The sequence below is a fragment of the Nyctereutes procyonoides genome, unplaced genomic scaffold (assembly GCF_905146905.1).
Source record: "Nyctereutes procyonoides isolate TBG_1078 unplaced genomic scaffold, NYPRO_anot_genome, whole genome shotgun sequence".
In the NCBI taxonomy this organism is placed as follows: Eukaryota; Metazoa; Chordata; class Mammalia; order Carnivora; family Canidae; genus Nyctereutes; species Nyctereutes procyonoides.
The window spans coordinates 1,932,534-2,060,485 of NW_026575051.1; the positions used below are offsets into that span (position 1 = coordinate 1,932,534).

Here is a 127,952-nt window from a genome sequence, read left to right on the forward strand (position 1 = left end):
TACACTAATGTCACTTGTTTCTCCAGGCTCTGTCAGTATTTTAAAAACACAAAATACCAAAAGGTGCTGAACACTTTCATGGGCTGCAATTATATTTGCTGTATAACTTAATAACATTAAAAATAAATTCAGTGCATTTCAAAATTTGTGAATTATCATGGCAACTTTAATCTATAACATGTGATATATTTAAATACTAAAACTTAAGTACTAAATTGCATACACCTAAACAGACATGACTTTGCTCAATATTTTTCCTGCCAGAAGATTGTAGTCTCCAGTTGATTTATATTTATATTTATATTTATATTTATATTTATATTTATATTTATATTTATATTTATTTATATTCATATATCCTGAAATGATAGAAGACAGCCTGGTGAGTTTGGGAACTTAGCAATAAGATGACTGAGATTCATAGGGCCACCTTAGAGTGGGAAATCAAAGAAATGAGTTGTCATTTGGCTTTATGAATTTTAATTATGGCTTATTTAGATCACAAAAAATGCCTACTAATCCAAGTTTTCCCTAAGAATGCAAGGGTAGCCTAGAATAGATGGAACTGGAGGGTATTATGCTGAGTGAAATAAGTCAATCGGAGAAGGACAAACATTATATGTACTCATTTATTTGAGGAATATAAATAATAGTGAAAGAGAATAGAAGGGAAGGGAGAAGAAATGGGTAGGAAATATCAGAAAGGGAGACAGAACATAAAGACTCCTAACTCTGGGAAACGAACTAGGGGTGGTGGAAGGGGAGGAGGGCGGGGGGGTGGGGGTGAATGGGTGACTTGCACTGAGGGGGGCACTTGACGGGATGAGCACTGGGTGTTATTCTGTATGTTGGCAAATTGAAAACCAATAAAAAAATAAATTTATTATTAAAAAAAAAGAAAGAAACTAAGATTGCAGACTCTACACTAAAGTTCCATAGCTGGAAATTAGTAAGATGTTACTAAATCGTGTAAGAATAAATTATATGAAATTAGAGTAAGATAATTCTAAACTTCTATCAGTTTGAGTCACCTGCAAGCCCTGTGGCTTTGGGCTTTTTTCATTTTTCTTTTTTTTTTTTTCATTTTTCATGCTTACATTTCTCTTCTGTAAATTAGGGATAATAATGTATATAGTACGTTAATTGATTTAAGTACTGCTTATTAAGGATCATCCTTACTGATAAAGAAAATAGACTATAAGAAGGCAAGTATAAAGAAACCAGTTAGGGGTCAGGTGAAGTACTTCAGGCAAGAGATGTTAATGCTTGGGCTAAGATTGTCATCATGGTTAAAAGTGATCTAATTTGGAATATAATTTGGAAGTACTGGGTATGGGGTTTGATGGTGGATTGTATGAGGAGAGTGAGAGAAAGAAGTTAAAGGAATAGATGGCATGAGCAGTTGGGGGAATTCAGATACTACTACCGGTATGCAGCAGGATTAGGACTTGGGCTTTGGATGTGTTAAGAGTGAGATACCCCTCCTTTATCTTCAGGACCACTGTATTATGTTTGTGTAGGTTGTTTGCTGCACAGAGAGATTTGGGGACTGAAATCCCAGCAATCTTTGAGTAGGGCTGCATCTGCCTAGAGAGAGGAATACTCTCTAATTTGCACGAGAGCAACCTATAGGCTAACCTATAGAGGCCTTGAATAACCACAGGGGCTTCTGGGGGTAATTCATTCTATGTGGTTCACAGGGTCATTTGTAGATGTTAAAATAAAATGAAATGTCCCCAAGAGTGGCTAGTACATAGGAGATATTGGGTGCATTTAATTATCTCCCTTTCCTGTCGTGTATAATTGCATTTTACTTATCTGTGTATCCTTACGTTTCTCACATTCCGATAGCTTCTTGCACTGGTTTAATGTAATGTTGTAATGATGAATTATTCTGAGAAGTTTTGTTTCCCAAGAAACATAAGATGTAAATGACAACAGTAGAGGAAAGCAGCCCTTGTTTGTGCTCTTGGAATTTCAGTACACGGGTCGAATTTTCAGTACATGTGATGAATTTTCAGGGATTTTACTTACCTTGATCATCATAGGAAGCATCTAGAGGATTGAAGGAAAAACGTAAGATTCTTAATTTCTCATAAATAGATTTCTGTATTAATTTCTTAAAAATTCAACATCTAATTTATTTACCACTTTCTGTTGAATACAAACGCCGGAATCCTAAAAGACAAGATTAAAACATAATGAGATTCTATCTTGACAAGTATGCCTACAATATTTACTTTTTGGGTGGAAATCTGTTTACCTCTTCTTAGATCTCTGAGAGGGACAATTTTTTGGGGGGAAAAACCAGATAAAGTTTATTAACAGCTCATCAAGCAATGTTTAATCGTATGTCTAAGGCCAACTAGCAGGATTTTTCTATTTTCCCAGACGTTCCCATTTTCTTTGGATTCCATTTCAGAAAAGAGAGGATGCCACAGCTCTTTGCTCCTCACTCTGTTGGTCATGACAGATGAAGTATAGAAGTAAGAGGAGGAGGTATACATGAAGAGGCCAAGTGTGGGGCATGACAGCAAGCAGAGTGGCCAAGCTGCTTCCTCTCTCCTTTTGGAAATACAAATCTTTATGCTTGTAGAGTGTGTGTGTATGTGTGTATCTGTGTGTCCCTACAAAAGAGGAGAGTGCTTTGGAATCTACTTAGAAACATTAGATTTCTGGACTTTTTATTTTAAATTATCATTATTTTTGAGTCATGTCAAACTACGTGTCCTGATTTGATTAATATTAATTAATTTGATTAGTATTAGTAATGTTAATAATAAATACTGAAATTCGATTTTAAAAGAGCCTTTTTTTGTCTTAACCAAATGGTAATAGTATAGTGTGAGAATATGAGTATGGAACTTAGGGCCACCAACCTGGATATGGATATATCCAACTCCTTTTTTTGCTAGGTGAATTTGGTTAAGTCTCTTAAACTTTTGCATACAATTTCATCTTTTTAAAAGATTTTATTTATTTACTTATGAGAGATACAGAGAGAAGCAGAGACATAGGCAGAGGGAGGAGAAGCAGGTTCCATGCAGGAACCTGATGCGGGACTGGATCCCAGAACTCTGGGATCACATCCCGAGCTGAAGGTAGATGCTTAATCACTGAGCCACTCAGGTGTCTCTCAATTTCATCTTCTAAAATGAAGATAATAATATAAGTTATGCTCACCTATTGTGCTTTATAGCTTACAGTGTCTTTTCATGTATACTATTCAGTCTTGATGATGACCCATGAATTATATACTTTATCCCTATTTTATATATCTAGGAAATTGTTTCAGAGAAGTTTCTTAGCCTTTCCAAGATCTTGGAAATAGGAGCTGTAAAAATTTTTTTAATGTCTTAGGATGGGGACATATTTGCCTTTTCTGAGAAAAATACACAAATCTATCATCTATCTATCCATTTATCTATACACACACATATATACACATACACACATAGAAAGATGGATTGACAGTTGGATATGATCACAGCAAAAGATATGCTGACTTAACAAATCATGCTCAAAGGGAGATGAGTTTCTTTGTTCTCTAAGGAACATATTCCTCCATTAATTCTGTGGTAGCTCCTAATCCCCTTACCTCTACCATCCTCATAGTCCAGAAGACCAGCACCTGGCGAAAAAAGGAGAGTGTGCTTCATGGTTTTGCTTCTTGAAAAGGAGAGAGGCTTTAAGACTGAGAGCTAATAATAGAGATGAACTCTCAGTAATGAATAATGATGGGAATTATTTTACTTTGCAAGAACGAGGGACTGTGCACAGTGGGAGCAGGTAAGTGACTGTGCCAGTCACCAGTTTCACTAGACTTAATAGTAGGTCAGATGGGGCCTCAAATTGATTTCCTTCTTGGTACTCCAGGATTTAGATCCTGTTTTTCTTTTCTTACTAATCCTGGACTATCTTTCAGCAACTTTGATGTCTCACTAGACATTGCCATAGAAAATCTGCATCTCTTAACATCTTGAACTCAGTGTTCTCAATCATAATCATTTTAGTTGTTTTCACTCTTATTATTCCTGGCTATCTTTGATTCTTCTAACTAGCCACCTTACTGAGGCCTTCTTCACTACCAGATTTAGACCTTGTATTCCATTGCTTATGGTATCTGCTGTTTTTGTGACTTGGTATTTCTGTTGCTGCTCTTGGACCACAGGAGGCATCTGAAGAGAGCCTCAGAATCATGCAGACCTATCCCCTATTAGATTTTTTCTGCCCAATTTCGGTTTGGTACTCAGTATTGCATAGAACCCTTTGGTGGATTTCTGTCAGTAAATTAGAAGTTCAGTTCATGGAATGATGCATTATGCAAGTTGCTGGGGATACAATGGTAAATAAGACAGATTTCGTTCCTGGCTTATGGAAATTCCATTATGCTTTCTATCTTTCCTTTTTTCATGAGTCTTAATACGTACTTTGTTCTGAACTGTATCTTGAGACATCAATTTCTGTGGAAGAAAGAAACAAAAATATTGCTATTAGCTACTTGTGAGAGTTGTTCTTCCTCCTCACCCAACTCTTCTCACTATAAACTCTGCTTCTTTGCTCCCAAGGTGGCCCTCTTGATATGATACGTTACAGATTACTACCTCTTTTCAGCACCTCCAGCCAGCCCTGTTCTACCGGTACCTCCACACTAATTCTCTGAGGGCTCATAGGTACTGAGATGAGAAATAGGGAGGGGATGCAGCTGACTAGAAGGGAGTGGGGAAGATACTGAGGAAAATCCTGGAAAGAGAGATCTTGTGGCATAGAAATATGCCATTGCCTACGTGGGCCCCATCTCTGTTTGATTGACAAGTACTCCTCTGTGTTTGTCTCTTCTTATCATCTCTGCAGTATTAAGTCACTAAAATTCTTGAATTCTTTTGATATAATACTAGCTAACAGTGTCTACTAGCACAGTGTCTTGTGCTTTTCCATTTTTTTTGCTCAGATCATTTCCCTTGGAGCTCAAGTGATTTTAGAATATTCTTATTACTATTGCTAAATTCAATCTGCTTTTTTGGGGGGTTGACATTGTTGGTAATGAGATTTGGGAGTTCAAAAGTGCAAGAGGAATCTCTAGTAAGTCAAAGATTCTTTGATTCATGTATTGAAATAGATTCCCATAATATTAACAAAGTCTCTAGATATCTAGTAAGTAGAAACAAACTGCGACTGGATCTTACATCCCTTCCATTGTGGCTTCCACAGAGAATTTCCATCTTGATGTGTTACTCACCATTTTGCTTGCGTCGTGTCCATCTTGTTAATAAAATAGCCAGAATGGCAAGTCCCAATAGAGTCAGGATGACAGCCAAAGTTATTTCTGCAACAAAACTTCACCTGTAGGCCTGCTTATTTAGACCTGGTCATTATCAGAGACAACTTCTGGTTGCCTCTTAACTGTTTTCACCAAATAGACATTTCTCCTCTACCCCCTTTTTCTGCTACCTGAACTCCTTTCTTCCCTCATCTTATTGTCCCCTACCCATTTTTTTATGTTGTTCTTTTTGGTCAGATACTAAGAATCTCAACTGCTGTATATCCTTGATTTGGAGTGGAAAATGTGGCAGATTTCCTCCTCAATTGGATCCTTTACTCTCTGCAGGCAGAAGGTTAGACGGAAACAGTAATACACAAAACAATCCACTGGGGTGTGAGAAAAAAAATTAGTTCTAACAATATCAAACATATATTAGTATACTAGTATGTAATATATATACAATATATAATATATATACAAACATATGTTTATATATATATATATGTATATATGGAATGTGTGTGCAAATATAGTTACATGAGTGAACGACCAAAAATTTTAGAGGCTCCTGACTGAATGAAGGTGGTCATAATAATGAAAATCATAGCAGAAGACAGAAATTTCTTACCATTGGGAAAGACCTTTTAGTCATCATGCACAAAGCCATTCATGATAAGAGTTATTTGTGATGACTGTAATTTTGGTTAATAGAAGAAAGCATGCTGGAACTGCCTGAATGATATCTGTGTATGTGTAATTGGAGAGACAAATCTTAATTAGATACCTTGCAAAGGTTATGAAGAACTGAGACTAAGGAGCCTTTAGAAGAAGAAAGGCAGACAGGCAGACAGGCAGGCAGGAGGGAGAAAAGGAGGAAGGAAGTGGGGAAGAAGGGAGGGAAAGAGAAAGAGAAGTAGGAAGGAAGGAGGAGGAAGGGAGGAATGAATGAATGAATGAACAAAGCTATCACAAATCTTCCCATGACAGTGAAAAATGGTGAAGACAATTGAACTATGAAGGGCTAAGAAAATTAATTACACTAAGATTAAGACTGCTGTAAGTAAGCGATAGATGAATTCACCTCAGGATATAATGACACACCTCCAGTTGGGGAAAATTGGGCAAATGTCTACCAAATCTTTCAGGCGTTAGATCATGTGAGAAAATTTTCTCAACAAGTCAGCCTTCTGGGATTTTCTCCTAATGGATCAATAAAATTAATAGTAAATAGTCAGTTTGGCTTCTTTCATGCAAGTCAGAATTTCATCATTGATGTGAAATAATTCTTAGGGGAAAAGGATAACCAGGTTATGTACTTGGATCAAGCTCTGGTACTCCCTTTGAGTAGTGTCTGAAATGCAGTAGCTATTGGACAGAAGATGATCCACTCCATTTATAAGGAAAATAAGAGGAAGAATCGAAGCAGATTATAAAGTGAGGAGTATTACCAGAAGTGAGATAGCAAGTTAAGGAATTTTCCTATTATTCCAGAGGATGGTTATTTTCTTTTACTAATTCAAATTCCTGAAACCAAAGGGGAAATCAGAGTTCTCACTCTTGAGTTGAGTTGACTGTGGATTGTTTACCCCAGACTTCCAGAAGGATCAGTGAGAGTGAAAGAAAGGATATTGAATTTGAAAGAAAGCAGCAAGTAAGGTAAAGCAGTGTTTCAGTCTCTGAGGATAAGACATCTGAGTCAGTAGTGTCCAGAAAGCCTTAGAGAGGGAGTCAGTCCATACCCAAGACAGCCATTTTCCAGGTATCGTCTTCAGTGGGTTCTGTGTCATCTGAATTTCTTTGTCAGAGGGAGATCAAGATAAAAGGAACACTCCAAGCTCACTGTTTCTGAGCAGTATGAACTTGGATGTGGGGGAGGCCCTTGTAGATAAGCATGCAGAGGGTTGCAGAGGAACTGTATGGCTCAGGTTGATCAGACCAAAGCAGACTACAGGAGTGTGGTCTATGAGGGTTCCAGAATCTGTGTCATAACAAAGAACTAGAACTTCAGAGGGGCAAGAAGAAAAGAACAGGAGGACCAAGGGGCTGGGAAGATCCAGAATATTTTGGAGGACTTTAAACTTATGATTTTGGAAGGGAATCTACTCTATCTAAGCTCTGGAATAAGTTCTAACTTTCCAGAGATTTTGAGGCCAGAGATTGCGTTTCCATCATCTTTTACACTGAGATATGTGAAATTCTCCAGCCAAAAAAATTGCAGAGTTTCTGACTCCAGAGCTCACACTCTATTTACAAAGTCACATTTCATTTCAATCATGATAGTCTACTGTTCAATCTTGGGGGCCTACTGTTCATGATAGTCTACTGTTCATGATAGTTCATGCCACTTCAGTAAACACCAGGACCCTAGCCCATACCAGAACTGTATGTCCTGGGTCATAGAAAAAAACCACAGTTTAAAAGAGCAACTCTAATATAAAGGATCCAGCCTTAGAATCCTCCAAATGGGGCTGCCTGGGTGGTTCAGCGGTTTAGTGCCTGCCTCTGGCCCAGGGCCTGATCCCGGAGTCCTGGGATTGAGTCCCATATCAGGTTTCCTGCATGGAGCCTGCTTCTTCCTCTGCCTATGTCTCTGCCTCCCTCCCTCTGTGTCTTTCATCAATAAATAAATAAAATCTTTTTAAAAATCCTGCCAAATGATGAGGGAGCTGATGAATCTTCCTGGGTCAGAAGGGCTCCACTGGAGCACCACTGTTTATGCTCCCCCTCCTCCTTGATCTTATAGATGGGAGCAGGATCTGGACATGGTAGCCAGCCTACCATGTCAGTGAACCCAGACCTGTCACTCCTACCAGCTCTAGCCATCCCACCAAGGTGTCCCCAGATGGTGCACACTGGAACACCTCTGGTCAGTGCTCACCAAAGCTCCAACCATCACATCAAGGTGATATAGATGCAGATCACCCTGGAATATTGCAGGGCTGCATCACGTTGGCTTCAGATAGCTCTCTAGGCTATTCCTAGTGTAGAGTGTTCTCGGACTTCCCAGCTAATGTCTGCTTTGGCTCTGGCTACCCCCTGCATGGAGCACCTTGGGACCCCCTGGCCTGCACCTTGCCTTGTCCAGCTATTCCACCACATTCCTGAACTGAACACTCTAGGAACTCCAGCTTGCATGCACTTCCACCAAAGTTGTCATGCCCTGTGTGGAATGCCCTAAAACTCACTAGCCTTTGTGCTGCACCTTGGCTCCAGCCATCCCACTAGGGCATCATCTCTGTGGAGAGTCCTGGAACACCTTGGTTTATACCCACTTGAACTCCAGCTCTTCTGCCAAGGTGTTTTCTCTGCATAGAGCCCTAGGACCTTCTAGCTTGCACCCAATATAACTTTATCTGTCCTTCCAGGGCATCCTGTGTACAGAGAGCCAAAGGACTGCACTGGCTTGCACCCACTTCATCTTAGGTGTCCTACCAAGGTGCCCCTGAATGGAGATTCCTCAGGACATCCTCGCCCACACTTTCCTCTGTTCCAGCTGCCCCACTAAGTCACTCTCTGTGAGGAGAGCCCTGGGACATCCTAGCTTATATCCACTTCATTCTATCTATCCTGCCAAAGTGCCCTAAATGCGTACTGCCCTGGGCCCCCCACCCTGCATCCACTTCAGCTTCAGTTCTCCTCCCAGGACAATCAATCACTGTGTGGAGAGCCCTAGGACATCCTGGCTTGCACATGCTTCAGTTCAGCTGTCCTTCCAGGGCACCCTCTGTGCAAAGAGCCTCAGGATTGCCCCAGACCATGTCCACTTCAGCTTCAGCCATCCAACCAAGGCAACCCTATTATGGACTGCCCAGTGACCTCCAGCCCATACCAGCCATAACCCCAGCCAGTCAGCAAAAATTGCTAGGCACACATAGTTCACACAGGAGATGAATATACACGTGACCATTCTCTCAAGCTTAAGAGAAATAACCATTCCATTTAATTTGTAGAAACAAACACAGAAAGTTAAGCAAAATGGAGAGACAGAGGAATATCCCCCAGTAAAAGGACAAGACAAAATCTCAGAAAGAGAACTAAATGAGATGGACATCAGCAATATGCCTGACAAAAGAGTTTAAAGTAATGATCATGCTCACCAGACTGGAGAGAAGAACAACAGAATGCAGAACTTCAACAAAGATAGAAAATATGAAAAAGAACCAATCAGAGTTGAATAATACAACTGAACTGAAAAACACACCAGAGGGAATCAACTGTAGATTAGAGGGTATAAGACAGGTCAGGGATCTGGAAGACAGGGTAATGTAAATCACCCAATTTGAACAGCAAAAGAAAAAAATAACTAAAAAAAAAAAAAAAAGGATAGGTTAAGGGATGTCCTAGGCAAAGCCAAGTGAACACACACTCACATTATAGCAGTCCCAGAAGGAGAAGAGAGAAAGGTGTAGAAAACTTATATGGAAAAAAATCCAAAACCAATAGAATACATTATTTGTAGGTGAACATGGAACATTTTCCAGGATATATCACATGTTAGGTGACAAAGTCTCAATAAATTTAAGAAGGTTTAAATCAAATATTACATTTCTGACTACAACATTATGAAACATGAAATAAATCACAAGAAAAAAACTCGAAGAAACAAACATGGAGGTTAAACAACATGCTACAAACAACCAATAGGTCAATGACAAAGTCAAAGAAGAAATTAAGGGAAAAATACATGGAGACAAGTGAAAATGCAAATACAATGGTTTAAAATCTTTGGAATGTAACAAAGGAGTTCTAAGGGGAAGTTTATAGCACTATAGACCTACTTCAGGGAACAAGAAAAAGCTCAAATAAGCAATCCAACCTAATACCTAGAGGAACTAGAAAAAGAACAGACAAAACCCAAGGTGAGTAGAAGGAGGGAAATAATACAATCAGAGCAAAAATAAATGATATGGAGATGAGAAAGAAAGAAAGAAAAAGAAAGAAAGAAAGAAAGAAAGAAAGAAAGAAAGAAAGAAAGAAGAAAGAAAGAAAGAAAAAAGAACAAAAGAAAGAAAGAAAGAAAGAGAGAAAGAAAGAGGAAAGAAAGAAAGAAAGAAAGAAAGAAAGAAAGAAAGAGGAAAGAAAGAAAGTATAGAACAGATCAATGAAATCAAGAGTTGGTTCTTTCAAAAGATAAACAAAATCGATAAACCTTTAGCCAGACTTATTAAGAATAAAAAAGAAAGGACCCAAATAAATGAATCAGAAATGAAATAGAAACAATAACCAATACCACAGAAAAACAATTATAAGAGACTACTACAAAAAACTATATGTCAGGAAATTATACAACATAGAAGAAATGGACAAATTTCTAGAAACATATGATCTTTCAAAAAGTTCAATCTTCAGGGAGAAATAGAAAATCTGAACAGACCAGCTACTGGTAAAGAAATTGAATCCTTAATCTAAAAAAACTACCAACAGGGAGGAAGGCGGGGGATGGGGGTGAATGGGCGACAGGCACTGAGGGGGGCACTTGATGGGATGAGCACTGGGTGTTACTCTGTATGTTGGTAAATTGAACACCAATAAAAAATAAATTTATTATAAAAAAATAAAAAAACTACCAACAAAAATCCACCATCAGATGTACGCAAGGTGAATTCTACCACACATTTAATGAAGCATTAATACCTATTCTCCTCACACTATTCCAAAAAATAGAAGGGGAAAGAAAGCTTCCAAATATATTCTATGAAAGCAACTTTACTGTGATACCAAAACCAAAATAAGACCATAAGAAAGTAAACGATAGTCCAATGCATATAGATGTAAACGATAGTTCCTGATGCATATAGATGCAAAAATCCCCAACAAAATATTAGCAAACCGAATCCAGCAGTAAATTTGAAAGATCATTTGCTACAAACAGTTTATTCCAGGGTTTCAAGGATAGGTCAATACTTGAATCGATCAATGTTATACATTATATCAACAAAATGAAGGGTAAAAATCATATGATCATCTTAGAATGGATGGAATAAAAAAAGAAGAAATAACAAGTTTTGGTGAGGATGTGGAGAAAAAGCATCCTTGTCACCTTGGTGGGGATGTAAAATGATACCAACTGTGGAAGATGGTATTGAGGTTTCTCAAAAAAATAAAAATAGAATTACAATATGATTCAGTAATTCTACCACTTGGTATTTACCCAGGGAAATGAAAACACTAATTCAAAAAGATATATGTACCCTTATGTTTATTACAGCATTATTTATCATAGCTAAGATATGAAAGCAACCCAAATTTCCATCAGGAGATAAATATATAAGGAAGGTGTGTTGTGCACACATGCGCGTGCACACACACACACACTGGAATATTATGTAGCCATAAAAAGGGAATGAGCTCTTGCCATTTACAGCAACATGGATGGACCCAGAAGGTATTATGCTAAAAGCAAAGTAAGTCAGAGAAAGGCAAATACCATATTGTTTCACTTACACGTAGAATCTAAAAGATAAACAAAAATTAGAATCAGACCTATAAATATAGAGAACCAAATGATGGTTGCCAGAGAGGAGGGGTAGAAGGATGGGCAGAATAGGTGAAGGGAAGTGGGAGATACAGACTTCCAGTTATGGAATGAATAAGTTACAGAGTAAAAGGTAGAGTATAGGGAATATAGTCAATGGTATTGTAATAGTGTTATGTGGTAACAGATGGTGGCTACACTTGTGGTGAAGTTACAATATAAATCAATCTGAAAACCATAAAATACATTAGACTAGCAATAATTGTATTTTGGACACTTTATTGTCCTTTTTATATTCTCTAATACATTCCATGATCACACTGTAATTTTACTTTGCCTTTTTAAGATAAGCAAATACATAAATACATGAATACTCTTGGGGGAGGGGATCGTATGCATAGTCTTCTTCCCTACTCGTCTTTATATTTTGCATCTGCCTGACTAGGCCAGAGTTGCTTAGAGAGTTTCAGGGGCGGTCTCGTTGCATGATGAGAATGTCCTGAGATAAGAGCTGCCTTGGGAGAATTTCCATTTATACTGGTTAGCTACAGTACAATTGACCTGAACATTTGGTAGATTATGCTACTACATCATATGTATAATGCACAGGAACCCACAGATATCTTTAATGCTCATATTGTTTATTAAACAAGTATTTACTCAAACCTACTACGTACAGCGCTCTGTAGGTCAAGTAACACCTACTTAAAATGACAATGAAATTGACACACTGCAGGAGTATCAGTAACTAAATAATCAAGCACAGGACATTGTGCATATTCAACTATGGATGTCGTCTGCTGCCATCCTTAAAGGGAGGCTGCACCATTCAGGATTAGACTCAATCACAATTGACAATGGCTTTGAGATTTAAAAGTTTATTTTTCATTGAAAAGAATTCAGGAATTGAGCAATAGTTTAGTTCCATGAAGTTGTCAAAAACCCAAGCTCATTCTGTGTTCTCTGCCATCCATGTCGTATTACATAGTCAAAGATGTTCTTAGAGTTCCATCCATTGTGACACATCCAGTCATCAGAAAAAGTAAAAAAAAAAAAAAAGGAAAAGCACACATTTTTTTCTTTAAAGACACATCTCAGAAATCATACAGAATAATTCAGTTTGTAATGCACTGGTCATCATTTAATCACATTCATCAGGGGAGGCAGGAAAATCTAATCTTCAACTAGGCTGTTATTGGGTGTAATGATAAGAAAAGGAGCCTATAACAAAGGAAGAAGGGAGAATTGATATGAGGGGCAATTATGAATCTCTGTCTCGGAACACCAGAAAGAAGGAAGAAAAAAATCAATTTGTGGCTGCTGGGAGTATTGTAACTATCATAGGGGCTCAAGGTCGTAATTACTCATGGAAAGGCAGGCATATGAATTACATTGTTCTCCTCCACCTGGACAGGTGGTTAGGGAGCCTGAGTCAGGGAACCAAAATCTGAAAAATGGTTTTGGGTATCCTAAATACCTAAATACCACTGAATGTGTTCTGGGGGAAGGAAAAAATGTGGGATCTATTTGTCATATTATAGAAAAATACATCTCCAGCATCATAATCCAGGAATACCCCCACACTAAGGGGTTTTTCTCTTATAGTAAGACAGGTTTCTGGGGAGGTGGGGGCCCAGTACCCCCCCTTATAGAGGCTGATGGCCCAGAGACCATTCTGTGGAGACACTGTGACCCTCCCCTTCCTTATTACATTATCCATACAAATTCCCAGGTCCTAGGAAAGTGTGCCCTCAACCTTAACCTCCAGTACGAACCTCCCCTAACTAATGTCCAACTGCCCCAGCACACAGGGGAAGGAGTGGAATCTCTGGATGGAGCTGGGTAGATCTTGATGTTCTTGCCAGCTTACTCGTCTCCCATTTTCAGACAGGAGGAGTGAAGGATGGGCAGTGGCTGCATCCAGGGTCACATTTACTGCAGACAAGTGGACTATTATTATTCTGGGAAGGATCTCAGTAGGCCTGAGCCAGAGGCTCCCCGCTCTCTGAGGGTTTCTCTTACCCTGGTTAGATCTAACTCCCCTCTAGCCATCTTTTCCTGAGACTGGCCCATAAGGAGCAGGATCCCTCCTGCATCATCATAGCCTGGAACTTTTCTTTCCTCCAATCTATAAGGAACAAATGTACATGAGAATCCACCCTCTAAAACATAGCTGCCTGTCTCACCAGAATACTGTGAGTATAAATGCCCTAGATTGATTCAGGAATAAGAGCAACCAAAGGAAATACTCTTCCGTAACCTTAAATATCTACTTACCTTTTGCTAAATTGTGTTTGACTTGAAGATCTGACACATCCCTATGCTCTCTTTATATAAGTCTTTTCTCTTGTTTTCTTAGTCTAGCTAGATGTTTGTCAAGTTTTTTTATCTTTTCAGAAAACTAGCTTTTGGTTTCATTGATTTTTTTTCTCTTTTCTTTTTCTATTCACTATCTACACTCTCATCTTTGTTATTTCCTTCTTCATGTTAGGTTTGGATTTAGTTTGATCTTCTTCAAGTCCCTTAAGGTATACAGTTAGATTATTGATTTGAGATATTTATTTTTTATTTTTCAATACATATATTTACAGCTATAATGTTTACCTTCATACTGCTTTAGCTATATTCAACAAGTTTCAGTGTGTGTATTTTCACTGTTATTTGTCATAGGTATTTTCTAATTTTCCTTGTGATTTCTTCTTTAATCCATTGATAATTTAAGAGTGTATTACTTAATTTCAGGTTTTTAATTGCCAGTTTTTCTTATTATTGATTTCTATTTTAGTCTGTTATAAAAAATACACTTTGCATTATTTCACCTTTTGAAATGTTTTTTTTTTTAATAAATTAATTTTTATTGGTGTTCAATTTACCAACATACAGAATAACACCCAGTGCTCATCCCGTCAAGTGTCCCCCTCCGTGCCCGTCACCCATTCACCCCCACCCCCCGCCCTCCTCCCCTTCCACCACCCCTAGTTCATTTCCCAGAGTTAGAAGTCTTTATGTTCTGTGTCCCTTTCTGATATCTCCCACACATTTCTTCTCCCTTCCCTTATATTCCCCTTCACTATTATTCATATTCCCCAAATAAGTGAGAACATACACTGTTTGTCCTTCTCCGATTGACTTACTTCACTCAGCATAATACCCTCCAGTTCCATCCACGTTGAAGCAAATGGTGGGTATTTGTTGTTTCTAATGGCTGAGTAATATTCCATTGTATACATAAACCACATCTTCTTTATCCATTCATCTTTCGATGGGCACCGAGGCTCCTTCCACAGTTTGGCTATTGTGGACATGGCTGCTAGAAACATCGGGGTGCAGGTGTCCCGGCGTTTCATTGCATCTGAATCTTCGGGGTAAATCCCTAACAGTGCAATTGCTGGGTCGTAGGGCAGGTCTATTTTTAATTCTTTGAGGAACCTCCACACAGTTTTCCAGAGTGGCTGCACCAGTTCACATTCCCACCAACAGTGTAAGAGGGTTCCCTTTTCTCCACATCCTCTCCAACATTTGTTGTTTCCTGCCTTGTTAATTTTCCCCATTCTCACTGGTGTGAGGTGGTATCTCATTGTGGTTTTGATTTGTATTTCCCTGATGGCAAGTGATGCAGAGCATTTTCTCATGTGCATGTTGGCCATGTCTATGTCTTCCTCTGTGAGATTTCTCTTCATGTCTTTTGCCCATTTCATGATTGGATTGTTTGTTTCTTTGGTGTTGAGTTTAATAAGTTCTTTATAGATTTTGGAAACTAGCCCTTTATCTGATATGTTATTTGCAAATATCTTCTCCCATTCTGTAGGTTGTCTTTGAGTTTTGTTGACTGTATCCTTTGCTGTGCAAAAGCTTCTTATCTTGATGAAGTCCCAATAGTTCATTTTTGCTTTTGTTTCTTTTGTTTTCGTGGATGTATCTTGCAAGAAGTTACTGTGGCCAAGTTCAAAAAGGGTGTTGCCTGTGTTCTCCTCTAGGATTTTGATGGAGTCTTGTCTCACATTTAGATCTTTCATCCATTTTGAGTTTATCTTTGTGTATGGTGCAAGAGAGTGGTCTAGTTTCATTCTTCTGCATGTGGATGACCAATTTTCCCAGCACCATTTATTGAAGAGACTGTCTTTCTTCCAGTGGATCGTCTTTCCTCCTTTGTCGAATATTAGTTGACCATAAAGTTCAGGGTCCACTTCTGGATTCTCTATTCTGTTCCATTGGTCTATGTGTCTGTTTTTGTGCCAGTACCACACTGTCTTGATGACCACAGCTTTGTAGTACAACCTGAAATCTGGCATTGTGATGCCCCCAGCTATGGTTTTCTTTTTTAAAATTCCCCTGGCTATTCGGGGTCTTTTCTGATTCCACACAAATCTTAAAATAATTTGTTCTAAGTCTCTGAAGAAAGTCCATGGTATTTTGATAGGGATTGCATTGAACGTGTAAATTGCCCTGGGTAGCATTGACATTTTCACAATATTAATTCTGCCAATCCATGAGCATGGAATATTTTTCCATCTCTTTGTGTCTTCCTCAATTTCTTTCAGAAGTGTTCTATAGTTTTTAGGGTATAGATCCTTTACCTCTTTGGTTAGGTTTATTCCTAGGTATCTTATGCTTTTGGGTGCAATTGTAAATGGGATTGACTCCTTAATTTCTCTTTCTTCAGTCTCATTGTTAGTGTATAGGAATGCCATTGATTTCTGGGCATTGATTTTGTATCCTGCCACGCTACCAAATTGCTGTATGAGTTCTAGCAATCTTGGGGTGGAGGCTTTTGGGTTTTCTATGTAGAGTATCATGTCATCGGCGAAGAGGGAGAGTTTGACTTCTTCTTTGCCAATTTGAATGCCTTTAATGTCTTTTTGTTGTCTGATTGCTGAGGCTAGGACTTCCAATACTATGTTGAATAGCAGTGGTGAGAGTGGACATCCCTGTCTTGTTCCTGATCTTAGGGGAAAGGCTCCCAGTGCTTCCCCATTGAGAATGATATTTGCTGTGGGCTTTTCGTAGATGGCTTTTAAGATGTCGAGGAAAGTTCCCTCTATCCCTACACTCTGAAGAGTTTTGATCAGGAATGGATGCTGTATTTTGTCAAATGCTTTCTCTGCATCTAATGAGAGGATCATATGGTTCTTGGTTTTTCTCTTGCTGATATGATGAATCACATTGATTGTTTTACGAGTGTTGAACCAGCCTTGTGTCCCGGGGATAAATCCTACTTGGTCATGGTGAATAATTTTCTTAATGTGTTGTTGGATCCTATTGGCTAGTATCTTGTTGAGAATTTTTGCATCCATGTTCATCAGGGATATTGGTCTGTAATTCTCCTTTTTGGTGGGGTCTTTGTCTGGTTTTGGAATTAAGGTGATGCTGGCCTCATAGAATGAATTTGGAAGTACTCCATCTCTTTCTATCTTTCCAAACAGCTTTAGTAGAATAGGTATGATTTCTTCTTTAAACGTTTGATAGAATTCCCCTGGGAAGCCATCTGGCCCTGGACTCTTGTGTCTTGGGAGGTTTTTGATGACTTCTTCAATTTCCTCCCTGGTTATTGGCCTGTTCAGGTTTTCTATTTCTTCCTGCTCCAGTTTTGGTAGTTTGTGGCTTTCCAGGAATGCGTCCATTTCTTCTAGATTGCCTAATTTATTGGCGTAGAGCTGTTCATAATATGTTTTTAAAATCGTTTGTATTTCCTTGGTGTTGGTAGTGATCTCTCCTTTCTCATTCATGATTTTATTAATTTGAGTCTTCTCTCTCTTCTTTTTAATAAGGTTGGCTAATGGTTTATCTATCTTATTAATTCTTTCAAAGAACCAACTCCTGGTTCTATTGATCTGTTCCACAGTTCTTCTGGTCTCAATTTCGTTGAGTTCTGCTCGAATTTTAATTAACTCTCTTCTTCTGCTGGGTGTAGGGTCGATTTGCTGCTTCTTCTCTAGCTCCTTTATGTGTAAGGTTAGCTTTTGTATTTGAGTTCTTTCCAGTTTTTGTATGGATGCTTGTATTGCGATGTATTTCCCCCTCAGGACTGCTTTTGCTGCATCCCAAAGATTTTGAACAGTTGTATCTTCATTCTCATTAGTTTCCATGAATCTTTTTAATTCTTCCTTAATTTCCTGGTTGACCCTTTTATCTTTTAGCAGGATGGTCCTTAACCTCCACGTGTTTGAGGTCCTTCCAAACTTCTTCTTGTGATTGAGTTCTAATTTCAAGTCGTTATGGTCTGAGAATATGCAGGGGACGATCCCAATCTTTTGGTATCGGTTCAGACCCGATTTGTGACCCAGTATGTGGTCTATTCTGGAGAAAGTTCCATGTGCACTTGAGAAGAATGTGTATTCAGTTGAGTTTGGATGTAAAGTTCTGTAGATATCTGTGAAATCCATCTGGTCCAGTGTATCATTTAAAGCTCTCGTTTCTTTGGAGATGTTGTGCTTAGAAGACCTATCGAGGGTAGAAAGAGCTAGATTGAAGTCACCAAGTATAAGTGTATTATTATCTAAGTATTTCTTCACTTTGGTTAATAATTCGTTTAAGTATTTGGCAGCTCCCACATTCGGGGCATATATATTGAGGATTGTTAAGTCCTCTTGCTGGATAGATCCTTTAAGTATGAGATAGTGTCCCTCTTCATCTCTCACTACTGTCTTCGGGTAAATTTTAGTTTATCTGATATAAGGATGGCTACCCCTGCTTTCTTTTGAGAACCATTTGAATGGTAAATGGTTCTCCAACCTTTTATTTTCAGGTTGTAGTTGTCCTTCTGTCTAAAATGAGTCTCTTGTAGACAGCAAATAGATGGGTCCTGCTTTTTTATCCAGTCTGAAACCCTGCGCCTTTTGATGGGGTCATTAAGCCCGTTCACGTTCAGAGTTACTATTGACAGATATGAGTTTAGTGTCATCATGATATCTATTTAGTCCTTGTTTTTGTGGATTGTTCCACTGAACTTCTTCTCAAAGGGGAATTTTAAGAGTCCCCCTTAAAATTTCTTGCAGAGCTGGTTTGGAGGTCACATATTCTTTCAGTTCCTGCCTGTCTTGGAAGCTCTTTATCTCTCCTTCCATTTTGAATGAGAGCCTTGCTGGATAAAGTATTCTTGGTTGCATGTTCTTCTCATTTAGGACCCTGAATATATCCTGCCAGCCCTTTCTGGCCTGCCAGGTCTCTGTGGAGAGGTCTGCTGTTACCTTAATATTCCTCCTCATGAAAGTCAGGGACTTCTTGTCTCTTGCTGCTTTAAGGATCTTCTCTTTATCTTTGGAATTTGCAAGCTTCACTATTAAATGTTGAGGTGTTGAACGGTTTTTATTGATTTTAGGGGGGATCTCTCTATTTCCTGGATCTGAATGCCTGTTTCCCTTCCCAGATTGGGAAAGTTTTCAGCTAGGATTTGTTCAAATACATATTCTGGCCCTCTGTCCCTTTCGGTGCCCTCGGGAACCCCAATTAAATGTAGGTTTTTCTTCCTTAGGCTGTCATTTATTTCCCTTAATCTGTCTTCATGGTCTTTTAATTGTCTGTCTCTTTTTTCCTCAGTTTCCCTCTTTGCCATTAACTTGTCTTCTATGTCACTCACTCGTTCTTCCACCTCGTTAACCCTCGTCGTTAGGACTTCTAGTTTGGATTGCATCTCATTCAATTGATTTTTAATTTCTGCCTGATTGGATCTAAATTCTGCAGTCATGAAGTCTCGTGAGTCCTTAATGCTTTTTTCTAGAGCCACCAGTAGCTGTATAATAGTGCTTCTGAATTGGCTTTCTGACATTGAATTGTAATCCAGATTTTGTAACTCTGTGGGAGAGAGGGCTGTTTCTGATTCTTTCTTTTGAGGTGAGGTTTTCCTTCTAGTCATTTTGCTCAGTGCAGAGTGGCCAAAAACAAGTTGTATTGGGAAAAGGAGAGAAAGAGAGAGAGAAGGAAAGAAAAGAGAAAAAGAAAAAAGAAAAAGAAGAAAAAAAGAGAAGAAAAAGAGAAAGAAGAAAGAAAGGTGAAAAAAAATGGGGGTGGGGAAGCAATCAGAAATCAAAAAGAAAAGAAAAGAAAAAAAGAAAAAAAAAACCCGGGGGAGTATCTTCTGATTCTGTAGACTTTAAGTCCCTTGACTTCCCCTGGAACTGGTCCGTCCAGCTGGTCTTCTGGGGAGGGGCCTGCTGTGCTGATTTTCAGGTGTTAGCACTTGGGGGAGCTGCTCTGCCCCTGCCTGCTGCAGGGCTCAGCGGGGGTTGTTTACCCCGTGAGGCCCCAGGAGGAACAGCCGCAGTTGCTATGGCAACTCTGGAAGCCTGGATTCAGCCTCCACAGGAACTACGGGGCTCTCCGTCTGCAGGGCCTGGAGGCTCCGGGGCGGGGCCGCTGATCTGCTCAGCTCGGGGCAGGAGCGTCCTTGCTGTCCTGGGCCCTCCCGGCCTCTGCCTGTCCCGGGGGAGGCCGGATCCTGGGCTGTGTCCCGGCGCCCTGTGCTCCGGGGCCTGCACTGTTGGATTCGCGCTCCCGCCCCGCAGCCCCCTCCGCGGAGCCGCTGCCCGAGCCCCTCCGAGCTGCTCCGGCCCTGCCGTGCGCGCTGCAGCCCTTAGGGAGCTCGGCGCACTCTCCCGGGCGCAGGTGTCTGTTAGTGTCCCCGGGAGCCCGAGGGCATCCCCGCCCTCCTGGGTCCTGCCCCAGCTCCCTGCGAGCCCCTTTCCGCCCGGGAAGGTTGGTGCAGCTCCTGCTCCTCCGGGACGGGGCTCTCCTGTCCTGGGGACACTCGCCCCGGCCTCAGCCCGGCTCCTCGCGGGGCCCCTCCCCCTCGGAGGCCTTTTGTTTCTTTATTTCTTTTTCCCCGTCTTCCTACCTTGATAGAAGCGCGAACTCTTCTCACTGTAGCGTTCCAGCTGGTCTCTCTTTAAATCTCAGGCCGAATTTGTAGATTTTCAGGATGGTTTGAAGGTTATCTAGGTAATTTGGTGGGGACAGGTGATTTGGGGACCCTACTCTTCCGCCATCTTGCCCCTCCTCCCTCTTTTTTTTTTTAAATCTAATCTGATACCCTTTGTTTTTTAATTGGAGCATTTAGCTCATTTATATTCAGAGTAATTATTGAAAGATATTAATTTAGTGCCATGTGTTGCCAGTAAGGTCATTGTTTCTGTATATTGTCTCTGTTCCTTTCAGGTCTATGTTAGTTTTGGGCTCTTTATTTACTTAAAGGATATCCTTTAATATTTCTTGCAGGGCTGGTTTAGTGATCACAAATTTTCATTTTTGTTTGTCCTGATGAGGCAGCTCTTCATCTCTCCTTCTATTCTGCATGAGAGTCTTGCTGGATAAAGTATTCTTGGCTGCATAATTTTTCCCATTTAGCCCCCTGAATGTATTATGTGAGGTCTTTCTGGCAAGCCAGGTCTCTAAGTATAGGTCTCCTGCTTGCCTCATGTTTCTACCTCAATGGGTTAAGGATCTCTTGTCCCAAGCTGCTTTCAGGATTTTCTTTTTGTGCCTGAAATTTTCCAACTTACCTATTATATGTTAAGGTATTGACCTATTTTTATTGATCTTGAGGTGGGTTCTCTGTGCCTCCTGGACTTGAATGCCTGTTTCCTTCCCCAGTTTAGGGAAGTGCTCAGCTATAATTTACTCAAATATACCTTCTGCTTCTCTCTCTCTCTCTCCTCTCTCTTTTTCTTCTCCCTCTGGGGCCCCAATTATTCTAATATTATTTCACTTTATGGTATCACTGATGTCAAGTCTGCCCCTCATGATCCAGTAGTTATTTATCTCTCTTTTTCTCAGTATTTTTATTTTCCATCATTTTATTTTTTTATCACTGATTCTCTTTTCTGCTTCATTTATTATAGCAGTTAGAGCCTCCATTTTTTATTGTAACACAGTAATACCTTTTTTTATTTCTCCAGACTCGATTTTAGTTCTATTATTTCTCCAGAAAGGGATTCTCTTCTATGGTTTTTTCAAGCCTAGCTAGTATCTTTATAATCATTACTCTGAATTCTAGCTCCAACATCTTATTTTTATCCATATTTATTAAGTCTCTGGAAGTTAGTATTGCCTCTTGTTCTCTTTTCTGGGGTGAGTTTTCCTGTCCTGTCATTTTGTCCATAGAAGAATAGATGAATCAGATAATAAAATACAAAAATATCAACCACGACTCCGCAAAATATACACTAGACAAATCAGAAGAGATTATGAAACCAAGAAAGAAATAAGAGGGAAAAAAGAGAATATAATCAAACAAGTGGCTAGAACAGAGTGATAAATTAGGTCCTGGTTGTATTTTTTTCTGTATGTTAGAAGAAACTAGATCCTAAAATTGTAAAGAAAGAAAAACATATGTATATATATGTTCTTCTTCTTTTCTTCTTCTTCCTTCTTTCTTCTTCATTCAAAGAGCAAATACAGTCATACACTGAGAATAAGGGGACAGTAGAATTGGAAATTTAAAGAAAGTAGAATTTTTTTTTTTAAGTTGGCTCCATGCCATGCATGGAGTCCCACACAGGACTTGAATTCATGACTCTGAGATCAATACCTGAGCTGAGATCAAGAGTCAGACATTTAACTGGCTCAGCCGCAAGGGTGCTCCAAAGAAGGTGGAATTATTAATGAAACTGAATGCAAAAGTAAGGAAATGCAAGAGTGTAAGTAGCCAAGTAATCAACCACTGAACTTCACATCTCCTGTTCCACCTAAATATTCAGTTGTGGATGTCATCTGCTGCCATATTTAAATGGAGAGTGCATCAGTCAGGGATAGATTCAATCACAAATGACAAATATCCAATATATAAATGTCTTAAAGATATAAAAGTTTATTTTTCACAGAAAAGAATTCTGAAGTTACATAATGGAGTAGGTCCATAAAGAAGCCCAAAACCCAAGTCTATTCTAATTTCTCTGTATTTCATGTCATATTACATAGTCACAAATGTTCTTTCAGTTCCATTCATCATAACACATTACAGTTAGCAGAAAATGTAAAGAAGAAAAAAATAATTTTCTTTTAAGGATACATTCCAGGAATCATACAGAATAATTAGTTTATAATACACTGGCCATCAATTAGTCACATGCAGCAAGTGAAGGTAAAAAATCTAATGTTCTTATGGGGATGTCATAGGTCAAGGTAATTGTATGAAAACATCTATAACTGGAAGAAGGGAGAATTGATATGAGGGGCAGTCACAGTCTGTGTCTCAGACAATCATAACAATGGATCAGTAAGATGAAGGAAAATATCAATTAGCATCTCCTTGGGAGAGAATTATAATCATCACTGGGGCCAAAAATAATTGTTTCTCATATATTTCTCATATAATTCTCATAAATGAATTAAACATTACCTTCATGGACAGATGGTTAGGGAACCTGAGTCGGGGGACCAAAGCCTGAAAAGTGGTCTTATAGCACAACTGAATGTTATCTGGGTAAAGGAGAAAATGTGGGATCCATCTGTCATATTATAGTAGGATACATCTCCAGCATCATAATCCAGGAATATCCCCACACTAAGGGGCTTTTCTCTTATAGTAAGACAGGTTTCTGGGGAAGTGAGGGCCCAGTACTCTCCCTTATAGAGTCTGATGGCCCAGAAACCATTCTGTGGGGACATTGTGATGCTCCCCTTCCTTGTTACATTATCTATACAAATTCCCAGGTCCCAGGAAAGTGCACCCTCGACCTTAACTTCCCAGTAGGCTCTCCCAGAGCTGATGTGCAGTTGACCCAGCACACAGGGATAGGAGTGGAATCTCTGGGTGGAGCTAGGTAGATCTTGATGTTCTTCTTGCCAGGTTACTTGTCTCCTGTCTTCAGACAGGAGGAGGGAAGGATGGGCAGTGGCTGCATCCAGGGTCACATTTACTGCAGACAAGCAGACTATTATTATTCTGGGAAGGATCTCAGTAGGCCTGAGCCAGAGGTTTCCCCCTCTGTGAGGGTTTCTTTTGCCCTTAGTAGATCTAACTCCCCTCTACCCATCTTTTCCTGAGACTGGCCCATAAGGAGCAGGATCCCTCCTGCATCATCATAGACTTACCAGCCTGGAACAATTCTTTCCTCCAATCTATAAGGAACAAATGTATATGAGATCTCATCCTCTGAAACATAGCTGCTTGTCTCACCAGAATACAATGAGTATAAATGCCCTAGGATTAATTTAGGAATAAGAGCAACCGAAGGAATCCATAACCTTAAATATTTACTTACCTTTTGCTAAATTGTGCTTGACTTGAAGATCTGACACATCCCTATGGTCTCTTTATATAATGTTCCCTCAGGATAAATAGCAATTGAATATTTAGGATGTTGAAAGGAAATAGGGAATATGGCAAATCTGATCAAATAACTTATTTTTTGTTTTAGTTTTCTCAGATTTTTAGCAGACAATACCACTCTACCTATGCTCAACCTATGCTCAAAAATAACAAAACTGCTAAAATTTAATATTTTGAACACATTGTTATCTAGTAAAATATTGAGTAATCTACTGAGATCATGGATGCATGCTTTGGAGTTGCTTTGATTTTTAGCACATTGCTTTGCACACAGTAGGTATTGATTTAAAATATCTTCGATAGTAGGATTTTCTGTATCAGAGTTCATATCACTTACCAGCATATAATTGTGCCTTCCTCCAGTCTGGGGGGCGGGGGGAGAAGAAGGAAACTTTTTACTTTTTTTTCCTCCCCTGTTTTCTCTTATTGTCTTTTCCATTTCTCCCTTTGTCCCATTTCTTATTCTAAAATCCTTGGGCTTCCTCTTTTAATTCTGTATTATTTTCATATTTCATTTTTTTCAAATATCATAGTAAAAAAGATCATGTGTAGGCCAAGTAGCAATATAGAAGCAAGACAAGGGAGCAGGAGCAGGAAAGAGAGAGCCTAAAATCAAGATGAAGGATGGAGGAAAGGAGGAAGAAATACTGAATCAATTGAAGTTTGCACTTCTGAGAGAATTTACTAAAACTCTTTAAATTTAGAAAGCTGATGCTACAGATGCTTCTTTGGCAACCATAGACATTTTTGTTGTTTTTCTGCATACTATTTTGCTACTTTCAGGAAGGACCCAAGAGATGGAAGAATAGAGCTTTCCAAGAAATAAGCATTACTCACCGAACTTGTATTGAGCCTTCCTCCTAGCTGAGAGAAAAGACATAAACACACATGTATGTGATAGATGTTAACATCTTAAGGAAGACACAGTTAAATGTTTGTGTCTGCATATTGGCCAAGCAAAATTCATTTCAAAATCAATTAAAGGAATCTCTAAAGTACATTCCATGTAAGAACTTCACTACAATTTGCAAAATACAATCTGTATACTATACAGTGTAGGACATGAAGATTTAAATAATTCTTATGTGATCAGTGTAGGAATATCTTAGAAAATAGCCTTAGACTTTAGTGATATGTCATCAATGAATTTTGAGTGAAAAAAGTGGATGAAGGAAGAGCAATTTATTGAATTAATAATTAAATGAATTCAAATGAAAGAGGAGTAATAACTATGACTGGAAAGGGACGGTAAGCAGGCAAAGCATCCAAAAATACTTACATACCTTGGACCACTTGAAATATGGTCAAGAGAAGGAGACTCTCATGTGTCAAGGTTTCACTTGATGTCAGTAATATGCAAAGTGTGTAAAAGGCCACCAAAAGGAGGAACTTCTCACACTTGGCAACTTTGGAGTCTGAACCCATCCATTAAGAACTGGGGCAATATTATATACAAAATGATGGGCACTTTGTCTCAGAACACATGTTGGGGAACTCAATTTAAAGGGCAGTTTTCTATTAAATGGAGAAAACCACTTCTTTTTAGCCTAATCACCTCACCTCACCAAACTTATAATGAAATTATGACAATCATCTGGAAGATAGAAGCCTAAGAATAAATCAAAGGAATGAAAGGAAACAAAGAAAAAATATTCTTAGGGAAGACATCAGTAAAAAGAATGCCAGAAGAAAGTTACCAAGCTCCTGCCGAAGTCCTTCTCAAAAAGAAAAAAAAAAAACTCATGTAAATGTCAGTAAATGTCAAGGAAAACTAACAAAGAAAATGAAAATGAGTTGAAAATTTTCAGTGCACACCATATTGGTAAGATAAATGCAATCAGAAACAAACAAACCCAAAACCAAGAAACAGAACATGAAAAAATAGCAATTAAGTACATTTTTATCTTAGAAAAGTGAGAACAATTTTTCGACCATTAACTGAATAAAAGAAGAATGATGAAGATGTGGAAAGAGGAATTACTAGAATTTCATCTAATATATTTGTCTTATACATAGTTTTATGTATATAAATAATTCAAGTTTAGACCAAAATATATATTTAATAACATAATTTCCTAAGAAATGTTATCTTGTTAGTAGCTTATTGAAGTAGATTATTAATTTTGAAAATTCTTTTTTTTTGTCAGGCTAAATAAGATGCCTTTAAGTGAAAACATTATTTGTATAATTAGTGGTAAACTATGTATAAATCCTAAAATGGTTGGGTTTTTTTATATTTTATTTATTTATTCAAGAGACAGAGTAACAGAGAGAGGCAGAGGAGAGAGAGAGGGAGAAGCAGGGTCCCCTCATGAGCAGAGACCCTGAAGTGGGGCTCAATCTAAGAACTCTGGGATCATGATCCGAGCTGAAGGCAGACGCTTAACCAACTGAGCCACCCAGGTGACCCTGAAAAGGTCTTTTTAGAAAAATGTCACTGACTGAGACTGGGTATAATAATTTGCAATTCAAATTATTTCTAATTCTTTGCCTTTAACAAACTTTAATTTAGCTGTCAATTGGTAGGACTTTCCAAATTAGCTTTAAAAATCTATCCTCTTGGATTTTATCATTTACTTCAGAAGGTCAAAGTAGTAAGTTATGAGCTTTAACTAAAATCTTTCTATTCCCAGTAATTTACAATTAAGCAGAGAATTTCTCAGCACATAAATCTTTTAAAAACAAACAGAAAGGGGGACCCTTGGGTGGCTCAGCGGTTTAGCGCCTGCCTTTGGCCCAGGGCGCAATCTTGGAGTCTCGGGATCGAGTCCCGCGTCGGGCTCTCGGCATGAAGCCTGCCTCTCCCTCTGCCTGTGACTCTGCCTCTCTCTCTCCCTATGTCTATCACAAATAAATAAATAAGTCTTTAAAAAAAAACAAACAGAAAATATAATGTATGTTGATTACTGACTCACATATTTGGAGGAAATGACATTTTTAAGATGAGTTGTAGAGGAAAATGAATGCTGATTGTATAAGCAAAATGTTAGAAGAGTGTGCTTTAAACACTCATTTTATTTTTTCCCTAAAATGTGGCTCTATGCTTTATTGACATCCCTTAGGAAACTTCCGTGGAAATTTCAAAAGATTAGCTCACTTATTAAATTGACATTTTGTAAAAAGCAGTAATTGAAAGTCTTTACAATTTATATGATTCCAAGATTTTGTGTACGTAGGACTTTTAATTGTCCTACATTCTCTTTTTTAAGAGTTTATTTAAATTCAAATTAGTTAACATATAGTGTAATATTAGTTTTAGGTGTATGCTTAGTGATTCAGCACTTCCATACAACACCAGCTGTTCATCACAAGTGCGCTCCTTAATCCTTGTCATCTAGTTAGCCCATCTCCATGAGTTACCCTCTGGTAACCAAAAATTTGTTATGTATGCTTAATAGTCTGTTTCTTGATCACCTCTCTCTGGCTTTTTTATCCCCCCCCATGTTCATTTGTTCTCTTTCTTAAATTCCACATATGGGAAATCATATTCATCTTTCTCTGAGTGACTTACTTTGCTTAGCATAATACTCTCTAGCTACATCTTCATCATTGCAAATGGCAAGATTTCATTCCTTTTTATAGCTAAGTAATATTTCATTTGATATATATATGTATATATCTCACATCTTCTTTATCCATTCATCAGTTGATGGACACATGGCTATTTCCATAGTTTGACTATTGTAGATAATGTTGTAAAAATTAGGGTGCATGCATATCCACAATAGCCAAACTGTGGAAGGAGCCTCGGTGCCCATCGAAAGACGAATGGATAAAGAAGATGTGGTCTATGTATACAATGGAATATTACTCAGCCATTAGAAACGACAAATACCCACCATTTGCTTCAATGTGGATGGAACTGGAGGGTATTATGCTGAGTGAAGTAAGTCAATCGGAGAAGGACAAACAGTGTATGTTCTCATTCATTTGGGGAATATGAATAATAGTGAAGGGGAATAGAAGGGAAGGGAGAAGAAATGTGTGGGAAATATCAGAAAGGGAGACAGAACATAAAGACTTCTAACTCTGGGAAATGAACTAGGGGTGGTGGAGGGGGAGGAGGGCGGGGGGTGGGTAGTGAATGGGTGACTGGCACGGAGGGGGACACTTGACGGGATGAGCACTGGGTGTTATTCTGTATGTTGGTAAATTGAACACCAATAAAAATTAATTTATTAAAAAAATTAAAAAAATAAAACAAACGAACAAACAAACAAAAAAATTAGGGTGCATGTATCCCTTAGAATTCATACTTTTGTATTATTTGGGTGAATATCTAGTGGTGTAGTTGCTGGATCATAAGATAGCTCTATTTTTAACTTTTTGAGGGACCTCTATGCTGTTTTGTAGAGTGCCTGCATCAGTTTGCATTCCCACTAACGATGTGTGTGGGTTCCCCTTTCTCCACATCCCTGCCAGCATCTGTTGTTACTTAGATTTTAGCCACTTGACAGGTGTGAGGTGGGATCCCATTATAGTTTTGATTTGTATTTCCCTTATGATGAGTGATGTTGAGCATCTTTTCATGTGTTTGTTGGCCATCTGTTTGTCTTCTTCATCTATTCATGTCTTCTGACAAATTTTTTAATTGAGTTATTTATTTTTTTGGTGTTGAGTCATATAAATTCTTTATACATTTGGGACACTACTCCTTTATCAGATATGTCATTTGCAAATATCTTCTTCCTTTTCACTTTTTGTTTGTTTGTTACCTTCAATGTGCAGACGCCTTTCTTTTGATGAAGTCCCAGTATTTTTGCTTTTGTTTCCATTGCCTCAGATACATATTTAGAAAGAAGTTTTGGCTGATGTCAAAGAGGTTGCTGACTTGGTTCCCCTCACCAATTTTAGTGGTTTCCTATTTCATATTTAGGTCTTTTGTCCATTTTCAGTTTCAATTTATTTTTACGTATCATGTAAGAAAGTGGTCCAGTTTCATTCTTCTTCATGTTGCCATCCAGTTTTTACAACAGAATTTGTTGAAGAGACTGTCTTTTTTCTTTTGGATATTCTTTTTTGTTTGTAAAAGATTAATTGACCATATAATTGTGGGCTCATTTCTGGGCTTTCTATTCTGTTCCATTGATCTATGTGTCTATTTTTGCACCAGTATCATACTGTTTTGTTCACTTTTGTAATATAACTTGAAGCTCAGAATTATGCTTCCAAATTTGCTTTTCTTTTTTCAAGTTTGCTTCAAGTATCTGGGGTGTTTTGTCTTATATTCTTTTCTTTAAAAAAAGATTTATTTATTTATTTATTCATGATAGAGAGAGAAAGAGAGAGAGAGAGAGTGAGAGGCAGAGACACAGGCAGAGAGAGAAGCAGGCTCCCTTCAGGGAGCCCGATGTGGGACTCGATCCTGGGTCTCCAGGATCACACCCTGGGTGGAAGGCGGCGGTAAACCACTGGGCTACTGGGGCTGCCCTTGCCTTATATTCTTGGAGGAAATCTCTTTGGCATGTATATCCACTGTGTAGTCCTTTTTCCATCTTCCTTGTATTTGATAGTCTAAAACATCTATTAATACTCATCTCTGTCTCCCACATTGTAACTTTTCTAAATTTAGATGCCTGTTAGTACAATTTTCTTCACAGAAAAAAGAAAATAATGTCATCTCATACCCATCTTGTGAGAAAAATCTCATCATTTCTAAATTACATAGTAGGAAAGGAAGAGGAAGCAATGAAGAGGGTTCTAAATCAAGTGAATCCTTCTTGGATAAAACTAACACATTAGAACTTTAAAAATACTTCAGCTTTACACACATCTTATTAATGAATTCATTTGTCAGAAAGATGATGCCTCCTTGATTGAAACAAGACAAATGAAAGAGGCAATAATGGAAATATTGATAGGAAGAGACGATGATTTGGAAAGGTAAGATACTGAGACAAATCATAAAATGATGTATACATTTGAATTGAGGTAGATGATCATTATGACAAAGGCAAGGGTACAAAAATATATGAGAAAACAACAAGGTACACAGTGGGATACATTACTGGTATTTGTTTTATTTTCATTCTCCTCTAAAATAAAAGGAAGAAAAAACAGTTTATTCCAATGAAAACACAATGTCAGGAAAGGAGGAGATCAAAAATTGGAACTTGTTTCCTAATTTACTCTGTGGTCCAAGTGGACCTGTATTTGTTGAAATTGGAACCTTGAGGTTCCAGACGATATCTCACCAATCAGTGGCAATGTTTTACATCCTTCTACCCCTTCCTTCAACTGGAACTAAATTAGTAAATAAACTATGAAAGCAGGGAGGACACATCTTCATCTGCAATTCACAATATCAATCATTCCTCCTTCACTGGAATATCACCCATTTTAGATAAAATGAAAATATGTATATGTATGTATATATATAGGAAAGGTACTTAACTGTGATGAAAAAAAAATACAGTAAAGGCACCCATCTGTCCAAACCTGTACATTGTAGGTAGTCACATGACACCTAGAATGTACATTAAAAAGATATTTTCCTAAATCCCATTCCCAAAATATCAACAATATAATTAAAATTGTCATTATAAAGAGAGAATATTAAAATTAGAATGATTATATTAGGCTTTTTCCGGAAATCTCCTAGGTCAATTATTTCTTTTGTCCACATAAAATAATTCATAATTAAGATGTTACTTTGAAATATTCTTAAGACATTTAGTCCTTCTGCCAATATTTATTTATTTATTTTTATTATTTATTTTAATGTTTCAAGTTTTTATTTAAATTCCAACTAATTAACATATAGTCCAATATTAGTTTCAGGAATAGAATTTAGTGATTCGTCACTTACATATAACACTTAGTGCTCATCACAACAAATACACTACTTAAGACCCATCACCCATTTAGCCCAATGCCATGTCGACCTCCTCTCAAGCAACCTCCATTTTTCCCTTAAGAGTCCCTTTTATGGGTATCCCTGGGTGGCGTAGCGGTTTGGCGCCTGCCTTTGGCTCAGGGCGCGATCCTGGGGACCCGGGATCGAATCCCATGTCGGGCTCCCAGTGCATGGAGCCTGCTTCTCCCTCGGCCTATGTCTCTGCCTCTCTCTCTCACTGTGTGCCTATCATAAATTAAAAAAAAAAAAGAGTCCCTTTTATGGTTTGCCTCTCTTCTTTGTTTTCATTTCCTTATGTTCATCTGCTTTCTTTCTTAGATTCCACATATCAGTGAAATCAGGTACATTTTTTATCCATTCATCAATTGATGGATGCTTTGGCTTTTTCCATAATTTGGCTCTTGATGATAATGTGCTATAAAACATTGGGATACACGGGCCCCTTAAAATCAGTATTTTTGTATCCTTTGGGTAAATAACTACTAGTGTAATTACTAGGTCACAGCATAGTTCTATTTTTAAGTTTTTGAGGAACACCCATCTAGACTGTCTGCAACAGTTTTTATTCCCATCAACAGCATAAGAGAGTTCTCTTTTCCCTGCATTCTTGTGAAATTTGATATTTCCTGTATTGTTAATTATAGACATTCTGACAGTGTGAGGTGGTATCTCACCATAGTTTTGATTTGTATTTCCCTGATGATAATTAATGTTTAGCATCTTTTCACGTGTCTTTTTGCCATGTGTCACCTGCATGTTGGCAGAGGAATAGTATACATCAAGGAGAGGGGTGGTAATGGAGGGCATATAGATTAAAATGCAGGAAATGTTACAGACACCCAAGAAACCCGTCATTTTGAAGGAGATCAAAAGTAATGGAATATCAAAAATTAATATTTTTCCTTGTAGTCGTAGTGAAAAAACAAAAGTACAAATGGAAAGATCAATGTAAAAATGGTGGGAGATAACCACAAAGAAAATTTGAATTGGCTGAAAAATTTATTTTAAATTAACCCTATAAGATTTCAGGTGAACACTCACAGAGGCATACAACAGGGGTGCAGAGATCACTGCTTTCTAGAGATTCACTGGTAAATAAAGGATAGGAGAATAGAGTTAATTTAATGAATTGACAAAAATTTTAGGAGTTTAGTTCTGGTTGTTTAATTTATAAAAATATTCTTCTTCCTTTTCATAGTGTTTAGGTTCCTATTTATCCAGTTTGTTAGCTTTAGAGTGGCCATTAGCTGCTTTAAATATATTTGTCAAATCTCAGTATTGCAGTAGCTACATCATATAAAGTTCCCACAAATACCATACAAGGGGATGCTGAAATATTGCTCACATAAATAATGTGAGGTCATGTTTTGGGGTTCCTCTATTAACATTTTTGTCCACTGATTAATTCACAGCCTTATTTTATTTGAATATGTTAACTCATGGCTGAATGAAGATCATCTTAACTAAATAACATGGTTGCAAAATCCAGGAAGCCAAATGAACAGGGTTCTCAGAAAGATTCTGTTTCTCACCAGAGTTATACTATGCCTTCCTCCTACGTGAGAGAAACCATATAGACACATGTACATGAGAAAGGTTTTCTAAACATTAGAAATGAGATATGATTAAAGCCCTACATCTGCTAATGATTGTTTTTGCAAAATGGCCAAGTCATGTCCATTCCCTATTTAAGGAATCACATGAAATCCATTCCATTGAATAAATCTCATTGAATACCATGTGATATGTAGGGACATAAAGATTTAAATAATTCTTGTGGTGAGATACTGAAATTGGTATAGAAATATCTTAGAATATAACCTTAGACTTCAGAGATATAGTATCAATGAGATTAATCAAATGAAAAATGCTTGTATGGGGCACATGGGTGGCTCAGTCAATTAAGCATCCAGTTCTTGATTTTGGAGGTCATGATATTAGGGTCCTGGGATTGAGCCCCACATCAGAATCCACGCTCAGTGTGGGGTCTGCTTGAGGATTCTCTCTCTCGCTCTTCCTCTGCCCCTCTCTCCTCTCTCTCTGATAAATAATTTTAAAAAATGTATGTATAAAGATCCCCCAAAACAATTTATTGAATTACTAATTGAACAGATAAAAGTGCAAGTGAAAGAAGAGTAATAAGTATGGTTGAATGAGAAAATAACCAGTTATAGTCATGTAAAAATATTTATACAGGTCTGATCACTTGATAATATGGTCAAGGGGAGTTCAATAGCAAGTCTCAAGGTTATACATGAATACAGTATGTTCAGAGTGTTTAAAAGGCCAATGGAAGAAAAAAACTTAACTCAGAAACTTTGGAATCTGATCCTTTCAGATTTAGGATATTTTCATATTCACAGTACAGGGCACTCCAATTCAAAGAACATGTGGGAAAATCAAAGTGAAATGGTGTTTTCTAGAATATATCTTGCTTGAAAACAAGCACATTCTTCCTAACCTAGTCCTTTGCATCTCACAAACCTTAAAATGAAATTATAATAAGTATCTGGAAAATAGAAGATGAATATATGGCAAATAAAGGAAAGGAAAGGAAAATGGTGGAGGGAGAGAATGAGTAGGGACATTAATATTGGAGAATTTCAGGAAGCAAAAATAAAGTGGATAGAATAATTAAAAATTCAAGAAAATAAAGAGCAAAGATGGGGTGGGTAATGAGTTAAAGAATTAGAAAATGCCAAGAAAAAAATCATTTCTATACAATACATTACCAAAGGAATGTGAGTCTGAAAAAAATTTACCAATTTTTCCATGAAGTTCTTCTGAAAGAGAAATGGAGAAAACTTTTAAATGTAAGGGCAAATATACATGGAAAAGTCAGATGATTGGAAAACTGCCAATGCAGTGCAACAATCATTGCAATAAAATGGACCACCAAAGGAATAAGAGTCTGAAAATAATTACCAATTTCTTTCAGAAGTGCTCCTGAAAAATAAAATGGAGAAAATTTTGTAAATTTGAAAGAGAATAAATATGGAAAAAGTCAGATGATTGGAAAACTGCCAATGCAGTGCAACAATCATTGCAATAAAATGGACCACCAAAGGAATATGAGTCTGAAAATAATTACCAATTTCTTCCAGAAGTGCTCCTGAAAAATAAAATGGAGAAAATTTTGTAAATGTGAAAGGGAATAAATATGGAAAAGTAAGATGAGTTGAAAATTGCCAATGCAATGTAAATTTTTAGGATGAACATAATGAGAAAAAAGTAAACAAAAAGCACACAAAAAACCTGAAAAATTTGCAAGAGAGCACATGCTTATCCTCATAAAGGAGGAAAATTAGTGAATTTTCTGAAATAACTAAGTACTATGCAAATGTTGAAGTGTCAGACCACCTAGAATATTATCCCACATTTATGTCCTTATAGATGGCTTTAGGTTTTTAGGGAATTCAAGGTTTGGGCCAAAATATATTAGGTTTTTAAAATAAGATAATTTTATAAAATATTTTACTGGTAGTGGTCTTTTAAAATTAATTTTCTAATTTTGCCAATTACTTTGACAAGTATACATAAGCAAGTTGTCATTAAGTGAAAACCAAACTTGTATAAATAGTAATCAACCTATAAATCCTGGAAAAGTCTTTTTTGTGGATGTTAAAATCATCGGGAAATGAATGGCTGTAATGTGTGGACACAGATTTTTCTGTAAGTCTTATGGTTTCTAATTCTTTGAGTTTAACAAGTGTGCTATAACTTAATTGTCAATATATAGAACTTTTAAAACAAGCTTTGGTAAACACTGAATTTTTAGTGTTGAACTCAGAAAAAATTGAAAGAATTGAGTGACATTGCTTTGCTCTAACCCATTTTCTCCCCCATTCTAACTAACATATATGCTAAGCACCAATTGCTTAGCACCTGTATCTCTTATAAGCAAAGGAGAAATAAGTGGACTAAAATTGATGCTGAAATTGATTTGAGGGAAATAAAATATGTGTTAATGGTAATGTAAGAATTCTATAAATATCCTGAATGCTATAGAAATAGCTTCATGTATTTTTAAGTTGAGCATAGTGTATATAAAATAAAATAAAACAGTGAGTGTTGAGAAAAGCTCTCTCGTGTACATAATCCTTCAACCTCCACTGTTTTTTGGTGTTAATTCCTCTGCCTGACTCTTTTCCCATCTTTCTTGCATTGTTTGGATCCTCACTTCACCTATAAATCCTTATCTCTATCTCCCAGTTTTAGATATTCTTAAATTATATACCTTCTGGTCTAATTTTCCTCATAAGAAAAATAGGGTTGTTATCACCTCTATCCACTGGTGGAAAGAAAATCTAACTATTTCTAAACTAAATAACTTAAAAGGAAGGAAAATAAAGCATTACGTGATGAGAATTCAGTTCAAAACTAATGACCTATCCTTACGTTGGGGTGATACATATCTGACAAACAAAAGTACTATCATTTACACATACATTATTAATAAAATTTACCTAGCAGAAGTGATTTACCTACATAAATCAAAGGGTAAAAACATGTGGAAGTAATAATGAGGGAAGTTGAAGTATAAAACAAGACTGCAAACTTTAGCTGGAAAGATAAAATAATGAGGGAAGATCGAGAAAAATATATGTATCTTGGAGTTGATCAAGATGATGATGGAGAGTTGAAGACAAATGTACAAGAATCAGATAAAACAAAGACATACACAGAATAATATGTTAATTAAATTTGCTTTTTACCTACTTATCTAAAAACAGAAGATGAACCAATTCATGCAAAAAGAAAGACTAATATTAGGAAGGGAGGAGGGAAAAACTTGAAACACTTCTATGGTTTCCTTCTGGTGCAAACTGACTGACATTTTTGAGAACTGGAAACATTAAGCTCCAAAGGCATTTTCGCCAACAATAGGTAATTTTGGTTTATCATTCTCACTCCTGTAAAAAGTACATTTAGCACTTATTTTAAGAAAATTTGACCCAGGGATCCCTGGGTGGTTCAGCAGTTTAGCGCCTGCCTTCAGCCCAGGGCGTGATCCTGGAGTCCTGGGATCCAGTCCCACATTGGGCTCCCTGTATGGAGCCTGCTTCTCCCTCTGCTTCTTTCTCTCTTTGATTTATGTAGGTAAATCACTTCTGTGAGGTAAATTCTTTTAGTAATGCATGTGTGAATGATAGTATTTTTGTTTGGCAGATATATATTACCCCAACGTAAGGTTAGGCCATTAGTTTTGAACTCTCATGAATAAATAGATAAAATAAAAAAAAAAAAAGGAAAGAAGACCCAGTGAAATGGTACATAGGACTTTCTCTGGGATAGCCAGTGCCAAATTATTCATTTTGCATTGGCCTTCTACCATTTTGAATATAAAGCACAACATATATACGTGAGATAGGTTTTCCAAAAGTGTTAAGTAAGCATGCAATAATGACACTTAGCCACCAATAATTGTATCTTTAGGATTATTCATAACATCTTTGCTATATAAATTCAGGTGATATCTTACATTCTAATCCTTGTGAAAACATAAATAAAATGGGAAAAAACATATAGGTAAGAAGAGATATTAAACTTTATGACTATTTTAGGGTCTTATTAGAGAATTTGGTAGGAACATTGGATAGTAGATTCTCATGTCACTCACATTAAAAAAAATCAGATTTAGAAATATCAATGAAATTTCCTTGAGAAACAAAACTCCTGTACAAAGATTCAAAAGGATGGCGCTTGCAGAATTAATCCCTGGGAGAATTAAAATGTAAATAAAAAGTGTAATTATAATGGCTGGAAAGAAAAAAAAACAGTCAAAATTATCTAAAAGTACTTACACACATGAGAACACTTGACTAATGATTAATGGCAATGAAAGAGTGAGCCTCAGTCTCACACTTGACAGTGAATAACGTCAGAATTTACAGATGTTTGAAAGGAAAAGAGATCAACGATTTAACTCAGTAACTTTGGAGTGCTCTTCCGTCTCTTAAAGATGGAGGTAGTATCATTTGTATAGTAATGAGCACCCCTCTCTGGAATACATGATAAGGGACTTAAGTAAAGTATTGTCGATAAATGTAATTGAACGAAAACCATATGGTTGTTGGATAAATTCCTTTATTTCACCAACTTCATAATTTTTACACACTGACAAGGCATAGAATGAAAAAAAGAGAGATATAGGAAAAGATGGAAAAGACAGGAAAACAGAAGCGAAAGAAACCTAATATGGGAAAAGTGCAGAAACCAAACAATGGGGAGGGAAAGCAGACATTCAGGAGAAGGGGAAGCCAAGGGATGGCACGCAAGTGAAAAGGCAAGAAATGCCAGTGATGAGAGGCATCATAGTGCAGGACTAAAGGGTTGTCAGAATATTTACCATTACTTTTCTCAAGTTCTGAAAACCAAAACAAAAAATTAATGTGTTATTAACATAAATATCAAAGTAAACATAAATGAAGAAAATTAAAATTTGTTAAAAATTAAGAATGTAGAGGGGGAGGGGCAAGATGGCGGAAGAGCAGGGTCCCCAAATCGCCTGTCCCCACCAAATTACCTAGATAACCTTCAAACCATCCTGAAAATTTACGAATTCGGCCTGAGATGTAAAGAGAGACCAGCTGGAACGCTACAGTGAGAAGAGTTCGCGCTTCTATCAAGGGAGGAAGACGGGGAAAAAGAGATAAAGACACAAAAGGCCTCAGAGGGGGAGGGGCCCCGCGACGAGCCGGGCTGAGGCCGGGGCGAGTGTCCCCAGGACAGGAGAGCCCCGTCCCGGAGGAGCAGGAGCTGCACCAACCTTCCCGGGCGGGCGGAAAGGGGCTCGCAGGGAGGTGGAGCAGGACCCAGGAGGGCGGGGATGCCCTCGGGCTCCCGGGGACACTCACAGACACCTGCGCTCCGGGAGAGTGCGCCGAGCTCCCTAAGGGCTGCAGCGCGCACGGCGGGACCGACCGGAGCAGCTCGGAGGGGCTCGGGAGCGGCTCCAGGGAGGGGGCTGCGGGGCGGGAGCGCGAATCCACCAGCGCAGGCCCCGGAGCACAGGGCGCCGGGACACAGCCCAGGATCCGGCCTCCCCCGGGACAGGCAGAGGCCGGGAGGGCCCAGGACAGCGAGGACGCTCCTGCCCCGAGCTGAGCAGATCAGCGGCCCCGCCCCGGAGCCTCCAGGCCCTGCAGACGGAGAACCGAGAGCCCCGAGCCCCGTAGTTCCTGCGGAGGCTAAATCCAGGCTTCCAGAGTTGCCATAGCAACTGCGGCTGATCCTCCTGGGGCCCCACGGGGTAAACAACCCCCGCTGAGCCCTGCAGCAGGCAGGGGCAGAGCAGCTCCCCCAAGTGCTAACACCTGAAAATCAGCACAGCAGGCCCCTCCCCCAGAAGACCAGCTGGACGGACCAGTGATACTCCCCCGTGTTCCAATACAACTTGTTTTTGGCCACTCTGCACTGAGCAAAATGACTAGAAGGAAAACCTCACCTCAAAAGAAAGAATCAGAAACAGCCCTCTCTCCCACAGAGCTACAAAATCTGGATTACACTTCAATGTCAGAAAGCCAATTCAGAAGCACTATTCTACAGCTACTGGTGGCTCTAGAAAAAAGCATTAAGGACTCACGAGACTTCATGACTGCAGAATTTAGATCCAATCAGGCAGAAATTAAAAATCAATTGAATGAGATGCAATCCAAACTAGAAGTCCTAACGACGAGGGTTAACGAGGTGGAAGAACGAGTGAGTGACATAGAAGACAAGTTAATGGCAAAGAGGGAAACTGAGGAAAAAAGAGACAGTCAATTAAGGGACCATGAAGACAGATTAAGGCAAATAAATGACAGTCTAAGGAAGAAAAACCTACGTTTAATTGGGGTTCCCGAGGGCGCGGAAAGGGCCAGAGGGCCAGAATATGTATTTGAACAAATCCTAGCTGAAAACTTTCCCAATCTGGGAAGGGAAACAGGCATTCAGATCCAGGAAATAGAGAGATCCCCCCCTAAAATCAATAAAAACCGTTCAACACCTCGACATTTAATAGTGAAGCTTGCAAATTCCAAAGATAAAGAGAAGATCCTTAAAGCAGCAAGAGACAAGAAGTCCCTGACTTTCATGGGGAGGAATATTAGGGTAACAGCAGACCTCTCCACAGAGACGTGGCAGGCCAGAAAGGGCTGGCAGGATATATTCAGGGTCCTAAATGAGAAGAACATGCAACCAAGAATACTTTATCCAGCAAGGCTCTCATTCAAAATGGAAGGAGAGATAAAGAGCTTCCAAGACAGGCAGGAACTGAAAGAATATGTGACCTCCTAACCAGCTCTGCAAGAAATTTTAAGGGGGACTCTTAAAACTCCCCTTTAAGAAGAAGTTCAAGTAACTCTGAATGTGAATGGGCTTAATGACCCCATCAAAAGGCGCAGAGTTTCAGACTGGATAAAAAAGCAGGACCCATCTATTTGCTGTCTACAAGAGACTCATTTTAGACAGAAGGACACCTACAACCTGAAAATAAAAGGTTGGAGAACCATTTACCATTCAAATGGTTCTCAAAATATACCCTAAAAACTACAGAACACTTCTGAAAGAAATTGAGGAAGACACAAAGAGATGGAAAAATATTCCATGCTCATGGATTGGCAGAATTAATATTGTGAAAATGTCAATGTTACCCAGGGCAATTTACACGTATAATGCAATCCCTATCAAAATACCATGGACTTTCTTCAGAGACTTAGAACAAATTATTTTAAGATTTGTGTGGAATCAGAAAAGACCCCAAACAGCCAGGGGAATTTTAAAAAAAGAAAACCATATCTGGGGGCATCACAATGCCAGATTTCAGGTTGTACTACAAAGCTGTGTTCATCAAGACAGTGTGGTACTGGCACAAAAACAGACACATAGATCAATGGAACAGAACAGAGAACCCAGAAGTGGACCCTGAACTTTATGCTCAACTAATATATAATAAAGGAGGAAAGACGATCCACTGGAAGAAAGACAGTCTCTTCAATAAATGGTGCTGGGAAAATTGGACATCCACATGCAGAAGAATGAAACTGGACCACTCTTGCACCATACACAAAGATAAACTCAAAATAGATGAAAGATCTAAATGTGAGACAAGATTCCATCAAAATCCCAGAGGAGAACTCAGGCAACACCCTTTTTGAACTTGGCCACAGTAACCGGAGAAGGACAAACAGTGTATGTTCTCATTCATTTGGGGAATATGAATAATAGCGAAAGGGAATATAAGGGAAGGGAGAATAAATGTGTGAGAAATATCAGAAAGGGAGACAGAACATAAAGACTTCTAACTCTGGGAAATGAACTAGGGGTGGTGGAGGGGGAGGAGGGTGGGGGGTGGGGGTGAATGGGTGATGGGCACTGAGGGGTACACTTGACGGGATGAGCACTGGGTGTTATTCTGTATGTTGGTAAATTGAACACCAATAAAAATTAATTTATAAAAAAAAAAACTCCCCTTTAAGAAGAAGTTCAGTGGAACAATCCACAAAAACAAGGACTAAATAGATATCATGATGACACTAAACTCATATCTGTCAATAGTAACTCTGAACGTGAACGGGCTTAATGACCCCATCAAAAGGCGCAGGGTTTCAGACTGGATAAAAAAGCAGGACCCATCTATTTGCTGTCTACAAGAGACTCATTTTAGACAGAAGGACACCTACAACCTGAAAATAAAAGGTTGGAGAACCATTTACCATTCAAATGGTTCTCAAAATATACCCTAAAAACTACAGAACACTTCTGAAAGAAATTGAGGAAGACACAAAGAGATGGAAAAATATTCCATGCTCATGGATTGGCAGAATTAATATTGTGAAAATGTCAATGTTACCCAGGGCAATTTACACGTATAATGCAATCCCTATCAAAATACCATGGACTTTCTTCAGAGACTTAGAACAAATTATTTTAAGATCTGTGTGGAATCAGAAAAGACCCCAAACAGCCAGGGGAATTTTAAAAAAAGAAAACCATATCTTGGGGGCATCACAATGCCAGATTTCAGGTTGTACTACAAAGCTGTGTTCATCAAGACAGTGTGGTACTGGCACAAAAACAGACATATAGATCAATGGAACAGAACAGAGAACCCAGAAGTGGACCCTGAACTTTATGCTCAACTAATATACTATAAAGGAGGAAAGACGATCCACTGGAAGAAAGACAGTCTCTTCAATAAATGGTGCTGGGAAAATTGGACATCCACATGCAGAAGAATGAAACTGGACCACTCTCTTGCACCATACACAAAGATAAACTCAAAATAGATGAAAGATCTAAATGTGAGACAAGATTCCATCAAAATCCCAGAGGAGAACTCAGGCAACACCCTTTTTGAACTTGGCCACAGTAACCGGAGAAGGACAAACAGTGTATGTTCTCATTCATTTGGGGAATATGAATAATAGCGAAAGGGAATATAAGGGAAGGGAGAAGAAATGTGTGAGAAATATCAGAAAGGGAGACAGAACATAAAGACTTCTAACTCTGGGAAATGAACTAGGGGTGGTGGAGGGGGAGGAGGGCGGGGGGTGGGGGTGAATGGGTGACGGGCACTGAGGGGTACACTTAACGGGATGAGCACTGGGTGTTATTCTGTATGTTGGTAAATTGAACACCAATAAAAATTAATTTATAAAAAAAAATTAAGAATGTAAAGTAAAAACTAACAGGATGCTACACACAGGCACACACGCACACAGACACACAGTCATCTCAGTGCTAGCAGGAGAACTCATTTTGACTTACATAATGTTCTCCAGAAACTAAAAAAAGGTGGAGGAAAGAGTGATGATTTTACCGAATTATACAGTTAATGAGGAATATTATTTCTAGTGGTTACATTTTATGGATATCTTTTTATAATGTTATTATTTTTTCTTACTCTAACATGTTCTTTAACTCTTTCTTTATATACCTTTCTGTATTTGTAGATAACACATGCACACACATATATATACACATATGTTCTTTCTCTATATATGTGTATCCATACAAATGTAATCTCACCAATTACATGTCTATTCATATGAACATATATTGTACATATATACATATATATGTACATATATACAGCTACATAGCAACAAGTAGTACTCTGTCAACTCTTGGTATATGATTTTGTAATTCATCGCAAGAAATTAGAAAGAAGGGACACCTGGGTGACTACAGTTGGTTAAGCGTCTGCCTCAGGCTCAGGTCAGGATCCCAGGGTTCTGGGATCAATCCCTGTGTCAGGTGCTCTGCTCAACAGGGACCTTGCTTCTCCTTCTCCTCCCCACTTGCGGGCTTTCTAGCTATTTCTGACTCTCTCTCAAATCAATCAATCTTTAAAAAAATAAGTTAGAAAGTGGATAATTCCAATGAATGCATACAAATCTTTTTTCAGCTCTGGTCACTTTTACTTTTTTACTTCAGAAAATATTGTAAGAGTATCCAATTGAATTATCAGTTAATCCTCACAAATAATTATTTGATAAAAATAATCACTAAAGAATTTTGAGTATTTAACCAGAAAAAATGTTAAAGGTAAATGGTATTGTCATAATTTTATTCTTCCTTCCTCCCTCACTTCACCCTTCTGTTCTTCCCTTTCTACTTTCTTTTCAATTACTTATTCTCAATTATTTCTGTGTCTTCAAGCTTTACTTTCCCCACGTCATGATGGTGATCATTACATATTGAAGTAAACTAATGAAAAGAGAAAATTGATAGGAAAGGAATGAGAGTGAAGAAAGAAAAAGAGGTGAGAAAATTAATTGAAGAAGCAGAAATAGGGCAGCCCAGGTGGCTCAGAGGTTTAGCACCTGCCTTCAGCCCAGGGTGTGATCCTGGAGACCCGGGAGACCGGGGATCGAGTCCCATGTCAGGCTCCCTGGATGGAGCATGCTTCTCCCTCTGCCTGTGTCTCTGCCTTTCTCTCTCTCTCTCTCTCTCTCTCTCTCTGTGTGTGTGTCTCATGAATAAATAAAGTAAATCTTAAAAAAAAAGCAGAAATATTTGTAAAACAGCTGTGTTATTTTCACTTTGGAAGAAACCATCCACATTATGGAGATTTAAAAAAATCTAAGGAGAAATAAACAAGAATGATGCGGATGTCAGTGCTCTCTTTCATCAATGGATACATCATCTAGATGTAAAATCAACAAAGAAACATTGGGCTTGAGCTACACTTTATATCAAACGGACTTAAGAGACAAAGAGACATATATAGATCATCCCATTCAATAGTACCAAATGCACATCCTTCTCCAGTGCACAAGAGACATTCTTCAGGATAGATCATATGTTAGGTTATAAAACAAGTCTGGACAAATTTATGAAAATTGATAGCATATCAAGTATATTTTTTATCACAATGATATGAAACTACAGATCAATAACTGGAGGAAAGTTAACAAATTCACAAATACAAAGAGATTAGGCAATGTGTCCTGAAAACTCAATTGGTCAAAGAGGACTAAAGAAAAATCACAGAATTTCTTGAGATAATCTCAAAAATGCTGAGAATCACAGCATATGGAAACATAAGGGAAATAGCAAAAGCCAGTCCTAAGAGGAAAATTTATAGTGATCAGTGCCTACATTAAGAAAGAAGAAAGATCTTAAATAAACAACTTAATTTGAAACTTCAAGGAAATGCAATAATAAACTAAACCCAAAGTTAGTAAAGGAAGGAAATAATAAAAAAATCATACTAAATATAAATGTAATAAAAGCAAGAAAAACAACAGAAAATATCAATGAAACTAAGAGTTGGTTTTTTGGAAAGCTAAGCAAAATTGACAGATGTTACACTATCTTAAAAAAATGGGAGACTTAAATGAATAAAATTGTAAATGAAAGAGAAGACTTTACAACTGATACAACAGAAATGCAAAAGATCATGAGATCACTATGAAAAACAAATTGGATAACTTAGAAGAAATGAATAAATTCCTACAAACATACATATGAAGACTGAAAAATGAAGAAATAGAAAGTCTGAACTGACCAATAATGAGTAAAGAGATTGCATCACTATTCAAAGCCCTCTCATAAAGAACAGCCCAAGACCTAATAATTTTACGGATGAACTTTACCAAATGTTAAGCTAAAAATTAATGTCAATCCTTCTCAACTCCTCTAAAAAATTGAGGAAGTGGGGACAATTGCAATCTTATTATTCAAAGCCAGCATTATCTTCATATAAAGGCAGAAAAGGACACTATAAGAAAATTCTAGGTCAATATCTCTGATGAACATAAATACAAAAATCCTCAACAAAATACTAGCAAACTGAATTCAACAGCATATAATAAAAATCAGAAACCATGATCAAATGGGTTTTACCCTGGGATGAAGGGAGATCAGCATATGCAACTCAATAAGCATAATATACCACGTTAACAAAAATAAATATAAAAATCATGTAATCATCTCAATAGATGCAAAGAAAAATACATGACAAAATCCAACACCTCTTCATGATAAAAACTCTCAACAAGTTAGGTACATAAAAATGTACCTCGGTTTTATAAGGGCCATAAATGAGAAACACACAGCTAAACTCATACTCACAGGTGAAAAGCTAAGAGCTTTTCCTATGAGATCAGGAATAAGAGAAGGATGCCTTTAGTCACCACTTCTTTTGAATATAATATGGGAAGTCCCAGCTAGGCAAGAAAAAAAAGTCATCAAAACCTGAAAGGAAAAAATAAAATATTCTGTTTGCAGATGGCTTGATATGATATGTAGAAAAACTCAAAGACCAACTAAAAACGTTTAGAACTAGTAAATTCAATAAATTTGCAGGATATAAAGTAAACATGTAAAAATCTGTCGTGTTTCTATACACTAACAGTGAACTATTTAAATAAGAAATTAAGAAAACTAATCTCTTTACAGTAGTATCAAAAAGAATAAAATATCTAAGAGTAAATTTCACTAAGGAAGTTATAGATGTTCTACTGAAAACTATAAGAAATTGTTGAAAAGATTTAAGTAGACATAAATGAGAAAATATCGTATGTTCATGGATTGGAAAATTTAATAATATTAAAATGTACATATTACTTAAAGCAATCTACAGATATGATGCAATCCCTATCAAAATTCCAATTTCTTTTCTATTTCTATGAAAAAAATCCTAAAATTCATATGGAACGCAAAAAAACTGAATAGCTAAAGATATGTTGAGCAAAACCAAAAATAAAAACAAAACAAACAGAAAACCTAACAAGAGGCATCACACAACATGAGTACAAAATATACTGCAAAAGTATAGCAATGAGCGGCCTGCTTTTCCGCCACAGTGGATGCAGTGGCCCCAGCCCAGGAGCAGCTGGATCCCGCGCGGTGGCAAGGACGCTGGCGGCGCCTGGGAGAGGAGTTGACGGTAACCTTCAAATCATCCTGAAAACCTATGAATTTGGCCTGAGATTTAAAGAGAGAACAGCTGGAATGCTACAGTGAGAAGAGTTCACGCTTCTATCAAGGAGGGAGGACGGAAAAAAATAAAGAAATAAAAAAGCATCCAAGGGGGGAGGGGCCCCGTGAGGAGCAGGGCTAAGGCCTGCGGTGAGAGCCTCCAGGACAGGAGAGCCCCGGGAGGGAAAGGCGCTGGGGCTCCCAGGAGGGCGGGGATGCCCTCAGGTTCCCAGGGGCACTAACAGACACCTGCGCCCCAGACGAGAGCGCGCCACACCCCACGGCCGAGCTCCCTAAAGGGCTGGAGCGGGATTCCAGCGGCGCCAGCTCTGGTCCGGGAGCGCAGGGCACCGGGGGACACAGCCCAAGATCCAGCGCTGCCCCCGGGACAGGCGGAGGCCGAGAGGACACAAGTCAGCAAGGACGCTCCTGCTGCAGGGGGCCGGAGCTGTGCAGATCACCGCTCCCCCACCCCCACGCCCCGGAGCATCCAAGTCCCTGCGGACTGGGAGCTGCGGTAGTTACTAAGGGAGCTGACTCCAGAGTTGGAGAGCTGGCCGCTGACATTGTTGTTCCTCCTGGTGTCACCTTGTACCTGGGACTGAGCAGAGGCCTCATAGGGATAAAGAGCTCCAACTGAGCCGTGCACCTGGCAGGGGGCTGGGAAATTCCCTCAGGTGTACAACCTGAGAATCTGCACAGCAGGCCCCTCCCCCAGAAGAGCAGCTGGAAGGACAGGGGAAAAGCAAGTTATTGACCAAGCAGCGCTGGAAAGTTCCAGGGGAAGTAGAGGGATTTACAGTATATAGAATCAGAGGATACTCCCCCTTGTTTTTTGCTCTCTGTTTGTTCCCCCCCCCCAACCCCCTTTTATTTTCTTTCTCTCTTTTTCTCCTTTTTCCAGTACAACATGTTTTTGGCCACTCTGCCCTGAGCAAAATGACTATAAGGAAAAACTCACCTCAAAAGAAAGAATCAGAAACCGTTCTCTCTCCCACAGAGTTACACAGTTTGTATTACAATTCAATGTCAGAAAGCCAATTCTGAAGCACAATTATAAAGCTACTGGTGGCTCTAGAAAAAAGCATAAAGGATTCACGAGATTTCATGACCGCAGAACTTAGATCTAATAAGGCCGAAATCAAAAATCAATTAAATGAGATGCAATCCAAACTGAAGGTCCTAACGACGAGAGTTTTTTTTTTTTTTTTTTTTTTTTTTTTTTTTTTTTTTTTTTTTTTTTATGATAGTCACAGAGAAAGAGAGAGGCAGAGACACAGGCAGAGGGAGAAGCAGGCTCCATGCACCGGGAGCCCGACGTGGGACTCGATCCCGGGTCTCCAGGATCTCGCCCTGGGCCAAAGGCAGGCGCCAAACCACTGCACCACCCAGGGATCCCCTAATGACGACAGTTAACAAGGTAGAAGAACCGTGAGTGACAGAAGACAAGTTGATGGCAAGGAAGGAAGCTGAGGAAAAAAGAGAAAAACAAAAGATCATGAGGATAGGTTAAGGGAAATAAATGACAGCCTCAGAAGGAAAAATCTACATTTAATTGGGGTTCCAGAGGGTGCCAAAAGAGACAGAGGTCCAGAAACTGTATTTGAACAAATCATAGCTGAGAACTTCCCTAACTTGGGAAGGGAAACAGGGATTCAGATCCAGGAGATAGAGAGATCGCCCCTAAAATCAATAAAAACCATTCAACACCTCGACCTATATTTTTTTAATTTTTTTATTGGAGTTCAATTTGACAACTTAAAGCATAACACCCAGTGCTCATCACGCCAAGTGCCCCCCTTAGTGCCCATCACCCAGTAACACCTCGACATTTAATAGTGAAACTTGCAAATTCTAAAGATAAAGAGAAGATCTTTAAAGCGGGAAGAGACAAGAGATCCCTAACCTTTATGGGGAGAAGTATTAGATTAACAGCAGACCTCTCCACAGAGACCTGGCAGGCCAGAAAGGGCTGGCAGGATATATTCAGGGTCCTAAATGAGAAGAACCTGCAGCCAATAATACTTTATCCAGCAAGGCTCTCATTCAGAATAGAAGGAGAGATAAACAGCTTCCAAGATAGGCAGAAACTGAAAGAATATGTGACCACCAAACCAGCTCTGTGAGAAATATTAAGGGGGACTCTGTAAAAGAAAGAGGAAGTCCAAGGAAGCAATCCACAAAAACAGGGACTGAATAGGTATCATGATGACAATAAATTCATATCTTTCAATAGTAACTCTGAACGTGAATGGGCTTAATGACCCCATCAAAAGACGCAGGGTTTCAGACTTGATAAAAAAGCAAGACCCATCTATTTGCTGACTACAAGAGATGCATTTTAGATGTAAGGACACCTACAGCCTGAAAATAAAAGGTTGAAGAACCATTTGCCATTCAAATGGTCCTCAAAAGAAAGCAGAGGTAGCCATCCTTACTTATATCAGATAAATTAAAGTTTATCCCAAAGACTGTAGTAAGTGATGAAGAGAGACACTATATCATACTTAAAGGATTTATCCAACAAGAGAACCTAACAATCATGAATATTTATGCCCTGAATGTGGGAGCTGCCAAGTATATCAATCAATTACTAACCAAAGTTAAGACATACTTAGATAATAATACACTTATAGTTGCTGACTTAAACACAACACTTTCTAAAATCAACAGATATTCTAAACACAACATCCTCAAGGAAACAAGAGCTTTAAATGATACGTTGGACCAGATGGATTTCACAGATATTTACAGACCTTTACGTCGAAACGCAACTGAATACACATTCTTCTCAAGTGCACATGGAACTTTCTCCAGAATAGACCACATACTGGGTCATAAATCAGGTCTTAACTGATACCAAAATATTGGGATCATCCCCTGCATATTTTCAGACCATAATGCTTTGAAACTAGAACTAAACCACAAGAAGAAGTTTGAAAAGATTTCAAACACGTGGAGGTTACGGACCATCCTGCTAAAAGATGAAAGGGTCAACCAGGAAATTAAGGAAGAATTAAAAAGATTCATGGAAACTAATGAGAATGAAGATACAACCATTCAAAATTGTTGGGATACAACAAAAGCAGTCCTGAGGGGAAAATACATCGCAATACAAGCATCCATCCAAAAACTGGAAACTCAAATACAAAAGCTAACCTTACACCTAAAGGAGCTAGAGAAAAAACAGCAAATAGATCCTACACCCAGCAGAAGAAGAGAGTTAATAAAGATTCGAGCAGAACTCAACGAAATTGAGACCAGAAGAACTGTGGAACAGATCAACAAAACCAGGAGTTTGTTCTTTGAAAGAATTAATAAGATAGATAAACCATTAGCCAGCCTTATTAAAAAGAAGAGAGAGAAGACTCAAATTAATAAAATCATGAATGAGAAAGGAGAGATCACCACCAATACCAAGGAAATACAAACGATTTTAAAAGCTTATTATGAGCAGCTATATGCCAATAAATTAAGCAATCTAGAAGAAATGGACGCATTCCTGGAAACCCACAAACTACCAAAACTGGAACAGGAAGAAATAGAAAACCCCAACAGGCTGATAACCAGGGAGGAAATTGAAGCAATCATCAATAACCTCCCAAGACACCAAAGTCCAGGACCTGATGGCGTCCCAGGGGAATTCTATCAAACGTTTAAAGAAGAAACCATACCTATTCTACTAAAGCTGTTTGGAAAGATAGAAAGAGATGGAGTACTTCCAAATTCATTCTATGAGGCCAGCATCACCTTAATTCCAAAACCAGACAAAGACCCCACCAAAAAGGAGAATTATAGACCAATATCCCTGATGAACATGGGTGCAAAAATTCTCAACAAAATACTAGCTAATAGACTCCTACAATACATTAAGAAGATTATTCACCATGACCAAGTGGGATTTATCCCCAGGATATAGGGCTGGTTCAACACTCGTAAAGCCAACAATGTGTTTGATCATATCACCAAGAGAAAAAACAAGAACCATAGGATCCTCTCCATAGATGCAAAGAAAGCATTTGACAAAATACAGCATCCATTCCTGATCAAAACTCTTCAGACTGTAGGGATAGAGGGAACTTTCCTCAGTGTCTTAAAAGCCATCTATGAAAATGCCACAGCAAATATCATTCTCAGTGGGGAAGCACTGGGAGCCTTTCCCCTAAGATCAGGAACAAGACAGGGATGTCCACTCTCACCACTGCTATTCAACATAGTATTGGAAGTCCTAGCCTCAGCAATCAGACAACAAAAAGACATTAAGGCATTCAAATTGGCAAAAGGAAGCCAAAGTCTCCCTCTTCGCAGATGACATGATACTGTACATAGAAAACCCAAAAGCCTCCACCCCAAGATTGCTAGAACTCATACAGCAATTCGGCAGTGTGGCGGGATACAAAATCAGTGCCCAGAAATCAATGGCATTTCTATACACTAGCAACGAGACTGAAGAAAGAGAAATTAGGAGTCAATCCCATTTACAATTGCACCCAAAAGCATAAGATACCTAGGAATAAACCTAACCAAAGAGGTAAAGGATCTATACCCTAATAACTATAGAACACTTCTGAAAGAAATTGAGGAAGACACAAAGAGATGGAAAAATATTCCATGCTCATGGATTGGCAGAATTAATATTGTGAAAATGTCAATGTTACCCAGGACAATTTACACATTTAATGCAATCCCTATCAAAATGCTATGGGCTTTCTTCAGAGAGTTGGAACAAATCACCTTAAGATTTGTGTGGAATCAGAAAAGACCCCGAATAGCCAGGGGAATATTGACAAAGAAAACCATAGCTGGGGGCACCACAATGCCAAATTTCAGGCTGTACTACAAAGCTGTGATCAAAACATTGTGGTACTGGCACAAAAACAGACACACAGATTGATGGAACAGAATAGAGAATCCAGAAATGGACCCTCAAGTTTATGGTCAACTAATATTCGACAAAGCAGGAAAGACTATCCACTGGAAAAAGAACAGTCTCTTCAATAAATGATGCTGGGAAAATTGGACAGCCACGTGCAGAAGAATGAAACTGGACCATTCTCTTATACCATACACAAAGATAAACTCAAAATGGATGAACTATCTAAATGTGAGACAAGATTCCATCAAAATCCTAGAGGAAAACGCAGGCAACACCCTTTTTGAACTTGGCTACAGCAATTTCTGCAAGATACATCCAGAAGTCAAGGGAAACAAAAACAAAAATGAACTATTGAGACTTCATCAAGATAAAAAGCTTCTGCACAGCAAAGGAAACAGTCCACAAAAAAAAGAGAAAATAAGAAACAGTCCACAAAACTAAAAGACAATGTACAGAATAGGAGAAGATATTTGCAAATGACCTATCAGATCCAAGATCTATAAAGAGCTTACGAAACTCAACAGCAAAGAAACAAACAATCCAATCATGAAATGGGCAAAAGACATGAAGATAAATCTCACAGAGGAAGACATAGACATGGCCAACAAGCACATGATAAAATGTTCTGCATCACTTGCCATCAGGGAAATACAAATCAAAACACAATGAGATCCCACCTCACACCAGCGAGAATGGCAAAAATTAACAAGACGGGAAACAACCAATGTTGGAGAGGATGTGGAGAGGGGGGAACCTTCTTGCACTGTTGGTGGGAATGTGAACTGGTGCAGCCACTCTGGAAAACCGTGTGGACGTTCCTCAAAGAGTTAAAAATAGACCTGCCCTTCGACCCAGCAATTGCACTGTTAGGGATTTACCCCGAAGATTCAGATGCAATGAAACGCCGGGGCACCTGCACCCCGATGTTTCTAGCAGCAATGGCCACAATAGCCAAACTGTGGAAGGAGCCTCAGTGTCCATCGAAAGATGAATGGATAAAGAAGATGTGGTCTATGTATACAATGGAATATTCCTCAGCCATTAGAAACGACAAATACCCACCATTTGCTTTGAGGTGGATGGAACTGGAGGGTATTATGCTGAGTGAAGTAAGTCAATCAGAGAAGGACAAACATTATATGTTCTCATTCATTTGGGGAATATAAATAACAGTGAAAGGGAATATAAGGGAAGGGAGAAGAAATGTGTGGGAAATATCAGAAAGGGAGACAGAACATAAAGACTCCTAACTCTGGGAAACAAACTCGGGTGGTGGAAGGGGAGGAGGGTGAAGGGTGGGGGTGAATGGGTGACGGGCACTGAGGGGAACACTTGACGGGATGAGCACTGGGTGTTATTCTGTATGTTGGTAAATTGAACACCAATAAAAATTAATTTATTAAAAACAAACAAACAAAAAAAAAGAAACAACAAATACCCACCATTTGCTTGGACATGGATTGACCTGGAGGGTATTATGCTGAGTGAAATAAGTCAATCAGGAAAAGACAAACATTATATGGTCTCATTCATTTGGGGAATATAAAAATTAGTGAAAGGAAATAGAGGGAAAAGAGAGAAAATGAGTGAAAATATCAGTGAGGGTGACAAAACATGTGAGATACCAAACTTGGGAAATGAACAAGGGGTAGTAGAAGGGGATGTGGGCGGGGGGGTTGGAGTGATTGGGTGATGGGCACTGAGGGGGGCACTTAGTGGGATGAGCACTGGTATTATGCTATATGTTGGCCAATTGAACTCCAATAAAAAATTGTTTTTAAAGTATAGTAATGAAAACTGCATGGTACTAACATAAAACAGATATAGACCAATGGAACAGAATGGAAAGTCCCAAAATAAATCCACACATTTACAATAAATTGACTCTGAAGAAAAATGTGTCAAAACATACAATGGGGAAGGATAGTGCCTTTTGCGTTGCAAAAACTCTATATCCTCATGCAGAAAATAAACTTCAACCTTTTCTTGTACCATAGAAACCAACTTGAAGTAGAATAAAGACTTAAACAGAAGACCTGAAACTGTAAAGCTACCATAAGAAAATGTAGGGGAAACTCTTCTTGGCATTGGTATCAGCAACGTGTTTTTGGGTATGACCTCCAAAGCACAGACAAAGTAACAAACATAGACAAGGGGCATTGTACCAACTAAAAAGCTTTTTCATAGTAAAGCAAACAATCAATAGACTAAAAATTAACAATTTATCCACATTCTTACCAACAGTTGTTACCTTGTGTTGTAACCAGCTTTATAAGCTGGTACAGCTATAAAAGAGTATAGAAGATCCTCAAAAATTTAAATTAAGAGATAAGGAAGATGACATAGTAGGAGGACTCTGAGCTTACCTCATCCGATGACATACCCAGGTAACATCTACATGTATGCAACTCTGAGAATGACCTGGGAACTGGCTGAACAGATCATGGAGACAAAGCCACATCCAGAAAAGTTAAAAAGGTTGAAAGATCTGGCTAGGAACCAAATCCCCAGCCTGACTAACCGTAAAATAAAGGAACATCAGAAGGCACAGAAAACTGAGATTAGACCTCACACTGGGTACCCATGGCCCTGGGGACCCATACTGGGAAAATGAGTCCCTATAACATCTGGCTTTGAAAACCAGCAGAGTTTAACTCTTGGAACTTTAAAAATCAGCAGGCTGAACCTTAGGAGAGCTGGAGTCCAATTGGAAACCAAGTTCCTGCCATCAAAGAGCAAGCATACTAAATAATTAAGCAAGAGACATAACATAGACACAGCAGTTAGAAGGATATCTGGGATATACCTGAAGGAGATTTATTGACTAAACTTATAATGTGTCCTGCAGGGGCAGGAATCTGCAGAAGATTTCTCAGGGAGCAAAAGAAACTGTGGGTATTATTTTTTCTCCTCTTTCCCCAACCTAGACAGTCAGATACTTGTGGTAGCTCCTACTCCCTTTTTAGCTCTCTCCCTTTTTAGCACCATAAGCCTCACCCTGGCATGCCATGCAGACACATATCTTCCAATGCACCCACTTTGGCAGGCATCTCTCTAAATCATCTAGTGTCCTGCCACACCATGCTGGCAGACCCAGCCAGGACCACCACCACTACAAAGTAACTCTTGCCCTTGGGAGGAGAGGAAATAATCTTGAACATGAGCACACTCACAGTCCTTGAAGCCAAGCCTCTTAGCTGGACATCCAGGGAGCCATCCCTGCCCTTTGGTGTTCCTGCAATCATGGCAGAGAGGCTAAGTGCAAATAGGTAGCCTGACTGTCAGCCATACCCCCCAACATCTCACCACAGAATAAGTGAGTACTCTCAAAAGTGCAGAGATCAAATCTTACCCACTGCATCCACAAAGAGGGTCATTGTAACCAGCTGGGCTAAAGACAATAGTTGTCAACAGAAGGGTGAGTATATGCAGCCTACACAGTGAATGACCCTGGCATGCTTGATTCTGGTGATGGAGGAGGATTACTCTGCAGGGCACCATGGTAACTTCTCTACACAAGGCTACTACTCTCAAAACCTGTAGACATACCTGTCCTTCCTAATACATAGAAACAAATACAGAGAGTTAGGCAAAATGAGGACACAGGAATATGTCCCAAAAAGAATAAGACAAACACAGTAAATGAGTTAAATAAAATGAAGATAAGCAATATGCTTGATAAAAATTCAATGTAGTGGTCATGAAGAAACTCACTGGACTTGAGAAGAGAGTGGAGGAATACAGTGAGAACATCAACAAAGATATAGAAAATATAAAAACCAGTCAGAGCTGAAGAATAAAAAAAACTGCAATACAAATACACTAGATGGAAGCAACAGCAGAGTAGAGGATGTGGAAGAACAGATCAGCAATCTGGAATACAAGGTAATAGAGCAACCAAACTGAGGGAAAAAAAAGGAAAAAAATGAGAAAAGTTTTGGGAACTCTATGACATCGTCAAGCATATTATTTACATTATATGGATTTCAGAAGAGGAAGGGAGAAAGAAGGAGGAAGAGAAGTTGTCTAAACACATAATAGCCGAAAACTTCCCTAGTCTGGAGAAGGAAACTGACATCCAGGTCCAGGAAGCACAGAGGCCCCTGAACAAGATAAATCCAAAGATGTTCACAAAAAGACACATAATATAATGAGAATGGTAGAAAGTAATAATAAAGACAGAATTTTAAAATCAGCAAGAGAAAACCACTTCATACAAGGGAAACCCCATAGGGCTATAAGCTAATTAAAACAAAACAAAACAAAAGAAAAAAAAATCCCCCAAAACCTAACAGGCCAGGAGATAGCGGCATAATATCTTCAAACTGCTGAAAGGGAAAACAAAGAAACTCTACCTAGCAATGTTATCATTCAGAATAGGAGAGTTAAGGCAGTTCTCAGACAAACAAAATTAAGGGATTACATAATCACTAACTTACCTTACAAGAAATGTTCAAGGGAATCTTTTTTTTTTAAACATACCTTTAATTTTTTTTATTTATGATAGGCACACAGTGAGAGAGAGAGAGAGAGCAGAGACATAGGCAGAGGGAGAAGCAGGCTCCATGCACCAGGAGCCCGACGTGGGATTCGATCCCGGGTCTCCAGGATCGCGCCCTGTGCCAAAGGCAGGCGCTAAACTGCTGTGCCACCCAGGGATCCCCTGTTCAAGTGGAAAAGGCCATAATTAGAAGTAAAAAAATATTTTAAAAATCAAAAGTTAAAATGATGGGGGAGTAGGACTCTAAGTTTGCCTCATCCCTCAAACATAGTCATATAAATAGAAAATCATTTTGAACACCTAATAAATCAATCTGAGGACTGAGAGAACAAATTGCACATCTAGAAGTAGAAAAATGGCCACACTTTGGAAGACAGGAGCTAAGAAGAGTTGATTTGGGAGAGAAAAGAATTGCAGAAGCTTCAGGGGAAGGATTCCTGATCTGGGACAGAGGGAAGGGAGTGATAGAGAGAGAGAAAGTGAAAGCATGGTGCAGGGGATGTCATAAGAAAAATTATTCCCCAAAACCATTGACTGGGAAAAGAGAGGGGCTACCACATGTTTTTATAAGCCATGTACCTGCAAGTCTGAAGTATTTTAAGTCCAGGCCATCATCAGGATCATTCCTAGTGGGCTTAGTGATGCTCCTGTTGGGAAGGAGGGCAGAGGCCCAGAAGCAGGCAGCATAATATGAGACCTCTTGGGTCACAGGGCAAAAATGATTCTAATTATTGAGATGCAATTATTGGAGTGGTGGCATGGCCTCTCAGGGGACAAATTGTTGGCAGGTGCCAACATGCTGCCCTGGTCACTAGTATAAAAACAGAGATCCTGTGTGGGCAGTAAATCTAAGAGTCAGCCTTCTGCTATTCTTTACTATAGACTCTGAACCACTGTGTACTCACTGGAGTGCTTTTCTGGGGCAAACCAGCACCCACCACAGTGCAGCAAGACCCTCCCCTGGGGGATTAGTGCAGGTCCATGTTGCACCAGGTCCCTAAAATTTGGAGTTTTGAAACCCAGCTGCACTATTGAGATAAAGCATAAGAGCACCATGCTACCTGCTAAGTAAACTGGACACAGACAGGGTGAAGGTGGGGATCTGAAGCAGCCTAATGACACAAAGAGGGGAGCTGATCTGCCATTTGGTGAGGGATTCCTGAAGAGTGGCAGGTGTGAAGTCCCTATTTGGGGACAGGAGACTGTGGTAATGCCATTTCCCCCCAGCCCATCAGTACTATCATCAGAACAACTTCAGTGAGCAACATAGCACCCCCAGTGGAGTCTGGAGCTGCTTACACCATGCCTTGCCCCCCTTGCACCCTGCAGGTGCTTCTCCCCTAGGGCAAGTCTGCCTGAGATTCAGCACAGCAAGCTCTCCCACAGAAGACCAGCACAAACCCCTCGCATGCACCAAGTCTACTGACCTTTGGCTGCTGCAATCTTCAGGAAACAGAATCTAGCCTCTTTTAACAAGCAGACCAAAAATATCCAGTTAAAACCTGCCACACAGAGGAAAATGTCCAAACAACCCCCACAGCAGGCAAGGAGAAACTCTGCAGCAGTCTGAGCTGAGGGAAACAGCAGCCAAAACACAACAGCAGAGTGCACACTCTGAAACACCTCCTGAAGCACCAGGCTCAAAACAGTGTAGGACCTCTCACTATAGCCATTACTCTCAGGAGTGGGAACATAACAGGCTTTTATAAAATCACATAAAAAAGTGACCTAGACAAAATGACAAGATGGAGGAATTCATGCCTAAAGAAAGAATAGGAAGAAATCATAGCCAGGGATTTAATCAAAATTGATATAAGATGCCTGAACCAGAATTTAAAACAACAATCATAAGGATACTATGTGGGTTTGAAAAGTAGAGAAGACACTGAAGAATCCCTTACTGCACTGCAGAGATAAAAGAGCTAAAAACTAGTCAAGCCAAAAAAAAAAAAAAATTCTTTAACTGAGATGCAAAACTGACTAGATGCAGTAGATAGATGCAATGACAAGGATGGGTGACACAAGGGAACAAATCAGAGATATAGATTATCAAAATATGGAGAATAATGAGGCTGTAAAGAAGAGGGAAAGAAACATTGAATCATAAATGTATACTTAGGAAACTTAGTGACACCTTAAGGTATAAGAACAGTCATATCTTATGTGTCCCAGAAGAAGAAGAGTGGGAAAGAGGGCCAATATTTAATTTGAGAAGATTATAACTGAAAACTTCTCTAATCTGGGGAAGGAAATAGACATTAAATCTGAAAGACAGAGAACTCTCATCAAATTCAACAAATGCTGGCCTATACCAAGTCATATAGATAAAATTCCACACATACAAGAAAACAATCCTGAAAAAAGCAAGGAGGAAAAAGTTTTTAATCCACAGTGGGAGATAAATCATGTTTGCAGTAGGTCTGTCCACAGAAACTTGGCAGGCCAGAAGAAAGTAGTATAATATAATCAACATGCGGAATGGGAAGAATAAGCAACAAAGAATTCTTTATCCAGCAAGGCTGTCATTTATAATAAAAGGAGAGATAAAGAGTTTCCCAGACAAGCACAAACTCAAGAAGTTCTTGACCATGAAGCAACCCTGCAAGAGACATTAAAGAAGGCCCTTTGAGTGGGGAAAAAATAAAGAAGACCAAAAGCAAAAAAGACTGGAAAGGAACAGAGAACATCACCAAAAACACCAACTGTACAGCTAACACAGTGGCACTGAATTCATATCTATCAATAATCACTCTGAAGGTAAATGGACTCAATGCTCCAATCAAAAGGCATAGAGCATCTTAATGGATAAACACACACACACACACACACACACACACACAAGACTTGTCTATATGCTGTCTACAAGAAACTTACATTTTAGACCAAAAGATACTTGCAGATTGAAGATGAGAGGACAGAAAACCATTGATCATGCTAATGGATGTTAAAAGAAAGTTGGAGTAGTCATACTTATATCAGACAAACTAGATTTTGAAACAAAGACTGTAACAAGATGAAGAAGGGGTCTATCAATCAGGATGATGCAACAGTTATAAATCTTTATGTCCCCAAATTGGAAGCACCCAAATATAAAAATGGATTAATAAACATAAATAAATACATTGATAATAATACAATAATAGTAGAGGACTTTAACACCCTACTTACAGCAACAGACAGATTATCTCAGCAGAAAATCAACAAGGAAACAATGACTTTGAGTGACACACTAGACCAGGTGGACTAAAGAGCTATATTCAGAACATTTCATCCTAAAGCAGAAGAATACATATTCTTTTCGAGTGCACATGGAACATTCTCCAGAACAGATCATATACTGGGTCACAAATCAGATCTTAACTGCTGCAAAAAGATTGAGATCATTCAATGTATATTTTCAGACCACAACACTATGAAACTTGATGATAACCACAAGAAAAAATTTGGAATAACCACAAATACATGGAGGTTAAACAACATGTCGGTAAACAGTGAATGAGTCAACAGGAGATCAAGGAATAAATTTAAAAATATATACAAACAAATAAAACTGAAAAAATGATCATCCAAAAACTTTGGGATACAACAAAGGGTGTCCCAAGAGGGAAGTATGCAATGCAGGCTTACCTCAAGAAGCAAGAAAAGTCTCAAATACATAACCTAACTTCACACCTACAGGAGCTAGAAAAACAATAGCAAGTAAAACCTAAAGCCAGGAGAAGAAGGGAAATAATAATGATTAGAGCAAAAAAATAAATGATATAGAAACAAAAAAAAATGGTAGAACAGATAAACGGAACTAAGAGCTGATTTTTTGAGAGAATCAAAGGCCAATATCCTGATGAACATGGATGCAAAATTCTTGACAAGATGTTAGGAAGTTGAGTCCAACAGTACATTTAAAATGGTTCACCACGACCAAGTAAAATTTATTTCTGGCCTCCTTGCAGGGTTCAATATTTGCAAATCAATTCATAACATATACCACATTTATAAAGCTGGTGGCGTCATAATACCGGACTTCAATTTATATTACAAAACTGTAGTCATCAAGACAGTATAATACTGTCACAAAAACAGGCACATAGAAATGGAACAGAGTAGGAAACCCAAAAATGAAACCACAACTATATGGTCAACTTATCTTTGACAAAAGCAGAAAAAATATCCAATGGGAAAAAGTCTCTACAACAAATGATGTTACACAAACTCCGTAGCAGCATGCAGAATAATGAAACTGAACCATGTTCTTACACCATACACAAATATAAATTCAAAATAGATGAAAGACCTAAGTATGAGAGAAGAAATCATCAAAATATTAAAGGAGAACACAGACATCAACCACTTTGATTAACCTGATTAAATTCTTACAAGACACATCTCTGGAGGCAAGGGGGAAAAAAAGCAAAAATGAACTATGATAAAATGAACTCAAGATAAAAAGCTTTTGTGCAGTAAAGGAAATAGTCAACATAACTAAAAGGCAGCCTATGGAATGGGAGAAGATATTTGCAAATGACATATCTGATAAAGGGTTTGTATGCAAAACATATAAAGAATTTATCATACTCAACAACAACAACAACAACAACAACAACACACACACACACACACACACACACAGACTAATCCAGTTAAGAAATAGGCAGATGACAAGAATAGACATTTTCCCAAAGAAGGCCGTCAAATGGCTAACAGACACATAAAAAATGCTCAACATCACTCATCATCAGGGAAATACAAATCTAAACTACGATGAGATAACACCTCACACCTCTATGAATGGCTAAATTAACAACACAAGAAACAACAGGTATTGGTGAGGATGCAGAAAAAGGGAACCCTGTTGCACTGTTGGTGGGAATGCAAACTGGTGTAGCCACTTTGGAGAACAGTATGGAAGTTTCTCAAAAAGTTAAATATAGAGCTACCCTATGACCCGTCAATTGCAGTACCAAGTATTTATCCAAAGGACAAAAGCAGTAATTTGAAGAAGCATATGAACTCCACTGTTTCTATCAGTAATGCCCACAATAGCCAAAATATGGAAAGCACCCAGATGTCCATCAATAGATGAATGGATAAAGAAGTGGCATATATATATCCAATGCAATACTACTCAGGCATCAAGAAGATTGAAATCTTACCCTTTGCAATGACATGGATGGAACTAGAGGGTATTACGCTAAGGGAAATAAGTCAGAGAACAATTATGATATGATTTCATTCATATGTGGAATTTAAGAAACAAAGTAGATGAACATAGGAAAGGGAGGAAAAATAAGATGAAATCAGAGAGGAATACAAACCATAAGAGACTCTAAACTATAGGAAAGAAACTGAGGGTTGCTATAGGGAAGGAGGGTGGGAATGTGGGGTAACTGGTTGATTAGCATTAGGGAGGGCATGTGATGTAATGAGCACTGGGTGTTACATGTGTTCTATGCAACTGATGAATCACTAAACTCTACCTCTGAAACTGTTAGTACATTATAGTTAATAATTGATTTTAAATTTAAAAATAATTTAAAATTAAAATAAAAAAAATTTTCATCATTCAGTTTGTAAATGTTCAACTAATATCCCAGTATTTAGTATGGAAACAAGAATCACCTTATGCATCATGATCTCTGTGCCACTTCTGCAGAGAAGACACATCTAATGGACTAAAGGAGGTAAACTGCCTGCTATATGGGCTAGAAAAAGAGATTTAGTATCTAATTGATAATTGTTAACCAATCATACTATTATAAATGCCTCTGCTCTCCCAATAATGATACATAAGACCGAGAAGGCATTCTAAGAAAAGAAAACTACAGACCAATATCCATTATGAATATTGGTGCAAATTCCTCAACAAAGTACTAAAACAAACCAAAATCAGCAACATACTAAAAGGATTATTTTGGATGATACAGTGGGAAGAACTCCCACTGGATTATAAGGATGGTTCAATATACAAAAGTTAGTGTAATACACAATATTAATAGAATGAAAGGGAAGAAAATAAACCCATGAACATCTCAGTTGATGCAGAAAAAGTAATTAAGAAAAAAATTCAACACTTTTTCATTACACTCAATAATCTAGGAATGAGGGTGACTTCCTTAACACAATTAAAGATATCTGTAAAAAATCTACTACTAACATTATACTCAGTGGTGAAAGACTGCAAGGTTTTTTCTAAATTCCTGAACAAGACAAGGATGGCTGGTTTTGCCATTTATACTCACTATACTGAAAGTTCTAGCCAGAACATTAGATAAGAAAAGGGACTATAAGGCATCCGAATTGGAAAGAAAGAATAAATTATTTATTTTCACGGATGATATGTTCTTATAATAATAAACACTTGCAGGGGGGGAAAAACAAATTCAGCAAAGTTGCAGGATATAAAGTCAACATGCAGAATTAGTTTCACTAATATATTAACAATGAGAAATTTAAAAGGAGGTAAAGAAAACAATCCCATTTACAATAGCATCAAAAAGAATAAAATATTTTTTAAAAGATTGTATTTATTTGACAGAAAGAGAGAAAGAGAAAGCACACAAGCAGTCAGAACAGCAGGCAGAGGGAAAGGGAGAAGCAGGCTCCCTGCCTAACAGAGCCCAATGTGGGACTCGATCTCAGGACTCTGGGATCATGACCTGAGCCAAAGACAAGATGCTTAACAGACTGAGCCACTCAGGCACCCCAAAAATAAAATAAATAAAACTTAACAAAAGACCTGTACACTGAAAACTTCAAAATATTGTTGAAAAATCAAAGACATAAATAAATAGAAAGACATCCCAAGTTTACCAACTGGAAGGCTTAATATTTGTTAAGATTACAATAATACCCACTATATTCCACAAAGTCAATGCAATCCATACAATATTTAGGTGTTCTGTTTTGTTTTGTTTTGTTTTGTAAAGCAGAAAAGCATCCTAAAATTCATATGGCATCTCAAAATAACCAAAACAGAAGATAACCAAACCAAAAGAAGATCAAAACAGAAAAATTCATACTTCCTGTTCTCAAAACGTACTACAAAGTTACAATAATCAAAATTTGTTGATATTGCCAAAAGGACAGATGTATGGACCAAGATATACGACAAATATATGAAACAAGAAAAAGAGTTCAGAAATCAATCAGTCTTTATATATATGGTCAATTGATTGTTGACAAGGTAACATGGCCATTCACTGGGAAAAGGACAACCTTCTCAAGAATGATGCTAAGAAAACTGGATATTTACATGTAAAAGAGTGAAACTGAACCTTTGTCTTCTACCATACACAAAATTAACTCAAAATAGAGCAAGACATAATAATAAGAGCTAATACCATATAACTTTTAGAAGAAAACATAGAGAAAGTCTTTGCAACATTGTTTTGATAATAAATTATTGGACATGACAACAAAAACACAAACAACAAAATGAAAAAAATAGATGAATTTGACTATCTCAAAATTAAAAACTTTTGTGCATTTAAAGGAAACTATCAAAATTAGGTGAATGCTCTTTTGGGTAAGAATGTTATTATAGGCATAAAATTATTTTTGCAAGTACTTTTTAAAAACTAAAATGACCAAAAAAAATAATAAAAATAAATAAATAAATAAATAAATAAATAAATAAATAAATAAATAAATAAAATGACCAGTATAGTCAATGACAACCAGAAACACAAGAAATCAAGACCACATGAAAGAAGTGCAGTCACTTTGGACGTTTGATAGAACCTTAAAACAATAAACACATAACTACCATTTGATCCAGGAATTCTGTTCCTAGAAATATGCCCCAAATAAATGAAAACATAAGTCCACATAAAAACTTGTGTACAAATATTCATACTAATGTTGTCAGAATATCCAAAAAGTGAAAACAATTAAAATGTTCATAAACTGATGTCATATATCCATACAAGGAATATTATTTACCAATAAAAATAAATGAACATGGATAAAACTTGAAAGCGAAAGAAGCCCATCACAAACAACTGCATATTATATTGTTCCATTTATATGAAATATCCAGAGTAGGCAAATCCACAGAGACAAAGAATAGATTAATGGTTGCCAAAAACTGGAAGAAAAGGAAAGTGGAAAGTGGCTACTCATAATTATGTTTTTTTTCTTTTTGTGATGCTAAAAATATTCTAAAATTAAATGTGCACCCCACAATTAATATGTAACAACTTTAAATCCCCTATGTAAAACCCCTTTGCATGGAAATCTGGAGTTTCTTTTAATATTTCTGAAAGAAAATTGAGATAGACATTCCTTGTAATTCCAAATAACATAAAAGAGCAGTGATTAGGTAAATAATACTATGGGCCCACAGTTTCTGACCCAGAAGAAGTAATTGTATTTGAAGGGGCCTCCCTTAATGATAGTGTTTCTTGCATGTTTTCCTTACCCGTTAAAGTGCAGGAAAACTCTTTTGAAGGCAGCTGCATAATTAAATGAGCCACATCATTCTTAAGACCAAGAACTATCAGATAATTAAAGAATCACAGCAATATTAAAAGTCTTAAAGAAGAATGGGTAACATTTATTTATATCCAGCTTTGAATTTGATTAGAGAAGAATGAGAGGGTAGAAATCACTTGATCATAATTTGTTTCTCATAAAATGTGCATTTCATTCTAATAACTCTGAGAAGAATTAATAACTAAAAGGAGAGGCATCACTCTGGTAGATTTTAAAACAGCTATAATTACAGAAGCAGAAAAGAATGAAGAGTCATACTTCTCTCCATATACCAAATAAATTATAATGATAAGTATAAAACAGTGAAGCCATGAGAAAAACCTTAAAGTGAAAACAGGTGAATATATTTCTAACACTTAAGCTTCCTAAAAATAATATCCAATAAACATTATAGCCAAAATTAACATACTCGACCAAACAGGAATATTTTGCAATTCAAAAGCCATCATAAAGAAAATGAAAAAGCAAATGACAAGAATGGACAAAGCATTTTTTTTAAAGATTTTAAAAAATTATTTATTCATGAAAGACACACAGAGAGAGGCAGAGACAGAGGCAGAGGGAGAAGGAGGGCTACCTGTAGGGAGCCTGATGCAGGACTCCAGCCCAGAACCCCAGGATCATGACCTGAGCCAAAGGCAGACACTCTATCACTGAGTCACCTAAGTGCCTCTGGACAAAACATTTTGAAATATAAGAAAAACTAAACTCTAACTTCCTTCCAATGTTAATATTTGGTTATGTTTAAGGTATCTAAAAATTAGTCACTGAATCAGATATCTGGGTACAAATTCAGCAAAAATAAATCTACCATTTACTGAATATATACTATATTTTAAATATTAGGCATTGTGGTTTTTTTCTCATAATCATCCTTAATCCTCACAGCAGCCCTGGGATATAGGTGTTATTTATTCCCACTTTATAACTATAATTCAAAGGACTTATGTGACTTTCATTTAATTCATAAATATCTGGATATACTTAGAAATAAGGTTTATAATCTATCACTTAGGTACACTGACTCAGATAAATAATGAGTTAAGAAGTATAAGAGGGTCATAATCACACACAAACATGCAGATAGCAACTGTTTATCTTTATGAAAGTACAATAAAGCAGGTTGCACTATGAAATATCATTTGTATGTCTACAATTATATTCATATCTACATCTATGCTATATATATACTATATATAGTGTATCTTCAGGGAAGATTCAGGGAAACAGCCACCATTGATGGAACTTTTCAAGAAGGAAAAACAGCAAACTCAATATAAACATGTATAGACTTTAACCTAAAAATTCCATATGTATGACTGTATACTAAAAATTATATAGTTTTATGGATAAGCTTTATGCCCAAAATTGTTCCTCAGTACATTACTTTCAAATAATAATTTGGTAACAATCTAAATATAATTTTACATATTACATGCACATGCAAAGACATGTTCACTTATACATAATATACACATAAATATGTAAATAAAAGTACACCAGAAATATGTCTGTTTATATGTAAATATGTATAGTTATTTTTGTGCCATATTATTTCCTTTTTGTCTGTTTTGCATTTTTTAATCATTAACTTTTTTCTTTTTTTTTAAGATTTTATTTATTTATTCATGAGAGACACACACACACAGAGAGGCAGAGACACAGGCAGAGGAAGAAGCAGGCTCCATGCAGGGAGGCCCTGGGTCTCCAGGATCACAGCCTGGGCCAAAAGCGGTGCTAAACCGCTTGAAGAAACCTCCCCCCCCCCCCCTTGTAAGTAGGGCCAGCCCTAACCCAGAGGCAGCCCATCCAGGCGTCTTCCTGAAATTTTAGCAACTAAAAGCATTCTGTTTACAATAAGAAAACCATTTCCCCCCACACACCCTGATTGGAATGTCCCTGAATAGGTTCATGTTGACCCTCCCCAAAATCAACCTGGATGCCATGCGACTCCCGCGGTTCTTTTGTCTTTAGGAAGTTTCTTTCCTTTTGCCTTTTAAAAGATCCCTCTAATTGCTAATCGGGGCTCTTTTCCTCCTCGGAGGCGGAGAGCCCGTTTGCGCAAACGTTCAATAAACCCTCTTGCCGATTGCATCTGCCTATCTGGGGTCTGAGTCTCTGGGGCGTCCACCGGGCCACGTTGGCACCCGTGGGCCAGGGTCCAACATTTGGGGGCTCGTCCGGGATCTGAGACGCCCCAGACTCAATCCTAAGACCGGTAGGATGTAAGACCGAGCTCGCTAAATGTCATATCTGTCTCGTCCGTTTGTCTGACTGGCCGGGTCTGTTTTGTGCCGGGTCTGTATTGTGCCTGCAGGACGCTGTACTCTGTATTCTGTATTTGGACCAGCGGGGGAGGCAGACGTGCCCGAGACCCCTGGGCCCCCTCCGGAGTCGGACTCCGGAGTGGTCTGGAAGAGGAACGGAGCCCCGGCACTCCCTCCTCTTCGGGAAGGGTCGTGGTTCGCGACCGCTCCCATCTGAATCTGCCCCGCCAGTCCTGTCGTTCGTGTGCGTCTGTTCGTTCCGTGTTTTTCTTCCTCTCCTGTCCTCCTCCTCACCGCTCACCCCTTCTCTACACCCATGGGGCAGACTGTAACCACCCCTTTAAGCCTCACTCTAGATCACCGGAAAGAAGTCGCCGGCCGGGCACACAATCTCTTGGTCGAAGTCAGAAGACGAAGATGGGTCACCTTCTGCTCCTCAGAGTGGCCGGCTTCCAACGTCGGGTGGCCCAGGAACGGAGCTTTTAATATTGACATTATCTTGCAGCCGACCTGGGATGACCGCCAACAGCTCCTGCAGACTCCCCTCACCACGGAGGAGAGACAGCGCGTCTACTCGAAGCTCGGAAAAACGTCCCGGGGGCGGATGGGAGGCCGACCCAGCTGCCTAATGAGATTGAGGATGTTTTCCCCTTGGTTCGCCCGACCTGGGACTACGACACTGTTGCTGGTAGGGAGCGGCTCCGTCTCTATCGCCAGGTACTCCTAGCGGGTCTCAAAGGGGCAGGGCGTCGCCCCACCAATTTGGCAAAGGTACGTGCTATAGTGCAGGGAAAGGATGAGACGCCGGCAGGTTTTCTGGAGAGGTTAATAGAAGGCTATACTGGCCACCGTAGTACAGGGCTCAGGGCAGAATAAGTCAGGACAGAGTAGGGACCTGGGAGACAAAAGAGGACCACGGGTTGAACGAGACCAGTGTGCCTACTGCAAGGAAAAAGGACATTGGGTTAAAGATTGCCCAAGGAAGGGCCAAACACAGGGACCTAAAAAGAAGCCCATTCCTGTTTTGTCCCTAGAAGATGAAGATTAGGGGTGTCAGGGCCAGGAACCCCCCCCCCCAGCCTCGGATAACCCTTAAAGTGGGGGGACAGCCGGTGACCTTCCTGGTAGATACGGGAGCTCAACATTCAGTTTTAACTGAGGCAAAAGGACCCTTGAGCTCTAAAACATCTTGGGTTCAGGGGGCAACTGGAGGCAAGTTATATCGATGGACAACCGAACGGAAGGTCCACAGCACTGGGCAAGTAACGCATTCCTTCTTACTGGTCCCAGACTGCCCTTACCCTCTCCTAGGCAGAGACCTTTCAAAAGTAGGGGCCCAGATACATTTTCAGCAAAAAGGGGCCACTATTACTGGCGCGGGAGGGCAGCCCCTCCAGGTACTGACCTTGCGCCTAGAGGATGAGCACCGGCTGCCCGAGGACTCTCCACCGTCCGTGCAGCCCCTGGATTCTGAATGGCTCACTAACTACCCTCAGGCCTGGGTGGAAACGGCCGGAATGGGACTAGCTGTAAACCAGCCTCCCATAATTATAAACTTAAAACCCTCGGCCACCCCCATATCGATCCGGCAATATTCAATGAGCAAAGAGGCCAAAGAAGGCATTCGGCCCCATATACAGAGACTATTACAATTGGGCATTTTAATACCTTGCCAGTCGCCCTGGAATACTCCTCTATTACCCGTAAAAAAACCCGGCACAGGAGATTACCGGCCGGTACAAGATTTACGAGAGGTTAACTGGAGGACAGAGGACATACATCCCACGGTGCGGAATCCCTACAACTTGCTCAGCACCTTACCCCCAAGCCATGTCTGGTATACGGTGTTAGATCTAAAAGATGCATTCTTTTGCCTAAGGTTAAGCTCTCAAAGCCAGCCTATTTTTGCTTTTGAATGGAAAGATCCTGAGACGGGATTCTCAGGACAATTCACTTGGACAAGGCTGCCGCAGGGATTCAAAAACTCCCCCACTTTGTTCGATGAGGCCTTGCATCGGGATTTGGCAGATTTCCGAGTTGGCCATCCGGACCTCGTCCTTCTGCAGTACGTGGATGATTTGCTCCTGGCGGCTAGGACAGAACAGGATTGTGTAAAAGATCCTAGCTGAAGTCCATGGCACCAGAGGGGACTTGACGGACCAGCCTTTGCCAGATGCTGAAGCAACCTTGTACACCGATTTCTACGAAATGGCTGGACAGAAGCTTTCCCCACCAAGTGAGAAACCGCCCAGGTGGTTGTCAAGAAAATCCTGGAAGAAATTTTCCCCCAGTTTGGACTGCCCAAGGTAATAGGGTCGGACAACGGCCCCGCCTTCGTCTCCCAGGTAAGTCAGTTGGTGGCCAGATTACTGGGGATAAATTGGAAATTACATTGTGCATACAGACCCCAGAGCTCAGGTCAGGTAGAAAGAATGAATAGAACAATTAAAGAGACCCTAACTAAATTGACATTGGAGACTGGCACTAGAGACTGGGTCCAACTCCTCCCTATGGTTCTGTTCCGAGTCCGGAACACTCCCGCGCGCCATGGGCTAACTCCTTACGAGGTTCTCTATGGAGGTCCCCCACCAGTAACGGACTTACTAGATTCTGCTATTGACCCTCTTGCTAACACTCCCGGTTTACAGGACAGGCTAAAGGCGCTCCAGATTATCCAGCACCAGATCTGGAAGCCCCTTGCGGCTGTCTACCGCCCCGGAGACACAACCGGCCCACACCCGTTCCAGATCGGTGACTCCGTCTACGTCAGGAGACATCAGTCCAGGACGCTTGAGCCCCGCTGGAAGGGCCCATATACTGTACTACTGACCACCCCAACCGCCTTAAAGGTAGACGGCATTGCTGCTTGGGTCCAAGCCTCACACGTCCAGCGCGCCCCATCAACGAGCACCGCTGACGCCAGCCAGGACGGACCGGACGAGCCGCTCCAATGGAAGCTCCACCGCAGCCAAAACCCGCTCAAGATAAGACTTTCAAAAATTGTTCAATGACAGTTGTTATATTCCTTCCTCTCCTAGGGCTCTTCACCTCCGCCAAAGGTGACCCTCATGCCCTCAAAAGGTTAACCTGGCAGGTACTAACATCTGGGGGTGACGAGGTCTGGTCTATAACTAAGACCGCCCCCGTGGGAACCTGGTGGCCTGACCTATATCCTGACCTATGCAAGCTAACCATAGGGGCCCCTAGCCCATGGGACCTAGAGGGATACTTCGACACCTCTAGAGCCCCTAACCGAGAAAGCCCTCCAGGGCGACTGGGATTAGACCCATGGGGAGGATGTGGCACGCCTGACAGAAGGGCCATGCTAAGCACTCTTCCCTTTTATGTCTGTCCCGGGCACCACAGAGATCGCAGGCTAAATCCCACCTGTGGAGGAGGGGAATATTTCTATTGTAAAAGTTGGGGGTGCGAAACTACTGGGGATACAGAATGGAGGCCCTCCTCCTCCTGGGATTATATCACTGTCCAGGCTAACTATACTCACCCGACATTTAGCAAATGGAAAACCCTTAATTATGGGCCCTGCCAAGGGTGGTGTCCTCCCCTACGGATATCCTTCACGGAGCCCGGAAAAAGGGCTACTTACTGGGCCAATGGATATACGTGGGGACTCAGGTTATACAAAGAAAGAACAGATGATGGTTTTATATTCAGAATTAAACTAAAAATAGAATCCCCAGACCCCGTGGCGATCGGGCCTAACGCGGTCCTCGGGGAACAAAGAGCTGCCCCGACCCTAGCCGCAGGGAGCGCCGCACCCACTAACTTCGCGGTCACTCCAACCCCTCGGTCGTCACCCGAGACGGGACAACGACTGTTTAATCTTATCATAGGGGCATTCCTGGCCCTTAATCGAACCAGCCCCGATGTAACTAAATCCTGCTGGCTCTGCCTTGCATCCCCCCCCCTTTATTATGAGGGAATTGCTACTTCAGGGACCTATAATAACATCACTAGCACTCAGGGATGCACACCCGACTCCCAACCACAACTCACCCTTACAGAAGTTACAGGACAGGGAACCTGCATAGGAACACCCCCCCCGGGGCTACCAGAGACTCTGCAACACTACCACCCCGATTTTGGGGACTGATTCTTACCTGGAACCCCAGCCGGGAACTTGGTGGCCATGCAACAAAGGCCTCACCCCCTGTGTGTCAGCTAAGGTTCTAAATAGCTCAAACGACTTCTGTGTCATGGTGCAGATCATACCCAGGGTGTTCTATCACCCTGCTGAAACTCTAGAAAATCAGTATGATAAACATCCCACCCGTTTTCGGCGCGAACCTGTCTCCCTAACCTTAGCCGTTATGTTGGGACTAGGGGTCGCTGCTGGGGTGGGTCCTGGCGCAGCTGCTCCGATCCAGGGCTCACGACGTTCTATAGAACCTCAAACAGCTGTAGATGAGGATCCACGGACACTAGCGCAGTCCGTTTCTAAGCTAGAACAGTCCCTCACCTCACTTTCCGAAGTAGCACTTCACAACAGGAGAGGCTTGGATTGACTATTCCTGGAAGAGGGAGGACTGTGTGCGGCCCTGGGAGAGGAATGCGGTTTCTATGCAGACCATTCTGGAGTCATCAGAGACTCCATGGCCAAACTCAGGGAAAGGTCAAATGAAAGACAAAGGGACCGGGAGGCCCAGCAGGGCTGGTTTGAAAGCTGGTTTAATCAGTCTCCCTGGTTGACCACCCTAATCTCTACCATTCTGGGCCTCTAGTTGTCCTGCTCCTGCTGCTAACTTTCGGCCCCTGCATCCTCAACTGGCTGCTCCAGTTCATACGAGAAAGATTGTCTATTACCCAAGCTCTGGTATTAACTCAGCAATGTCGGGCCCTCCAAACTGAAGAAATAAATGTTCCCTAAGATTTTAAGGTTAAAATCAGCCCAAACAAGAGGAGGGAATGAAGAAACCTCTCCCCCCCCCCCTTGTAAGTAGGGCCGGCCCTAACCCAGAGGCAGCCCATCCAGGCGTCTTCCTGAAATTTTAGCAACTAAAAGCATTCTGTTTACAATAAGAAAACCATCCCCCCCCCACCCTGATTGGAATGTCCCTGAATAGGTTCATGTTGACCCTTCCGGAAATCAACCTGGATGCCATGCGACTCCCACGGTTCTTTTGTCTTTAGGCGGTTTCTTTCCTTTTGCCTTTTAAAAAAGACCTGTAATTGCTAATCGGGGCTCTTTTCCTCCTCGGAGGCGGAGAGCCCGTTTGCGCAAACGTTCAATAAACCCTCTTGGTAATTGCATCTGCCTGTCTGGGGTCTGGGTCTCTGGGGCGTCCACCGGGCCACGTTGGCACCCGTGAGCCAGGGTCCAACACGCTGAGCCACCAGAACTGCCCTCATTTGCTTCTTCTTTAAAACATAAGATAGAATGAACTTTGTGTGAGATTTTTAAATTTCTGAATAATAAAAAGTCCCCAGATTAAGATGTTGTAGAGAGGCAGGACCACATTATCAAGAATTTATGGAAGAATATTGTCTATTTTCTTAATCTAGCTAAAGATTTGTCAAATTTATCTTTACAAAAAATAGCTTGTAGTTTCATTGATGTTTTCTGTTGTTTCTCTGGTTTCTGTATCAGCCCAACATATTATCTATCCTGGAGAATTTTCCTTGAGACTTGAGCATAATGTGTATTCTACTACTGCTAGATGGACTCCTCTTTATTTGTCTGCTAGGATAATTTATTCTACAGTGTTGTCAAATTTGCTGTCTCCTTATGATTTCCTGTGTGGATGATCTATCCATTCAAAAAAGTGTGGCACTGATGTTCTGTACAATTATTGTATTGCCATATATTTCTCTCTTTAGTAATACAGCATGAATATTTAGGGGCTCTAATGCTGGAGCATGTATTTTTTTAAAGTACTATATTTTATTGGTAAATTGACCCTTTTTATCATAATAAATGACCTTCTTTGACAGTTTTGACTTAAAGTCTATTTTGACAGTTTTGATTTATAGTTGATTTTGTATGATATTTAGTCAGGCCTGTTCCATTTTGCTTACAATTCTTATGGAATATATTCTCCCATTCCATCACATTGAGCCTGTGTGTGTCCTTAAGTGTAAAGTGAGTCTCCTGTAAGGAGCAGATAATTGAGTCTTACTATTTAAAAACTCCACTAGCCAATTTAATTTAGAGCCTTTTGATGCAAAATTTAATCTATTTACACTTAAAGTAATTATATATAGGTGGGAATTTATTTTTGCCACTTTGTTAATTGTTTTCAATTTCTTTTTTTCTTCTCTTTTTGTTTTCCTTCATAATACTGTGATTTTTTTTTGTAGTGGTATGCTTTCTTTCCTTTCTCTAATTTTATAGTTTATGTATCTACTACAAGTTTTTTATTTGTGTTTACATAAATATGAGGCTGACATAAAGCATCTTATGGATATAACAGTCTATTTTAAACTGTGAGCAACTTTTGATTGCTTTGGACAGCATTATACTTTTCCTCCTCCCCACACTATGTATTATTGATGTCACAGCTTACATCTTTTTATATCGTGTATCCATTAATAAATTATTATAGTTATTATTTCTAAAATACTTTTATCTTTTAAATTTCATACTAGAGTTGAAATTGATTATGTACCACAATACAGTATTAGAATATATTGTATTTAATTATATACTTTTACCAGGGAGTTTTATACTTTCATGTGCTTTCATGCTGCTGATTAGTTTCCTTTCATTTCAGCTTGAAGAATTAGACATATAAGGCATCACTAGTGATGAAGAACCCCTTCTCTTGTTTATATGATAATGTTTGTCTCTCCTTTATTTTTGAAGTACAGATTTTCTGGATATAATATTCTTGTTTGGCACTTTTTCAGTGTTTTGAACATATCTTACTCTCTCTAGACCTGTAAGATTTCTGCTGAGAAATCCACTCACACTCTTAATGTGGGCTCCTTTTTTTCATGGATCATTTTCCCTATGCTTTAAAAATTCTCTATTTGTCTTTGACTTTTGATAATTTAATTATAAGGCATACATTAAACTTATTTATATTCTTGGGGCTTCATGAACCTGGATGTCTATTTCCTTGTGTTTGTAAATATATCTTTAAATAGACTTTCTGCACTCTGTTTCTTTCTCTTCTTGTGGGAGTCTCATAATGTACATATGGATTCACTTGATTGATTCCCATAGTCCATTAGACTCTCTTCTCTCTTTTTCTCTTTTTGTTCCTGTGAGACCATAATTTCAAATGACCTTTGTTTTTATTGGTTGTACATTCTGCTCATTCAAGTCTGTTTTTGAAAGCCTCTAGTGAATTTTTCAATTTAGTTTTCATAGTCTTCAGCTACAGTATTTCTATTTGTTTCTTTAAAAAAATTTCTTACTGTTGAACTTCCATTTTATTCATGTATTCTTTACCTGCTTTTGTTGAGTTGTCCATTTGTGTTCCACTGTAACTCACTGAGCTTCTTTAAGATTATTATTTTCGATTCTTTGTCAGACAATTTACAGATCTCCATTCTTTAGGGTTGGTTACCGGAGATTTGCCTTCTTCCTTTGATTGTGCCATGTTTTCTTGACTCTTCATGTTCCTCAAGTGTTTGCTTTGTTTTCTGCATGTTTGAAAATGAAGCTACCTCTCCCAGTCTTTATGGACTGGTTTTGACTGAGAGATAATTTCACTGGTCTGCAGTGTTTGAGGCTGACCTTTTGGGAAGTGCACTCTACAACTATGGCCAATGACACCCTCCCTTCCTTCCTTCTTTGAAAACAAAAATCAAAAAACAAAAAAACCTCAGTCTTCCTCATCTCAATCAAACCAAACAGTGCCAGCTGTGGAAGAAAACTCACTCCTTTACTTTGTTCCTGCTGTCCGGCACTCAAAATGAGGCCAGATGGAAACCAAGTCCATGTAAAGTGGTCTGTGTTACTGGGGGTAAGTTCTCCTTCACTTCTCTCCTTGATGGAGGAAAAACCCAAGTTCTGGCTTTTTTCCCAATCCTACAAAGCAGTTCTTGCTGTAGGAGCATAGCCTCCCTTTTCCTTTTGTTAGTAGCTGCATGAAGTCACCAGACACTGCAGGTAATTTGGTGCTCCATGAGGCAAGATAGAAATAAACTCCACAGGGGGCACATCTAAATGCTTACTTTCCTATGCTCATATTTTGTTGAGGATTCTTGCTGATATCAATATTCAAATGTCTTTGTTTTGCTTTGGTATCAGAATAATGGTGGTCTCATAGAATGAGTTAGGAAACATTTGATCTTCAACGTTGAAGATTTTGTGAACTATTGGTTTTAGTTCTTTGTTAAATGTTGGATTGAGCTTGCCATTGAAACTATCTGGTCCACGAGAGATTCATGGAGAGATGTTTAATGATTTTATTTGTGGGGAGATTTTTAATTACCAATGCAATCTCCTCAGTAGTTATGGGTCTGTTTAGATTTTCTGTATCTCCATCATTCAGTCTTAGTATGTTGTGTGTTTCTAGGAATTTTGCATTTCATATAGGTTATCCAATTTGTGTACAATTGCTTATAGTACTTTCTTATGATACTTTTAACCTCTAAAAAATAATTATAAGATCACACTTCGTTTCTGATTTTAGTTATTTGTGTCTTCCCCCCTTTTTAAAGTCAATTAAGTGAGAGACTCGTCAATTTTGTTAATTATTTTAGAGAATCAGTATTTGGGTTGATTGATTTTCCTTATTCTGTATTTTTTTTAAATCACTCTTGTCTTTATTATTTCCTTTGTTCTGCTAGCTTTGGGTTTAGTTTGTTACTTTACCTAGTTCCTAAGGCATAAAATGAGGTTGTTAATTGGAATTCTTTCTTATTTTTTAGGTTAGGCATTTAAGGCTATAAATATTCCTATTAGCACTGCCTTTGCAGCCTCTGATACATCTTGCATGCCATATTTTCCTTCTCATTTGTCCATAGGTATATTCTAATTTATCTTGTGATTTATTCTTTGACAGATTGGTTGTTTAAGAGCATGTTGTTTAATTCCCACATATTTGGGGATAATCTAATTTTCCTTCTGCTCTTGATTTCCAGAATCAGTCCATTGTGATAAAAAAAAAAACTTTGTATAATTTCAGTCCGTTAAAACCTATTAAGAATTGGAGTTTTTTTGTCTAACATATAATCTATCCTGAAGCATGTTTGATACACAATAAAAATGTGTATTCTCCTTTTGCTGAGTGGAATGCTGTGTATATGTTTGTTCGATTCAATTGTATTTCAGTGCTGTTCAAGACTTCTATTTCTTAGTGATAATCTGTCTAGTTCTATCCATTGTTAGTAATTGGGTACTGAGATCTCCAACTATTATTGCAGAGCTATTTAATTCCTCTTTAAATGCTGCCAATATTTGCTTCATGTATTTTGAAGTACAGATGTTGGGTGTATATGTTTATGATTGTTATATGTTCTTGGCGAATTGACTCTTTTGTCATTTCACAACATCATTCTTTATCTCTTGTAATAGTTTTTAAATTTTTTTTTTATTTTTTATGATAGTCACAGAGAGAGAGAGAGGCAGAGACACAGGTAGAGGGAGAAGCAGGCTCCATGCACCGGGAGCCCGACGTGGGATTCGATCCCGGGTCTCCAGGATCACGCCCTGGGCCAAAGGCAGGCGCCAAAACGCTGCGCCACCCAAGGATCCCCCCATTTAAAGAATTTTAATGTGGAGCTTTAGATAACTAATTTGAGACATAAATAAATAAATAAATAAATAAATAAACAAACTAATTTGAGACTTTCTGAATATGAGAATATAATAAATTCTTCTCTAAGTACTGTTTTAACGACACTCATAAATAATGATATGATGCGTTTTCATTTTTATCCAAAATATTTTTTATTTCTTGATTATTTCCTCCTTGATTCATATTCTGTTTAGCAGTGTGTTGTTTAATATCCAAATCCTGGGGGGTAGGGTATAATTTGTTTATATTTCTGTTACTGATATATAATTAATTTATGATCATAGAACACAATTTGTATGATTTCTATTACTTCAAACATCTTAAAATATGTCTGTCACCTGGATTTTGTTTTTAGTATATGTTCTATGTGCAATTGAAAACAGTTCTACAATCATTTGTAGAGTGTTTTATCAATGTCAAATTGATTGAGATTGTTATTTAGTTATTCTAAATCCTATTGTTTCCTGTCTACTGAAAGAGGAATGTTGATATCTTCAAATATTATTATTATTTTAAAGATTTTATTTATTTTTTCATGAGACACAGAGAAAGGCAGAGACGTAGGCAGAGGGAGAAGAAGGCTCCCTGTAGGGAGCCCAATTTGGGACTCAATCTCAGGACCTGAGATCATGACCTGAGTCAAAGGCCAACGCCCAACTACCCAGGTGCCCTTCAAATATTATTCTATCAGTTTTCACTTCATGTATTTGACGTTTTGCTACAAAGTTAATATTTTCTGTTAATTTAGGAGTATTAATGATCTCAATGAATTTACTGAGGTTTTTTGTTTTTGTTTTTAAAGATTTTATTTATTTATTTGAGAGACACAGAGAGAGAAAGAGAGAGAGAGAGAGTGAGCCGGGGAAGGGGCAGAGGGAAGAGAGAGAAGCAGACTCCTCGCTGAGCAGGAAACCTGACATGAGGCTTGATCTCAAGACCTTAGCATCATAACCTGAGCCACCTAGGCCCCCTTTATGATTATTTAATGTCTAATTGTATCCCTTATATTTTGTGTTCTGTTTTTCTTATTAATATGTCTTCTCCAGCATATGTTAGTATTGTACATACTTTTCTATCCTATTTATTCATTATTTATATTTTTTATTTATTTTAACCAATATTTGTTTTCTTTCTTTTTTTTTTCCAATATTTGTTTTCAATGTGGGTTTCTAATAGTGTGTAATTGGGCCTTTCAAAAAGTCCAATATGATGATCTCTGGCATTTTGATTGACATATTTAGTTCATTTAGAATTAAGATATCTATCTTTTTTTTATTTATTTACGATAGTCAGAGGAGAGAGAGAGAGAGAGAGAGAGAGAGAGAGAGAGAGAGAGAGAGAGGCAGAGACATAGGCAGAGGGAGAAGCAGGCTCCATGCACCGGGAGCCTGACGTGGGATTCGATCCCGGGTCTCCAGGATCGCGCCCTGGGCCAAAGGCAGGCGCTAAACCGCTGCGCCACCCAGGGATCCCAAGATATCTATCTTAACCACTGTTAAGATAGATTTGAACCGCTGTATTACATCTGGTTAATGTTTGTCCCTGTACTTTTTTCTTTGTTCCCTCATTCTTGCCTTCTTGTGAGTTATTCTAGCACTTTTTAGTATTCTATTTTAACTTAATTATTATATTTTGGCAATATATCTTTACATTCTATTTGTTTACATTTGCTCTAGGAATTTAAAAAGTTCATACCTGGGGTCCCTGGGTGGCGCAGCGGTTTGGCGCCTGCCTTTGGCCCGGGGCGCGATCCTGGAGACCCGGGATCGAATCCCACATCAGGCTCCCGGTGCATGGAGCCTGCTTCTCCCTCTGCCTGTGTCTCTGCCTCTCTCTCTCTCTCTCTCTCTCTCTCTCTGTGACTATCATAAGTAAATAAAAAAAATAAATTAATAAAAAGTTCATACCTAAACTTTCTTATTCCGCTTAGAATGAATATTCCACCACTTCAAGTAAAATGTAGACATCTTAAATTCATACGTGCATTATTACTTTCCTTTTCTTATGTCATAGTTTTCAGGTGTATTATTTCACATATCTGAGAACCACACACTGTTAAAATTATTATATTCAATAGTCATTCATATTTTTAAGTTTAAATATTAAACAGAAAATATTATTTCACATTTACCTACACATTTATTATTTTTGTTGCTTCTATTAATTTCTGATGTTCCTAGTTTTCCCTATGCTATTGTTTTCCTTTATTTCCTTTATTTATTGTTTCCTATTGTGTTCCTTTCAGAACAGCTTTCTTTGTCATATTTTTAGAATAGATTTCTTAGTGATGAAGTCTCCTAGTTTTCCTTTATTTTATCTGCATTCTTAAAAGATTTTTTTCATGGAGTATAAAATTATGAATTGATGTTTTTCATTTCAGTGATTTATTTATTGTTTATATTCTACATGAATTTATTTTTATTTATTTAATTTTAATTATTTATTATCTTATTCTACATGAATTTATTGTTTTTATTCTACATGAAAAGAAAGTGGTGTTGGCATGAAGACAGACAAATAGATCAGTGGAATAAAATTTTGAAACCAGAAATAAACTCATGATCAGTTGATTTTTTTTCAAAAGATGCCAAGGCAATTCAATGGGGGAAATGTATAGTCTTTTCAAGAGTCAGTGCTGGCACATCAGATATCCACATGCAAAAAGATGTCTTGGGATCTTTCCCTCACCCCACACAAAATTTGAACTCAAAATGTGTCATAGACCTAAAGGCAAGAGCTAAAACTATAAAACCTTCAGTAAGTAAAAATTAGAGAAAAATATTTGAAACTTTGAATTATGCAAGGACTTCTGAGATAGGAAGCCAAAAACTTGTGATAAAATAAACTGCTAAATTGGACTTCATCAAAATAAAAACTGCTATGTTTCAAAATACACTGATAAGATAGTGAAAGAACAATACACAGACTAGAAGAAAATTTGTTCAAATGATTTATCTGATAAAAGATTTGTATCCAAATATGTAAGATTTTTTAAAAGTCAAAAATAGGATGACAAACATTCCAATTGAAAAATGACAAAATAGAGATGCCTAGGTGGCTTAGTTGTTTAAGCATCTGCCTTCAGCTTAGGTCATGTTCCCAGCATCCTGGGATAGAGCCCCATGGGGAAATCCTTCCTCAGTGGGGAGTCTGCTTCTCCTTCTCCCTCTGACCCTACCCCCCGCATGTGCACTCTGTCTCTCTAGCTTGCTGTCTTTCTCAAATAAAATCTTTTTTTTAAATAAAAAATTTTTAAAGGCAAAATAATAGATATTTCATCAAGGAAGGAATACAAAATGGTTATAAAACACATGATAAAATATTCAACATAATAAGGATTATAGATAATAACAAATGGTGTCATGCATTGCTGCCCAAATGTAAAATGGTATTTTGGTAAACAGTTTGATGATTTTATTAAATGTTAAACATAAATTTATCTTATGATTTAGAATTCCCATTCCTAAGTGTATAACCAAGAGAAATAAAATACATTTTCACTCAAAGATGTGTATGTGAATATTCCTAGTAGAATTGCTCATAAGGCTTCAAAAGTGGAAACTGGTGCAGTCACTCTGGAAAACAGTATGGAATTTCCTCAAAAAGTTAAAAATAGAACTACCCTATGATCCAGCAATTGCCTGCCGGGTATTTACCCAAAGTATAGAAAAATATTTGTTCAGAGGGGTACATGCATCCTGATGTTTATAGCAGCATTATTTACAATAGCCAAATTATGGAAAGAGCCCATATATCCATTGATTGTTGAATGGATAAAGAAATTGTGGTGTGCATCAGGCTCCCTGAAAGTGGCCTGCTTCTCCCTCTGTCTGTGTCTCTGTGCCTCTCTCTCTCTCTGTGTCTCTCATGAATAAATAAAATCTTTCAAAAAAAGAAATTGTGGTGTGCATTTTATATATATATAAAAATATATAATATAATATATGTAATGGAATATATATGTATGATATATAAATATATATAATGGAATATTATTTAGCCATAAGAATGTTGCCATTTTGCAACAACATGGATGGAGCTAGAGTGTACTATGCTAAGCGAAATAAGTCAGTCAGAGAAAGATAAATATCATATGATTTCACTCATATATGGAATTTAAAAGAATGAAATAGGTGAAAAAAGAGAGAGACAAACCATAAAATAGACTCTTAAATAAACAGAACAAATTTATGTCAAATAGTAAAGCAGTAAAATAGTTTTAAATTTAATTAAATTTCTTGTGACTGAACCCTTCAAAATAATTTCCTAAAGTCTTCTTTAGGCATGATATCATTGTCATACTCATCACCATTGCCATTACCATCATTATAATCATTACCATTGTCATTGTCACCACCATCCCCAGCATTCCCCCTGACATTCATTAAGCGCTTTCTCTGCACTAAGCACTGTGATACATGCTTCATAAGCAGCATCACATTTGGTTACCAGAAGTACTTCGGAAGTTATGATGCTTAGGCAGAAGAATAAACTGAGATTAGAGCAAGGCTACATTACTTGCTGAGTTTCCCACAGTCCTTATTTCAGAGTGGAATTTTATTCAAAGTGAGTATTCTATTACTAGGAAAATATATTTTCAGTAAAAGAGAAAAAAAAAAGCATTAGGGTAAAGCAACAGTCTCCCTGTAACTATGTAGTGCTATGCAATACTATGAAATACACAGCAATATTATGTGAAGAGTTTGGCAGACCTTCAAAAAATTAAAGAATAGTATAAGACATACCTTTTTTTTCTTATTTCAGCCTCTTTATTTAACAATCTAATTAGCAATTTAACATTATGATTCATTTTTCCTATTACGATAGGACATTTAGAGTGCTTTGAAAATGGTCAGCCAAAAAAAAAGAAAAGAAAAGAAAATGGTCAGCCAAAACCTCCATTAAATTATATACACAAGGCCTGTCTTATTCATTATTTTATGTTCTGCTGTATTTATAGTATTTACTTAAAATGGATCAAAGACCAAAATTCGAGAGCATAAAACAATAAAAGTCTTTTTAAAAAAATAGAGGTACAGTGGAGAACCTGGGTGGCTCAGCCAGTTAAGCATCTGACTCTTGATTTCGGCTCAGGTCATGACCTCAAGGCTGTGGGATCTAGCCCCTAATCAGGCTCCTCACGCAGTGGAGAATCTGCATGAGGAACCTCTATTTCTGCTCCTCCCCCACTCATGTGCATATGCACGTGTGCACGCACACACACAAACTCTCTCTCTCAAATAAAATAAATCTTAAAAAAATAATAAATAAACCTGAATTCATAAAAGTCAAAATTATGGATCAAAACAGAAGCAGTGAAGAAATAATGTGCATAATGAGAGAAAATATTTGCAAATTATGTTTTAAGGGCCTAATATCAAGAATATATAAAGAAGTTTTACAACTTCATGACAAAAAGAAAAACAATCCTTTTAGAAAATGGATAAAGATGTGGTATACGTATACAATGGAATATTACTCAGCCTTTAGAAATGACAAATACCCACCATTTGCTTCGACGTGGATGGAACTGGAGGGTATTATGCTGAGTGAAATAAGTCAGCCGGAGAAGGACAAACATTATGTGGTCTCGTTCATTTGGGGAATATAAAAATTAGTGAAAGGGAATAAAAGGAAAGGAGAGAAAATGAGTGAAAATATCAGTGAGGGTAACAAAACATGAGAGACACCTAACTTGGGAAATGAACAAGGGGTAGTGGAAGGGGAGGTGGTCGGGCGGTTGGGGTGACTGGGTGATGGGCACTGAGGGGGCACTAGGTGGGATGAGCACTGGATGTTATGCTGTATGTTGGCAAATTGAACTCCAATTAAAAAAATAAAAATAAAATTAAAAAATGAGCAGAAGACCTGAATAGACATTTATTCAAGGATATACAAATGGTCAAGAAGGACATGAAAATATGCTCAACTTCTTTTGTCATTAGGGAGGTGCACATCAAGATTACAATGAGATACCACTTTATAGGTACCAGTAAGGCCATAATTTAAAAATTGGAAAATAACAAGTATTGGTGAGTAAAGGAGAAATTGGAACTCTAATACATTGCTGTTTGTAATGTAAAATAGTGCTACCACAGTGGAAAATAATTTGGCATACTGTGTAAAAGTTAAACATAGTATATTGTATGATCCAGTAATTCCATTCATGGGTCTATACCCCCCAAATTGAAAACAGGTATTTGAACAAATACCTGTGCAAAGATATTCATAGCAGCACTACTCACAGAAGTCAAAAGCTAGAAAAATCCCAAAGGTCAATGAATAAACAAAATGTGCTACACCCATACAATGAAGTCTTTCTTATTCAATCGTAAAAAGGAATAAAGTACTGATATGTACTACAATATGAATACAAGCCTCAAAAATTTTATGTAAGTGAAAGAAGGCAGACACAAAATGTCACATATTTGTTAATCCCATGGATATGAGATCCTACCAGAAAAGGGAAATTCACAGAAATAGAAAGCAGATAGTGATTGCCAGAGACTAGGAGTGGTAGGAGAATGAGAAGTGACTTCTTAAAGAGTATGGAGTTTACCTGGGGTGATGAAATTCTTTTTGGAACTAGATGGAAGTAATAATTATAAAATATTTTAAATGTACTAAATGCCACTGAACTGTCAAAATGGTTAATTTAATTTAATGTTATTTAATGTTTGAATTTTATCTCAATAAAAGTAAGAAATCAAATCAATAGAAGTGACCTGCAAATGAAATAACAGAAGGTCACCAATTCATTTACTAATAGACAAAGTCCTTGGTTCAACACAATGCCAAGATGCCCAGTGCTACTCTCATCAGTCAAGAGCTGACATTGCTTAAACTGCATGATTTGTACTTATGTGAAGATGAAATGCCTACCTGTCTTTTGCTTAGTTTCTTCCCTCCTTGCTCCTGAAAAAGAAAATAGACAAAAATTTGGAGAGTTTAGAAAAAACAAAACAGGAAAAATCTGTTACGTATTAAATTGAAACAAATTGCAAGTGTAGCAATAGAGTTGGTAATAGACTGGTATACTGGGAGGAAAATTTTATTTGCTATAATGTGAAGCTACTGAACCCCGTTTCTTTTTATTGTCTTATTCTTTTTATTTTCTTTTTATTGAGTTTGCTGCAATGATACACTTTCTAAGTGATTTAAGATTTGAAACTCACCATTTTTTATTTTCTCTGTAAATCATATGAAAAATATTGATAAAATAAGTGAAGTGATTCATAAATAAAGATATATAGACGATCAAATATTAGTTCTTTTAGGAGCAAATTCTGTTTTTACAAAATTCTAAAGTACCAAGAGCATTGCTTTTACCCAGGACAGGTTTTCCTTCAATAATATATTTTCTATTTTGGTGGAGATAAATTTCCCTTTGACTTCCTCCCTTTTCTCTAAATAAACACATTAAAAAATTAATTTTTTAAAATAACTGATACAACATAAAAATAAATTAAAAGAGGGTAAGACTTATCAGGTCATTAATTAAATCTTTTGTTATGGATGAAGAGAAAACTCCTTATTTCACATTTTCAAAACAAAATAGAAGAAAATTTTAATTTTCAGGATTCACAATCTCTTTATCTTATTTCTATTCATATGTTTTTCCCTTCTCATTTGCTCCTTCTGTTATTTCCTGTATGCTTGCAGAAGTTTCTTTAGCATTTCTTATGGGACAAATGTGGTAACTAATTTCTTCTTTTCTTGACTTTTCTTTCTTCCATGCATTAAAGTTTTTATTTTGTCTTTTTTTGCTGAAGTCTATTTTCACTGAATATATAGACTACTAGGTTGACAGTCTTTTCTTTCAGTATTTTAATGATTTTACTTTATTGTATTCTTGTTCCTATGATTTCTGGTGTGAAATCACCTGGTTTTGAAAATTTCTCCTTTGTTGTTTTATGTTAGATACCTCCAAGAGTTATTTATCTTCAGTTTTCAAAAATTATGATTGTAGTATTTCTAGGCTTGTTGCTTGTGTTGTTAATTTTAGATACTTGATGGGTGTGAGGTGATATCACATTGTAATTTTGACTTGCATTTCCCTGATAATGAGTGATATTGAGCATCTTTTCATGCGTCTTCTGGCCATCTGTATATCTTCTTTGGGGAAATGTCCATTTATGTCTTCTCATCTTTTAATCAGGTTGTTTATTGGGTGTTTCTCTTATACTATCTAGCTCCATCCATGTTGTTGCAAATGGCAAGATTTCATTCTTTTTTATGGCTGAATAATATTCTATTTTGTACATATTCTATTCCTTCTTTATCCATTAATCTATCAATAGAGACTTGGGATGCTTCCATAATTTGGCTATTGTAGATAAGGCTGGAAGAGATGTGAGGATGCCTTATATCCTTTGTATAGAGAACTTTATATATTTTGGACACTAACCCTTTATCAGATATGTCATTTGCAAATATCATCTCCTATCTGCCACGTCTCTTAAGTTGTCTTTTAGTTTTGTTGACTGTTTCCTGTGCTAGAACTTTTCATATTATCTCACATCTCCAAGGCTTTTGTTCATTATGTCTATGTTTTCCTATCTGTTCTTCAGCTAGGAAAATTCTGTGGATTTATGTTCCATCTTCTGGTCTTTTTGCTTATCATCTGCATTTTCCTATTGTGCTAATGCAGTAATATTTAAATTTCAGATGTTATATTTTTCAATTCTAAAATTTTTATTTAACTATTTTTTCTAGTTTCTTTTTTTTAAGATTTTATTTATTTATTCATGAGAAAGAGAGAGAGGCACAGACACAGGCAGAGGGAGAAGCAGGCTTCATCCAGGGAGCCTGTGTGGGACTTGATCCCGGGTCTCCAGGATCACGCCCTGGACTGAAGGCGGCACTAAACCGCTGAGCCACTGGGCTGCCCTTATTTTTTTCTAGTTTCTATTTATCTGCTGTGAATTTTCATTCTTTTCATTTCTAATCTCTTTTATTTCACTTGACGTAGCCCAGCAACCATAGTCTCCTTCCCTTCTTTAAACATTTTTATATAAAGCTCTGTATATTCTTTACCCAGATCCCCCTAATGATAGAAAATATCTTGTATAACTGTAGTAAGATATCAAAGCCAAGAAATTGACATGGGTATAATACTGTTAACTATGCAACATACCTCATTTGAGTTTCATCATTTTTGCATGTGTGTGATATGCATGTGTGTGTTTATGCAATTTCTCCCATGTGTATATCCAGGTTTCCCTGGAGGAACAGCCTTAGAGTTCTGGTATTTTATGGGGCCAACTGAGTATACTTCTCAGATATTAAATGCTTGGCATTTAGAAGTCAAGCTACAGGGATGCCTGGGTGGCTCAGTGGTTGAGCATCTGCCTTTCACTCAGGTCCTGATCCTGGGGTCCTGGGATTGAGTTCCGCATCATGTTCTCCTCAGGGAGCCTGCTTCTCCCTCTGCCTATGTCTCTCTTTCTCTGTGTCTCTCATAAATAAATAAATAAAATCTTTAAAAAATTATTTAATTCAAAGAATTGATTTCCTTGCATGCTTTAATATATTTATAATAATTTAATTTAAAAATATTTGCCTAATAAGTCCAACATTTAACACCCCAAGTCCCCCAGGCACAGTGTCTGCCTTTTTTTCATGTATGGGCCATACTTTCCTGTGTATTTGTGTGTCTCCAAATTTTTGGATAAAAACTAGTACTGTGTCAACTCTAGAAATCCAATTCCTCTCCTTCCCCCAAGGCATGTTATTGTTGTTGCTGCTCTTTATGTGGTTAGTGATTTGCCTGACTCTTGACTTCCCTGTAGTGTGTAGCCACTGTAGTCTCTGATTACTTAGCTTATTGGTCAGCTAATGATTAATCAGAGATTTTGTTATTGCCTTGAGGTAAAACATTTCCAACTTTTGCTAAGGGGTTCTCTTTATGTGTTAGGATATGCCTGTCTGCTTAGAAAGTTTACAACTTTGCTTTAGTCTCCATTTTCTGCTTCCAGCTTCAATCAGCCAGAGGTGAGAGATTGGAATGCTCTTAGGCTCCCCTGGGCATTCAACATAGCCCTGCACGAGCGAGCAGTTTTCTAGATTTCCAAGTCAGAATTTCTCAAAGTCCCCTTTGTACATCTCATTGCCCAGATCTTCCTTTAAAAGTTTTGTTGCGATTCTTATTTGCCTGACTGATATCATAATTCTAGGTAGATATAAAAATGTGCAGTTGATTATTTTTGACAAATTCCCTGAGGATAGAGTTTTTCCCATTAAGGAAGTTCTAAGCCTGATCAAATAATGGCAACATCTTGTGAATGGTGCTTTTCCAGGGAGCTGTGAGACAGGTCAATATGGCAATACTTTGCTTGTTTCACAGCTACCATTGTTGCCAGGCTGCTGTTTTAAAGGCTATCACAGGGCAGTCCCGGTGACCCAGTGGCTTAGCGCCACCTTCGGCCAGGAGTGTGATCCTGGAGACCCAAGATCAAGTCTCACATCGGGCTCCCTGCTTGAAGGCTGCTTCTCCCTCTGCCTGTGTCTCTGCCTCTCTCGCTCTCTCTCTCTCTGTCATGAATAAATAAATAAAATCTTTAAAAAAAAAAAAAGGCTATCACAGAGTTGGAGAGAGAGGGACAGGAGTAGGCCATGTTACAATGCACAAACTTGTACTGTTCTTATGCAGTTTAGCAGTTCTTCCCAAAGAAATAAGCCGTGAATTGTTGCACAACATTGTTTAATTTCTAGAGTTGAGTGATTTTGACAATAAGCCCAGTATTTTCCTTGCCTTTTTTTTTTGTATATTTTTTATTTACTTTTTTGGAGAAGTGTATTTATGCAGATTCTTACTCTGCCAATCAGGAAGTTCTACCCTTAAAGGTAAATTTGTACAATGTTATTTTGATGTTTCTCTGACATTTCCAGTAACTGGTATATGCTATACAAGAAACTGAAAGTAGTAACTTCAGTATTTGTTTATAACTCAAAATGTTTTTTTAATGTACTGTAAAGTTGGATCTTTGATTACACAGTAAATTAACTCAAAAATGGTCTTCTTCGGGGACCCCTGGGTGGCTCAGTGGTTTAGTGCCTGCTTTCGACCCAGGGCATGATCCTGGAGTCCCGGGATCGAATCCCATGTCAGGCTCCCTGCATGAAGGCTGCTTCTTCCTCTGCCTGTGTCTCTGCCTCTCTCTCTCTGTGTCTCTCTCATGAATAAATAAATAAAATCTTTAAAAAAAATGGCCTTCTTCATTAATACTAGTTCATCCAAAGCTTTGTATAAACATGTTATTTTATAAATTGAATGTGACAACCTTTAACTTTAACTAATATTTGCAAGCCTGTGAATCTTCCTGTGCATTGTTTTAGTGGTTTTTCAAAACCCAAACTCTAAACCGTTTGAAGAATTCTTTCACATATGAATCATTACAATGTCCATTTGTACACTTTTATTTTAAAATTATTTTCTGGCAAAGTATACTGACTAATCTCTGGCAGTTCCTCTCCCAATACTTGGAACAGAGAGTTAATATTTGTGCACATGCCTTAGGAATAGGCGTTGGAGACATATGGGCAAGTTGGCTTCCCATGGCAGGCCCTTTCCCTGCACACACGAAAACCTCCTCTTCCCCACAACTTTAGCCACTAATGCCACTTCTGCTGCTGCTGCCAATGCCACTGTCACATATCTGGGCCCAGTTCAAAGCCCAGTCACTTCCCTGGCCCCATGGTGTTCTGTTCTGCCACAGGTATTTGGGAATGCACTGGGCCAATCACTGTTGGTGCACCGATAGTGTTACCTGGAAGCCTGAGCCCACTGTGTGTGGACTGCTGCTGGAACACAAATGCTTGCATGTACTGTGAATCAATTCACTGCTTTCTCTGCTCATATGCATGGTCTATTGTCTTACTGGACTTCATTTATAAAACAGATATTCAAAGATAAACTTACAAAGAATTCAATATAATGAAAGAACATTATATCAAGGATATTCTCAGCACTGAGCCCTGAACAGCTGCATAAATTGCATACCTATGAAGCCAGTCCTGCACACATCCTTTTCATGAAAAATGTCATTGCAGGATTTTAGTGGTTACATATGCAGTATATGTGTAGCACTATGAGGACTAACATAAGAACACATGGATATAACTAGCTTCATGTCACATCTGGGGCTGACCATGCAGAATCTTTGCAATTCTGCAGGTCTGAATATTCCCATTAGAGTTATAATGACTTATTGGGGCAAGAGTCACACAAAGAAAAACCAGTCTATCTCTTTTATCACCTATGAGATTAAAACAGCAGCTTTCCTATTGTCTGTTCTAATAATAGTCTCCGGTAAAATATTTGCAATTAGTCCTTATACAGATTTTGTATCTGAAATTCTTAAATTAGATTGCATGACTATATATTTTGTACCAGATTCTAATAGTATAGTGAGTGTTTCAATGTATGATTAGGAATGTTAAAAGATATTTGTTCAAACTTTGCTTCTGTTTTGTACCAATATCCATTTTTATTGTTGTGTTGACAGTTATATTCATTTAAATTTTTTTACTTTGTCTTGCTTTTATTTAATAGTATTTTTTAATTCAGTGTTTTTGTTTTCAGAATAAAATATATTTTGTAGGATTTCATTCAGTAATAATAACTTATTCCTATTGCCTTCTATGAATAGTGACAAAATCCCACTTTATTTATTTGGATGTTTCTACATGTTCAGGATTTTTGAATTTGTAGGTACTGTATAATATGTTATTCTAATGAGGTTTTTTTGCATAAAACAATGTTAAAAATTGTGAAAAAATGTAAAAATTCCTTAACATTTTCCCATAAATTTTGCTTGAAAATTAAGAATTTCTTATACTTTCACATTGTTTATGATAAAATATATTCTATTTTAATCCTCCATCTAACTTAGTATCCATTCTCTAATATAAGAACCTATTCTCTAATTAGAAAAATAACTCCTTCATGTGACCATTAAGATTTTGATTAAATGCTATCAGTGGATTGAACTCATGACTTCTTTGGAAAAATACTCAATAAAAAGAAAGATCTCATTATTAAAATTCTTTTTTATATAGAGTCAAATATGGCACTTTACAACTTCAACCATTTATTTCTAATCCTAACAGTTGAAATAATGGAAGAGAGAGAAAATCTTCTTTTAATGACAAGTTATCAAAATAATCAAATATTTTACATGTAACTCAAATACTATGGATTTCTCTGTTAAACATTATTTATACTGTTAGTTTTAGAGACATGTTTTCAGAACCTTTATAATTCTGGGAATAATATACTTGATGAATTGTAGTTTGTCAAAATCTCTTTTAAATATGTTGCTTAGAAGTAAATATAAAAAGTGAAAAGTGGTCAGCCCTGGTGGCCCAGTGGTTTAGCAGGGCCTTCAGCCCGGGGTGTGATCCTGGAGACCCGGGATCGAGTCCCACATCAGGTTCCCTGCATGGAAGCTTGCTTCTTCTTCTGACTGTGTCTCTGCCTCTCTTTCTCTCTCTCTCTCTCTCTGTCTGTCATGAATAAATAAATAAAATCTTTTTTAAAAAGTGAAAAGTAAACAAAAGAGACTATTACATTTCTAACCTCCAGTTCTGTTTTTATAATGAGGTTAGAGCCTGCTTATCTCTGTTATAATCATCATTCAGAAACCATGTCAAAATTAGAGTAGTAAACGCTTAAGATATCATGATTTTACATATTTACTAACTTACCACTATCACGATATTCCTTTATGAACAGAGAAATAATAATGATGAAGGTATCTAGGAGTAAGAGGCAATTGAAGTTTGTATCTACTCCAGGGTGGAACTCTGAAAAATGAATGCCAAAGAATTTTCTTATTAACATCCAGACCATCTTATTGCTGTTTCTACCATACAAGTTTTATTCTATACTTCCAGTAACCTATAGGTCTGTGACCAAGTTTCAATTTTCAGAGATAAAGCTAAGAAATCTCATTACTCCTAAACACCACAACAGGATCCGGGGCCTGCGCTGCTGGAGTCGCGCTCCTGGGGCCATGCAGCCCCCTCTGCGTGGAGCTGCCGCCTGAGTTGCTCCTGAGGCCTCATCCGGCGCGCGCTCCAGCCCTTTACCGCACTCCGCCTGCGACGTGTGGAGTGCTCTCCCCTGGGGCGCACTTCCTTTGTTAGTGACCCCAGGAACCTGGGGGCTCCACTGCCCCTCCTGCATTTCTGCCAGGTTTCCCTGCTAAGCACCTTTCTGTCCGGAAAGAATCTGATGCGGATTTTTAAAGTTCCCACTTCTGGGCTTTCCTGTCCCAGAGGTTTTCGCCACCCAGCCTTAGCCTAGCTCCTAGTGGGGGCCCCTCCCCCACTTGATTCTTTTTTATTATTTTTTCAATCTTCCTACCTTGTTAGAAGCAAAAACCCTTATTTCTGTAGTATTCTAGCTGTTCTCTCTTTAAAACTCAGGCCAAATTCATAGGTTTTTCAGGATGATTTGAAAGTTATCTAGGTAAGTTGGTGGGGACAGGTGACTTGGGGACCCTACTCTTCCGCCATCTTGCCCCACCCAGTTTATGGTTATTTTAGTTTGAAGACATCCTTTTCTCTTGTCCTCTCCATGTTTTAAGTATATGTTATTATATTTTATATCCTTTTTGTGAGTTTTTACTTATTTTTTATAGATACATGCATTTTTACTATTTTGTGCTTTCTACTTTTTTACTGTCACTTTTGGTCTCTCTTTTCCAATCAGAGTCCCCTTTAATACCTCTTGCAGGAGTGGTTTAGTGGCCATGAACTCCTTTAGTTTTTGTTTGCCTGGGAAACTTTCTCTCTCCTTCTATTCTGAATGATACCCTTGCTGGATAGAGTATACTTGGCTACAGATTTTTCTCACTTAGCACTTTGAATATATCATGCCACTGCCTTCTGGCTTGGAAAGCTTCAGCTGAAAAATCTCCTGCTAGTCTTATGGGTTTTCCTCTGTATGTTACTTCTTCTTTTGTCTTGCTGCTTTAAAAATGAAAATTAAAGCAGCCACTGTGTAAAACCGTATGGATTTTCCTCAAAAGATTAAAAATAGGGACACTTGGGTGGCTCAGCATCTGCACCATCTGTCTTTGGCTCAGGGCATGATCCTGCAGTCCTGGGATCGAATCACACATCGGGCTCCCTGCATGAAGCCTGCTTCTCCCTCTGCCTACATCTCTGCCTTTCTCTGTCTCTCATGAATAAATAAATAAAATCTTTTAAAAAAGGATTGAAAACAGAACTACCCTATGATCCAGTAATTATACTACTGGATATTTACCCAATGAAAATGAAAATAGTAATAGAAAAGATATATGCATCCCTATGTTTATTGCAGCATTATTTACAATAGCCAAGATATGGAAGTAACCCAAGTGTCCATGGATAGATGAATGGATAAAAACGTGATATCTGTCTATCCTGGAATATTACTCACCTATAAAAAAGGTCAAGATCTTGTCATTTGCAACAACATGGGTGGTCCTACAGGGTATAATGCTTAGTGAAATAAACCAGTCAGAGAAATATGAACAAGTTATGATTTCACTCATATGTGGAATTTAAGAAACAAAACAAATGAATAAATAATGAAAAAAAGATAAACAGACTCTTAAATATAGAGAACACAGTAGTGGCTGCTGCAGGGGTGATTTATGGGGGAAAGGGTGAAATAGATAAAGGGGTTATGAGCACATTTTTTAATGTTTCAACTTTTTATTTAAATTCTAACTAGTTAACATATAGTGTAATATAATTTCAGAAGAATTCAGTGATTCATCACTTACAATACCCAGTGAAAAGCACACTTATCTTGAGTACTGAGGAATGTATAGAATTGTTGAATCTTTATATTGTATATCTGAAACTACCTTTGTTTCTTTACTATTTTTCAATTAAAAAAAGAAAAAGAGATGATTACCTACCAAAAAGGTTTTGCAGAAAATACTGCTGAAGATCATCATGTAGTCCTATATGTCATTCAGATGATTTAAATTTTTTTAAGGACAAGTGACTTAAATAAATGAGATAAATACAAGGATTTAAATAGCTGAGATATAGTTATTCTTACTCAATTGATCTGGCTATTATAATACAACTCTGTTATATCCTCATTTCTTTTTGTTTTATATTTTCATCTTTCTTCTTGCTAGAGATAATTCTTTGTTTTTTTCTCAGCCAAATGCCTGATAAGGAGGCTTGGATTTATGTACATAATCACCATTGGTACTATTTGAGCAGGACGCTTTTGTCCGGCTGTCCTCCTAAGTACTTTGGCCATCTTTGGATTGTTACTTTTGATGTTGCATCTCATCTTCTTCCTCTAAAATAGGAAGACCAGACTACTTGCTTTTGTTTTAGCTGTCATGTATAGTAACACTAATTCTCCATTTGTTGTACATGCCCTCATAGAGGTCAATAATATGACTTATTGCTAACTCAGCTGCTCATTTTTCAATGTCCTTAAATATTCTACAGCAGGTATGTCTACCACTCCATTCTTTTTTAAAATGTAACTTGATTTGTATTTCTATAAAACATTGTTTCTTATCTCCCCACCCCCAAACTCTCATTCTCTCTCTCTCTTTTTTTATTGGAGTTCAATTTGCCAACATATATAGCATATCACCCAGTGCTCATCCCATCAAGTGCCCATCATCCAGTTATTTATTTTTGTCCTCATATTTTTCCACTACTGAATATTACTTTGACATTAAGCAAAGGATTATATATGACATACATAAAATCATAATTAAGACAATGAGAAAAATTGTCTTAAATTTCAAAAGTGATATGGAAATATTACTGAGAAAGAGAATATGACAAACTATATTTCCTATTGTTATATTTGCCTAAAATTCTAAATAGGTTAGTCAATAGTAGCAAAAATGCCTCTGTGTAAGACATGGTCTTGTATATAAAACAAGAAAACATAGGAGAAATTGTACACAACTATGTTTCACACAGCTTATTGTGGAAAAGGGAAACACTTTTTTTAAATATTACAAAGCAAATAAAAATTGAAAGTAAACATCAAAGTAGTCCAATGCCATATTCTTGCAAGAAGCATTTTTAGAGTATAATATAAATCTTATGCAAGGAATAACTTGAATGATACTCCACTGGTGAACAATTTCCATTTTGTATCTGGACAGTCCTTGATTATTTTCCCAACCATAAAAAGTTACTCACTTATTGACAGTCTTAGTAAATATCAATTTTTAAAGTACTTACTATGAATCAGAATTATAATCAGTATAGGTTGGATCCTACTCTAGTCCTAAAACCCCTAGTTGGTGCACCTTAAAATTCATTCACTATGAATATTAATAGCCTTTTAGAATTCTACAGCAATATGTTCCTTTAAAAAAGCTTTTATTTCATTATTACACAGAGTGGCCAGTATGAGAGTATCAGTTTTTAATCCTATTGTGTCATCTTTTTCAACTTTTATTTTTTTAACATTCTTTTTTTTATTTTTATTTTATTTTATTATTTTTTTTATTTATGATAGTCATACAGAGAGAGAGAGAGGCAGAGACACAGGCAGAGGGAGAAGCAGGCTCCATGCACCGGGAGCCTGATGTGGGATTCGACCCCGGGTCTCCAGGATTGCGCCCTGGGCCAAAGGCAGGCGCCAAACCGCTGTGCCACCCAGGGATCCCCTTTTTCAACTTTTAGAATGTAAATATCACATATATTAAATGCTAATTCTTGAACATATTTTTGAAATAAATGACATTCTAATGACATATAGAAAAGGATGGATTGAAGTGAGCTAGGAGTTACAATTGTGAGGTTAGAGAGTAGAGCAAAATTTAAACTACATAGAAAGCATCTCACCTGGGAGCATTACTGATAGAAGAGAAAAATATAGGGACACAGAGATTCTCCAAAATTAGAGTGCATGGGTGAAAATGAAAAAGGAGAATCTTTCTTCTTATTGGAAAGAAATATCTAATGAGAGAGGTTATCAAACTAAGAACTTTGGGACCATTTATAATTATGGAGTGAGAAGAAATGAGATGTCAGGTGACCAGACCTGAGAGAATAATAGATTCAACTCTTAGCCATTGCACCCTGGCGTCTGCTCTTTGTGGCTCAAATACTTTTCCTAGGAACATTAGACATGTGGACTTACACACACACACACACACACACACAAATAATAATAGCAGTAAACAAGTAAAACTTACTATTTTGTGTCTCATTATTCATACATAAATTTGTAACTTGACCTATTTGCTGAGTCACCATTTCAGGAAGGAGTTCTTTTCAGGTTGTTCAATTGTAATCTAAAGGAAATTCCCAACTCTATTCTGAGCTGTGTTGGCAGGATTCTGAAATGTCTTTGTGTTCCTTATACAAGCACAGAAATGAGTGGTTTTACCACCCAGGGCAAAATCCTGGATTAGACAGAAGCTCAGTCACATGCACCAGTAGCATGAAGGTATCTTAACACTGCTCTCTGTAGCTAGGTGGACTTATTCCAGAAGCAAGGGTACTCTGGACTTTGGACTTTATAGACTCATAAAACATTTTAGTTGCAATTGTTCATTTAGTCATTTGAATACATGCACAGGTTTTTTGGGTTTTTTTTTTTTTTTGGTGTCTGTCTAGATCTCCAGTGCTTGTTGAATAGAAGTGGTAAGTGTGGATATCCTTTTTGTTCCTGAACTTAGAGGAAAGATTAGATATTTTCATGATTTATTATGATATTATTTTCATAAATGGCCTTCATTAGTTGAAAACATTCCCTTCTAGTGTGTTAAGTGTTTTGTTTTTTAACTAGGAAAAGACATTGGATTTTGTCATTTTTTTTACATCCTTTGAGGTGATAATGTGTTTTTTCTCATCATTCTCTTAGTATCGTGTATTATATTGATTGGTTTTTGTATGTATGTAAAACCTTTTTTAAGGTTTTTCTTAAAGTTTTGAAAAGCTATTAGTCAGAATCATGGTGTAATAAGATATAATATTTTTTCTTTTTTAAAAAAGTGAATACATGTGTAGAGTTAAGAAGCTGTTGCACATTTATGATTTAATAAAATAATTCTAAAGGAAAAAAAATAAGGTTTTTATCTGCCAAGTACAATATCTGGACTTCCTCAGGAACAATTGCTATTTATTTTTTCCCCTATGTATTAACAATGCTTTCTGCTTCATTGCTTGCTTCATGACTCTTTTGTTGAAAACTAGACATTTCTAGTGAAGGGGACCATAAGAGAATGGGAAAACTAAGTGCAAAAAATTAGAGAGGAAGACAAACCATGAGAGACTCCTAACTCTTAGAAACAAAGGTTTGGGATCCCTGGGTGGCGCAGCGGTTTGGCGCCTGCCTTTGGCCCAGGGCGCGATCCTGAAGACCCGGGATCGAATCCCACGTCGGGCTCCCGGTGCATGGAGCCTGCTTCTCCCTCTGCCTGTGTCTCTGCCTCTCTCTCTCTCTGTGTGTGTGACTATCATAAATAAATAAAAATTAAAAAAAAAAGGAAACAAAGGGTTGCAGAAAGGGAGGTGGGTGGGGGAATGGGGTAACTAGGTGATGGGCATTAGGGAGGGCACATGATGAGATGAGCACTGGGTGTTATATGCTGGTAAATTGAATTTCAACAAATTTTTTTAAAAAGAAAGAAAACTAGATATTTGAAATATTGTGATGTTTCAACTCTAGAAATGTTGTTGCTGCTTGTATGTTTATTTAAAGACTTTTTTTAAAACCTAATTCCTCAAATTTACATTTTTGTTTGTTTGCTGTAGCCATTGAAATCTCATTCAGCTTGCTTGGTCATTAGCTAATGATTGAACAGAGAACATTTTTGGCACCAAAAAGAAATCCCAGTCTTTGACAAGGAGCTGTATGTGTATATTGAGGCTGTACATGTACATTAAGTGCTCAGGCAGGCAGTTTACAACACGCCTTGTTTTCACTTTCTGCTTGTATCAGGGTCAGCAATAAGTGAAAGATCAAGATTGTTTTCAGGTCTTTTCTGAGCATACACACAACTATACAGAGTCTCTAGCTGAGCCTACAACATAGCTGTACAGATTCTCAGAGCCATATGAGAGCTTTTGAAAGACTATATAGGGGCAGCCCAGGTGGCTCAGTGGTTTAGCACCGCCTTCAGCCCAGCGCCTGATCCTGGGGACCTGGGATGGAGTCCCAGGTCGGGCTCCCTGCATGGAGCCTGCCTCTCCCTCTGCCTGTGTCTCTGCCTCTCTCTCTGTGTGTGTCTCTCATGAATAAATAAATAAAATCTAAAAAAAAAAAAGACTATATACATCCCATTCCTCAAACTTTATACATTGCCTTCTCCAGGTCTAGAATTAGTACTTTTTTTTTTTTTTTTTAGAATTAGTACTTCTCTAAGAAAGTTTGATTTGTGTTAGTATATGTGCTGCCGAAGCGAGCACAAGAAAGTTTGATTTGTGTTAATAAGAAGTAATAGTAAATGACCAAAACTGTACACTTTCCATTTTAATCCCATATGTAAATAATTGTAAATTATCACTACAAGAAAAGTTGAACAACCAATTACTTTTCTTCTAGTCATCAAAGAATTGAGGTTGCAGAGCAAACCATACTCTCTTTGCCCCCTCATGTCCAGAAAGACATGGCTCTACAATTTTCTCAGGACTCCTATAACCAAGCACCACAAGATAAGTGACTTTACTCATTTTTAAAAAAGATTTTATTTATTCATTCATGAGAGACACAGAGAGAGGCAGAGACATAGGCAGAGGGAAAACAGGTTTCCTGTGGGGAGCCTAATGCAAGAGTAAATCCCAGGACCCTGAGCTGCAACCTGAGCCAAAGGCAGATGCTCAACCACTGACCCACCCAGGTGACCCATATCTTTACTTTTCAATGGCTTTTTACCTCACAGTATTATATTATATTTAGCCCTATAGGCACAATAAAATTTTAAATTATTAGCCTGACTAGGCTGTTTTCCTACTTAAAGATAATCAAATATGAAGAAATATTCCTCAAATTTATAGATTCTTGTGATTCAAAATTCAACCAATATTCATAGCATAGTATTCAAAATCTTAACTATCTCTAAATTGGGGAACAAGGCATGGAAACATATTTCCAACACAAACACACCCTGCACAGCCATACTTTTCTTTTTTAAGAAAAGTTTTTATCTTTATTAATTTTGTAGTAACTCTGCATTGTTATATTTCCCCAAAACATATTTTTTAAAGATTTTATTTATTTATTCATGAGAGACAGAGAGAGAGAGAGAGAGAGAGGCATGAGAGGCAGAGACAGAGACAGAGGGAGAAGCAGGCTCCATGCAGGGAGCCCAAAGTGGGACTCGATACTGGGACCTTGGGATCACACCCTGAGCTGAAAGTAGATGCTCAACCACCAAGCCACCCAGGCATCCCCCAAAACATATTTAATTAAAAGATTGTAAATCTGGCAAAGATCAAGAATTTTGCAGTAAATATCTATATACTCATAATCTAATTTCTATTGTTAACATTTTACTCCATTTGTTTATTAACTCTGCATCCTTCATCCATTTATCAATCCATTCAGTTTGACTTCACTAATAAAAAACTTCAGTACTCATATAATTAACTATAATTATTGATTTGTTTCCATTTTTTTTCTTTTTTTAATAAATTTATTTTTTATTGGTGTTCAATTTGCCAACATATAGAATAACACCCAGTGCTCATCCCATCAAGTGCCCCCGTCAGTGCCTGTCACCCAGTCACCCCCATCCCCCACCCACCTCCCCTTCCACCACCCCTAGTTCGTTTCCCAGAGTTAGGAGTCTCTCATGTTCTGTCTCCCTCCCTGATATTTCCCACTTGTTTTTTCTCCTTTCCCCTTTATTCCCTTTCACTATTTTTTATATTCCCCAAATGAATGAGACCATATAATGTTTGTCCTTCTCTGATTGACTTATTTCACTCAGCATAATACCCTCCAGTTCCATCCACATCGAAGCACATGGTGGGTATTTGTCTTTTCTAATGGGTGAGTAATATTCCATTGTATACAATTTTTTTCTTTTGATGTTAAATTTACATATGATGACTTCATGAGGAAAACTAGCTCTGCTTTGTAGTATCTACTGATTTCTGTGACACAAATACTTTCACCATGGTCAGCTTCAAGCTACCAATTGTGTTATCTCTGAAAGCACATAAATGATGCACATAATCAACTCTCATGTCATTTTGTAGATTTTTTTAAAAATTACTTTGAGAATGACCGAGGAATGGAATTGCTGGGTTAGACTTCAGGTTTATGGATATAATTTAAAAGAAACTCCTGGGTTCGCTGGGTGGCGCAGCGGTTTGGTGCCTGCCTTTGGCCCGGGGCATGATCCTGGAGACCCAGGATCAAATCCCACGCTGGACTCCCTGCATGGAGCCTGCTTCCCCCTCTGCCTGTGTCTCTGCCTCTCTCTCTCTCTCTCTCTCTCTCTCTGTGACTATCATGAATAAATAAATAAAATCTTAAAAAAAAAGAAACTCCTATATCTTATTCCAAAGAACCAGTTTTTCCTAAGTTCCGTTTCACACTCCCTCCAAAATATAGAAGATCTCGTTAGACTTTTTTCTTTTTGCCAATTTTATTCTTCCTGGTGATTGTATTCTGCTTTGAATGAACATTTCTTAGATGACTAATAAAGCTGAACATGACTTTTGGTACATGTTGGCAATTTGGATATCTCATTTTTTGAAATATCTTTTTAAAACTCAGCCGATTTTTATCAAGTCATCTGTTTTTAAATTGTGTATGCTGTAGAAATCTTTATCTTTGGATATAAGTATTTTATCAGTTATATATTTTGAAAATCTTTTCTCTCAATCTGTGGTTTGCATACTTATTTTATTTTGTATCTTTTGATGTGCAAGAGGTTTAAATTTTTATTAAGTTTAAATTATCATTTTATCTTCTGTGATTTTATATCTGGAAATTGTTAGAATGTGTTTGCCTATTTTAAGTTATAAAGAAAGATATGTACTTATATATACTGTAAAAATGTTATGTCTTAAGCGTTTATGCTTGGATTTCTAATTGCTTTTATTCTTCTGACTCTGATTTTTAAAAGTATTGTTGACTATGATATGAAGCAGAGATGAGGACTCTTATTTTTTAAAATACAGATATCTATCCAAATCTGGGGGGAACATTTTATTGAAAATATGTTTTTTCCCCTCTGGAATGCTTTGGCTTCTTGTCAAAATTCAAATAATTATATATTAGAGTGACAATTTCAATTAAATATATGTTTGCTGATTCTTACATTAAGCCACAATTTCTAGATTACTATAACTTTATTATAAGTAATTAATTTGGATATCTTTGTTTTTTTAATTTATTTTAGATATTCTAGATGCTTTGCATTCCCCAAAATTTCACAGTTGGAGTATTGTAAATTTTTGTACTATACATGAAATTGCAATAAAAACTATAGATCACTGGAGGGCTAGATTGACATTTAAAATATCTTGATACTGGGATACCTGGTTGGCTCAGCGGTTGAGTGTCTGCCTTTGGCTCAGGGCATGATCCTGGGATCCGGGATAGAGTTCCACATCAGGCTCCCCACTGGGAGCCTGCTTCTCCCTCTGCCTATGTCTCTGCTTCTCTCTGTGTGTGTGTGTATCCCATGAATAAATAAATAAAAACTTTTTAAAAAAAAATCTTGAATCTTGCAAATTATTATCTTAATATATTTATCCATGCATTTAGGTCTTCTTAATATCTCTTACCTTATTTTTGAGTTTTGGAAGGAGGGGCAAGATGGTGGAAGAGTAGGGTCCCCAAATCACCTGTCCCCAACAAATTACCTAGATAACCTTCAAATCATCCTGAAAATCTACGAATTCGGCCTGAGATTTAAAGAGAGACCAGCTGGAACGCTACAGTGAGAAGAGTTCGCGCTTCTATCAAGGGAGGAAGACGGGGAAAAAGAAATAAAGGAACAAAAGGCCTCCGAGGGGGAGGGGCCCCGCGAGGAGCCGGGCTGAGGCCGGGCGAGTGTCCCCAGGACAGGAGAGCCCCGTCCCGGAGGAGCAGGAGCTGCACCAACCTTCCCGGGCGGAAAGGGGCTCGCAGGGAGTTGGAGCAGGACCCAGGAGGGCGGGGATGCCCTCGGGCTCCCGGGGACACTAACAGACACCTGCGCCCCGGGAGAGTGCTCCGAGCTCCCTAAGGGCTGCAGCGCGCACGGCGGGACCGGAGCAGCTCGGAGGGGCTCGGGGGCGGCTCCGCGGAGGGGGCTGCGGGGCGGGAGCGCGAATCCAACAGCGCAGGCCCCGGAGCACAGGGCACCGGGACACAGCCCAGGATCTGGCCTCCCCCCGGGACAGGCAGAGGCCGGGAGGGCCCAGGACAGCGAGGACGCTCCTGCCCGAGCTGAGCACATCAGCGGCCCCGTCCCGGAGCCTCCAGGCCCTGCAGACGGAGAGCCCCGTAGTTCCTGCGGAGGCTGAATCCAGGCTTCCAGAGCTGCCGTAGCAACTGCGGCTGTTCCTCCTGGGGCCCCACGGGGTAAACAACCCCGCTGAGCCCTGCACCAGGCAGGGGCAGAGCAGCTCCCCCAAGTGCTAACACCTGAAAATCAGCACAGCAGGCCCCTCCCCCAGAAGACCAGCTGGACTGACCAGTTCCAGGGGAAGTCAAGGGACTTAAAGTCTACAGATTCAGAAGATACTCCCCCATGGTTTTTTTTGTTTTTTTTTTTCTTTTTTTCTTTTCTTTTTGATTTCTGATTACTTCCCCCACCCCCCCTTTTTTTCCCACCTTTCTTTCTTTTTCTTTCTCTTTTTCTTCTCTTTTTTCCTTTTTTTTTCTTTTTCTTTTTTCTTTTTCTCTTTTCTTTCCTTCTCTCTCTTTCTCTCCTTTTCCCAATACAACTTGTTTTTGGCCACTCTGCACTGAGCAAAATGACTAGAAGGAAAACCTCACCTCAAAAGAAAGAATCAGAAACAGTCCTCTCACCCACAGAGTTACAAAATCTGGATTACAATTCAATGTCAGAAAGCCAGTTCAGAATCACTATTATACAGCTACTGGTGGCTCTAGAAAAAACCATTAAGGACTCACGAGACTTCATGACTGCAGAATTTAGATCCAATCAGACAGAAATTAAAAATCAATTGAATGAGATGCAATCCAAACTAGAAGTCCTAACGACGAGGGTTAACGAGGTGGAAGAACGAGTGAGTGACACAGAAGACAAGTTAATGGCAAAGAGGGAAACTGAGGAAAAAAGAGACAGACAATTAAAAGACCATGAAGACAGATTAAGGGAAATAAATGACAGTCTAAGGAAGAAAAACCTACGTTTAATTGGGGTTCCTGAGGGCGCTGAAAGGGCCAGATGGCCAGAATATGTATTTGAACAAATCCTAGCTGAAAACTTTCCCAATCTGGGAAGGGAAACAGGCATTCAGATCCAGGAAATAGAGAGATCCCCCCCTAAAATCAATAAAAACCGTTCAACACCTCGACATTTAATAGTGAAGCTTGCAAATTCCAAAGATAAAGAGAAGATCCTTAAAGCAGCAAGAGACAAGAAGTCCCTGACTTTCATGAGGAGGAGTATTAGGGTAACAGCAGACCTCTCCACGGAGACCTGGCAGGCCAGAAAGGGCTGGCAGGATATATTCAGGGTCCTAAATGAGAAGAACATGCAACCAAGAATACTTTATCCAGCAAGGCTCTCATTCAAAATGGAAGGAGAGATAAAGAGCTTCCAAGACAGGCAGGAACTGAAAGAATATGTGACCTCCAAACCAGCTCTGCAAGAAATTTTAAGGGGGACTCTTAAAATTCCCCTTTAAGAAGAAGTTCAGTGGAACAATCCACAAAAACAAGGACTAAATAGATACCATGATGACACTAAACTCATATCTGTCAATAGTAACTCTGAACGTGAACGGGCTTAATGACCCCATCAAAAGGCGCAGGATTTCAGAGTGGATAAAAAAGCAGGACCCATCTATTTGCTGTCTACAAGAGACTCATTTTAGACAGAAGGACACCTACAACATGAAAATAAAAGGTTGGAGAACCATTTACCATTCAAATGGTTCTCAAAAGAAAGCAGGGGTAGCCATCCTTATATCAGATAAACTAAAATTTACCCCAAAGACTGTAGTGAGAGACGAAGAGGGACACTATATCATACTTAAAGGATCTATCCAACAAGAGGACTTAACGATCCTCAATATATATGCCCCGAATGTGGGAGCTGCCAAATACTTAAACGAATTATTAACCAAAGTGAAGAAATACTTAGATAATAATACACTTATACTTGGTGACTTCAATCTAGCGCTTTCTATACTCGATAGGTCTTCTAAGCACAACATCTCCAAAGAAACGAGAGCTTTAAATGATACACTGGACCAGATGGATTTCACAGATATCTACAGAACTTTACATCCAAACTCAACTGAATACACATTCTTCTCAAGTGCACATGGAACTTTCTCCAGAATAGACCACATACTGGGTCACAAATCGGGTCTGAACCGATACCAAAAGATTGGGATCGTCCCGTACATATTCTCAGACCATAACGCCTTGAAATTAGAACTCAATCACAAGAAGAAGTTTGGAAGGACCTCAAACACGTGGAGGTTAAGGACCATCCTGCTAAAAGATGAAAGGGTCAACCAGGAAATTAAGGAAGAATTAAAAAGATTCATGGAAACTAATGAGAATGAAGATACAACCGTTCAAAATCTTTGGGATGCAGCAAAAGCAGTCCTGAGGGGGAAATACATCGCAATACAAGCATCCATTCAAAAACTGGAAACAACTCAAATACAAAAGCTAACCTTACACATAAAGGAGCTAGAGAAAAAACAGGAAATGGACCCGACGCCCAGCAGAAGAAGAGAGTAAATTAAAATTCGAGCAGTACTCACGAAATTGAGACCAGAAGAACTGTGGAACAGATCAATAGAACCAGGAGTTGGTTCTTTCAAAGAATTAATAAGATAGATAAACCATTAGCCAACCTTATTAAAAAGAAGAGAGAGAAGACTCAAATTAATAAAATATTGAATGAGAAAGGAGAGATCACTACCAACACCAAGGAAATACAAACGATTTTAAAAACATATTATGAACAGCTCTACGCCAATAAATTAGGCAATCTAGAAGAAATGGACGCATTCCTGGAAATCCACAAACTACCAAAACTGGAACAGGAAGCAATAGAAAACCTGAACAGGCCCATAACCAGGGAAGAAATTGAAGCAGTCATCAAAAACCTCCCAAGACACAAGAGTCCAGGGCCAGATGGCTTCCCAGGGGAATTCTATCAAACGTTTAAAGAAGAAATCATACCTATTCTACTAAAGCTGTTTGGAAAGATAGAAAGAGATGGAGTACTTCCAAATTCGTTCTATGAGTCCAGCATCACCTAAATTCCAAAACCAGACAAAGACCCCACCAAAAAGGAGAATTACAGACCAATATCCCTGATGAACATGGATGCAAAAATTCTCAACAAGATACTAGCCAATAGGATCCATCAACACATTAAGAAAATTATTCACCATGACCAAGTAGGATTTATCCCCGGGACACAAGGCTGGTTCAACACTCGTAAAACAATCAATGTGATTCATCATATCAGCAAGAGAAAAACCAAGAACCATATGATCCTCTCATTAGATGCAGAAAAGCATTTGACAAAATACAGCATCCATTCCTGATCAAAACTCTTCAGAGTGTAAGGATAGAGGGAACTTTCCTCGACATCTTAAAAGCCATCTACGAAAAGCCCACAGCAAATATCATTCTCAATGGGGAAGCACTGGGAGCCTTTCCCCTAAGATCAGGAACAAGACAGTGATGTCCACTCTCACCACTGCTATTCAACATAGAATTGGAAGTCCTAGCCTCAGCAATCAGACAACAAAAAGACATTAAAGGCATTCAAATTGGCAAAGAAGAAGTCAAACTCTCCCTCTTCGCCGATGACATGATACTGTACATAGAAATCCCAAAAGCCTCCACCCCAAGATTGCTAGAACTCATACAGCAATTTGGTAGCGTGGCAGGATACAAAATCAATGCCCAGAAATCAATGGCATTTCTATACACTAACAATGAGACTGAAGAAAGAGAAATTAAGGAGTCAATCCCATTTACAATTGCACCCAAAAGCATAAGATACCTAGGAATAAACCTAACCAAAGAGGTAAAGGATCTATACCCTAAAAACTATAGAACACTTCTGAAAGAAATTGAGGAAGACACAAAGAGATGGAAAAATTTTCCATGCTCATGGATTGGCAGAATTATTATTGTGAAAATGTCAATGTTACCCAGGGCAATATACACGTTTAATGCAATCCCTATCAAAATACCATGGACTTTCTTCAGAGTTAGAACAAATTATCTTAAGATTTGTGTGGAATCAGAAAAGACCCCGAATAGCCAGGGGAATTTTAAAAAAGAAAACCAGGGCCGGACGCATCACAATGCCGGATTTCAGGTTGTACTACAAAGCTGTGGTCAAGACAGTGTGGTACTTGCACAAAAACAGACACATAGATCAATGGAACAGAATAGAGAACCCAGAAGTGGACCCTGAACTTTATGGTCAACTAATATTCGATAAAGGAGGAAAGACTATCCACTGGAAGAAAGACAGTCTCTTCAATAAATGGTGGTGGGAGAATTGGACATCCACATGCAGAAGAATGAAACTAGACCACTCTCTTGCACCATACACAAAGATAAACTCAAAATGGATGAAAGATCTAAATGTGAGACAAGATTCCATCAAAATCCTAGAGGAGAACACAGGCAACACCCTTTTTGAACTTGGCCACAGTAACTTCTTGCAAGATACATCCACGAAAGCAAAAGAAACAAAAGCAAAAATGAACTACTGGAACTTCATCAAGATAAGAAGCTTTTGCACAGCAAAGGATACAGTCAACAAAACTCAAAGACAACCTACAGAATGGGAGAAGATATTTGCAAATAACATATCAGATAAAGGGCTAGTTTCCAAAATCTATAAAGAACTTATTAAACTCAACAGCAAAGAAACAAACAATCCAATCATGAAATGGGCAAAAGACATGAAGAGAAATCTCACAGAGGAAGACATAGACATGGCCAACATGCACATGAGAAAATGCTCCGCATCACTTGCCATCAGGGAAATACAAATCAAAACCACCATGAGATACCACCTCACACCAGTGAGAATGGGGAAAATTAACAAGGCAGGAAACCACAAATGTTGGAGAGGATGCGGAGAAAAGGGAACCCTCTTACACTGTTGGTGGGAATGTGAACTGGTGCAGCCACTCTGAAAAACTGTGTGGAGGTTCCTCAAAGAGTTAAAAATAGACCTGCCCTATGACTCAGCAATTGCACTGTTAGGGATTTACCCCAAAGATTCAGATGCAATGAAACGCCGGGACACCTGCACCCCGATGTTTCTAGCAGCAATGTCCACAATAGCCAAACTGTGGAAGGAGCCTCGGTGCCCATTGAAAGATGAATGGATAAAGAAGATGTGGTTTATGTATACAATGGATTATTACTCAGCCATTAGAAACGACAAATACCCACCATTTGCTTCAATGTGGATGGAACTGGAGGGTATTATGCGGAGTGAAGTAAGTCAATCAGAGAAAGACAAACAGTGTATGTTCTCATTCATTTGGGGAATATGAATAATAGTGAAAGGGAATATAAGGGAAGGGAGAAGAAATGTGTGAGAAATATCAGAAAGGGACACAGAACATAAAGACTCCTAACTCTGGGAAATGAACTAGGGGTGGTGGAGGGGGAGGAGGGTGGGGGGTGGGGGTGAATGGGTGACGGGCACGGAGGGGGACACTTGACGGGATGAGCACTGGGTTTTATTCTGTATGTTGGTAAATTGAACACCAATAAAAATTAATTTATTAAAAAAAAGAATAATAATATTTTTGAGTTTTAAAAAGGGTTATATGAAGAGTTATAAATGGTTATATTACATACCAAAGTAAAGCATTTGTAACTTTATTAAGTAAATGGAACAAATTAATCATTAAGGCAAAGGCATTTTGAAAAATAAGTAGACACAAGACATATTAAGAATTTTTTTGTGTGTATTTTTTATTGGAGTTTGACTTGCCAACATATAGCATAACACCCAGTGCTCATCCTGTCAAGTGCCCCCATCAGTGCCCGTCATCTATTCACCCCAGTCCCCTGCTCACCTCCCTTCCACCACCCCTTGTTCATTTCCCAGAGTTAGGAGTCTCTCATGTTCTGTCACCCCCATTGATATTTCCCACTCATTTTCTCTCCTTTCCCCTTTATTCCCTTTCACTATTTTTTATATTCTCCAAAAGAATGAGACCATATAATGTTTGTCCTTCTCTGATTGACTTACTTCACTCAGCATAATACCCTCCAGTTCCATCCACGTTGAAGCAAATGGTGGGTATTTGCCGTTTCTAATGGCTGAGTAATATTCCATTGTATACATTGACCACATCTTCTTTATCCATTCATCTTTTGATGGACACTGAAGCTTCTTCCACAGTTTGGCTAGACATTGCTGCTAGAAACATCGGAGTGCAGGTGTCCCAGCATTTCACTGCATCTGTATCTTTGGGGTAAATCCCCAGCAGTGCAACTGCTGGGTCGTAGGGCAGTTCTATTTTTAACTCTTTGAGGAACCTCCACACAGTTTTCTAGAGTGGCTGCACCAGTTCACATTCCCACCAACAGTGCAAGAGGAGTCCCTTCTCCACATCCTCTTCAACATTTGTGGTTTCCCGTCTTGTTAATTTTCTCCATTCTCACTGGTGTGAGGTGGTATCTCATTGTGGTTTTGATTTGTATTTCCCTGATGGCAAGGGATGCGGAGCATTTTTTCATGTGCTTGTTGGCCATGTCTATGTCTTCCTCTGTGAGATTTCTGTTCATGTCTTTTGCCCATTTCATGATTGGATTGTTTGTTTCTTTGCTGTTGAGTTTCATAAATTCTTTTTAGATCTTGGATACTAACCCTTTATCTGATACGTCATTTGCAAATATCTTCTCCCATTCTGTAGGTTGTCTTTTAGTTTTGTGGACTGTTTCTTTTGCTGTGCAGAAGCTTTTTACCTTGATTAAGTTTCAATAGTTCATTTTTGCTTTTGTTTCCCTTGCCTTCATAGATGTATCTAGGAAGTTGTTGTTTACAAGCTAACCTTGCACCTAAAGGAACTGGAGAAAGAACAGCAAATAAAACCTACACCCAGCAGAAGAAGAGAGTTAATAAAGATTCGAGTAGAACTCAATGAAATAGAGCCCAGAAGATCTGTAGAACAGATCAACAAAACCAAGAGTTGGTTCTTTGAAAGAATTAATAAGATAGATTAAACCACTAGCCAGCCTTATTAAAAACAAAAGAGAGAAATGTTAATTAATAAAATCATGAATGAAAAAGGGAGATCACAACCAGTACCAAGGAAATACAAATGGTTTTAAAAATGTATTATGAATACCTATATGCCAATAAATTAGGCAATCTAGAAGAAATGAATGCATTTCTGGAAAACCACAAACTACCAAAACCAGAACAGGAAGAAATAGAAAACCTGAACAGGCTGATAACCAGGGAGGAAATTGAAGCAGTCATCAAAAACCTCCCAAGACACAAGACTCCAGGGCCAGATGGCTTCCCAGAGGAATTCTAGCAAATGTTTAAAGAAGAAACAATACCTATTCTACTAAAGCTGTTCTGAAAGTTAGAAAGGGACAGAATACATCCAAACTCGTTCTATGAGTCCAGCATCACCTTAATTCCAAAGCCAGACTAAGACCCCACCAAAAAGGGAGAATTATAGACCAATATCCCTGATGAACACAGATGCAAAAATTCTCAACAAGATCCTAGCCAATGGGATCCAACAATACACTAAGAAGATTATTCACTATGACCAAGTGGGATTTATCCCTAGGATGCAAGTTTGGTTCAACACTCATAAAACAATCAGTGTGATTGATCACATCAAGAAGAGAAAAACAAAACCATATGACCCTATCAATAAATGCAGAGAAAGCATTTGACAAAATACAGCATCCATTCCTGATCAACACTCTTCAGAGTGTAGGGATAGAGGGAACATTCCTCAGCATCTTAAAAGCCATCTACGAAAAGCCCACAGCAAATACCATTCTCAATGGGGAAACACTGGAGCCTTTCCCCTAAGATCAGGAACACGACAGGGATGTCCGCTCTCACCACTGTTATTCAACATGGTGCTAGAAGTCCTAGCCTCAGCAATCAGGCAACAAAAGAAATAAAAGGTATTCAAATTGGCAAAGAAGAAGTCAAACTCTCCCTCTTTGCAGATGACATGATACTGTACCTAGAAAACACAAAAGACTCCATCCCAAGATTGCTAGAACTCATACAGCAATTCGGCAGTGTGGCAGGATACAAAATCAATGCCCAGAAATCAATGGCATTTCTATACACTAACAATGAAACTGAAGAAAGAGAAATTAAGGAGTCAATCCCATTTACAATTGCACCCAGAAGCATAAGATACCTAGGAAAAACCTAACCAAAGAGGAAAAGGATCTATACCCTAAAAACTACAGAATGCTTCTGAAAGAAATTGAGGAAGACACAAAGAGATGGACAAATATTCCATGCTCATGGATTGGAAGAATTAATATAGTGAAAATGTCTATGCTACCCAGGGCAATGTACACGTTCAATGAATCCCTATGAAAATACCATAGATTTTCTTCAGAGAGTTGGAACAAATCATCTTAAGATTTGTGTGGAATCAGAAAAGACCCCGAATAGCCAGGGGAATATTGCAAAAGAAAACCAGGGCCGGATGCATCACAATGCAGGATTTCAGGTTGTACTACAAAACTGTGGTCATCAAGACAGTGTGGTACTGGCACAAAAACAGACCCATACATCAATGGGACAAAATAGAGAACCCAGAAATGGGCCCTCAACTCTATGGTCAGTCACTATTACACAAAGCAGGGAAGACTATCCACTGGAAAAAGGACAATCTCTTCAATAAATGGTGCTGGGAAAATTGGACACCCACATGCAGAAGAATGAAACTGGACCATTCTCTTACACCATACCCAAGGATAAACTCAAAATGGATGAAATACCTAAATATGAGACAAGAATCCACCAAAATCCTTAGAGGAGAACACAGGCAACACCCTTTGCGAACTTGGCCATATTAAGAATTCAATTCACTAGGAATGAACACAGTTCTGAACTTCTATGTGTCAAATATTAAAATCAACATATTTGACTACAGTTGAAAGAATGCAAAATTTATAAAACCAGGATCACTGTAATGGGTTTTATTAAAATTTACTCTGTATTTATAAATTTAGTAGATATTATTTAATTGAAGATGTAGGAAGATTCCAATAAAAAATATAACAAGTTAGATATTGTAATTTCATTGATTTAGGTTACATCTAAAATAACATTCTTAGATTTTTGAGTTTTGGCTGATATATACAACTCTGTTTCTACAAACCCAAAAAGGAAGAGAATTTTTATCATTCCAGATAGCTTCTTTATGCCCCTTTCCAGTCCACTCCTCTACCCTGAAGCAAATATTGTTTTGATTTCATTCACTATAACTGTTTAATTTTAAATCTACCAGAAAATTGTTTCTTTTATTGGTATTATTTCATTATGTGAATATATGACAAATGTTTATCCATTTACCTAATGACATTTATGTTATTGCTATTGTTTGGCCTTTATGAGTAATTCTGCCCTAACACAGTTGTACAGCTCTTTTGTGGGTATTTGTTTATATTTTGCTTGGGTAAATATCATGAGTGAAATTATTACCTCATAGCAGAGAAAAAAAGCTTAAATTTGTAAGACATTGGCAAATTGACTTCCAATTGGTTCACCATTTTATATCCCCACCATTGGTGTTTGAATTTATTATAGTACAATGTAAAAACCAGGAAATTACCATGGATACCACCCCTCACATCTTATTCAGATTTCACCAGTTTCACCTGCACTTGTATTCGTGTGTGTAGTTCCATGCAATTTTATCACGTGTGTGAATTCATATAACCAACAGCTCAATCACAACACAGAGCTTTTGCATCACTACAATGGTTTCCCTCATGGTACCCCTTTAAAGCCATACTATATTTTCATGTTCATTCTTTTCCCAGCTCCTAACTCCTGGCAATAGGTAAACTGTTCTCCATCTCTATGATGTAACCATTTTGAGAATAAGTTTTTCTGAGCATGCATATTGAGAAAGGTGAAGAATTTGGACCATTAGTGAAATTACCATACCACTCAGGAATACAGCACATTAGAAAGTGACAACTACTGAGGGAAAAGAAAATATTAGCAATAGGTGGGGACTATCGACAGCTGCAAGAGAGAATGGGGTTCAATTTGAGTGGGTCAACCTGGACAGGGCTTTGAGAGAAGATAATACCTGAGTAAGAATAGGAGAGGTCAGGGAGTTATCTAAGTGGATTTCTGGAAGAAGAAATTTCCAGTCAGAGGAAACAACTACAACAAAGTCTGTAAGACAGGAACATGCCTGCTGTTTTTAAGGAATGGAAAGAGGCTGATTTGACTGGTGTAAAGGAGCCAGGAGTACAATAATTGAAGAAAATGTCAGAAAAGTAACAGATCATATAACATGCATATGATATCGTACCAAAATTATTAGATATAAGAATATATTTAAGAACCAATGCATTTCTTTAGAACCAAAATATACAGAACATACAATTTAAAAAGGTATGTAATACACATTATCATCAGCATCATAAAATACTTAGGAATAGTTTTCTTATATATTTTGGTAAACTCATTAAAAAATAAACAATAAACTCATTAATGCCAATAATTTAACTGTGGAATTTTTTGTAGTTGCTAAATATACAATTATTTCACTTGAATAAATACTAAGAAAAAGGCTCAAAACTTCAATATGTTTAAATTCAAAATTTATGTTTAAAATACCTATTATTATAAGAGATGTAAATGGTCACAAAATTGTTCTATGAGTTCAGTGAAATCTCAAACAAAACTTAAACATAAAATTTCTGCTTTGGATCAAGAAAGAGTAACAGGGGTTTCAAACAACAACAACAACAACAAAACTGAATAAAATATATGAAACAATGATTATTGAGACATTGGGCATCAGACATCAAAGGACAATGATAACTGACAGATAGAAAACAAGTGAGGTAGGCCCTACAATTGTCCCAGCTGACTTCCTAGAGAGTTTCCAGGAACCCCAGAAGAATTTACCTTTCTTTCTGACTTGTAGATCAATTTAGGAATTCAGGGAAACCAAAGTGGCTAGGGTTTGTAAAGTGCCAGAGAAGAAATAACTGTACAAGCAAAGGGAAAGAATATCACAGAGATCTATAGAGTGTTCCCCTTAAGTCTCCATGTGAGCACTGAACAGTGTATATAGATGAAACTACCCAAGGTTGGAGAAGGAATCACCTGGGAAGAATCGGGGGAACAGTCAATGGAATCCACACAAGGTCCAGAATAGTCCTAGTTTCCAACAGTCAAAGTGAAAAACCTCACAACTCAAGACATCAGGTAGAGTACTGAGGACAATTTTACTTTAGTAGTGGGGAGAATTTAGCTCTAAACACTAAAAATAGTTTTAGATTCTGCCTAACAATCCTAATACAATACCCAAAAGGATCAAATCATACCAAGAAACTGTGTTTTAGAACAAACCTCAAAACTACTTATGGAATGCAAAAATATCTATCATCTAATAAGGGAAATTCCCAGTGTTTGACATCCAATTGAAAGTTACCAGCCATGCAAAGAAACAATAAAATATGACCCAGAAATAGGAGAAAATTCAATCAGTTGACAAGTATAACCAGAAATGACATAGATGAGAGAATTAGTAGATACATTAAAAATAAATATAACTATATTTCATATGTTCAACAAGCTAGAGGAAAGATTGACCATGTTAAGTAGAAACATAGAAAGTATATGTTAAAAGACTCAAATCAAAATTCTAGACAGGATAACTAAAATGTTTGGCATGAAAATTATACTAGATAGGATTAGCTGCAGGTTAGGCATTGCAGAAGAAAAGATTAGTGAGTTCAAAGACAGAATCAATCCAAAATGAGATACTGAGAAGATAGGAAGTTAGGGAAAAAAATAAAGAATGCATCAGTGAGCTGTGATATAATTCAAATGGTCCAGATGTCTGATTTGAAGAAATAATGTCCCAAATTTTTCTCAAATTTGATGCAAAACAAATCCAAAGATTTGTATTTCTACCAATACTAAAAACAAAGAAAACTAAACCAAATCACATCAAAATCAAATTTCTCAAAACCAACGACAAAAAAAAAATCTTAGAAGCCAGAGAAAAAAGTAACATTATATAAAGTGGAATGAATATAAAAATGGAAGCAGATTTCTTACTTAAAATAGTGTAAACCAGATATGAGAGGAATAATATTTTTAAAGTATGAAAAGAAAAAAATCATTGCCATCTTAAGGTTTATGTGATTTCAAGAAATAACAAGTAACTAAAACAATCTTGAAAAAAAATAACAAAGATACTGTGTCTGGCTCCCACTCTCACAGACATTGCAGTGCAATGAGCTCCAGAGAGACAGTTCCAGAGCAAGTGAGAGCCAGATGGCACTGGGCAGTTCTATTCCTCACTGAGACAATAATTAAACACGTGCAGAGGAGATCCTAAGAAGCTGAGAGGAAAATGTCATCATACACATTCTTTGTCCAAACTTGCCAGGAGGAGCACAAGAAGAACCTAGATACTTCAGTCAACTTCTCCGAGTTTTTAAAGAAGTGCTCAGAGAAGTGGAAAATCATGTCTGCTAAAGAGAAAGGAAAATTTGAAGACATGGCAAAGGCAGATAAGCCCCATTATGAAAGAGAAATTAAAACTTGTATCTCCGATGGCAAGTGATGCAGAGCATTTTCTCATGTGCATGTTGGCCATGTCTATGTCTTCCTCTGTGAGATTTCTCTTCATGTCTTTTGCCCATTTCATGATTGGATTGTTTGTTTCTTTGCTGTTGAGTTTAATAAGTTCTTTATAGATTTTGGAAACTAGCCCTTTATCTGATACGTAATTTGCAAATATCTTCTCCCATTCTGTAGGTTGTCTTTGAGTTCTGTTGACTGTATCCTTTGCTGTGCAAAAGCTTCTTATCTTGATGAAGTCCCAATAGTTCATTTTGCTTTTGTTTCTTTTGCCTTCGTGGATGTATCTTGCAAGAAGTTACTGTGGCCAAGTTCAAAAAGGGTGTTGCCTGTGTTCTCCTCTAGGATTTTGATGGAATCTTGTCTCACATTTAGATCTTTCATCCATTTTGAGTTTATCTTTGTGTATGGTGAAAGAGAGTGGTCTAGTTACTTGCCATCAGGGAAACACAAATCAAAACCACAATGAGATACCACCTCACACCAGTGAGAATGGCAAAAATTAACAAGGCAGGAAACAACAAATGTTGGAGAGGATGTGGAGAAAGGGGAACCCTCTTACACTGTTGGTGGGAATGTGAACTGGTGCAGCCACTCTGAAAAACTGTGTGGAGGTTCCTCAAAGAGTTAAAAATAGACCTGCCCTACGACCCAGCAATTGCACTGTTGGGGATTTACCCCAAAGATACAGATGCAATGAAACTCCGGGACACCTGCACCCCGATGTTTCTAGCAGCAATGTCCACAATAGCCAAACTGTGGAAGGAGCCTTGGTGTCTATCGAAAGATGAATGGATAAAGAAGATGTGGTCTATGTATACAATGGAATATTCCTCAGCCATTAGAAACGACAAATACCCACCATTTGCTTCAACGTGGATGGAACTGGAGGGCATTATGCTGAGTGAAGTAAGTCAATCGGAGGACAAACATTATATGTTCTCATTCATTTGGGGAATATAAATAATAGTGAAAGGGAATATAAGGGAAGGGAGAAGAAATGTGTGGGAAATATCAGAAAGGGAGACAGAACATAAAGACTCCTAACTCTGGGAAACGAACTAGGGGTGGTGGAAGGGGAGGAGGGTGGGGGGTGGGGTGACTGGGTGACGGGCACTGAGGGGGACACTTGACGGGATGAGCACTGGGTGTTATTCTGTATGTTGGTAAATTGAACACCAATAAAAAATTAATTTATTAAAAAATAGTAATAAAAAAAACTTATATCTCCTCTAAAGGAGAAACAAAAAGGAAGTTCAAGGATCCCAATTCAGTCAAGAGGCCTCCCTCAGCCTTTTTCCTGTTTTTTTTTTCTGAGTATCACTCAAATATCAAAGGACATCCTGATCTATTCATTGGTGATGATGCAAAGAAACTGTGAGAGATGTGGAATAGCACTGCTGCAGATGACAAGCAGTCTTATAAAAGGAACTGCTAAGCTGTTAACTGCTAACTGCTAAGCTGTTAACTGCTAACTGCTAAGGAAAAATACGAAAAGGATATTGTTGCATAGCAAGCTAAAGGAAAGCCTGATGCAGCAAAAAAGGAAGTCATCAAGGCTGCATAAAGCAAGAAAAAGAAGGAAGAGGATACAGAGTGGCATTCAGTTAACAGAACAATTATTTAATATAAGTTGCATCAGAGACAACTGATGATGGAAACGACTATCTCATATATAATTAATTTGTGCTGTGTACCAACAAGAACCTGGCTTAAATTTCCATGCCAATTTACAACCCGCATACTGTACCAGATGAGATTGGTGACTACTAAAATATCACCAGGACAGAGCTCTCTAAAGACACATTTGGTAGTGTGTTAATGGCAAAGACACTGTACAGTTTAAAAACATATCTTACACAGCCTTAAATTTCTAAATAAATACAATTTTTAATATAAAAAAAACTCACAAAGATGGTGGATTCACACTTCATAATTTAAAATCTTACCACAGAGCCATAGTAATCAAAATCAATACCCAGTGGTATTGGCATAAGGATAAACATATAGAGTAATAAAAAAGAACAGAGTCCAGGAGTAACCTCTCACATATATGGCAAAATAATTTTCAATAAGGTTGCCCAGACCATTCAATGTAAAAAGAATAGTCTTTTTAACAAAGGGTGTTGTGAAAATTCGACATCCATTAGCAAAAGAATGAAGTTGGACCTCTACCATACACCATTTACAAAAATTAATTCAAAGTGTACCAAAAACTTAAATTTAAGAGTTAAAACCATGAAACTATTGAAAGAAAAGAAGATAAAATCTCTATGAACTTGGATTTGGCAGTGGTTTCTTCAATATCATATCAACAGCACAGGGAACAACCCTCATCTTCCTTGAGAACAATTACATAAATTAGACTATTTTAATACATCAAAAGACACAATCAAGAGAATGAAAAGACAACCCACAGAATGGGTTGCACAGATGAAAAATCTAATTAAAATAGTAGTATGTCAAAGCCAATAATAAATAAAAACTGTAATACATAATGAAAAATTACAGTTTAATTCACTATATTAACAGAATAAAGCAAAAATAAAATTGAAAACAAACAAATAATACACAAGTAGCAAAAATTATATGATCCTAGATCATGTCGTTTTTTTGACAATAAATGACAAGGAATGAAAATAAAATTATAAAATAAATGAAATGTGTCCACAATAGACTTTAGAGTGAATGTCTTTGGCAACTTTATTCATAATAGCCCAAACCTAGAAACATCCCAAATGCCCATCAGCAGGAAAATAAGTGGGAAAATTGTAGCATATTCATACAATAGAACTCAACTGAAAAATATAAAAGGAATAAACTATTGACATATACAATAGTTTATACCATATACATGGTCTCAACAACATTATGTTGAGTGACAGAAATTAAATACAATAGTGTATTATTACAGTTATAAATTCTTGAAAAGGCAAAACTAAAACGTTGGTGATAGAAATTAGATCTGAAAAAAAAGAAATTAGATCTGATTGCCTGGGGAAAATTGATATTCTATATCTTGATTGGAATATGGATTATTTGGGTGTGTACATTTGTCAACATATGTCAAAGTTTATACTTGAAAGCTGGGCTTATAAAAATATATGTCTGCAAATTATACCTCAATCATTACAAAAAGAAGTATTTCAACAATTTTTAGTATGAGGGAAGAAACCCCAGACAATCCTACTAGACGTTTAAGACTATTGAATTGTAAGGAAGATATATTTTATCATTTTATGACATTAATGTATGAGTTGGAAGAGAGAGAAGAAAATTATTTTTCATCCTTTCATTGTAACCATGCCTTCATATATCCACAATGTCTTCAGTATCATATCTTTGAATATTTTGCTCACAAATATGGAACAAAAGCCCTAAAATTCTCACCTAGGAATGTCATGTTTTCAAAAGAAGAAAATCCTATTTTACTACAATATTCCTATAGCAGTAGGAAATATGGAAAATATGATGGTCCCTCTATTTTATGTGAGATAGAAATATAGAAACAGGGAGAAAAAGGTTGATTTAAGAGAAAAAAAAAAGCAAAGCACTGTCAGTACTGGGGGAGCAAATAATGAAAATGTTTTGCTTTCTAGGAGGATATGATAACCAGTTTCCACAAGGATCCCCAATGTCTCTCAACCTCCAGTAATTAACTCTTGTACAGTCCTCTCCCACATTTTATCAGAATTGGCCTAGACATCACTATGATCAACTGAAACAGCAGAAGTGATGGTATATCAATCCCAGGAACAGGCTATGGAAGACATTGCAGCTCCGATCCCTTTCTTTCTCTCATCACTTGTTCAGCTGCATGATGAGGAACTGAGTTCTCCAGTCAACAGCCATATGAATGAATTTTCTTGCAAGTAGATCCACCAGCCCCAGTCAAGCCTTCAGATGACTGCAGCTTTAGCCAAACCTTGACTGCAACATTATGCAGACTAAGCCAAACTACTCAGCTAAACTGCTCCCCACTTTCTGACCTAAGAAATAATATGCATTTATTGCTTTAAGCCACTGAATTTTGGGGTAATTTTTTATACAGTACTAAATAGCTAATTCACTGGGACTCTATCATAAAATGTGGATTATAGTTACTCACTTACTACCATGGTCTCAGAAATGCATGCTGATTTCCAGAATTCATCCAGTAGTTTTTCTTTAAATGTAGCAGTTTTTCACTTTATATGTCGTGTTCTTTAAGATTGGTTACATTACATATTTGAAGATGCAGAATAGCCTGCCTTGACCCTCAAAATTAGTCCCTGTCTCCTCTAAGAATCTGGCTGCTGTTTTCAAAATGCTGCTCAGCATGGTATTATCCTAGCTTGAAGTTTAATTGATAATTCATAGACATTTACTCCATTATAGAGAACTAGTAATTTCCATGTGAGATTTTGCATCCACAAATGCCAGTTACCCTTGTTCTACCTGCCTGTCCAAAAGCATAAGTCAGTAATGGGAATAAAGTGAGAAGGAGAAACTGAAGACACCAAGTTCTTATAGAACTATTATGTATTTCTGCTCTGAACCTTCTTCTATCCTGGTTATAGATGCCTTGGGTCTAGGCACAGGGTAATTTTGAATAGCATAATCATGTACTTTACCCATGTAAACTGGCAGTCAAAAGTATGGGAGATGTTTTAAGTCTCTTGACAATACCTGAAAGAGAAAGGGAATTTTACCTTTTTCCTTTTAAGGTCTCTATTTAGCCCATTGATGGGGAGAGAAAACTTGCCCAGGGGAAATGTCCTTACCAGTGTTATTTTCCAAAAATGTTCACCCAAAGCCTAAAGCAGAACTTATCTATGCTACTTGCTTCAATCTTAGGCAGTAACAACTGGAGCCTTAACTTCTTCGAACTTTCTCACCTGTCCAGATTTATGAAAAGAAGCTTTATTTTCTCCTCTTTTCCCCAGTCTCATGGAAAGACCAGGAATAATCCTAATACAGGAAGTCCCTATTCTATCCTATTATTCTTGAATTAGCATAATTCATAGCATCTCTTAACTGCCTTGGGTGGAATGAGAAAGCAGGCAGAGGAAATAGGGTTAGGAAAAGAACTGCAGACTTCTTTTGTATCACAACCACCAAAAGTATAAAATTAAGGATGCCTGGGTGGCTTAGCAGATGAGTGTCTACCTTCAGCTCAGGGTGTGATCCCAGAGACCCAGGATTGAGTCCCACATCAGGCTCCCTGCATGGAGCCTGCTTCTCCATCTGCCTGTGTCTCTGCCCGTCTCTCTCTAATGAATAAATAAATAAAATCTTTTTTAAAAAATATAAAAGCAATCCCAAATTCTGCTTAGTAAAAATACAAAAAATCTAAAACTTTTTGGTGAGCCAGCAAACCACGTACAGATTCTCATTGTCCTTGGTTATAAATATATATTCTATGTGGCACAGCACAATAAAGACTGGCATGAAAATCCATTTGGCTACTCAACTGGTTTGAAATATTAACCCTACTTCTTGATCAGTAATACTCAATTCCAACTTCCTGCTAGGTTTACCTGAAGAGCTTCACAAAAAGTATCATTACCAGGGTTCCACCTCAGACTAATCAAATAGAAAGTTCTTCGTAGTGGAGGAGAAGAACAGAAGGTAGAGTTATCAATCAGTAATTTAAATGATATTCTCAAGTGAGTATACAATGCACCCAGGATTAAGGCCCACAAGCCTATGCTGACATCTCCATGTCTCCTATTTCTTATCTAGTAGCTCATGCTGAGTCTTCAAGGCAGAGTGAGGTGGGAGTACATTGTTCAAGGACTCTCTAATCACACCCACCACAATGGGCAAAGACAGGAAATGCTTGAACTCTGTTATTCTCATTAAGAGTTTCACCCACAATGCATTAAGTGTTCTTTATCAGTATCACTATCTTCATGAGTGTAAAGATACTGAGGTGCCTCATAAAACTTGAGTGTCACTAAAAATCATACAGGAAATTACAGTATAACTGGCCTTGGAGTAAAGCTATGGTAGAATCCTTTGGTTCTATCTTGAAGGTGTTATTTCATTTTCTTTATCTTCTAAATACTCTGATTTCAAAGAATATATTAGGCAAGGATGATCTTTGAAATGAAATTATAAGAGTAAGAGCTTGCTTATGAAGAAATTGAAGGTCATTACTCTGTAATTACAACAAATAAAATTTCTAGCCATCTTATAAATGTAGAGAGGCCAGAGCACATTTCCTTATGATGTGGAAAACAAAGGCAAAAGAAATACAATAAAAATTAAACTGCATTATAACTTAGAGCCAGCCCATTGACAAGCACTTAGGACAGGCCAGGTGATCTTCCTCCAGGAGCCCAACTGCCTTCATGTTAATACAATGCCAGAGACAAAAGAAAACCTTAGCTTGACATTAGCCGGACCTCCAGGATCCTGTAAAATTCCCTTTGGAAACTTCCTTTATCTCTACTCCCCCAAGATATACGTTAGCAACCATCCCCTAAACATATGGCCCACTGATAGGCATCTGAAGGGTCGCATGACTAAGGTTTTACTAGACAGTAGTAGATGACCCTCAAGGTCCTGGAAACTTTGCTTCCAAATTCCTTAGAGACTTAACACTATACCCTAATCCCCTCCCAACTTGAAAGTGTATATAATCAACCACTCCTCACAATCCCAGTGCAGCTCTTTCTGCCCATGGGTCCCATTCCTCATGCTTTAATAAAATCACTTTTTTTTTGCACCGAAGACATGTCAAGATTTCTTTCTTGACTGTTCACTCCTGAACCCCAAATTTTACATCATTTATATCTGTTATATTAACTAGTCTATTTAATTTTTTTTTCTGAATTGCTTGTAGATAAATTAGAGAATCGTGAGCTCTACCTCTCATTCTGGCATGTAAATTTATAAATTCATTTGGATAATCTGGTCAGAACTCTCATTGATTCTGACTTTAAATATTCTGTAAAGCTCAGTATTTTGGAGTATCTAGGTTTCCATTTCAACTTGTAACTTCTGGTGTTTTTTATTTTGTTTTTAATAGTCCACAATGAATGCTTGAGTATGGGAGGGGCAGTGCATAGATGGTCATAAATACCCTCAATAAAGAAGACTGCAATATAGGGGATGTGCATGGCAATGGCCAAAAAAAAAATATTTGTCTGCACTGCATCCTGACATTTGGGATTACTAGTGTCAGGACAGTTTCATACCCTGTGTTTCAAACATTCTCTCTGTAGTGGGTAGTGAACACTGGAGCTGAACTAGTTAGAGTTTGAAGTCTAGATTTACCATTTTCCAGTTTATACATTTTAAGTCTTACTTTCTTCACCTTTAAAATGAACATGATATCAACTTCACAAGGTATTGTTGTTGTGCCCAAGATTGCGAATCCAAGAAACCACCAAGGAGCCGACACCGATGCAAATGCATGAGGGTTTATTAGCAAGCTCCAGCTTGGGTCCAAGTATACCCGACACAGCGGAGCAGGGACTTGGACCCCCAGGTGGATTACAGCTGGGTTTTTATGGGCTGGTCTACGGGATTTCCAGAAGGAGTGGAGGAATTTCTTAAGCTCTGTTTTCATTCTGATATGGGGCTTTCAAGGGCGTTCTACGGTTTTTCCTGTAACTGAAGTAGGGTAAAGTTCAGCTCTTATTCACAGGGGCCTGAGATGGCTGTACTTGTGCTAATGCTGAACTTGAGGCAGAATGGCCTTAATTTTCTCGGCCTCCACAATTGTAAGATCTAATAAGATGTTGTACATGAAATTTAGTATAATGTTAACTGGGCACTATGAAAACACTCAATATAGTTTGGGTTTTGATTATTAATTGTCAGAGGATACTGGTGTTAACCAGAAAGCCAGGCCCAAGATGGAGTCACTTGCCCCCAGGAGAGCAAACCAAGACTTAATTGCAGTTTCAACTTGCCAGGAGTAGAATTTTAACCCAATCCATCTAGAATTTTCTGGTCAGCACCAATGAGGTGATTTGTCACAAGGGCCCTCCATCTCCCAAAGGAAGATGAGGCAATCCACCTAGTAAGACCCCTTTCCTTACCTGTCAGGGAACATGATCATGCCTGAAACAGTTCCTTCTTTTCTCTTGCTACTAGCCTCTTCAGCATATTGCTTCCCTTGATTTTTAACTATCACAAACTACTAAGACATTTTTGTAAGCAGTTGTTGGAAAATGCATATAAATGCCATTTGTATAACTTTATAATCTGACACCAAAAAAGCCCTAGGATTAATTTATGGACAAATTTAAAAAAAATTTATGGACAAATTATGTTGCTCTTATCTTTGGTTCCTCCCTAACTTTATTATTAATGCAAAGGTTTTCAATTTTATAGCTATGTATCCTTGGTTCATCTGTGTAGCTCTTTTAGAGTAAATGAATTAATGATTAACTTTATAAATCAACCAAGACATTCTCACCAAAAAAAATTATTGCACAGTTAATCTTTTTTTTTTATTTTAAACCGGCCAAAATCTTGTTCAAAACAGTACACATTACATGATTCTAGATAGATATCCAACAACACAAACAATATTTCAGGAATGAATGTAATTTTTACAAATAAATCTAGATGTTGAGATTATAGTTTTGATATACAAAATCAAGAGGACAGTGGAATATTTTATACCTGAAACCAACATAACAGTGTATATTGACTTTATTGGAATTAAAATTAAAAAAAAATAGAAAGGACCACGGGATGCCCTTGCATATAGGATATGAAATATAGAATTGACTTCAGAGTGTAGATTTATATATCACTGGCAGCATTTGCCATAAACAATGGCATAGGTTGCCTAAAAAAAGCAGAAGGAAAAAAAATCCTTGTTGTTACCAAAGATTATTTTCCATGTATTAAGTATTATTCAACAATAATAAATAATATCAATATATATGTTAGAGATTTGTATTTTTAAAATGATGAAAAATCAAATTTATGCCAAAAAAAATGAATTCAGTATCTTCTCTGACAGAAAAGAAATGCCTTCCAGAAATGGCATGATAACAGGGCCACACCTCCATCTCTTGGCTCTGCCATGCTTCAAATTAACTTCAAATTGAGGTAGGATCCATCTTTACAGTTATCCACAGTATTGCCAGGCTCATATCTTAAAAGATTTAAGCCAAATAAAAGATACAGAGCTTTCCCTCTTGGTAGGTCTTGTAAGTCCAGAGATTCCCTCTAAATGGATCAACTTGGGTAGCATACTTCTTCCCAAAACAATTATTGTGGCTGAAGAGATTTGATATATGAACCGGCTCAGCCTTAATCACCTATTGAACCCAAAGTCCAGGATTTGGAGCCTCACTCAAAAGTCATGTACGGAAAAACAGGAAGACATCGTTTCTCAAAAGAATTTTGGGGTTCTCAGGCAAAAAAATTGGGAGAGGATGGTTGGTGTGCAAATATAACACATATTTATTTTAAGATATAGGAGTAGAAAATACCAATTATGGAATGTTAGAAAAATCTCACCCTACTTTCTTCCACATTGGCCATGGTGTATATATAAACTTTATTTTTTTAGTCGAAACACTACTCTTTGAACCCTGTTGAATCCTTTTCTTTCTTACATGTTCTCACTGGGGACTTTGTTTATCCTTTGGGGATAGGAAAACAGACGGGACTCCATGAAAAAAACACTTTTTACCTGCACCCCCATCTTGTACATGCCTTATGGTTCAGATAATATATGTCCTCATTACAAAGATCAAGGAGTTAATGATATTTTTGGAGTCTTTCAGTGCAATAGATAACATCTAAGGAGTGACTGGGTGGAATGTCATTTACGTTTTCCAGACCACTCACCATGACCCCTGGTTCCCAGACATAAGCAGCTTATTGAGGACACCTAAACCCTAATCTTTGTTTTAAGCAGCTTCTGGATGCCTGAGAAGACAAGTACACCAGACCATAACCCTTAATAAAAACACTGGGGCCCCAAGGAAAGATGAGACTTCTTCTGCTTTCTAAGTCTCTCAAACATTCTGCATCTGCTCTCTCTATGTCTTCAATAACCTTGGCTCCCACTTTCTTTCAGTTCACATTTGATTTCAATCCTGTGCAAAGCCAAGGAGTCTTTTAGTTGGTTCTGCAGGAACCCCCTCTGGGTCCTTGTAATGCACTTTTGGGATATAGGTGGGGTCTGGAGCCAACAGCCAAGAAAGAATTCTTGAGATGTCTTTGGTGCAAAAAGGTGATTTTACTAAAGCACAGGGACAAGACAGTGGGCAGATAGAGCTGCACTGGGGTTGTGATGAGCAACTGATTATATACTATGAGGTTGGGGAAGTAAGAAAAAAAGGACTTTTTTCTTTGGACAGTCTTTCTGTCCAAAAGGACTTTCATATGCTAAAGCATACGAAACTTAACTATCAAGTTAAGTACATTTTTTCCCTCTGGCAAAGCATTAACATCAAGATAGTTGGAAGTTTCCTGGAGGAATGTCACATATATCCCACCCAGTGTGGGGGAAGTGGAGGAGGTTGCAGGGTATCAGCTCGTGCTTTGTCTTCAACTAGCCTTCTGCTCTCTCATCATTTGGAGCCATCCAGTTTGCATCACTTTTGTCACAGATGGTTGTATCACCTCTTTTCTCTCTTCCTTTTTCCTAGGCAAATAAAGCATCTTCTAGCACTCTGCTTTCAAATGCCTAATTTAAGAGTTGTTATTAACAGCACCAAACTTGGGATACCTGGGTGGCTCAGTCAATTCAATATCTGGCTTGATTTTGGCTCAGGTCATCTCAGGGTCATGAGATCAAGCCATGAATTGCACTCTGCTCTGAGTGTGGAGTCTGCTTGAGATTTTCTCCCTCCTTCTCTCTCTGCCTTTCCCCCTAATTTCTCTTTTCTCAAATAAATAAATAAATCTTATTCCATTATTTCAGGAATGTATACTAATTACTGTTGTGTATGTCTTGCACATACAGAGAGAATTTACTACTAACAGAAGTCCTGCTTTATACTGTTAAATATAACAGTAAATAAATATATTGTTAAATATAAATAACAAGATTCAACAAGGTAAATTTGAAGACCTAATTAACTCTATTAAACAATTCATGAATCAGGCAGCTCCCCGTCTAGCAAGAGATACTTCAAGGAGTTATATAAAATGTCACGTTTTATAGAAGGAGAGTATGAGCAAGAAAGTTATTAGTAAAGAAAAGGATTGGTCCAGGAGAGGCCACTTTTTAGGGGCAAAAACAAGGGGTCTTATTGTGTGGATTATTATTATGGTGTAGGCTCCAGGCAGCCTTTTCAAGTGTCAGCAGTTGGTCTGTAATTCTACCAAGTGCATAAGGCATAGATGATACTTGTCATTGTAAAAGGATACGGCTGAATGTATTCAACTGAAGTTGTGTATTCAACTTCAATTTAAAGAAGTTAAAGAATTATTATATTTAATATATGAATCACCTAGGCTCTGTAGTTTTATGAGATTCCAATATTTTTCACACTTAAACAATGCTTCAACATGTGGCTATAAGATTGGATAACTTTAATTCTTGTTTCCATTATGGGGATATTTCTTGCCCACCAATGATTCTCCCTTTATGCCCTTACCAAGGGAGAATTCTCAATTCTTACTAAAGAGGTAGCCCTTATTCTTCACCTTTAGTCTTCTCTTTCCTGTCATTTCCCCAGACAGAAAACTATCAGCATTTCTATGAGGCATTTCCTTCCCATGCACTCCAGTTTCATGGCTTTCTCTTCTCCACTCTTTATAGAAGCATTTTTCCTTCTTCATGGTAACACATATTTTATTTATAAATTTTAAATGACACATTTATTTTAAATTATTGTAGGGGCATCTGGGTGGCTCAGTCAGTTGATTGACTCTTGATTTTGGCTCATGTTATGATCCCAGGGTCATGAGATCGAGCCTGACATCAAGCTCCAAGCTGAGCATGGAGCCTTCTTAAGATTCTCTTTCTCTGGGATACCTGGGTGGCTCAGCAGTTGAGCAGCTGCCTTTGGTTCGAGGGCATGATCCTGGAGTGCCAGGGTTGAGTCCCACAGAAGCCTGCTTCTCCCTCTGCCTGTGTCTCTGCCTCTCTCTGTGTGTCTCTCATGAATAAATAAATAAAACCTTAAAAAAAAAAAAAGATTCTCTCTCCTGCCCCTCCCCCCCACTTGTGTGCTCTTTCTCTTTTAAAATAAATAAATAAATAAATAAATACTATATATCCTTACATGACTATAGTAGTTGGCTTTTTACTAGTATCACTCAACAGGTTAAAAGACACTAGAAATGACTCTCTTGTTGCTTCTTGATTTGTTTTCAGAAGCTTTTTTTTTATATACTCAGCCTCGTCTTAGACTTACTTGCAGTATACTCCACAAACATGAGAGGGCAGCATCTACAGAAATTGTATTAGCTTTAAAAAGCATTGCTGGGAATTATATGTATATATATATATATATATATATATATATATATATATATATATATATATTTAAGATTTATATATATATTTAAGATTTATATATATATTTAAGATTTATATATATATTTAAGATTGAACTGAGCACAGAGCCCAAGGCAGGGATCCATTTCAGATGATGACCCGAGCTGAAATCAAGAGTTGAGCTCTTAATGGCCTGAGACACTCTGGTGCACTGGGAATTATACATTTTATCAGACTATTCACTCTTTCTCACTTTTCTCCACATATTCTCCCTACCACCCACTCAAATGTATTTGTCCGGTCCTTTTATAAAAATTAATTAATTGGGATCCCTGGGTGGCGCAGCGGTTTAGCGCCTGCCTTTGGCCCAGGGCGCGATCCTGGAGACCTGGGATCGAATCCCACGTCGGGCTCCCGGTGCATGGAGCCTGCTTCTCCCTCTGCCTATGTCTCTGCCTTTCTCTCTCTCTGTGTGTGACTATCATAAATAAATAAAAATTAAAGAAAAAAATAAAAATTAATTAATTTATTTATCTTTTAGTAATCTCTACACCCAACTTGGGGCACAAACTCATGGCCCCAAGATCGAGTCCCATGTTCTTTTTTTTTTTTAAAGATTTATTTATTTATTTATTTATTTATTTATTTATTTATTTATTTATTTATTTATGATAGACATAGAGAGAGAGAGAGGCAGAGTCACAGGCAGAGGGAGAGGCAGGCTCCATGCCGGGAGCCCCACGCGGGACTCGATCCCAAGACTCCAGGAATGCACCCTGGGCCAAAGGCAGGTGCTAAACCGCTGAACCACCCACGGATCCCCGAGTCCCATGTTCTACTGACTGAACCAACCAGGTGCCCTGTATTTGTCCAATCTTAACTCAGTTATACCAGTTACACTTTAGCTTCTATATTTTTTTTTAATTTTTATTTATTTATGATCGTCACACAGAGAGAGAGAGAGAGGCAGAGACACAGGCAGAGGGAGAAGCAGGCTCCATGCACCGGGAGCCCGACGTGGGACTCGATCCCGGGTCTCCAGGATCGCGCCCTGGGCCAAAGGCAGGCGCGAAACTGCGGCGCCACCCAGGGATCCCAGCTTCTATATTGTTAAGGGTATTAATATTGATATTTGTACACACAAGTCTTTTCCCTTTTGCTCATTGGTTATCTCCAATCTGAGTACTGACAGAAAACATTTACTTTATGATTCTGTAAAAGTTGCTTTTTTTTCTAAGTTCAATATCATAACTAGTAGGTCGCCAGAAGGAGACTATTCCTGGTATCATACTAAATGATGTATCTGTTCTTACACTTCAGCAATTGCTTAAGATCATACCTTATACTTCTTTAAAATACCTCAATTTTTCTCAAGTTACCTTTTCTGCCAACCTTCCACTTCTCTCTATATTTTTTTCCAGGATAATTTACTCTCTGAATGCTCTACACTTAAATCTTTGGAGCATCAGTTGTCATTTGTGGTTTTCCACCCTCTTTGAACATTCTCCTTGCTTGCTATAATTTTCCCACATTAGAGGCTTTCCTCTCAAGTGGAATGTAGACACTGGTGATACAGGTGTTTTCTCTAAACAGCTCCCATGATGGCTAGGAGTTTTATTACTGCTCATGTTCATGAGAATCTAGCTTTATAATTACCAAGTAGTTTGTGTGCTATCCTTTAATACAAACCTTTTCAGCTAACATTTCCCAGAAGTAAATTCTTTCCTTTCCAGTTTATTGTGGAGGCTGAGAAAAATCAAGGCCATCCCACCTAAAGTTTAGCATTAGCACAAGTACAGCCATCTTAGGCCCCTGTGAATAAGAGCTGAACTTTACGGGAAAAACTGCAGAATGTCCTCAATGTCCTTGGCAGAGAATCCCATATCAGAAAGACAACAGAGCCCAGTCAGTGGTAGAAAGTCCCATATTAGAATGAGAACAGAGCTCAATGCCCTTAAGCCCCATATCTGAATGTAAACAGAACTTGAGAAATTCCTCCACCCCTTCTGAAAATCCCCTAGACCAGCCCATAAAAAACCCAGCTGTAACCCACTTAGGGGTCCAAGTGCCTGCTCCGCTGTGTCAGGTATACTTGGACCCAAGCTCGAGCTTGCTAATAAACCCTCGTGCGCTTGCATCGGTGTCGCCTCCTTGGTGGTTTCTCGGATTCGCAATCTTGGGCACAACATTTATAATATTGATGGGATCAGTTTCCCCAACCTTGAAATATTTTCCTCTGAATCTCTTGCTCTTTGTTACTTTTCACTATTCAACTGGATTGGATCCACTTTCCTGGTTTAGGCCTCATTTCTCTGGAGTATCATCTTCAAGATCTTCCTCGGAGCACATGTAGTAGGTAAAATTTCTGAGACCACACATCACTGAAAATACTATTTTCCCCAAAATACGATTTATACTTTAGCTAACCATTAAAATCTTGATCCCTTCAGAAATTAGAAGGCATTGTTTCACTGGATACTATTATATAATGCTGCTGATGGGAAACAAGATGTCAGTTTGATTCATTTCCTTTTATAAATAATCTTTTCATAGAGATTTACTTGGTGAAGATTTCTCCTTGTCTCAGTGTATATATATTGTTATGTATATATAACATTGCATATATATTTCTTTTCACTGTTCCCATTTTTAATCAATTCTTTCTTAATTTATAAATAGGTTAATGAATTTCAAAAATTGTGGATTCCACTATGTGTGTATTTATATTAATTTTTACAATAACTTTTTACTGAAGTATAGTTGACATAACATATTCATTTTAGGTGTACAACATAGTGATTTGACAATTCTACACATTATGCTATGCTCACCACAATAAGGTAGTTGCTGTCATCATATATTATTACAATATTATTAACCATATTCCCTGTGCTATACTTCTCATCCCTGTGATGATTCTATTTTATAACTGGAAGTTTGTACCTCTTAATCCCCTTCACCTATTTTGTCCATTCCCCCACCCAATTTTACAATGGTTTTAGATTTATAGAAGAGCCCAGAGTTAGTGCAGGTGTTGCCATGTACTCCATCCTGGTTTACCCTGTTAGCATTTTAAACATTTGTGTAAAATGATATACGTTTTATATATATTTATATATTATACATTTTTACATAGTGCTATACTCACACTAATAAACCAATGTTGATGCATTATTATTAACTGAAGTTCATGCCTTATTCAGATTTCCTTAGTTTTTACCTAATTCTCTTTTTCTGTTCTAGTATTTTATCCAGATACCATATTACATTAATTTGTCATGTCAACCTAGGCCACTCTTGGCTATGACGATTTCTCATAATTTATTTTTAATTACTTTGATGGTTTGAAGAGTTCTGACAAAGTATTTTATAGAATGTCCTTCAATTTGGGTTTGTCTTCATTTTTCTTAAATGGTTAGACAAGAGTTATGTGTTTTGGGGATGAAGCCCACAC

General features: G+C 38.1%; 1 pseudogene; it reads left to right on the top strand.

The window, feature by feature from the left end:
* The first annotated feature begins 29,848 nt into the window (after nucleotides 1–29,848).
* On the top strand, nucleotides 29,849–113,656 carry LOC129512787 (high mobility group protein B1-like; annotated as a pseudogene).
* Nucleotides 113,657–127,952: the final 14,296 nt, after the last annotated feature.